We start from the raw sequence: 144,179 nt of genomic DNA, 5'->3' as shown, positions 1-144,179 counted from the left end.
GAGGGTTTATTGTACCTCACATATCCCTATATTTGTGAGCGATGTCGCATACTATATATCTCTGTTGCGCACTACACTGTGCCATATTACACATACATCTGGGTTGCTCAATGCACTGTCAGATTGTGTGTTACAGTATTCTTGCAGCCATGTCTGGCAGAGAAGAAACTTATTTTTCAACAATAAGGAGCGCGTGAAGATATAAAAATATCAAACAATTTTTAATATATAAAATATATCCATGAACATATCCATATAAAATGGTTAAACAATTTGCACAGTATGTATTTCTCCTTCATCCACTAGGGGACACTGGAGTTCAAGACAGTGGGGTATAGACGGTGGTAGAGCAGAGCCTGGCACTTTAAATAATTTAGAAGTGTGACTGGCTCCTCCCCCTCTATGCCCCATCAGCCCCAGTTTTTAGAATGTGCCCGAGAGAGCCGGTCGCACATCAGGCTGTCTCCAGCCTTTCTTATTTAGTTTTAGTTTTTAAGACAAGCATTGAGGACAGGCAGGCTGCTTACTGTGGCAGTCTGCCTGCTACGTGGGAGCCGCCGGGAAAGGCACCACACGGCTACTGCAGCCTGTGTCCGGTGACCTAGAGGAGGGGGCACACACCTGGAGTCATCGGACTCTGCGAGGACCCGCCACTGCTGACACCGGCATGTGTCCGGGTTCCTCGCCGCCCCCTCAGCCCAGCATCCCGGCCGCAGCAGTTGTAAGTATAACCACTGCTCCTGATAGCAGGAGCAGTGGATGCATAGCTGGGCTCAGTGACATAATGTCACTGTTAGGAGACCCGACCATCCCCCCCGCACGCACCCGAGTCCCTTATCGGGTAACAGAAGGTGCTAAGTGGGCCCGAAGAATGCGCTGCAGGGCTGTCGCGACTTAATGGCTCCTTCCAGCACCCGCCGCTGCTCTCAGCAGGCAGTGTCCGGGTCTAGGGCTTATCCATAGTCGGCCAGTTACTAATGTAACGCTGACAGGACATCGCGGTCTCGGCTAGCGGGGGTGGAGCTTATTACCAGCGGCCATAGCATCAGCCGCCTATTCCGAATGGCGCGTCCTGCTTATCTAGCGGCGCCATTTGTAGTCGGGCTCTCCCTCCTGCCAAGACCTCGCTACAGAAGGTACATGTGTAGCGCTGGGGTAGGCGCGCTGAACGCCTGCCGCATGCGGACGCCTACCATTTCCTCTATCAGGCTGCCTGTTCTGTGCAGCCGGCCAGTCCTGGACACGGCTTACAGTGGTCAGTGTCCGGGTCTCTGATTATAGGGAGTGGCGCGATGGCAGCGTTTAGGTCCCCGTTGCACCGCTCACCCTCCCACCCTGTGCACCCGCTATGCAAGACTTCTGGATTTACTCTCCGGATAAGTGCACTCCAACTGGGCTGTGTGCACTATAACAGGCGGGCTAGGGTATCTCCAGCTTAGGAGGTAGGCAGGCACAAGTGTGTACCATCAGGGAGACATTACACACAGCAAGGTGTCCCTATGCTACAGCTTGTTTTGCAGCACATGGAAGCATCCACAGTAGAAGAACTACAGGTACCAGCATAGCATGTACGCCGCAAGGGAGGAAGCACAAGCACTGCCTTGGCTATTTAGCAGCTCTCCTCAGAGCAGGCTTCCCTGTTATCCCTAGTCTATAGTAACAGGCTAATAGTACCAGCGCAAGGCTCGGATCCTGCCGCTGCCATTTCTGTGTGGAGTTTGTATGTTCTCCCTGTGCTGGCAGCACTGCCTTAGCTATCAGCTTCTCTCCTCATCTAAATATCAGGAGGAGATGCCGCGTCCCGCAGCTCCTGGCTGGGCTGAGCAGGCTTCCCTGTTAGCTACTGCATAGCATAGAGCTAATAGCCTTACGTTATACAATGCAGCGCTGTATGACGTCACGCTGCTACCACAGCAGCACAACTTCAGTGCTCCCGAGAGTTAGCCCCTCTCCTGTCTTGCAGGAAAAACGTTGGTTTATGCGCAGTGTTGCGTCAGGAGCCTTGATGGCTCCCCGTATTCCCGGCACTGACCGGACCTTCAACTACTCCGCTTATACGATTAAGGGGGCTAGCAGCGCTATGCTGAGAAGTGTAGCAGTTTGCGCACACACAGCGTGGTATTCATGATCAAACAGCGTTCCCTGCTTCCCTTTTAAGGACAGTAGTTATTGCTGCACACAAGCAGTATAGCTCAGGCACTACCTGCAGCAGGAAGTGCTTTAGCGCGTGTCCCTTACGCCTACCACACTGCGAGTGCTTCAGCAAGGGTTGCCTGTCCTTGTATGACAGGAGTTTAGTACTAGCTACAGTGGATAGCTGGTCGCTAGCGGTAGACTAGCCCTATCCCGCTTTTCCACTATGACACCGTGTTAAGCGGTTCTGAAAGGGGCCAGTTGTTCAGCCTATGCATCACGGCTAGAAGCGATGTGCTGACATTCTTCCAGGACCGGTGCACAAACGCAGTCCTGCCAATTGCAGCGCGGCTTGGTTTACCCAGTCAGGCTCCCCTTCGTTCTGTAATCTAAGGGCCTGTTATGTATCATGGCCTCATGGTGTATTAGCTCCACTGTTATGGTGCTGCTGCCAGAACTTATGGTCATAGCATACCCTTCACCCAAGGTTAGCACATTTTTGCGTCCCATCCCCAGGCTTATGCCTCACATTGGCTTCCCATGCATTTGTGGATACCATTTTAGGCTGGTCTTAAAACCTTTCTCCCCTGTTTTCTGTGCTTACCTTAGAAGGTATGCATAGGTGCATATTTTTATATCATGTGTTCCCTTTGGCAGCACATACAGGAAGAGGTTAGTGACGCGCAGCTGGTGTGGTTGTTGGCGTTGCTGCCTCACAGCGCTGGGGTCTTCCTGTTGATTCTCACTTCAAAAAATGGGTTCATCTGGTGTTAAGATGGCTCATCTGAAAAGGCGAGTACGCCAGTAACAGAAGGGTCCCAGGATCGAAACCAGTCTGGGACAGCACACTGCTAAAATATCCTGCCCCTACGCCGTAGCAGAATGACGGCCACCTGCGGCACATGAGCAGTCTATGTATGTCTATTGTGTTTTATACTAGCCCTGCTGTATAACACACATGCTGGAGTGATTTTGTCCTTGGGCTCAATTCCTTCCATGGCTTCAATTATTGCTCATGTTCTAATTTTAAAATGTTACGTCACCTACTAAATTTGTATGTAGGTAAGCGTATCCAATTGTGGATATCGCTTCTTTCCTTACCGTAGGAGCAGCGGTAGGATCTGTTCTTATCAATTTATGTCTAATACCTAGCATATTGATAGAAGGAGGCTGCGTTTGGAGGCTGGACTCTCCTGATGCGGTAGTTTGTATAATGACTACGCTTTACACTATCTCTCCCTGGGGATTGGGTTGTGTGTGTGCATATACATATATATATTTGTGTATATGGGTAGAATGCCTATACTTCCACAATCATTAGGTTTACCTATAATCCACACAAGGGAAGCCGCCTGGGATTACCAGAAGCTGTAGGCTATATCCCTACATATTAATATTATAGGGTGGCTCTATAAACTAGTCATGTGCTGCAGCTTACATGGTGATAGTCACAATTCTCTAAGGCATTGCTTCTAGTATGGATCCTAGACATGTCACATGTATATAAAGTTAGGTACTTCCACCCTCCTGGAGTTTTAGTTCCATTCCTGCCAGTTATACGGCACCCCGTTTCGGGGGACCTATTATCATTACAGTGATGCACTGGGTAGTAAACTTGTAAGACGCCCATTTCTTGTATGAATATTTCCTAATAATTGGGAAACAAAAACCTGTGTTTTGTTTAAACTACTGGGGTTATCACTATTGATATCTCCCTTCTTTACTTGGGATAACCAACTCGTTCTATGTCTAAGTACAGGTACTCTTCTCAGTATCTATTCCGGTACTACATATTATTGTAGCATATCTCAATAAAATGGGTCTAAAGTGCCCTTAGGTACAATTCATATCTGGAAGGCCTAGGGCCACTTGCCGATATAGGCAGGGTCAGACCTGAGTTATATTAGACTGGTGGGCATAAGACGCACTTCACCAATAGAAATATTTATGCAAGGATACTTAAACTAGCAGACCGTTTTTGGGGTTGTATGTATAATCTAACACTGCTATACAGATACACGTCTCTAATGGACCAGGCTCAGGTATAGAGTCCTGTTCTACGACCTTCTTGTCTCGACTAAAATTTTGCTAGTTTCCACAGTGTTTTCTACTGCACATCTCCAGACTGAAGTCTGTGCTGTAGAGCAATTGGTCTTAGCCCACTGAAGCTACTCTCTATACCTAACGTGGCGGGTTGCTGTGTGATGGTAAAGGTCAGTGACATTCTACATAGCGTCCAGAGGGATTCTGGTCGCTCAAAGGTAAGAGCTTACTAATGCCTCGGATGATGCTCCTATTTCATGCAACCTGACATACATAGCTTTATTCTCCCTTACGCACCCTAGCTGCTGTCCTAGCAGCCATCCGCTCTTTTAATCAGTTGGCTCTACACTTTAGAGTTTTCCTGGAGTGTGGGTGGTGCATAATTACAACACTGGATTGGCGACACTATTCTACTAGAACCTGTTAAGGTTCTGGACCGAAGCACACCTATAGGCTATTGCACATCTTTACATAAGTGTGATCCGCGCAGGGGACCTGGTTGGGTTCCTGTTCAGTATCTGTTGATATTTTTATCACACTCACATGGTTGTCCTAGTGCTCTGGAATTGTTGTATGGGATGCTTCCCTATATTGATAGCTCTCCCTGGGTGGCTGTTGCATTCGTGCTGTTTTACTGTTAGATTCCTGGTTGTTTTCATACTGTGTTCAGGCCAGCAGTTGGTACTGACTACGCACTTACATCATGTTGGAATTTGTCTGTTATTTCCTTTTAACGGCAGCATTTCAGCTCCTGTTTTATCCCTGTTTTCAAAATGGGTTGTACTTCCGTCTGACCCTCTGAAAGGTATTGTAGTCTCAATCCTCTCTCTCTTTCGCCTCGGTCTCACGCCCAGTGGGATCTCCACTCGTTGGAGACTTCTATGGTCTAGCCCTTCCACTGGTTAACAACTGTGTTGTAGTTGGACCTCAAGCTGTGACTGTTTAGTGAGGAGTAGTGTTTGTCTCCTGTGCTACGACACTTGTTCCTCAGCTTCCGCTGGGCCTCAGGTTCTTGGCGGTCCCTGTTTCGGTTTGGCCAAGGGATCAGCAAGTTCTCCGCGCTCCCACCCGGGAGGTTGGCTTTGGGACGTCCCCACTGTCTTGAACTCCAGTGTCCCCTAGTGGATGAAGGAGAAAACAGGATTTTGGTACTTACCGATAAATCCCTTTCTCCGATTCCACAGGGGACACTGGACGCCCGCCCAGCGCTGCGTACCTGCCGTTTTGTTTGGTTTCTATAGTTGTGTGACTGCAGGGTTCCCTGCAGTGGGTTCCTCTGTTCTACTTCAGTCGGTCTTGTTCCGTTCTGTGGTCTTCTCCTTTTCCTCGTTTTTTTTTTTCCTGTTGTCCTCCGTCTCCTCTCGGGCTCAGTTCTTAAACTGGGGCTGATGGGGCATAGAGGGGGAGGAGCCAGTCACACTTCTAAATTATTTAAAGTGCCAGGCTCTGCTCTACCACCGTCTATACCCCACTGTCTTGAACTCCAGTGTCCCCTGTGGAATCGGAGAAAGGGATTTATCGGTAAGTACCAAAATCCTGTTTTAATGCACATTTGAAAACATGGTATTTGTGTTTTTAACAATAATCAAATAGCAAACACGTGCTAATTAGGAATAAACTCCATCTAGTTTAACCCCTAATTGGGGGGCAGCCAGTTAGTATCCTTATAAACAGAAACAACATTCAATTGCCTTTAGGAAAATAATTTGATCTCTCTCCGGAGAAAAAAATCAATAATGAAACAAGTTGAATTAAAACTCCACTTCTCTAATAAATCGTGTCCTTAGATTAATCCAAAGTAGCAGCCCGTATAAAGCAAGGGAATTAAAGTCATAAGCCTAAAGGCAATTGAATGTTGTTTCTGTTTATAAGGATACTAACTGGCTGCCCCCCAATTAGGGGTTAAACTAGCACATGTTTTTTCTATTTGATTGTTGAAAACACAAATACCATGTTTTCTAATGTGCATTAAATACATACTGTGCAAATTGTTTAACCCTTTTAAATGGATATGTTCATGGATATATTTTATATATTAAAAATTGTTTTATATCTTCACGTGCTCCTTGTTGAAAAATAACAGTTTCTTGTGTGCATATTTAGAGTATTACAGATATACTCTGTAGGAGCAGTGGAAAATTATTAGAAATTAATTGCAGAATTCTAATAAATTTATATTCAACAATTTTAATATGTGCCTGAATTTTATCTGTGTGGTATGTCTGGCAGAGACAAGAATAACAAGCAGCCTACTGCTCCCACTCTGGTGTCTTGTAAGTCCTGCTCAGCAGGCTTAGCTTCAGAGGACCTCATTCATGATGGTCTTTGTGCATCTTGTTATACTGTCCTGGGCCCATCAGCCCCGATGTCCTCTCCTCAGGACCCACCCTGGGCTACTTTTTCACAGGTGCTGGCAAAAATTGCAGACCACCTAGCGGTCCCTGTGGTAGCTCTCCTTTATGGGATGGCTACAGCAGGTACTCCCTGCAAATTCTTTACCTCCCCCCATGGGTGTATGTTCTTTCTACCTCAGTGCAGAGTCTGGCAAATACCTCTACTGCCTTTCATCAAATTCTACAAAAGGTGAGACCCTTACATAGTAAACCTACTAAGCATGCTGTGTTATCTTCTCAGTCCACTCAGCTATCGGATTCTGAATTATCATCTGGGGAGGCCGAAGACACAGACCTCTCTTGCTGACTGCCCCTCAGGAGATGAGGAACCCTCCTCTAAATTTACTATTCCTGCACTGGTGACAGCTGTAAAATCTATTCTTCAAATAAAAGAGACCGAACCCGCTCCTAAGACACAAGAAACAGTATTTAAGCGACAAAAGGTAGTTTTACCAGAGTTCCCTCACTCTTATCAGCTATCTGATCATATGAGTGAAGCATGGAATATGCCCAGTAAAAGATTTCAGCTGCCTAAACGTTTAAATTCCTTTTACCCTCTTCCTGCTACTGATTGCACTAAATGGGAAGTTCCCCCAGCAGTGGATTTCCACGTGACATGTCTGATCAAGAATGCTACCTTACCTATCCATATTGCAACCATCTTTGAGCCATTGAGAGTTGGGCAGAAGCTCTAGAAGAGACATTTCCCTCTGATGCTTCCAAGGAACAGCTGTCCTACATATCTCACATTAGCGTTACAGCCTCCTATTGAGTGAAGCAGCTCTGGATACGGCTCTCCCAGCTTCCAAGGCATCTGCCACTTCTGTTGTTTGACTCCGCTCATCGAAGGCAGATTCAGACTCTAAAAAGGCATTGGAGTCTCTGTGGCAAATATATGTTATATAAAAAACAGTATGTCTGCTCTCTATTGAATGGACATGAGGCTTATTTAAATCTCACCAATAATGGTTTTATTACATATAAGCATACAGCATACTAAAAACACAAAACAATACAATACACTTCACATTTAGAGTAACAGATTCCTCAATACATAACTATAATAAGCTATAATAGCTTCAAGAGTAATATAAATATTTAATAACTTTTCTTTACAGCATTTGGAATCCAAGCCACATAGAAAGATACTTAATTGTTACTAGATAGCTGTTTCATATACAATCCATCAGCACTAGGATGAATGTGAGCTGATTAGTGAAATGTATCCATTGATGAACAGTTAGTAGAAGTTGGTATACATAAACACGCTGATTGCTTAGTGAGCTGCCCTTAGGAGTAGTCTGTGAACACTGGTGTCACACTTTTGTACTAATAAATTACCTCAGTCTGTAAGGGCAGATGTCTCGTTGCACCCCAGTATGCAGTCACTGTCGGTCCACTAGTTAGTGTGGCCACGTGAGGGCCCATTATTACCGGGTGTTCTTTTGATGTTAAACAGCGGCCAGAGGTAAAGGTGGAAGTCGTGGCGGTATGAAGCAAAAGCGTGTAGTGGCTGTGATCTTATGTTCCTGGCTGCTCAGTGGATAGTCTAAATGGGTAGTAGCAAGAGCTGGAACAGTGGCTGGAACCAACTTTAGGCTGGAGGCTGACGTCAATGCGTTTCGTCCCTTGGATAGCCAGGACTTTCTCAAGACTGGAGACCCAAGCCTCTGGTGTCTCCTTATATCCCTCCAGTTTCTAATTAATTAAATCAGTAGCACCTTACACTCATTAGTGTTGGGTGCTTACATTTTCTCTGTGTCTAGAAATGTCAGTATATGAAAAAGATATAATCTCTTGTGTATGTACAGTATGTGTGTGATATACATATATAATTCTCTAAATCCGAAAAAATGCATACGTACACAATAATAATGAAAAATATAATAAACTCGTGAGTGTATCAGAAAAATATATAGCCATGATTTTTCTGCAACAAAAATATTAAAATAAAGTACATAATATTTGAACAAACCTCCTGTTGAATCTATAAAATGGGACTGTTTTTTTCTAGTTCCATTCTACTAAATCTAATTTAGAAATATTAAAACAAAGAAAATCATGGAATCGGTAGGACAAATTATAACCCCTATTTTTATTTTAGATACTAAAATCCAGAATAAATGGGGCTGTGGTTTGGCGCAGCATGGAGTAATAGTGTGTTGCTGTAGCTCCCGTGATCCATCCTGATCCCCTGGTGATTTAGGCTCAGCAACTTACCTGACAGTGTGGGAGTTCTTCCTGACCCCTCCGGTGTCCAGCGCGGGTGTATCCGGCGTCTCGCAGTGTCCGTTTAGGCTAAGGAATGCCGGGGCCTGCTGTGACGTCTGTCCACCTGACAGTGGGCGCATCTGTCCGGCGCGGTCTGTGAGAGTGCCGCTGGTTCCTTCTACTGCTGTATGCTGCCCGGGACTCCTTGGTCTGCCGGGGCTGGAGACGACTGCCACTTGTTGCCGCTCTGCTGCTTCTTTGCTGGGTCTCTAGTCCGGTGAGTCACTCTGCAGACGCCATCTTGGGTGGATCCTGACATCACCTGTTGTGCTCCATACAATACAGCTATCCTGCTCAGAGCTGCCCACAAACTACAATTATCCACTTGCTGGCTCTGAACTTGTTGCGACATGGGAGGGATTTAAAGTAGACAATCTTCCTCACCCAAATCCAAGTATTAGGCATGACGCCTTTAAGGCTTATATGCGAGGCTCATTTATCAAACTGGTTTCTGAAATCGTGCATGGCAGAAAGGAGGAATCCTGTCTTGAGCTTTTGTGCTTGCAACTAGAGGATCAATATGTCCTCTCGCGATCACCAATTGATCGTGAATTATGGCTGGATACTCAGAGGGAGTGGACAGAGTATCTTTTCCACAAATCCAAATGCAGATTACTTTTCTCTACACAATCAATATTTTCAGGCTGAGGTTGGTGGTAGCTATTTGGCCTTTTTAGCAAGAGCAGACTCCCACGCTAATATTGTACAGTGTATTAGGGAATCCAGAAGTCAGTTGTGCTACTCCGGGGCTGATATCTATGGGGTATTTCATGACTATTACTCTTCTCTGTACACCTCCAGAGTTTCTTATTCGCCAGATCAACTTCAGGATTAGTTTTGTCCTACCAAGGCTATCTCAGGAAGGGAATTGGTATGAAATACCGTCGGCCGCATGGCCGGCGGTTCGATTCCCGGCAGCGGCAGCCCGACAGGAGCAGAGTGCGACGCAGCGGAAGCCCGACAGCGCTGGAAATCACGATCGTGGTAGGTAAGTATCCACTAACCCTCCTTAGGGGTGCCTAACCCTAACTTCCCCCCCAAGTGCCTAACCCTAACCACCCCCTTCCCCGCTGCCTAAACCTAAGTCCCCCCGGGGGTGCCTAACCCTCCCTCCCCCTAGCCTAACCCTCCTGGGGGGGTGCCTAACCCTAAGTCCCCCCCAGGAGCCCTAAACCTAACCCTCCCCCCCCCCCCCACCGGCTGTCCGCTCGCGGCGCCCGGCATCACTACGATCGTGATGCCGGGCGCCGGTCTCCCGGCGTCGTGGGAAATGCGGGCGTCTATATCTAGACGCCCGGCATTTCACCCATGCCGGGATAAGACAGTCGGGAAGCCGGCTGCCGGTATTTAGGCAGTCGGCTTCCCGATTGCCTCCCCTCAGGAAGCTATTAGTTGTCTAGATGCTCCATTTACTTTGGAGGAAATAGAGGCAGCTGTTTCTTCCCTTCCCACTTCCAAGGCCCCTGGCTATGATGGGATTCCTGTGGAGGTGTACAGGAAGTTTAAAGACTTCTTTATCCCCTATTTATTGAATTTATTTAATTCTTTGTTCGAATTCGGATCTCTTCCTCCCTCTGTCTGAAGCTATTATTGTTGTATTAGCCAAGCCCGGGAAGGATGCCACCCTGATGTCAAAATATTAGCTAAAATACTAGCCACACGTCTAAATCTAGTTATTACTACACTTATACACCCTGATTAGACTGGGTTTATGCCGGGGAAGTCTACGGTCCAGAATCTTCATAGATGTTTTATCTGCAGAGGAGAGGTGCTCGGGGAGGAGGCAGTGGTGGTGTCTTTGGACACTGCCAAGGCCTTCGACTTGGTAGAATGGGGCTATCTGTGGGCAGTGCTTCGTAAGTTTGTCTTTGGTCCCCGCTTTATACAATGGATTCAGCTCTTGTACTCTTCTCCGGCAGCTAGGGGATCTGTCAATGGGCATATGTCAGCTACTTTTCCTTTAAGGAGGGGGACTCATCAGGGGTGGCCGTTATCACCTGCCGTTTTTGCTATGGCCATTGAGCCACTGGCCTGTATGCTCCGTGCAGACCCTGATGTTCGAGGTATTAAGTCCGGTGTGGATGAGTACATTGTGGCTTTATATACGGACGATATGCTCCTTTTTCTAGAGGACTCTGGGAATTTGTTGGAGTCAGTGTTGCGCATTATTAGTATGTTTGGAGTTTTTTCAGGGTTACATATCAATTGGGATAAGTCTAATATACAGTCAGGTCCATAAATATTGGGACATTGACAGAATTTTCATATTTTGTCCTCTATTCACAACCACAATGGCTTTGAAATGAAACAAACAAGTTTTGATTTAACTCAGACTTTCAGATTTAATTTGAGGGTAATTACATCCAAATCAGTTGAACGGTGTAGGAATTACAACGGTTTCTATATGTGCCTCCCACTGTTTAAGGGGCCAAAGGTAATGGGACAAACTAAACAATCCTAAATCTAACTTTCACTTTTTAATACTTTGTTGCAAATCCTTTGCAGGCAATTACAGCCTGAAGTCTGGAACGCATAGACATCACCAGACGCTGGGTTTCATCCCTGGTGATGCTCTGCCAGGCCTCTACTGCAAATGTCTTCAGTTCCTGCTTGTTCTTGGGGCATTTTCCCTTCAGTTTTGTCTTCATCAAGTGAATTGCATGCTCAATCGGATTCAGGTCAGGGGATTGACTTGGCCATTGCATAACATTCCACTTTTTAGCCTTAAAAAACTCTTTGGTTGCTTTTGCAGTATGCTTCGGGTCATTGTCCATCTGCACTGTGAAGCGCTGTGCAATGAGTTCTGAAGCATTTGACTGAATATGAGCATATAATATTGCCCGAAACACTTCAGAATTCATTCTGCTGCTTTTGTCAGCAGTCACATCATCAATAAATACAAGGGAACCAGTTCCATTGGCAGCCATACATGCCCACGCCATGACACTACCACCACCATGCTTCACTGATGAGGTGGTATGTTTTGGATCATGAGCAGTTCCTTTCCTTCTCTTCTCTTCCCATCACTCTGGTACAAGTTGATCTTTTGTCTCATCTGTCAATAGGATGTTGTTCCAGAACTGTAATGGCTTTTTTAGATGTTGTTTGGCAAACTCTAATCTGGTCTTCCTGTTTTTGTGACTCACCAATGGTTTGCATCTTGTGGTGAACCCTCTATATTCACTCTTGTGAAATCTTCTCTTGATTGTTGACTTAGACACATAAACATCTACCTCCTGGAGAGTGTTCTTGATTTGGCCAACTGTTGTGAAGGGGTTTTTCTTCACCAGGGAAATAATTATTTTGTCATCCACCACAGTTGTTTTCCGTGGTCTTCCGGGTCTTTTGGTGTTGCTGAGCTCTCCGGTGCGTTCTTTCTTTTTAAGAATGTTACAAACAGTTGATTTGGCCACACCTAATGTTTTTGCTATCTCTCTGATGGGTTTGTTTTGATTTTTCAGCCTAATGATGGCCTGCTTCACTGATAGTGACAGCTCTTTGGATCTCATATTGAGAGTTGACAGCAACTGATTCCAAATGCAAATGTCACACCTAGAATCAACTCCAGACCTTTTACCTGCATAATTGATAATTATATAACGAGGGAATAGCCCACACCTGTCCATGAAATAGCTTTTGAGTTGATAGTCCCTTTACTTTTGGCCCCTTAAAAAGTGGGAGGCACATATTGAAACTGTTGTAATTCCTACACCGTTCACCCGATTTGGATGTAATTACCCTCAAATTAAATCTGTAAGTCTGCAGTTAAAGCACATCTTGTTTGTTTCATTTCAAAGCCATTGTGGTAGTGAATAGAGGCCAAAATCTGAAAATTCTGTCAATGTCCCAATATTTATGGACCTGACTGTATTTCCCATCTCGGGATGTATCCCTGAACAAGAGCAATTGCCTTGTCTCCTGCAGTGGACCATAAAATTCCAATATCTGGGTGTCTGGATTACACCGCTGGCCTCAGACTATATATCACAAAATATTGATCCCATGACCACTAATTTTAAAGCAAAAACAAATGTCTGGAAAAAATTACCTCTGTCAGTATTGGGGCATGTAAATTTATTTAAAATGTCCATCCAGCCCAAGTATTTATACATTCTACAGCATTCTCCAGTTTATGTGCCTAAAAGGGTGTTTACTACCATTGACAGCATTCTCATATCCTTTATCTGGGGTTGCGGTCCTGCTCGAGTATCCATTAAAGCCCCTTGTAAATCTAAAACTTCTGGTGGGTTGGGCCTTTCTAATCTTCGGTTCTATTACATAGCCGCTCAATTAGTTCATCTATCTGACTGGGTATCTGGCTCCCCTAGTTTGACATTGCAGGGATTCTTGGCTGAACGGGTTGGATCCTTCCTTACTCCTTTATTATTCTCTCTGGTATGTCGCCCCCTTTACTTCGTCAGGCCCTGATGGTCTGGCATTATGCTCATACCTTGTTTGATTGGTCTGAGGTGGATGCCGACTCCCCTCTCTGGTTTAACAGTTCTTATCCTGAATTGCTTAAACTGTCCTCTGATAACGTGGCTTCTGAAGGGCGTTAGTACTATAAGTCAGGTGTATGATAACACTGCACAACAATGAAAATGTTTCCGATGTGAAAATAGTGACTTCTAATTGATTTCAGCATGCAAAGAATGAATATGACATTTAAAACTCTCAGTTAGCTCTGAGTTCTGAGATATAGCCCATTTATGACGATGTAGGGGTATTCCTAGTGAAGTGGACAGAATGGAGAGAATCTTACCAGCAATCTGCATTCCGCGCAGAGGGGGCGGGGCCTAATGACCCAATTAAATGAATCAGTTATTTGTCCCCTCCCATATTCAAAAATATATGCATTTCACAGGATTAACCAACACAAGATAACTGTGGTGCACTGAGTGACAAGCATAGTGAGTGATTCCACCAAGACATTTCAGCAATGGAACAAAGATATCAGGGTAGGTGAATGACTACTGTTGGACAGTGACAAGAGATGCCCCAGAAGAGGAGTACAAGCGACAAGCAAGGAGAAAGCACCCCCATGAATAGGCCACTATATTACATAGTACTTACGTATGCTGTATGTTTGTTTCGTATTGATAAAGCCGGAATATGTGACCGTACATATTCTTCAGCAATTCACGAATATATGCATGCTTATGTCTTTCATTATTATTTTCATTGCAATTAAGAGTACAGAGAAATGATTCAGGATATATATTAGTTGTAAGTTGCAGAGGACAACATGTGTCGAATGGCTTTACACCTAGAGATGAGGCCTTCCCTCTATCTAAAGTAGTGTCTGAAGCAACAGTTATTATTGTTTGATATTGTTTAATCTAAAGGTATAAGTGGTATTACAGAATTAGAACTGATGAAACCCATTCTTCTCTAGCAAGACAGAATCATGGGTTAGTTTAATACTAACAGACTAGAAGACAGCATGTCTCAGATCTGTCTAAGCAAGAAGGGAGCTAATCAGAATAGCCTTGGCCTATATGCGGTCACCAGTATTTTGAGAACATAGAAAGGAGATTATAGGTTTTGTTATGATTAAAACATATTATCAGTGAAATGTTTAGTGCGCATGAATATTGACTTAATTAATTAATATTCGCCATTTTATAATATGTCAGTAGCAGAGAGGAAAAAAGTATAAAAGATTGATCAAAAAGGGGAGGGGGTCGGTCAGTCGGGCTGAGCAGGAGAGATCGTAGGTCGAGAGAGTCGCGGGGCGCTGGGCTGTAAGTATAAACAGGGCTGGCTGTCACCTTGTTAGTCTATGCTAGGCATTGCAAATAATCATTTTGTTACTGCTGCTGAACTAATGATTTTTTATGTTATAAGTCTGCTTTGTCAATAATACAGTGGTGCATGTAGAATTGATTTGCTTTTTAAGTAAAACATTGTCATTTATTTTAAAGTTGGTATTGGTGTGAATTATTCCTTTTCTTCTTATAATAAGTAAGGTTTAAAAATAATAGCCAAAACATCTCGCGATATCAGTATGCTGTATGTTTGTTTTGTATGCTGTATGTTTGTTTTGTGTGCTGTATGTTTGTTTTGTATGCTGTATGTTTGTTTTGTATGCTGTATGTTTGTTTTGTGTGCTGTATGTTTGTTTTGTATGCTGTATGTTTGTTTTGTGTTCTTATTTGTGATTGATTTGAATTAAAACAACTGTTATTTATTTTCAATCAAGAAAATATCTCTTTATTTTAAAATAGCTTTTCACTATGACTATATTACTAATGTACATACAGTATAGTGCAAGTAGTGTAGCTCAAAAAATAGAGCTAGTAAAAGCATTCTGAAATCATTTTAGTTTTTCGTGACCTCAAATTAGTAATGTATGACTATTTTTAGGAAGGAAACAAATTAAAAGTATTTATTTGTTGTACAGTGTAATGGGAGTCTTAAGTAATTTCCACAATTGCAAGCTGAGTTCAATATTCCCAATCCAGCTTTTTTTTTAGATATTTACAGCTACGGCATGCTGTACAGGCACAGTTTGCTTGTGCTACTCCTATACTCTCCCCGTTCCCTGTTAAATCTTTACTTTCTGCTTTGGGGTCTAAAGGTAGGGTGTCCTCTATTTATGCGGCCCTCAATGATAAACTATATCCAGAGTTGCTTACTCCTATTAAGCTGAAATGGGAGGTAGATATCGGTCCTATATCCGATGAACACTGGCTACAGATACTAAGCTCAATTAAATATACTACACCATGGGGCATATACAATTGGGCGCGAGGTTTAGCGAGTTAAAAACCTTGCGCCCAATTCCAGAATACCGCGGATATGCGCACTCCTGCTATCCGTGGTATTCAATTAAAAAAATAGTGTTAGAGTTGAAAACCCTGCGCCGCGTAAAATGAAAAAATAAACAAAAAAAACCCCACCTACCTGGCAAGGGGGCTTCGCGGCTCCCAGTGACTTCCCCTCTTCTTACTGGAGAGGGGGCTGCTGGGAGTCCCGGGGGCTGATGGGAGATGTAGTTCTCCCAGCGCCCATTCCGGGGGTGCCACACACACACAACACTCAAACACACACACATACAGCACACACACTGACATACTCATCCTGCTGCAGAGGACCCGGCTCCCGACGCTGGATGCAGAAGAAGATGCAGAAGACAGTGCTTCGGAAGGTGAGTAATTAAGGACTAATTAAGCTAATTGGATACTTCCAATTGCTTAATTAGTCCTCAGGGAGAGTGCCGCTGGGGTGTCAGAGCAAGTCCCGGTGATTTTTCCTAAAATCATCGATTTTAGGAAAAATCACGCTTGCTCAGGATGTGCGTGAAAGAAAAACTCCCAGTGCGTGTTTTTTAAAAAAGCACACACCTAATAGAATAGCAAAAAACCCGCACCTGCAGGAAAAACCTCGCAGGTGCGGGTTTTTTGCTATTCTTGCACACAATTGAATATGCCCCCTATGTGTTAGGTACCAACATGTACATTATTATGTTTTACATAGAGTATATCGTACACCTGTCTTTCTACATCAAGCCGGTCTTAGGGAGGACTCATTATGTCCTAGATGCCAAGAAGACAATGCTGGTTTCTGGCATTTATTGTGGGATTGCGCATTAGTTCATGAATTCTGAAAACAGGTTTGGAGAGATATTTTAGTTACAGACCCTACTCTACCGGGTTTTAGCCCTGAAATTTGTTTATTCGGCCTAGACTTAGAGGAAACACACTCCTTAGTACTGTACCGTTATATTAAGTGCCTCTCCACACTAGCTAAAGTAATTGTGGCTCGTACATGGTTTACAACTGATTCCCCTCAACTGCTTAAGTGGAGAGCGCTGGTGAATGATGTGGTTAGACATGAAAGGCATATATTTAAATCTCAAAATACTATGACTAAGTATCATGATAAATGGGATAGATGGTGCCACTCACGGTTGGGTAGAACAATCGGGACTGCTATGAATGTATAAATCCACTTGTTGGAGCTGAGTTGATCCTGAATGGATCCGCCATATAGTAGTCGTTGTGTTTATGTATTTAATACCTTGCTTAATACTGTAATACACCTAAAGTATATAATTTTCTCCTTCATCCACTAGGGGACACTGGAGTTCAAGACAGTGGGGTATAGACGGTGGTAGAGCAGAGCCTGGCACTTTAAATAATTCTGAAGTGTGACTGGCTCCTCCCCCCTCTATGCCCCATCAGCCCCAGTTTTTAGAATGTGCCCGAGAGAGCCGGTCACATAGGGCTGAGCTCCAGCCCACACTTAGTATTTTTTCTTTTATTTCAACTTTATTTTAATTTCTAGCTTTCACAAAGCATTGAGGACAGGCTGACAGAGTACTGCGTCTGTCAGCCTGCTACATGGAGGCATCAGGAGACCCGCCACCACTAAAAAGAGTGTGTGTCGGAGTCCCAGGCACCCTGGCAGTAGCTCAGGGAGGACACGCCACAGCTTAATATAGAGGCTGTGTCCGTGCTTCCGAATGCCTAGCCGCAGCCCTGATGCCAGCAGTGGTAAGTATAGCTCTGTTCCCCTTATGGGGAACGGAGTTTAATCTGCGGCCCCTCTGCCCCCTCCCAGGCTCAGGTGGTATATACTGTAGTATAACCCCTCCTGGAATCCTGTTATAACGCCGCTAGCGTTATTACAAGGGGCGGAGGTACCGCGCATAGAGCGCGGATACATGTACAGGGAGACTGTTCAGACAGTCTGTAATGTTGCTGCCTAGCAGCATGCCTGATCCCTGCACGATGAGCGCTGTCTTACTTTATAGAGCCTGACAGCGCTCTGTTTGCTGCTCTCACGAGAGCCGAATCCTCCCTCTGTTATATCCCCACGGGGAGGGAGCCTGCCGCGACCCGCTACTCCCATAAGGGAGTCTACATTGCGCAGCAGCGCGGCTGTTCCCTGCTGCGCTGGCGCTTGAAGAAGCACTGGCGCTGGCTTCTGCAGGGGGAGGAGCACAGCCGCCGGAGAGCGATGCTGTTATTCACAGCGCTCTCGGCTGCTGGTTGCGGCGCTGGCTACAATTGGCCGCATGGCGGGGCTTAGGGAGCTGCTCAGCGCGGCTGTTCCCTGCCGCGCTGGTGCTTGTAGAAGCGCTGGCTTCTGCACACAGCCGCCGGAGAGCGAGGCTGTTATTCACAGCGCTCTCGGCTGCTGGTTGCGGCGCCGGTGCTTGTATGAAGATGCACCGGCGCTGGCTATTACGTTCCTGCTCCCCCACTCGCAGTATGCCTGCTATACCAGCCATTGTTTGCGCCCCGCCCGCTTATTGATAAGGGGCGGAGTCTAGTCCATGCTGGCGTGCACAGATGCCGCCATTACCTCCAGCGAGTATTCTAAAACAGCATATGCACCTGCCTTAAAAGGAGCCGGGGCTTATTGCCAGCATCTCCTGCATCCTCACTCTGGAGTTCTGTGGGGGGTGCAACCCTTAACAGGGTTGTGGGTTTTATTCCCAGTACGTCCCTAACTGTTTGGAGTTTGTATGTTCTCCCTGTGCTTGCATATGGCCTCTTCCGTTTTTTTCTTTACTTAAACCTACAGCACCTGGTCTTATTAGGTTTAACGGCACAACTGTGGAGTTTGTAATTTAACCTGCAGTCTTTATATAGATTCTGGCTCTGCCTCATCTCTCTTATATTGCACGTCGGTAGTTCCCCTACGGAACTGGGCAGTGTACTGGTTTAATATTATATTTAAAAAAAAAAAAAAAAAATGAAGCACAGGGAGGAACATGCCACAGCCTAATATAGAGGTTGTGTCCACGCCACTTTGCCCACCACATATCTATCAGCGCCTACGGCCACACGCCCGATCTCGTCTGATCTTGGACGCTAAGCAGCGCCAGGCCTGGTTAGTACTTGGATGGGAGACCGCCTGGGTATACCAGGTGCGGCAGGCTTATTACATTGAACATCTGGGGCAAATATGCTTGATGTGTAACAGAATAATGCAGTGTGTTTCTTCCATCTATAGCTGCCAGAGATCACTCTGCCTAAATGTGTATAGTATGCATAGTCGGGCCACTGTTCTGGCTGCTGCCAGAAATTACGGTTATTTCATATCTTTAACTCAAGGTTACAAAAAGGGTGCGTCCCATCCTCAGGCTTATGCCTCACATTGGCTCACCTTAAGAATGAGCCGTAATCTTCTCATGCATATATGTGGCTGCACATATGTTAAATCTCAACAGCCTTCGGTGCTTACCTTAGAAGGTATGCATCTGTGCATCTATATGTATTTATATCTTATTTATTCCCTTCGGCAGCACACACAACACGAAGTAGTAACATATGGCCGTTGTGGTGGTTGGCATTGCTGTCTCGCATCACTGAGGTCATCTTTTGATTTCCATCATCTGGAGCCAGAAGGGCACACCTGATAAGGCGAGTACACCGGTAACGGAAGGGTCCCAGGATGGCAATCAGTCTGGGATAGTATGTTGCTAACATTTCCTGCCCCAACGCCGTAGCAGAATGACAGCCACGCGCGGCACATGAGCAGTCTCCCTGCGTGGAGGTAAGCCACATGTATGTATATACTTGTATTTTAAACTAAACCCGGCGTTAAGACCTGGGGCTCAGTTCCTTCCATGGCTCTAACTATTGCCCATGTTATATTTTTCAAATTATATCGTCACCTACTAATCTTGTATGTAGGTACGCGTAGGCATGTGGGGATTTGTGTGTGTATGTGTATATATATATATATATATTTTGCTTCTTATCCTTACCATTAAAGCAGGGGTAGGATATGTTCTTCTCAGTTTTATGTCTGATACCTAGCATATTTAAAGAGGATGCTGCGACGAGAGGCTGGACTCTCCTGATCCGCTAGTTTGTTCTATAACTCCGCTTACACCATCTCTCCCTAGGGATTGGGTGGTGTGTGTGTATATGTATATAATTATGGATATGTGTAGGTATGCCTATACTTCCACAATCATTAAGGTACATATTATTCCACGTCTGGAAAGCTGCCAGGGTTTACCAGAAGCTGTCTGTTATATCCATACATATTATATGGTGGCTCTATAGACTAGAGTCATGTTCTGCAGCTTACATAGGATAGTCACAGGCTCCTACGGCATTGCTTCTAGTATGGACTCTATACATGTCCTGGGGCCTTCCTGTATGTCCACACATGTATATGTACTTACACCCGCCTCGGGTTATAGTCCTGTTTCCATCAGTCTATATCTACGGCGTCCACTTCGGGGGACCTATTAATTACAACTACACTCTAGGGCGCACTTAGTAACCAACTTGTAAGACACTAGGAATGCAGTGTGTGTATATATAGATATAGCATGCTGATCTCCTATTGCGGGATATATATATGTGTGTGTGTGTGTGTGTATATGTATGTAGCGTGCTGATCTCCTGGTGCAGGAGTTTGACAACTGACTTACTATGTCGGTACTAACTCTTCCTTTCAAAGAGTTTGCCTTTTCATGCAGCTATGTTTATGTGTGTGTATGTGTATATATACTGATATATTCCCGTTCCTTGTATGAATTTTCCTAATAATTGGAGAAATCTGTTTTTGGCCCTGACTGGCGTTATCACTACATATATATATCTCTTCTTACTTGGGATAATTAACGCATTCTATGTCTATGTACAGGTACCTTTCCCAGTATCGATTCTGGTACTTTATATTATTGTCTTGTCGCATATCTCAATAAAATGGGTATCTGATGGTCCCTTGGGTACATTTCCTATCAGTACATAGAGAATCCAGGATCTATTCCATCCTCATGGCTTATTTAGTTAATTTACATGAGGCCTAGGGCCACCCGCCGATATAGGCAGGGTCTGGCCTGGGTTGTATCAGATTGTGGGCGTAATACACACTTCACCATTATAAGTGTTAATGTAAGGATACACTAGCAGACCGTTTTTGGGGTATGTGTAATCTCTATATGGATACATATCCCTAATGGAACAGGCTCAGGTATAGCGTCCTGTTGTACGGCCTTCTTGTCTCCACTAACAATTTGCTAGTTTCTACAGTATTTTCTTCTGCAGCATCTCCAGACTGAAGTCCGTGCTGTAGAGCATTGATCTTTGCCCACTGAGGCTACTCTCTGTACCTGTCGTGGTGGGTTGCTGTGAGATGAATAAGGTCAGTGACATTCTACATAGCGTCCAGAGGGCTTCTGGTCGCTCACAGGTAAGCGGGCTTACCCCACTAATACCTCGGAAGATGCTTCCTTTTCATGCATCCTGACATAGCTGTTATTCTATCTTACGCACCCTAGCTGCTGTCCTAGCAGCCTTCAGTTCTTTTAAATCAGTTGGCTGTACACTTTAGAGCTTTCCTGGTGTGTAGGTGCATAGTTGTAACATTGAGATTTGTGACCCTATTCTACTGGAATCTGTTGGGTTTATGGACTGAAGCGCATCTATGGGCTAATGCACATTTTTACTATAAAGTGTGACAGTCTCTATGTTCCATACAGGGGGCCTGGTTTGTTTCCTGTTCAGTATCTGTTGATAAATTCAGCACACTGACAGGTACCTGAATGGTACCTTTATAGTTGTCCTAGTGCTTTAGCCTTGCGGATGGGATACTTCCCTATATTGGTAACTCTCCCTGGGTGGAGGTGGCATCCGTGCTCTTTTTCTGCTAAGGGTGTCCTGGGTGTTTTCATACTATGTTCAGGCCAGTAGTTGGTACTGATTACACTCTACCATCATGTAGGAAGTTGTCTGCTGTTTGACAGGAGGGGTGGTACTGCCGTCTGACCCACTGGAAGGAATTGTAGTCTCAATCCTCTCGTATCCGCCTCATGCCCAGTGACAACTTCTATGGTCTAAACCTTCCACTGGTTACCAACCCTTTAGTAGTTGGACCTCGAGAATGGTTCAGGGCGACTGTTAGGTCGTGACTCTTGCCTCCTTGTTTGCTTGGTTAGGAGTCTGTGGACGGGTTCAGCTCCGTCTCTGTATATTGGTATCATTATACTTTTATCTATATGATTGATGTCCCGCAGTGCTGGGATTCTGCTGTCTGAGACTGTTGCAGCTTCCTGTAGTTGTCGCTGGTACGGTTTTCTCGAGTTTTGTTCTCATGTTACTGCCATTCTATGGATTCTAGTTGGGGTTTTTCTGCTCCCAGCGGTCTTGCTTGGTCTGTTTTTGGCTGAGCTTACGGTGTTCTGATTATTCTCATCTGCGGCTACTCTCTAGCCGTATTCCATTGAATTTACGCTGTAAGTTGTGGAATGTCTGTGACTGTTCAGCAAGGAGCTCTGATTGTCTCCTGGCTCTACGACATGCCTCCAGTCTTGGGCTGTCCCTGTTTCGGATGGCCGAAAGGTCGGCAAGTTCTCCGCGCTTCCCACCCGGGAGGTTGGCTTTGGGACGTCCCCACTGTCTTGAACTCCAGTGTCCCCTAGTGGATGAAGGAGAAAACAGGATTTTGGTACTTACCGATAAATCGCTTTCTCCGATTCCACAGGGGACACTGGACGCCCGCCCAGCGCTGCGTTCCTGCCGTTTTGTTGGATCCTTATCTAGTTGTGTGACTGCATGTGTTCCCTGCAGTGGGTTCCTCTGTTCTCCTTCAGTCGGTATTGTTCCGTTCTGTGGTCTTCTCCTTACCGTCTCCTCTCGGGCTCAGTTCTTAAAACTGGGGCTGATGGGGCATAGAGGGGGAGGAGCCAGTCACACTTCAGAATTATTTAAAGTGCCAGGCTCTGCTCTACCACCGTCTATACCCCACTGTCTTGAACTCCAGTGTCCCCTGTGGAATCGGAGAAAGGGATTTATCGGTAAGTACCAAAATCCTGTTTTCTGGTGGTTCTATGTATATTATATTTGTTGATTTAGATAACATGTTAAAATAAAAGATATATTTCAGAATCCTTTGATGTTTTATAATAATCACATGAGGAATGGTTGTTAATACGTTTTTATTTCAATGTATTGTGCATGGAACAATTCGTATACAACATGTCTGCAACTATCTGATGACTTTGTTTTTGTTTGTATGTTTCTGTAAATTTAAACTTTTTTCAATAAAAATTACCTGATTTAAAAAAAAAAAAAATCCAGAATAAATATGTAAAGTTATATTCTCAAGGATAAATGGCCTACGGAGTGGGGCTATTTATGTTCCATATGAATATTGCTCCCACTACTATCACCATTTATTGAGGTTATACACTGCGGTCACCCACCCATACATAAATAGACATAATGGCCCTCATTCAGAGCCGTACGCTCTGAGCAGAGCGCACGCTCTGAATGAGGGCCGGGCTCCATTTTCATGGAGCGTCCTCCTGGATGCTCGTATAGCTGTGGGTCACCACCCACAGGCTATACGAGCGTGCATTGTGATGGTCGCGATGGTCGAGACCATCGCGACCATCGAATTTGCGAGCCGGAGCCTGCGGTTGAGGATTTCAACCGCAAGCTCCGGAGTGATTTTGGCTCTATCAGAGCCAAAACCACTCCCACTGACATCACTAGTGATGTCAGTGGGCCGGCTTCTGACGGGAGGCGTTCCCGTGGGAACGCCCCCGTCAGAGAGGCACGCCCCCGGCACGCCTACCAAAGGGGGCGTGCTGTCAATCAACATTGACAGCACGCCCCCTTTGATCGGACACAACGAGCGAAGGACTTTCCTTCGCTCGTCGCGTCTGGCGCATGCGCACGACGGAGCTCCCTCCGTCGTGCGCATGCTCAGTCCATAACATCGACCCACTTGCGAGCGGACAGCCGCTCGCGAGTGGGTCTGAATCAGGCCCAATGTTCTCTACTGTTGTAATTGTAGGAGGGTCATATATAAAATCATCCTAACACAATGGTATCCAATTACTGTACCTAGTATGTACCCAATCCAGTATACATTCTCCAATTAAAATTAAGGCTCCTCCTCAAATGGCCCTGTATTCAAATAAAACCCACACCTACATGACATTTGGACAAACCACCAGGCATGGCGACCAACGTCCCTCATACCAAATCAGTTATAGCAATGCAAGAACGACGTGAATAAACATTATGTTCCTCCCTAAACCAAAAACAGATCTTGCTTTTATTATCCATAGATGCTTGTATTAAAGGGATACATCAACAAGTATTTCATTGGGACTTAGGATTTAAAAAAAAAAATCCCAATGAAAACCAGGCTATGATACCCATAGAAGTATATGGGATACCAGAAGTGATGGTAGCCTGAGGTGTTGATCTCCCCTTCCCATACCTAATATATACCCGATCTAGTATTAGTATTCTAGTTGGAACTCCTAATCATGTAACTTTGTACTCAAGTGGATCCAACGCCTAAAGTGCATTTGAACAAACCGGCATGTGTGGCGACCGACGGCCCTCACAGTAAACCAGTAGGTCAATGCACGAGGGCAAACCATTCTAACATCCATCCCTCTCCATGTACCTAGACCAGATCTTAGACATTATTATTCAAGGGACACATGCACAAATGCTTTAGGATTCAAAGTATCCAATTTGAAAATTCAGGCTGACTCCCCTAGACAGTTTACGAAGGGTTCCGAACTACAGACAGACAGTAATAGTTAGACAAGGATAAAAGTTCGACACAGACAAAAGTCAGACACACTAAAGTTAGACATGTAAAAAGTTCGACATGTACAAAAGGTCGACATGAAAAAGATCAACACAAAAGTGGTCGACACATTTTTTATAATTTTTTTTTTTTTAGGGTTAAGCACTTACTGGAGGGTTAGGCACTTACCCCCACGGTTAGGGTTAGGCACCAAGGGGAGGGTTAGGGTTAGAATTAGGGTGAAGATTTGGGCTAAAAAAAATAAATAATTGTCGACCATTTTTGTGTCAACCATTTTCATGTCGAACTTTTGACCCTGTCAAACTTTTTACATGTCTAACTTTATTGTCTGACTTTTGTTTGTGTCTAACTTTTTACACTGTCTAACTATTGACTGTCTAACATCTGGTAGACTGATATATTAGATATGGTCTAACTAATTACTGTCTATGGCCCGTATTCAATTTGAGGCGAAAAGTCCGGATCCGCGTGTCACAATCCTGGCTAGTTTTTACCTTTTGTGACTAACCTCTGCCAGCTGATCCATGGATCTGTGTTTGTAATTCTCCTGGGACATCTGCTCTGGCTGAATCATGCTGGCTGTAACATCTCTGTGTGTGCAGACTGCTCTTCCCCCACACTGATTAAACACCTGGACCCTGCTCTGTCTGTGAGCATTGCTAGTCTTAATTGGAATCACAGATGTGGTCCTAATTCTCAAGGGCTACAGAGATGATTACTCCCTCTGCTTGTTGTGCCTTGCTCCACTCAGAATGCCACTGCCAGACCACCTGTCTGTATCCACCAATCGCTGCCAGACTCTAGGTATATAGATCCTCCTCTAATAGCACTCAGTGCTTGAACATCTTGTTACGTTCCGTGGTGTACTGCTTGTGCTATAGCTGTACCTCTGTGTGCCAGTATGTCCCAGGCTCCTGCTGGTTCCTAGACCAGTGCTATCCGTAAGCCTGCTGCGTTCAGCTATCCACGCTACCAGCCTCTCACCTACGCTTATCCTGCCGCTCCACGTAGCTACCCAGCTACCAGCGTCTACCCACGGCTATCTAGCCGCTCCACGTAGCTACCCAGCTACCAGCGTCTACCCACGGCTATCCAGCCGCTCCACGTAGCTACCCAGCTACCAGCGTCTACCCACGGCTATCCAGCCACTCCACGTAGCCACCCAGCTGCCAGCATCTACCCACGGCTATCCAGCCGCTCCACAAAGCCACCCAGCTACCAGCATCTACCCACGGCTATCCAGACGCTCCACGTAGCCACCCAGCTACCAGCGTCTACCCACGGCTATCCAGCCGCTCCACGTAGCTACCCAGCTACCAGCGTCTACCCACGGCTATCCAGCCGCTCCACGTAGCCACCCAGCTACCAGCATCTACCCACAGCTATCCAGCCGCTCCACGAAGCCACCCAGCTACCAGCGTCTACCCACGGCTATCCAGCCGCTCCACGTAGCTACCCAGCTACCAGCGTCTATCCACGGCTATCCAGCCACTCCACGTAGCCACCCAGCTACCAGCGTCTACCCACGGCTATCCAGCCGCTCCACGTAGCCACCCAGCTACCAGCGTCTACCCACGGCTATCCAGCCGCTCCACGTAGCCACCCAGCTACCAGCGTCTACCCACGGCTAACCAGCCGCTCCACGTAGCCACCCAGATACCAGCGTCCACCCACGGCTATCCTGCCGCTCCACGTAGCTACCCAGATACCAGCGTCTACCCACGGCTATCCAGCCACTCCACGTAGCTACCCAGATACCAGCGTCTACCCACGGCTTCCCAAGCCACAACAAGTAGCTTCCACGCTACCATCCGTCTGCAAGCTCATCTACTGGTACCCCGACCAGCTCAGTCAGCCTACCTGCCGGTCCCAGTCCGGTCCCTCCAAGTTCCTTCTGGTCTCATTCCAACGTCTCCAGTTTCCAGTTCCAGTCACTCATCACCAAAGGCAGTTCTCACTGCTACCCACTTATAATAAAAGAGCTATTCATGTTAACCATGGTTCCTGTCCAGCCGGCTTTCAGTGATTCCAGTTCATCACCTGATACAGGTAAATCACTAGCACCAACTGTGACACCGCGATACTATTCCGCCGATGACATCATTATCGCCTGTTTTGCTTTTACCCCATATTCAATTTGAAAGATTTTCCGTCTAGGCGGAAAGTCAATGCAATATAATAGGTATCACCTATGAATGGGAGGCGGAAAAAAGTGCAGAATTGGGGTTTTGGGTGCAACGTTGCGGGACCCCCCGTGCAGCCTTCAGACAGTCCCTCAAAGGTAATCTGTGTCAAAAAAATTTAATAAAACACTTAAGGACACCCCAAAAATTTACTTTGAAAAAGGGGGCAAAAAAAAAATGTTGAGGTACAAAGTTAAAAACTAGCGAACTTGACTCTGGGGAGGTCCCCAAGTATGCCACAAGTGTTTTTTTTTATTGTAGGTGCTTGCGGTAGGTGGATTTTTCACAATTTTTTCAACTTCACTTTAGCAACTTTTAAATATTCTGGCCCCCATTTTCAAGTACCCAAATTTGCTGGGATAACTTATTTTCTTGGAAAAAACTCCTAAATACTATTCTGCATCAGGTATAGAAAAACACTATTCAGCAGCTATTGAGCCCATTTAAAAACACCAAATACCTTCAGCAAGCCAAATCGGGGGGTACCATAGGGAACCCCCATGTCAGAGCATCATTTGGGTGTCAGGCTGATGTCCCCAAAACTGACAGTACTTTCCGCTTGTTTCAGTTTCGCCCCCCCCCAGCAGTTCTTTTGCACAGGACCTCCATCGGACCCAAGCAAGGCCCTTCTGCTCCAGAAGGCCATTCAGTCCTTACTGCCCTCAGGAGTAATAATTACGATCCCCTCCTCACAGCGAGGGAAGGGCTATTATTCTACCCTTTTCTTAGTTCAGAAGCCCAACGGGTCGCATCAGCCTATCCTCAAGTCTCTGAACAAGTTTATCAGGGTGCCCAGGTGTCCTATGGAAACACTACACCCTATTATCCTCGCTATGGAGCCTGGGGATTTTATGGTGTCTCTGGACATTCAGGACACTTACCTACATGTACCTATAGCGCCTTCTCATCAACTTTATCTCTGGTTTGCTATACTATAGCAACATTACCAATTTCAGGCTCTGCCTTTTGGCCTTTCAACGGTTCCTCGGGTCTTTAACAAGATCATGGCAGTTATGGCGGCCTATCTTTGTCATCAAGGGATCAGACTGCTCCCATACTTAGACGATCTCTTGCTGTTGGTCAGCTCCCCAGAAATTCTTCACCACCATCTACAGATAACCATTGCCTTTCTACAAACGCACGGTTCGCTGATCAACTGGAAAAAGTTCCTTGACACCTTCTCAAAGAGGGAGCTCTCCTGGACTCTCAGGTTCAGAGAATCTTCCTAACAGCAGACAAAATCTCAGTATTACAGCACCGGGTGCGCAGACTACTACACAGTCACCAAGTGTCAATTCACTCTGCAGTGCGGACCCTGGGATTCATGGTGTCCACCTTCGACATGGTGGACTTCGCTCAGTTTCACTCCAGGACCCTACAACACCTGATCCTCTCCAGGTGGAACGGGCTGCCCCATCTGCTCAGATCCCAGATAATGGGCCTCTCCCCTGTCGAAGTCGAATAATTGGATATGATCGCTTGCAATTATCTGACGATCTAGTCCTCTATAATCTGATGAAGAGTAAATTGGACGCTACTCTGCGGCGGCGCAATCCGATGCGTACAAATGCGAATCCACCACACACATACACTGATGCACATAATGCACACACATAAATATATATGCATACACATAGACGCTCGTATGTGTATCCACATGCGTACACATAGACGCTCACATGCGTATTCACATACATATGAACATTTCCTATTCCAATGCACAGACGCACATATGCGAACGCATATGTATATAATGGTTCCCATTCAGACATTCTCTTGGATGACCGGAGGCTTCTGGATTGATGACTGTAGACTGGGACAGTGCGCACGCGTATGTATCGGCTTGTACTTATTGATTGCTTTTTACTCTAATTGTTAAATCTTTCATCGTGTTACTTTTTCTTTACATAAATAACTTTTTGTGCTTTGGAACCACACGATAGAATTGCTTTCTAGTCCATTCTTAAGCAACTTCCAGCGCTAAATAGTGACTAGCGACTATTAGGAAATAAATAGATGGGGGCTCGGCTTTGAGGTCACGCTACCAGAAATTACTCGAAGCGACCAGATTTCGATTCCTCAACAAAGGGTGGACGTCTCACATACGGGTAAGAACGCAATGTGTTTTAAGCCTGTTTTGTACTCAGTTTTGTGAAATCGAATATCCGTTTTTGGGTGATCTAAGGAGCGCTGACTAGGACCTAGGGACAAGAGAGAAAAAGTCTGTTTCTTGTATTGTAATTTTTGCGCTGCAATAGGCGATTCGCAAATAGTGTATGCATCTTCCCTGTATTACTGTCGCATGTTCAAACAACTGTTTTGATAGTCTTGTATCACTTGTTAAAAATACATCTGAATAGGGGTCACCAAGGGGAAAGCATTTTTCTGGCAGAAAACAAAGGTATATGAATGTGAATGGATACTTGTGATGTGAAATAAGGGAAAAGAAAAAAGGAAAAGGTTTTCTTCACTGTCGGAAGTCAGACAGGAGAGACCCGGTAGGTGTCTGACGAGGCACAACTACTACCGAGTAGGTATACACAGCAGGTATACTGACAGCGGAAACAGGGATTGCTGTTTTCGGTGAAAACCGGAAGGGGGCTTTCAGTAGGCACACCCAATAGTAATCGCAAAGCTTATTGATAAATCAGTATCTGTAGGCTATGCGATTGTGACGCACTGTTGCGTATGCACCGCATAGTTGTGTATAAAACTGTGATTGGGTTGTGCTGGAAAGGCAGAAAATTGCATAGGTTATTTTCTGTTCCTCATTGTGTAGAACTGATAAAACGCTTAGCGGTTGGTTGTGCACAGTGGGTGGAAGTGAGTGGACGCAACTTGTGAATTCGTCCACCAGTTGAAATCTCTAGCAAAAGTAGCAAAGCATTGTCCCAGATGGTTGCTAAGCAGTCACTAGGAATGGTCGAGGAGATGCTGCTAATGGATGGGCCTGCCGGTTCGGCAAGGTATATAATGAATGTGAAGTATGGCACGTACACGACCGTATACTGCGACAAATGGGTCAAAATGACCAAAGGATGTATGAAACCCTTTCCCAAAGTTGGCAGTTACGATTTGGAGGTATTGAATAATGTTATAGATAACATATGTTTAGTCAAGTCTTTGAAGAAAAGAGTAAAGTACAATGATTGTTTAAAGTTGTGGCAGCATGAGGGGAACACATGGCACGGCATATGTATGTCGCAAAGCAGCGTACTCACACCGCTAGGCAGCATGCACACGCCGCAAAGTAGTGTGCTCATGCCGCAAAATAGCGCACACGTGGCATAGTAGCACACCGCAAAACAGCGTACTCATGCCGCAAAGCAAGACGCCGCCCGGTAGCGTACACACGCTGCAAGGTAGTGTCACTGTGCATAAAGAAGATAGCGCATTCACACCTCCGCCGCCTTATGCTGCCGCAGGTGAAAGTAAAGCCGATACCGAAAATTAAAAAATTGTAACAAATAACTTATACCCTGTTTTAAGTCACCTACAGGAAAATGTAATTATAGAAGATGAACCCACTGTAAATTCAGTCATTCCCCAAACTGTTAATTTGTTAGATGTTCCACAGAGGCAAGGAAAGGCAGCGATCCAACCAGTAGCTTAAATTGGTGAGAGTAGTGGAGAGCGTAGTAGGAGAGGGAATGCCCCTAGTACCGAAACAGTTAATCCGGTAATTGATCCTGAAGATGATGATGAGGTAGGTATACATCCAGTCCGTACTATAGCAGTTCCCAATGGGAAACCGGACAAAGATGGTGTAGTGCCTATCATGAATGTAGCAATGCATTGTCCATGGACTAGAGCAGAATTGCATTCAATTATGTCAGACTTCCAAGACCCTAGGAAAGAGTTAGCCAAATGTCAGAAGTTTTTCAAAGATTTGGGTACTGCTCACGAACCAACTAATAAGGATTGGCGAGTGGTGTTAAGGGCCTGTCTTCCTTCCAATACTGATGTACAAAAGTTTATTAAGGATTGTACATTGGAGGAGGATGAATCCTTAACGGATGAGGACAATCAGGTGAATATAAAGCGTATAATCACACAATTGGCTATATACTTTCCAGTGGTAGTGATCTGGAGCAAAATTTTCACTATTAAACAAAATGATAGTGAATCTGCAGCAGATTATTTTGCCTGAGCGCTGCTAGCGATAACCCAGTACACTGGGATAGCAGATACAGTATAAAGGATGATGTACATCACAGGGAGGTAGCTGTTACGGTACTAATGGATGGTCTCAAAGACAATCTAAAAACCAGAACACAAACCTCTCTACCTAACTGGAAAGGGATTACTGTAGATGCACTTAGAGAGTCGGCCATAGAACATGACAAGAACATTTGCAGGAAAGAAAGAGGCACAGACTGAGAAGTTAATGGCAGTGAGCATTCAGGCTCTAGAGGGATGATATACACAACCACAACCTTACAACACATACCAGCAACGGAATTATACAGTAAGGTGTTTTAATTGTAATAAAGAAGGTCATCTAAAAAGGGAGTACAGAGTGGGAATTCAGGGGCCACATAAGAAGGGAACACCTAGACACAGAGAGGGCACTCACAAAACTCAGGACATTTCCAACAGTTACCTGCTCACATAGTGACCGCAAACGCTTTACTGGAGAATGATAGTCAGTGCTAGGGGTCAGGTCATACCTGTAGTCTACAGCCAGTCAGGTTAGCTGAAAATACTAGGGAAGAACCTATAATGACAGTTGATATATCTGGTATTAAACACACTTTTCTTGTAGATACAGGGGCGACCAGATCAGTGATAAATTCTCCAATCAATTTACAGGTTACTAACAAAACCATAGCAGCAATGGGAGTAATGGGGGAGGCTACAGCATTATCCTCTAACCAGATCTGCAGAAGTTACTATTGGGCCGCTACAAACCAAGCATTCCTTTCTCTTGGCAGCGACGGCTCCTACTAACCTGCTGGGAAGTTTGCTTTGTAAAATGGGATGTGTTATATACTGTACCCCTGATGGTATATACCTAGATATACCGGAAAAGCTTGCACATGAGGTACAGGATATCTTGGATACACCACAAAGGTTAATGTTACACTCTGCTGTTCTAGAACAAATTCCATCCCAGGTAAAAGAAATGTTATTACATATACCAGGTTCCCTCTGGACCAAAGATGGACAAGACACTGGATTGATGGCAAATGTATCTCCTGTAATGGTAAATTTGAAGAGTGGTAGGCAAGCTCCAAAAATCCCTCAGTACCCATTAAAGCCAGAGGTGGAGCTAGGGGTTTATCCTATAATTGAGAGGTTATTACAACAGGGGATTTTTATTCGTACAGCTAGTCCAGCCAATAGTCCCATTTTTCCAGTGAAGAAGGCTGGGGGTAGGGTCTATAGATTAGTACAGGATCTTAGGGGGGTTATTCCCCATAGTGCCCAATCCAGCTGTCATCCTCATGCAGATTCCACTGTCTGCAACCCACTTCACTGTCATTGATCTATGTTCTGCATTCTCTGTTCCCCTTCACCGTGACTGTCAATATCTATTTGCATTCTCCTACAGAGGGGTGCAATATACATGGACACGATTGCCCCATTTTCTCTCAGGCCTTACACTACTGTTTGCAATCTTTTCAACCAAGCAATGGGTCTGTCTTAATTCAATATGTAGACGATTTGTTGTTGTGCTCTGATTCATTTATGTCATGCCTAAATGATACTAAACTGTTGTTGCTTCATCTCTCACAAACAGGGCACAAGGTTGCAAAGGACAAATTACAGCCATGTCAGACTAAGGTTAAATACTTGGGACACTGTCTAACCCAGGGGCTAAGACACTTGACCACTGACAGAATACATATAAAACAAGAACTGACGCGGGACTCTAAAAATGTAACCTATCTTTTAGAATGTGGCTGTCAATTACAATATGTGGGCAGAACAGTGCGACCACTGAAAATAATAGTAGGAGAACACATTAGAAACATAAAAAGAGGATTTGAACAACATAGTGTTTCTAACCATTATAAAGAGGTGCATAACAATGACCCTAGATGTTTGAAATTTCTAGCTATAGAACAACTAGTACGGAATTGGAGAGGAGGACATTTTAATGCATGGGTAGACAAAAATGAGAGCAAATGGATCTTCAATCTAAAAACTCTACAACCCAGGGGTTTGAACATATATCCATAAGGCCTTATTTCTAATATATGTACAGGGACATGGATGTATGTATGTGTGGATTTACACATGTGTGTTTAGACATATACATATGTATGTACGTGTTTGTGTACATGTATGTATGTATATATACATGCGTATATGTGGGGTTTCCATCATAGAGATCAATCATGAATATAGATGGCACATGAGTTAATATTGTTCATTTATCTTGTATATTTTGGTATACACTTTTGCCTTCGTAAATTTTAAAAAATGTGACAATATTTAATAAGTTATAATTTGGAGAGTGAACATAATACACTGTATCCCTATGGGTTAATAAGATATTATTTATGACACCTTCAATGATATATTAATGTAATAACAAGTTAGTATATGTGAATGCAATAAGTAATGAGATAAGGATCTTGATATGTGGGATATTATGAAGAGATTGGGATTGTGTAATAATTGGTATAACTTCTACTACAGTAATTTAATCCAATACAATGTGAATTTCACCACAACAAAATGGCCGCCTACATATAGGGGACAATACTGCATAAAAGTGCAGGATATAAGAGAGGAGGAACGGAACTAGCAAGCCTGAAATACAAGGAACTCTACTATCCCCAGAAGGGAGTTCGATGCCTGCGCATAGCTTTATCTATGCAGCATGAGGTAGAGGTCTCCCTACAGCACCAATAACACACGTGGAGTCAGTGTCCACGCAAGCGCACTATCCTGAAACTGAGAGAGCAGAGAACTAACTCCAATACGCATGCGCGAAAGACAGAACCCGGAAGTACCGGCAATTCGCGAACGGCGTTCAGAGACTGAGGATGCAATCAATAAGGTATTTAAAGTGCACATGAACTACAGTCTGGTTAACACCCTTGAAAAAGTCCCGTAAACGGGATGAAACGCGTTGTGAACATTGGACATTAGTACATTTATTGTACTTTGTATTTGATGTTCTTTAACTTCGTTATCATTAAATAAATTGATTTTATACATAGCCAGTGTAACATCAATTTGGCTCACCTAATCAAACGCATATACATACAGAGGTCCACTTACCCCCATTCACTCAACAGCTGAATTGGACAGAAGAGACCAGCAGAGAAGGAGCTAATGGGTGAGTATACTCTTATCACCTCTGCATTCATAGTGTCAATAAGAAAGTGATACTGTCCCTATCCTTGTTACTGAAGGTGCAGATTGTTGGAGTGGATTTTTGGAGGATTATAATGAGGTGGACCCTGTGAGCAAAGATTTGCAAGAACAGTGTGGTATATGATCACATTCTTGGGATTTGTTAAATTGACATTGGATTAGCTACAGTGACTTCAGAAACTAACTGTACGAGACTTTTATTTGATTTGTGCGGGACTATCAATAGAAACAGAGACATTGGATATATTTGTTGTACGGGACTGAGCTTCATTGAAGGAACATACAAGTTCATTCATTTATATATATTTTTTATTCATATATTCATATATTTATTCATCTATATTTATATATTCATTTATTCATTCATTTAATATTTTTTGCTGTATAGACGTCAATATCTATAGTCATTATCAACCATCTAACCACCATATATTTAACTACATACTAACATACAAAGTCTGGATGAGCGCCGCATGTATATATATATTGAACCATTCAAAAGGTTTCTGGGATACCTTTTTCCATGCAGGCAGCTGTCTGTTGATTTTGATTTACATTTGAGAGTACTGAGCGCTGGTATTGAAACATTCTCATACAAACCATGACACTGCCGCAAAAAAAGCCCGCAAATCCTTACCTTCTTGGGCATGTGTGGATACTGCAGAACTTGGATCCCAGGTTTTTCTATTTTGGCATTACCATTGCAGGAATTGGTATCATCCTCAAAACCCGACCATGTCACACACACTGAGGAAAGAGAGCAGGCTTTCCTTAACCTTAAGGATAGTCTGACAAGAGCACCTGCCTTGGGAATACCAGATTATGAAAAACCCTTTGCGTTATATTGTACGGAAGCTGATGGCTGCGCAGCAGGTGTCCTCACACAAAAACATGGTGATGCTAGCAGACCTGTAGCATACTACAGTGCACAATTGGACACTGTAGCTAGATCACTCCCAACATGTTTAAGAAGTGTAGCAGCAACTGCTCTTCTGGTAAATAAGAGCGAGGATTAAGGCATGATACAATTGTCTATACACCACATGCAGTATCTGCCTTGTTGAATTCTGCCCAAATCAGACATGTCTCTTCAGCTAGGTTCATGAAATGGGAACTAGCTCTAATGGCACCTGCAAATATCACCATTAACCGGTGCAATACGTTAAATCCAGCAACGTACTTACCATATGTGCCTCGAGATGCACAAAGGGTGGAGGAAGGTGAGTCTCTGGTTGAAGGTGAGTTTTGCAGGTATACTGACACACATGATTGTACGGAATATTTGAATCAGACCTTTACTGCAAGACCAGACATACGTGATACACCATTAGAAAATGTAGATTTTACTTTTTACACTGATGGGAGTTGTCATAGACAAACTGACACAGGAGAATTATGCACAGGTTATGCTGTTGTAAATAACGAGGATGTTGTAGAAGCTGAACCACTTGGTCCACCTCACTCAGCAAAGGTGGCTGAACTGGTGGCATTAAGGAGAGCACGTGAACTGGCAGAAGGTAAATCCGCTAATATCTACACTGACTCTAGGTATGCCTTCGGGGTAGTGCATGATTTTGGGGCTCTTTGGTGACTTAGAAATTTTATGACAGCAGCAGGTACACCAGTCGCACACTAACACCACATAAAAAGACTTCTAGCAGCTATTAGTGGCAGTAGCTGTCATCAAATGCAAAGCCCACACATGCGAAGAAGACCCGGTGTTTTGGGAAATAACAGCAGATGAAGCTGCCAAATGGGTATTAGGGTTATGCATAAATATAACAACTGATATAGTGATGGTCTTTCAGACAATAGACATGCAGAAATTAATTGAAATGCAAAATTTGTGTTCCCTACAGGAAAAGGCAATCTGGAGATCGAAGGGATGTGTTCAGGAGTCCTACGGACTCTTGGAGAAATAGACTGGGTAGGCCTGTTGCTCCCAAGCCATATTACCCAAGCTTGGCTGAGGCAGCACATGATCTGACTCACCTAGGAAAAGAAGGTATATGCAAGTTGGTCAGATCATATTGGTGTGCACCAGGCTTTTCTTCTCAAGCTGGAAAGAGAGCAATGTCCTGTTTGACTTGCTTGAGGAAATATGTCGGGAAGACAATCCCTACTGAGCCATCCCATATCCCTCCGACAGACGATCCTTTTCAGGTAATACAAATTGATTTAATTCAATTATCACCCTGCAGGAATCTCAAGTATGTATTAGTTTGTACTGATGTATTTTCTAGTTGGGTAGAGGCATATCCAGCTGCCACTAATACTGCTGTTTTTACTGCTAAAAAGATTGTTCAGGAGTTTGTATGCAGATACGGTATCCCTAGAATTATACAAAGTGATATGGGTACTAATTTCACTGGTGATGTCTTCCAGAACATGTGTAAGCTTATGGGTATCAATAGTAGACTTCACACCCCCTACCGACCGGCAGCCAGAGCCAAGGTGGAGAGGGTAAACGGTACTATTGAGAACAAACTGAGTAAGATCATGGCTGAAACTGGATTATGATGGCCAGAAGCCTTACCGCTCATCCTCCATAGCATCAGAACCACTCCTAGACCTCCTCTTAATCTGTCCCCCTTTGAGATACTGTTTGGGAGGCATCGTCATTTGATTATAAGTCTACAGGATGATTTGAAGAGTAATGCTGAGGTTACTGTGAAATATCTTATAAAAATGAGTAGACAGCTGAAGCAACAGCAACAGAAATTGAAAATGTTGTTACCTGATATGCCAGAAACAAACTGTCATGATGCTGAACCTGGAGAATATTTTATGATCAGAATTTTTTTACGCTCAGGTTGTTTGACAGATCGGTGGGAAGGTCCGTATCAGGTGTTGATGACAAGTACGACATCCTTGAAAGTAGCAGAAAGAGATACCTGGGTCCATTCCACTCACTGCAGAAAGGTCAACCACCCGAAGGAGATACAAGGCGGAGTCAGAGACGGAAAACGTGGATCTGTCGATTGCGAGCGTGTTCCGGGAGAGCTAGAGACTGCAGTGTAAAACAGCTGAGCCAGAGGCGTGTGCAGACCACTATTCCAGCAATGGAGTGGCGGGCTGTTTCTGTGTCTTTACTTTCTTCCAGGGTTCTCCTCATCCTTATTTGTTTCAGGATTTCCTGTTTCTGTGACGGAGGACAGATGATGGAAAGGGAAGCCAATAGTTATGTTGATGGAGTGGAGTCGGAGGAGAGAGCAATAAAACAATAAGGGCGGTATATGATCAAACTCAGTACAGGAATTGTTAAGAGATCTGTTAGCCAAGAAACTCAGAAACAGTGTGAGGGGTTATTGTCTGAGGAATACTGTGTCTGTGAGTACTGTGGATCCCTAGTTGATGAGAAGTGCATCCAACAATACCAGTCCAAGAGTAATCTGTATTTGGGTGGGCATCCTTTAGAGGATTACCATTCCTTAGTAGGTAAGGTCTTAAACCAGACTGAATGTTGGGTATGCACTCATGTGCCTCAGGGACAACATAATGTAGGATTAGTACCATTCCCATTGAATTTCTCTGAGGTCCTTGATTACATGGGGGAAGACCGGTGGACAAGAAATGTAAGATATCTGGACCCAGTAATTTTAGGCTCCACCAGTACCAAGTAGAGAGATCCCTGTTATGCTTGAATATCAGAAATTTCAGAAAACCAGGAAATTGGGAGGTGACCTGGAACAATAAGACAATGACCTATTCACATAGAGCTGATAATGAGCCTATCGATTCTGAACTTGTACGCAGAATTATTGCAAGTGGGAGATACTTCCGGTATAGGTACACGCGTAGTTATGACAAAGAAATGGTTGGTAGAGTATTATTAGGGTACTGTGCAGATATTATACAACCAGAAACGTGTACCAGGCAAATGGGGGAAAGAGGGACAGGATTCTCTGTTAGAATACTGTGTTCAATGATAATGATGCATTCTGTTTCTTACTTACTCCCAGATGATGTGTATTTTATATGTGGAAGAAAAGCATACAAGTGGCTCTCCGAGTTCTGAAGGTTTATGTTTTATTGGTAAATTGATCCTAGAGGTTATGACACACATGATGAAATGATTGGTATCCATAGAACCGTACCACCTCCATATATACACACGCAGTATGAACATCGTGACAAAATAAATATGATACCTGGTGAAGAACATATAGCCACACAGTTGATTAGTGAAACAATTGGCTTCCAAATCTTGGTAGCATTAGATACCAAAGAAAATGGATCTCAGACTGCACACTCTGGACATATATATATATATATATATAATTGGAGGTGCTACCTGTGGAGACCATTGATATATACACAAAGAAGAAATACAGGTGCACAACTCCAAATTAACTAATTATATATAAATAAATACATTTTGCAGTAAATACAATAGAGGTATTTGGCATAATCTTGGCCAAGCTTATGGGCCTGCCCACCATATCCGGGTAACCTCTTGTCGGGCAGGTCCCTAACATACTAAGGCTCAAATCCAGACACCCCCAAACTAGACCAGCCAATCCACCCCAAAGCACCGCTCTAATAAGAAAAAGTGAAGTGTTAAGAGCAGCCGCTGGCCGCATATAAAGCATAAAAATAAAAAAGTGAAATACATATATATAAAGGAAACAGACAGTGAAGTATTAAAATGTCTTAAAGGAAAATGTGTTATACTGCGGTGCCCTGAAGCAGATCAGCAAAGCAATCTAGGGGGACCCACACCCCAAAAATGAACCAAAGCTGCACTACACAGTCTAAATATTAGCAGGACTTACCTATTATTGTGCCTCTGACTGGTGTGCATATTACATTGCCAGACTCCATGCTGTAACCAATGTAGTAGAAGTGCTAGTCTGAGTGGGATTTGGCTCAGGCTTCCCAGGTGTGCAAATCAATGCACTAATTAGTTTACAAAGAAAATGGATCTCAGACTGCACACTCTGGACATATATATATATATATATATATATATATATATATATATATATAATTGGAGGTGCTACTTGTGGAGACCATTGATATATACACAAAGAAGAAATACAGGTGCACAACTCCAAATTAACTGATTATATATAAATAAATACATTTTGCAGTAAATACAATAGAGGTATTTGGCATAATCTTGGCCAAACTTATGGGCCTGCCCACCATATCCGGGTAACCTCTTGTCGGGCAGGTCCCTAACATACTAAGGCTCAAATCCAGAGCGCAGGACACCCCCAAACTAGCCCAGCCAATCCACCCCAAAGCACCGCTCTAATAAGAAAAGTGAAGTGTTAAGAGCAGCCGCTGGCCACATATAAAGCATAAAAATAAAAAAGTGAAATACATATATATAAAGGAAATAGACAGTGGAGTATTAAAATGTGTTTCTTATTAGAGCGGTGCTTTGGGGTGGATTGGCTGGGCTAGTTTGGGGGGTGTCCTGCGCTCTGGATTTAAGCCTTAGTATGTTAGGGACCTGCCCGACAAGAGGTTACCCGGATATGGTGGGAAGGCCCATAAGCTTGGCCAAGATTATGCCAAATACCGCTATTGTATTTACTGCAAAATGTATTTATTTATATATAATCAGTTAATTTGGAGTTGTGCACCTGTATTTCTTCTTTGTGTATATATCAATGGTCTCCACAGGTAGCACCTCCAATTATATATATATATATATATATATATGTCCAGAGTGTGCAGTCTGAGATCCATTTTCTTTGTAAACTAATTAGTGCATTGATTTGCACACCTGGGAAGCCTGAGCTACTTCCCACTCAGACTAGCACTTCTACTACATTGGTTACAGCATGGAGTCTGGCAATGTAATATGTACACCAGTCAGAGGCACAATAATAGGTAAGTCCTGCTAATATTTAGACTGTGTAGTGCAGCTTTGGTTCATTTTTGGGGTGTGGGTCCCCCTAGATTGCTTTGCTGATCTGCTTCAGGGCACCGCAGTGTAACACATTTTCCTTTAACACATTTTAATACTTCACTGTCTGTTTCCTTTATATATATGTATTTCACTTTTTTATTTTTATGCTTTATATGCGACCAGCGGCTGCTCTTAACACTTCACTTTTCTTATTAGAGTGGTGCTTTGGGGTGGATTGGCTGGGCTAGTTTGAGGGTGTCCTGCGCTCTGGATTTGAGCCTTAGTATGTTAGGGACCTGCCCGACAAGAGGTTACCCGGATATGGTGGGCAGGCCCATAAGCTTGGCCAAGATTATGCCAAATACCTCTATTGTATTTACTGCAAAATGTATTTATTTATATATAATCAGTTAATTTGGAGTTGTGCACCTGTATTTCTTCTTTGTGTATATAGCATTAGATCCCACCAGGATCACTCGGGGAACTTTACATTTTAGATATATCCAAGACCTGGCTAAATTAATAGACAACATCACCGAGATGTATGATGACACTTTCAGGTATACTGGTAAGGAGCTACAGGCTTATAAAAAGGAATTAGTACAACATAGGCTAGTGTTAAACTATTTAACATCTATTACTGGTGGATACTGTGTGACTCTGGCCACCAATTTGGTGTCAAGTGTTGCACGTACATTACCAATAATACTAGTGACCCCAAAGAGGTGATTGACCGGAAAATGGGTAAAATCCTACAATTGAAATGGGAGTTTTGGAAGGACCATAATACTTTGTTGTATGAGACAGAGGTAAAGGTAGAGAAATGGTTCGCCGGTCTGGGAGAGTGGGTACAGGAGATAGTTGCTAGTATAGGTAAGCTCCTTATTTTTATACTGATTGTCATTTTAGTAATTGGTTTATGTGTCAGATGTGTTCTTGCTGTGTTGAAGTGTGGAAAATGTACCACTAAGGTAAACAGGAATAATTAAATCATGATGGTCGTGAATAGTGGCGGTATGGGTACTAAGGTTGATAAAGAACTGCATTACAATCCTGAAATTGAATGTGCCAAGTCATGTAGAATAATAATTATTGTAAATGTTCTCTTGAACATCATAGATAATTTAGTCTAAATTCCCCCATACTTCCTTTATAGGTTCGATGAGATCCCACATACTACCAATGATCCCCTATCGATCCGCTGAGTGCGTATAAGGGTTGTTCTACCCTTCCCAAAACGCATTATTAATGGTTCAATGACCGACTTGTGTCACACCATTTAGAACATTGAATAATACATTATTATGCATGACTGGAAAGGTTAAGAATAAAAGGTGATAGTTTGTTTGCTATCAAAGGGTGGACTGTCGAAGTCGAATAATTGGATATGATCGCTTGCAATTATTATCCGATGATCTAGTCGTCTATGGTCTGATGAAGAGTAAATTGGACGCTACTATGCGGCGCGCAATCCGATGCGCACAAATGCGAATCCACCACACACATACACTGATACACAACGCACACACAAACATATATGCATACACATAGATGCTCGTATGTGTATCCACATGCGTACACATAGACGATCACATACGTATTCACATACATACGAACATTTCCTATTCCAATGCACATACGCACATATGTGAATGCATTTGTATATAATGGTTCTGTTGAATTCGTCAATAAACCTTTTAATATATTCCTTCCTATAAACCTCTAAGATTCACCTGCCTAGAACCTCTAAGACAAAACCCTGCCTAAAACCTCTAAACAGAACGCTAATTGCGTACGCAGTTTAACCGCAAATAAAGAGAGGAGTGGAATCTGTGTTTCCAATGCACAAGTATTCAGGTAAAAGTACAGTCAGTTACACGCAATCTATACATACACAAGTTAGGCGTAAAAGGAAATAATACAGACCCAAGTACGGTTATACATACGCTGCGCCTCTGGACCCAGAGATAGACTTCTGACTAGATATCCTCAGTTCACCCAAAATTCAGCATGAACTGGCAAACCAGTGTTTGGACACATGTATTTATTCCCCCCCAGACTGAAACAGGACAAAGGGGGAACTTCCTGCTGATCTCATTGGTTCCCAGAGGAGAAGCATATGTAACGACACATTTAACAGGTTGTTTCAAATAGACTTTCCCTGCCTCTAACAGCCGGAGTCTTTCTGGTAACGCCTCCTGTAACATTCCATCAACTAAACATTTTGTTGCTTGTAAGTTCTGCGATCCGTAACTTGAGTTTGCATTATGCGATCTCTCCACCGAGAACATCGGGATTCTGTAAAAGGCGTACGCATCAGAACGAAACCAAACACCTTGCTTATCATGTATAATACCTTAGATATAAAAAACCTCTATTTCTTAGCATTTAAACTAACTTAACCAACTTGAATCATACAATTTGATGCTAATGGAACCTTGTGTGCGAATATGTAGTGTGTGAGTATTCGGGGTTTGATATAAGGACGCTAGTTATTAATGGGTGAGATTTCAGTGCATATTTTCTCATACACGAAGTGAACATCCAGCAGTGTGGATGGCTCAGGGTTGTAGTTCTACATGCCCTCTGTCAGCAGGCCCCCACCTGTTGTGTGTTCAAAGGAAAACAAAACCTCTTTTGTTCTCACAGACTCTTGTGTGAAATCCAAATGTATTACCACCTCAAGCTGTGGAATTTGGGGCCATCCTGTCTAGGATTCAGACAAATCCAATTGTGTAGATATTATATTACAATTGCCACAACTATACTTTATCTGCATCCCGGGATTCCCAATTTGTATGTAAAAATACCCATTGTCTCTTCTTATTTACTTTTACTCAGAAAGCTTGTTTTTCCAGTTGCCCTTGGTAGGTTAACAAAAACATTGCCATCTGTTCTTAGCTCCTGAGTTATAACTTGAATTGACGCTGACCACAAAAATGGTGTCTTGCGATCTCATTTCCAAAATGGAGTCTTGCGGCCATTCGCAAGATGGCGTCGCCGCGATTACATTTTAAACTGAACTTGTCTCAGCCAATTATTCAGCTTCGACAGTTCCCATTCACGATAGTTAATAGTTATTAAAGGTATTTTTAACTAATAATTATGATTGCCAAAGCTGGATAATTGGCTGAGACAAGATCAGCTTAAAATTAGATTGAAACGACGCCATCTTGCGAATGGCCGCAAGACACCATCTTGAAAATGAGCTCTGCAAGACGCCATTTTGCGAATGGCCGCTCAGCGCCATTTTAGCTAAACTCACACTTAAGTACATATGGCGATGCTATTATTAGCATCATGCAATCGCATATTTTACCATACCCCATACACACTTTAATACACACAGTTGCGCTGTTAACATGTCGCACATTAGCAAATGCATAATACCCTGCATACGAACGCTGTTTATTAGCTTCATGCGTACGCATCTGCCCCAAGTTAACTAGCGTCTTTTCCCAAACCCCTAACACTTACACACTGCACATTCACGTAAAAGGTTCCATAGTTTAAAGGTATAAGATTCAAGTTTTATCCATTTAGTATTAAGGCTGTGAAATAAAGGCTATTTGGTATCTTAGGTTTAATACATGGTGAGTAAACCGTGTTTGGTGTCGTACTAATCTGCACTTTCTCAACAGCTTCCCGGTATCATGGGTGTGAAGATCGCAACATGCATTCTCAACTTATGGACCGTAGAAAGTTAAAGCACCAAAATGTACTTTGTAAAATTAACAGCTTAGGTTTGCATGAGGCGGGAAAATGGAGACAAAAGGCTGTCGGAGGCTGGTCTGTGTCCATTTGAATCAACCTGTTAAATGTCCTGTAACAGAAGCACCGTGATGGAGAACCAATGGGATCGCAACGAACCTCAATATTTTATAGTCTATTTCTGTAAGGGTATAAATATGTGTGTTCTGACCCCAGTCTTCATGCTGATGCTGTTGATGGAGGTTTCTTGCTGATGCCGGAATCTGGTCCCAGAGCGCGTGCGCATGTATAACTGTATCTTGGGTCTGTATAATTTCTTTGCGCTAAATTGTACTTAGATCACAGTGTGTAACTATCTGTACTTTGCTTGAATACCTTGTGCGTTGGAAACACATTTTCTCAAAGTCTGAGGGTATTTATTTACTGTATGACTGCGTACGCAAATAGCGTAAATTTTAGAAGGTATAGGCAGGTTTTAGAAGGTATAGACAGGAGCGTATAGATGTTTAAAGTCAGTATCCTTATGATGTAATATGTACATAAATGAAATCTAAGGTTTAGAACATATTCATTTTGGCCATTTTCAAACCAAAAAATATGAGATATGGTAAGAACTTACCCTTGTTATCTCTATTTCTACGAAGTCCATAGGGTTCCACAGGATACCTTGGGGTATAGGTGTGACGTCAGTCGCAGGGCACCAAAGAGTTAAGCTTTCAGCCTCCCAGGATGCACTAGGTCCCCCTCCTATACCCCGCCCCCGGGCCAAGGCACCTCAGTTAGTTACCAAGCCATAGGCCGGAGGAGGAGAAGGAAGAGAGAGAACAAAGATCTGGACACATACAAGAATCACATTCTCACCAGAGGGAGACGGAAAACCGGTGACCAGAGCAAAGCCCATCTGCAGCACAGGTGCGACAGGGCGGGAGTCCTGTGGAACCCTATGGACTTCGTAGAAATAGAGATAACAAGGGTAAGTTCTTACCATATCTCATATTTTCTACTTCAGGGTCCATAGGGTATCCACAGGATACCTTGGGGATGTCCCAAAGCAGTATCCTTTAAGGGTGGGGACGCTCCTGTGCAGAAAGGAGAATCCGCCGCCCGAAGGAAGCATCCTGAGAGGCGAAGGTGTCAAACCTGTAATACCTCACGAAGGTATGGACAGAAGACCACGTAGCAGCCTTGCAGATCTGAACTGCCGAGGCACCACGTCGAGCTGCCCACGAAGGACCCACAGACCTAGTGGAATGAGCCTTCAGAGAAGGAGGGACCGGTAGGCCTTCATGAAGATAAGCTTCAGAAATAGCCATACGGATCCAGGCTGCCAAAGTTTGCTTTGAAGCAGGCCAACCCTTTTTACGGAAGCCAAAGAGGACAAACAAAGCGTCCGACTTCCTAAACGAAGAAGTGCGGTCAACATAAGTCCTTAAGGCCCGCACAACATCCAATGAGGCCTCACCCACGGAAAGACCCGGTGAGTTAAAGGCCGGAACAACTATTTCCTCGTTAATATGAAACTGGGAAATAACTTTGGGAAGAAACTCGGGCCGAGTGCGGAGCACTGCCCTGTTCCCATAAAAAACCAAGAAAGGGGGTCTACAAGAAAGAGCCCCTAACTCAGAAACACGTCTGGCCGAAGCAATAGCCAGAAGGAAAACAGTCTTAGCTGTTAGCCATTTAAGATCCACTGAGCCCAGTGGTTCAAACGGCGGTCCTTGGAGAGCCCTCAGGACCACAGCCAAATCCCAAGGCGCCACAGGTGGAACAAAGGGCGGCTGAATGCGGAGAACACCCTGCATAAAGGTGCGCACATCCGGGATTGTAGCAATCCTACGGTGAAACCAGACAGATAGGGCCGAAACCTGTACCTTCAAAGAAGCAAGGCGAAGCCCATGATCTAGTCCCGCTTGCAGGAAGGCGAGAATCCGAGACAGACGAAACTCCCGCGGTGCATAACCTCTCGGTCGACACCACTGGAAGAACGTATGCCACACGCGATGGTATATCCTCGCGGAAGACGGTTTCCGAGCTCGTAACATGGTACGCACCACAGAGCTGGAAAACCCCCGGGACCTCAGCATGGCCGTCTCAACAGCCACGCCGTCAAAGACAGCCGAGTCAGGTCCGGGTGAAGGCAAGGACCCTGAGACAGAAGGTCCGGTCGTAGCGGCAACCGCAGAGGAATGTCCACGGACAGACCCTGAAGGTCTGAGAACCAGTGCCGTCTGGGCCACGCGGGAGCTATCAACAGGAGCGTCCCTCCTTCCTGTTTGAATTTCCGGATTACCCGTGGAAGAAGGGAGACCGGAGGGAACAGGTATGCGAACCGGAACGTCCACCGGACGGACAGAGCATCCACCAGAGACGCCCCTTTGTCTCTTGTGCGAGACCCGTACACCGGCAACTTGTTGTTGTGCCGGGACGCCATGAGGTCGATTTCTGGAAGACCCCACCTGTCCACCAGTAGTTGAAAAACGTCCGGGTGCAGGGACCATTCCCCCGGATGAACGTCCTGGCGACTTAGAAAGTCCGCCTCCCAATTGAGCACTCCCGGGATGAAGACCGCTGATATGGCCGGAAGATTGCGCTCCGCCCAAACCAGGATCCGAGAGACCTCTACGAGAGCCGCCCGACTGCGAGTTCCTCCTTGCCTGTTTATGTAGGCCACGGTGGTAGCGTTGTCCGACTGGACCTGCACCGGGCGACCCTGGAGAAACCGCTGTGCCTGCTGGAGAGCATTGAAGACCGCACGGAGTTCCAAGATATTTATTGGAAGCTCCGCTTCTGTCGGCGTCCACCTGCCCTGGAACAAGTGTGGACCCGAAACTGCTCCCCAGCCCCGAAGACTGGCGTCCGTTGTCAACAGGACCCAATTTGGAACCCAGAACGGACGTCCCTTGTTGAGGTGGGTCGTCTGTAACCACCACGTAAGGGACAGGCGAACCTCCTGGGTGAGCACAATCGTCTGGGACTTCAGAGACTGAGTCAGCCCGTTCCACTTGGACAGGATCAGGTGCTGCAGAGGTCTGGAGTGAAACTGGGCGTATTCCACCATGTCGAACACCGACACCATGGAGCCCAGTAACCTCATCGCCGAGTGTAAGGACACCCGGCGGCTGTGCAGACAACTGCGCACCCTTGACTGTAAAGCAGAGATCTTGTCCTCCGTCACGAAGATCCTTTGCTGTCCCGAGTCCAATAAGGCTCCAAGATGCAGAATCCTCCGAGACGGGATTAGAGTGGACTTCTGCCAGTTGATTAGCCAGCCGTGCCGTTGCAGCAGTGCAATGGTCAGGTCCAAGTGGCGTAACAGGAGCTCTGGAGATCCTGCCACCAATAACAGGTCGTCCAAATACGGCAACATGCGGACTCCCTGCAGCCGCAGAGAAGCCGCCATGACCGCCATCACCTTGGTGAAAACACGTGGTGCTGTTGCCAGGCCAAAAGGTAACGCCCGAAACTGGAAGTGGTCGCTGCTGATTGCAAACCTGAGGAACTGTTGATGGCGCCAAAGAATAGGGACATGCAGGTAAGCGTCCTGTATGTCCAATGACACCAAGTAGTCCCCAGGTTCCAGCGCCAGAATGATGGACCGTAGGGTCTCCATCCGAAACTTCGGGACCCGCAAAGACTTGTTGAGTGCTTTGAGGTTGAGTATCGGACGATATGACCCATTGGGTTTCTGTACCAAAAATAGATTTGAATAGAAACCCTGGCCCCTCTGGGAGAATGGAACCGCCACTATAACTCCAGCCTGGAGCATAGTGTGCAATACCTTCCGCAGCTCCGTAGCCTTGTTCCGGTCTGATGGGAGACCCGTGGTGAAGAAGCGAGCCGGGGGTCTGTGCCGGAAGGAGAGGGCGTATCCGTGGGAAACCACCTCCAGAACCCAAGTGTCTGTCGTAGTGGTCGACCAACACTGGGCGAACTGTAGCAGGCGGCCTCCCACCCTGGGATCCCCCAAAGGGAGGCCCGGACCGTCAGGCCGCAGGCTTGTCATCTGGCTTGGGGGCCGGACGTCTGGTACTCCATGCCTGCTTCCGGGGCTTGACCGATTTCTTAGGGCCAGCCTGTCGAGGAAACGACTGTGGTTTGGGCCTGCCCTGGGCCCTAGATGACCGAAAGGACGATGGTCCCGAACCAGAAGGAGCAGCGGCCGACGGGAGACAGGCAGATTTGGCTGCCGCCAGCGTGGCCACAATCTTATCCAGATCCGGACCGAAGAGAACTTCTCCGGTAAACGGCAACGCTTCCAGACCTTTCTTGGAATCTGCGTCCGCCTTCCAGGATCGCAGCCACAAGGTGCGACGAGCAGCTACCGCTGCTGAAGAAATTCTAGACACCAGAGTACTAATGTCTAGAGCCGCCTCGTTGATGTAGGTGGCCGAATCACGGAGATTGCCAATCAACTCCGCCTGATCGGCCGGACAGTCGGATTCAAAAGAAGCCTCTAATGAATCCGCCCAGCGCTCCATCGCTCTGGCAACCCAGCAAATGGCCATAGCCGGCCGTGCTGCCCCCCCTGCAAGGGAATAAGCGGACTTCAGGCAGATTTCTACCTTGCGGTCCGTAGCATCCTTAAGGGAGGACATGGATGGCATCGGCAATGTGGCACTACGGACAAGACGGGTCACGTGAGAATCCACCTGTGGAGGGGATTCCCACTTAGCAAAATAATTATCCGCGAACGGATAAGCCACCGCCAGGCGTCTCTGCGGCTGGTATGTTTTGCCAGGTTGTTTCCACGCCTCCTCTAAATGGTCCACCAACTGACCCGAAAGAGGAAAGACTGTGGCATCGCCCTTCACATCTTTGAAAAAGGCATACTTAGATTTAGCCGCTGGGGGAACTTCGTCCTCAATCACCAAGGCTGTGCGGACCGCCCGAATAAGTCCAGGAATATATACTTTGGACTTAGCATCAGCGTCCTTAGTATGGAGAGGTTCCTGATCGTAAGGATCTAGAATCTCCCCATCATCAGACGTCCCTTCGTCATCCTCATAAGGAGCGGACAGAGACGCCACCGGCCTTTTATGAGACCGCATCACAGACTCCCCTTGCAACACATCCGACAAGTGCTGTACAGAACTTGTCAGGGAGTTAACCCACGCTGGCTCCTGAGAACCCGGGAGCGGGGAAATAGGGAGACTGTGGGGTACCACCAATTGTCGTGGGAACCCCTGCATGGGTGACGACACCACAGACTGCTGGGACAAACCCATCGGAGTAAACGCGGGCTGCGGAGCTAACTGGCCCACTAAAGCTGTTAACGCCTGAGCGAAACAAGCCCAGGGCGGCTCCTGTACCGGTGCTGTAACCGTAATAGGCCGCGCCATGGACAAACACTGCCGGCAAAGGCCCTCCGCGCTACCCTCCCCCTCCGCTAACGGTACTTTGCACGTGGTACACTGTAGCCGGAGGGGAAAATCACTTTCAGACATGATGGCACCACGTATGTGACCTCTCTCACCAATTAAGTATTAAATAGGCGAGAGACCACCCTGCAGCACCGCACCGCAAGGGCTTTAGCAGAAAGAACAGGGACAGTAATAAAGCTGACAGTTTAGAGAAGAAAAGATTACAGGCAGCAGCGCTAGCACAGTCACATACAATGCAGAAAAATAACAATTCCTGCACTAACAGCGCTGATCACTCAACTACACAGACACAGGGCCTGGTAGGACACAGCGCTGCATACACAGACCTGACCACAGCGGAGGAGAGGTATGCGGGGGGACCCAGACCACGATGCTTCCGTCCAGCGCTTCCAGCAGCGTTCACCATGCGTTCTGGAGAAGATGGCCGCCGAGGAGCAGAGAGGAGGCTGGCCTGGGGGAGGAGCGCTGACACAGGACCAGTCGGCAGCATGCAGAGAGGGCTGTGTGCAGCGGGGGAGGCGCCGGCTGTGAGACAGGGAAGGCGCGCTCCCCTGGCATGCATTTAACCCCTGGGACGCCGCAGCGCTACCGCTCTGCTGCGGTCCGCTGTCCCAGGGGGTAGTGGAAGCGCAGGTTGGTCGCCTGGCTCCACGCTGCAGCCAGTCCCCAGGGAGCCCCCTGCCTGGGGACTTAGGACCATGTGATCAGCGGGGACCCACCGCGGGACCCCGCTGCTTACCTCTGTCCCCCTTGAATCCGGCCATGGTCCGGAGCATCTGGGGTCACCGCTAGCTGTGACCCCAGACGCCCACCAGCATCCCCGGATCAGTACCGGCGTTCTGGTACCGGCGGGGTGTAGGGAAGACAGCATGGACGTCAGGACTGACTGTCCATGCTGTTCATCCAGATGTGCAGCCACAGCTGCATGAAGAATAAGCTTCAGGGGCTCTTCTAGCCCCCACTCCAACAGGTGCACCCGACTCCGGCCGGGCACCAAACTAAACTGAGGTGCCTTGGCCCGGGGGCGGGGTATAGGAGGGGGACCTAGTGCATCCTGGGAGGCTGAAAGCTTAACTCTTTGGTGCCCTGCGACTGACGTCACACCTATACCCCAAGGTATCCTGTGGATACCCTATGGACCCTGAAGTAGAAAAACCTTCTATACCACTAGTTGAACATCCATGCACATCTTTAAAATTTGATGAAAGGGCATGGGTTTCCAGACCCTTCTTTATGTTACGGAAATGCTCTCCTAACCTAACTTTGAGAGGTCTGGATGTACATCCACTATAGTATTATTACACTTGCATCTGATTGCGTATACAATATTTTTGCTGTTGCAAGTTATAAAGTCTTTTATATGGAAATCCCTCCCATTTTTATAATTTTTTTCAGTCTTACTACTACCATCTCCTTTAATGGACCTACACCCTTGACATCCCCCACATCTATAGAAAGCCTTAGAGAGGACAGTAGATGGCCCTTTCGTTCATAGTAAGGAACTTTTCACCAATTTTGATTTTAAGTTTGAAGCTTTTCTATAGATATTTACAGGATTGGAAGGTAAATGTTCTCCTATTATCGGGTCTTTTTTAAGTAAACCCCAATGTTTTTTTTTAGGAGCTTCTCTATACTCCTGTACTGATCTGTTTACTCTGTTATAAAAGCCCATTGAAATTTATCGTTCTCTGAGCATTGTTCTTTTTTGCTAGTACTCAGTAGGTCTTTACTTTCCAAATTTCTCACTTTCTCTAGACATTTATTAACTTTCTCTTCTTTATATCCACATGCTTTAAACTTGTCCCTCATTTCATCTACCTGAGCTAAAAAGACCTGGGGTTCCGAACAATTCCGCTTCAACCTTTGGAACTGACCTAGTGGTATTGAGTCCAGCCAATTGTGATGGCAACTCGCTACATTGATGTATGTGCCGGGATCGGTGGGTTTTATAAAATTCTTAGTTTGGATAATCCCATCCTTCACATATACTGTTACATCTAAAAAATTGAGACTCACATCGCTAACCTCAAAAGTTAGGAGGATATTGTTGTTATTCTTATTCAGATGGTCACAGAACACATTCAAACTCTCTCTCCCTCCTCTCCAGACGAAAAAGATATTGTCTATATACCTGCATTTGCGTAACATAAAGAAGGGTCTGGAAACCCATGCCCTTTCATCACATTTTAAAGATGTGCATGGATGTTCGACTAGTGGTATAGAAGGTTTTTTTTGGTTTGAAAATGGCCAAAATGAATAATAGATCTGGAGATTTTCCCAATATTTTAATATGTTAGAAATGAGTTGTATCTATTCACTGAAGACGTTAACCCCTTGTTTAAATAAGGATTTTGAGTTAAAATGGTTTTTGTAATATGTATCTTTGTCCTTTTGTAATTTGTATATGTTTCTAGTTTTTTTAGTTATCCTTTTATGTCTATATGGCAGAACTATGGAACCCCATTGAAATGATTTTGTGGGACTTGACATGGACTTCTATCCAAAAGAGAGGAATGCGTCTATCGACTTGATCCCAAAGACCCCTAAACAGAGGATTTATTTATACTTACCTTATGTATAACTTCTCTTTTTGATTACATGATGTATGTTTATTCAATTTATTCTGTTTTTTTTATGGTACAAATCTGCATTTATAATGAGGTTATAGTTCATTACTCGTTTTTTTAACATATTTTAATGTTTATTCCACATGGGGACTTTATCCAATGAGGTACTACAAACTTCTGGTCAAATGACACGCATGTGTCATTGCTGGCCATGAGTTTGTATCGAGGTGAGTAAGGAAGATGTCCCATGCAACACCGCACATGTCCGGCGATTGACACGCTAGCGTCACTTCCGGATATGAGATCGCGAAAGGGAGGGTGCAATATTCCTCCCTCTAAATAGAGGATTGACATCATAGATCTAAGTTAGGCATTATTATGTACTAAACGTGCGGGATGGGTTCATTTTGGGACACTAAAAGGAATCTGTATGAAATACCGTAGGCCGCATGGCCGGCGGTTCGATTCCCGCCAGGGCCTGGCCAACAAAAGCAGAGTTCCCGGCAGCGGAAGCCAGACAGCGCTGGAAATCCCGATCGTCGATAGGCAAGTACTTACTAACCTAATCCCCCTTAGAGGTGCCTAACCCTAATCCCCCTCTAAGTGCCTAACCCCCCCCCCCTTCCTAAACCTAAGTCCCCCAGGGGGGGTGCCTAGCCCTGAGTCCCCCCCCCGGGGGTGCCTAACCCTCCCGCGTTTATTATTATTATAATAATAAACAGTGGGGTTTTGGTTCATGAATTGATCAATGCATTTAAGCTGACGATGGGCTGCAAGCTTAAATGCATTGATCAACTCATGAACCAAAACCCCATTGTTTATTATGTTTTTTATTATTATTAGTTATTATTTTGAGCGCAGAGCCCCTGTGATTTCTATTTAAACAATGTGGTCACATACCATGTTGCATCCCAAATCTAGGAATGGTGAGTGCCGTGGATTAGTGCTTTTTGTTTATTATGATTAATTTTTATAATTAATCATTTTTGTGATCACATTTTCTCATGCACCCCTCTTAACTAGTTATCTAACTTGTGTCAGCTGTTTTCCTAGGTGCTTTGCAACAGGTGTGCTTGGTATCTGTCTCACATTTAAAAGCAAAGTTGCTGTGAGCTTTAAACCTTGATAGCATACCCTGAGTTTAACACTAATGTGATGGCTATGTCCATGTTATAATTCTGAGCAATAGAGTAGGGACTTGCAGTAAAGTGGGGTCCCGTGACGATGGGCTGCAAGCTAAAATGCATTGATCAATTCATGAACCAAAACCCCACTGTTTATTATTATTAGTTATTATGGTGAGTGCAGAGCCCCTTTGATAGATATAGAATATATATATATATATATATATATATATATATATATATACACACACACACACACACACACACCTCTGACGCCTCACGAAGGAGAGCGACTTTTTGTGATAAGGAATCATATAAAGAGGACCCAAGTTGAATAATACATCATATAAGGAATGTATTTCTCATTTGTTATATTTAAGCGCCCAGGTTGTGTATTCTCTTTTTCATAATTTTTTGTATATGTATTGTGTTTTGATTGGATGTGGTGATATCCTAACAGAATTAGGGACTCCTTGGGCAGCTGTGCGCAACTAGGTTGACATCCATTACACCCAAATTGCTTTGTTAAATAAAGTTGAAAGCTTGAGATTGGATTCTAGAGCTGGGTACACACTGATCGATATATTCGCCGATCAATTGATCGGCCAATATATCTGCTGCCTGTCGGCCAGTGTGTACCCGCGATACTGTATGTCTGTGAATGACGTCGTTCATAGACATATAACATTGGCTGTGCTGCACAGCCGATGGACAGATATGTCTGCAGACATCTGTCCATTGGCAAGTGTGTATGGGCGGTCTGCAGACCACCCGTACACACACAGTGGCAGCAGCGGGGAGGGGCGGATACGCCCCCGACTCCACCAAAACACTGAACACAGATGATGGTTGTTCAGTGTGTACGAACAACCATCATCTGAAGATATATCTGTTTAGTGTGTACCCAGCATAAGATGATTGAATGGGTAAGATATTGGCTGCAGGATAGAAAACAGAGTTGTAGTACATGGATTGCATTCACAGGAGGGAGAGGTTACCAGTTGAGTGCCCTAGGCATTTTTACTTGGACCAGTTTTTTTTTTTAATCTCTTTATTGGTGACAAGTAGTTTAACCAGCGGCAGGAGAGGATGAGGACGGTTACCCACGTGCGGTCTGGATTTGTAGCTTTGTGTAGGAGCTTATCTCTGCAGAGCACTGAGCCTTGCTGTAGGACTACAGAGACCATCATGCAACGCAAAGCCAGCTGCTTTCGGAACTTTATCAAACTGGACAAATCCATGAAAGGCAGCTTAATAATAAAACCTGTGTGTTATGTCCATCCCTGCATTGACTGGTGCTTCTCTCAGATGCTGGGGGAGCCTCTCCTTCCAGCGCCTATGGCACTAGACACTGGAATGGACAGTGCAGAATCCAAACAAATTCATGTAAAAGACTCCATAAACAGTGTTCTAGAGCATGTCATTTAATAGAAATGTACGAAGATTCCCATTCACAGAAAAAAAAAAAAAAAAAAAAAAAAATGTGCAGTCAGTCTTTGTAAGGCGTTCCTGGTAATGACTGCAACTTTTATATAATCCATTGTGAAACGGTTTAGTCTTCCCTTACTAGTCATGTCAGAAGCCTTTTTCACTCAGCCAGGTTTGTAGTTCCTTGTCATAATAACCTTTGACCCGGATTGTGTGGCTGATCTCATTAACTTGAATAGCTGGTGTCTTTCCTGTTAGCTGGGTCAGGAAATCTCGCACTTCAACCTCCAGAGCCTAAAGGTGATACAGGAAATTCCAATATTATTTCAGATACCAACACTAAGGAGCTTCTTCTATTTAGTTGTACAAAACAGACAAAGTATTATACATTTTATTTGGAATGTTATTTCATATAGCCTACAAATGTTAGACTTAACTTAACCATGGTTTGCCAAATAGGCCCTATATCAATACATGTTTGTATAGAGAGGTCTACTGGGACTGGTAGTGTGACCTGTGACAGATGCTTACATTAAATTAGGGCCACTCACCTTTATATTAAATAGGCACAGTATCCCCCGACACTGTCTTAAAAGCCATTTTAAACCATAAATATAAGACTCGCTAATTATGGAATACAATCTACCCATTCCTATAAAAAGTTATAGCCAGAAAAAGGTTTACTTGTTCTAGTTAGAGCAAAATATTTATTTTACTAATTCACATAATGTAAAAATATAAAATTACTTTGTCCTAGAATAAAAGACTACAATTAGGGGGCAATTCAATTAAGCGTGAGGTGATTAGCACTAGGAAGAGGGTCATGGTGCTATTCCATTCACCGCGCTTTACGCCAACTGTAACAACTTTAGTCTCAGAATGCTCTCGCAACTTAACCTTGGTGTTTAGTCGTACTAACCGACATTCTCCGTCTAAAGTGCCGGCTGCGAGACTGTTAGAGCTGCGCTAAGCTGGCAAACAGCCTCACGGCCGGCGCTTTAGTTGGATTCTACTCACATCCTCAGGAGGGTGCGAGGAGAAATCCCTTTAGTTGGCCTTAATCTAATAGGTCCGGAAACTCTTTCCCGGCGATATTAACAGTGCGCTGAATTGAATTGTCCCCTTAGACAGGGATACTCATTAATATTTTCCATTTTGAACAGTAAAAATGTCTTGGAATTTAGGTACTCCTAGTAGCAGACATGTATCTCTGGTCTGTATATAGGAGTCAGATCAAGTATTTTTACATTAAGTGAATTAATAAATATTATTTTGCTGTAACTAAACCTAGAGAACATTTTGCTGGCTGCAGATCTTTTTATAGGAATGTGTAAATAAAGTGTTCTATAGTTAGTGTCTTATATTTATGCTTTAAAGTGGCGTTTAACCACATTGATGATTTTCTTTCCACAAAATTGATATTTTTTTATTATAGTTATTTAACAAAGTTCAAAAAGTATTAATATATTTTAATATTTTATAAAAAAAAAAAAATACAGTATATCTAGGGGGTGTTTTTCACCCCCCCCATCCCCCTGTGTCCATATACCCCATTCTAAAATAACCTCCCATCCCACATTTGCAAAAGACCCGCTAATGGTCATAAATCCCAACAACAGTAAACCCCCCCCCCCACAACCCCTTAGTACTAGAGAAAAAAAAAATCCCTGTTTTATAATCCGACCCCAACCCCCTGCCCTGTGAAAATCTGTTTTTTACACCCCCCCCCATGGCATATATAATTCTATGCCACCATTACTCGATTACCGAAAATAGGCGGTTTATACACTATTTCTGGGTACACTGAAGGATATCAATTAAGGTCATTTGTGACATAAAATACATCTTATTTTGTAGTTCAGAGAGTGCCAGATTACTATATTAAATTAGGCAATACGTGATTCATCTAATTTAGATACAAATCCAACTGCTCAGGCACCATAGCATGTTCTGTTCACTTATTAGAAGCAGTGTCATCTGTAGGTTATTACACTTCTATTACAGGAGTTCTTGTAGGTTTTGTTGCTTACACATTTGCATACTACAAATGCGCACTAAAATGTGTATGGACGTCTGTCTGCAATCTTAAGGTGCCCATACATGGTGCAATAAAGCAGCCGATCCGACAGAACGGGAAGCGCTCGCTCGCCCAGCATAGACAGCCCAGTTGAATGAGTGACAGAAGAGGCATTTTGTGGGTGGTAACAGGGGCAGGCCACTAGAAACTGGGGAGTGGAGGTGCGAATGCAGGGGTGCCTGTGTGTTTCAACACCATTTCATAGGCGTCCATAATTAACAGGCAGCGTCATTGTAAACGTCACCTGGTTGTAGTTCTCACTGAAGTGATCGCAGTGCTTACGGCCAGGTATAGTCAACCTCAAGCACTGCGAGCACATCGGATTGTGCTCAATGTACCAATGTTTTCATGCTCTTCCGTGTGATGATGTGCGCAAGTGGGCATCTTATGAATGGCTGGTGGGCGTCTGCATACACAAAGTGATCGCTCGCCAAGACATAGTGGGCGTGCTAATGCCTTGTCGTGCGATCGCCTGCCTTGCTGAGCGTGCGCTGAATTTGCATACACTGGGAGCGAGCGGCTCTGAAACAGGCCCAGAGCACGCACCAGTGGGGTCGCACCCCCAGATCTTACTGCAGGTCCAGTCGATCAGGGGATGCGATGTGCGATCCCATGCAGCGCTATGAGGTTGGGGGAGCCGGCATATCGGGCGGTCAGCCACCTGATCGCACAGTGTGTGGGGACCGCCCGATATGTCGGACGTCGGATCCCCCATCGCGTCGCACGGTGCATATCGCACAGTGTATGGCCAGCTTTACACTTATGATTCTATGCTTGGAGAGACAGAATGGGGAAGAATAGGCCTAATGCTTACGTAAATCCTGGGATGTAGTAAAAATTTTGATAGTCAAGATGGTGACATCGTTAAAATGTCGATATTGAGCATGTCAGCGTGTGCATAATGTCGACATATGAAATGTCGACATTCTGCATGGACCGGCAGCGTAGGGCTAGGAGTTAGCGATACTCACCGCTGCAAGACCTGCCAGAAGTCTTCATCAAATGACCCCTGGACCTGCCGCACCAGGTAAGTCATCGCTAGACCACCAGGAACGTTTTGTCGACATTCTAATCATGTCAACACGTCATCAGTATCAACAATATGACCAGGTCGACATTCTCCTGTTGACATTTTGAATGTTGACAAAATACACCACACCCATCCTGGACACATACACCTGTCAGGAGGAGTACCTCTTGCCGATAGTAATCAACAGCACTAGCTACCATACATTAATGTGGCGATGTATTATCTGAAATCATGGCAATCTTTTCACAGTACTATGCTATTTCCATTTGTACTGCAGCACAGACGGTGTAATGGTTAGCATTACTGCCTCACAGCACTGAGGTCGTTGGTTCAATACGCACTACGACCCTAACTGTGTGGAGTTTGTATATTCTCCCTGTGCTTGCGTGGATTTCCTCCGGGTACTCCGGTTTCCTCCCACACTCCAAAAATATACTGGTAGGTTAATTGGCTCCCAACAAAAATTACCCCTAGTGTGTATGTGTGTGCATGTGATAGGGAATATAGAGTGTAAGCTCCACTGGGGCAGGGACTGATGTGAATGGCTGAATATTCTCTGCACAGCGCTGCGGAATATGTGTGCGCTACATAAATAACTGGTAATAAATAAATACTGCAGCAGGAATGATAATTATCTTTTGATTCTTTAAATGTATATTTCATTATACTTTTGCAATCTTGTATACACACTTGTTACTCCGGCCATATATGAGGCTGCTGTACAGCTGGACTGGAGATGCGCGCGATTGAGCACTTGCACATAAATCTGCTTCTTTTATGCATACGCCTTTTCCTGCTTACATTATAGCTTCTAAGTCAGTGGCTAGAAATGTTAGAAGGATTGTCACAGGAATCTGGAACATGTGGTGATCAATACACACAACCAGTTACCACCAGTCAGCTGCACGTGGGGTTGCGTACTGCTCTGAACTAGATGCATACTGTCTGCTCCAGCACTGCAGTTATGAAAAGGGAGTGCATCCCAGGGCCACGTCCCCTTTTCGGGGGCGCGCACACCTGAGGCTAGAGCGTGCAAGTGCCCTGAATAGAGAGCCGTCCTGTCCGACTCCTAGAATGAATACTACCAGCCCCAAAGTGCCCAGCATAAATTGGCAAGTATTGGAGAAGGTCACTGCAGGTGATGAATAAGTTGTTCCAGAAAGAACTATACAGGAGTTCAGTGGTTCTCAAGTTTTCCCAATGTGATGTTTTCAGGAAACAGGTGGAAAAATCCAGCATAATAATATGTTAGCCTACCTGTGCATGATTTCAGAAACCCTCAAAACATGACCTGCAGGTGATACTTGAAAAGGATAATGCACCATGTCATCGATCTTAAGTTGTCCAGAATTGGTTTGAGGAGCATTCTGGAGAGTTCTGACAAATGGTGTGGCCACCACGTCCATTCACACCCAAGATCCTGCACCTACAAATATCAGGGAGCTGTGGGATGCTATCTAGACACAATGGGTCAAAATCTTTCCAGAGGTTTTCCGTTCACTTGTGGAATCGATGCCATGTGGAGTTGCTGCACTTCGCTGGGCTAGAGGGGTCCTGCATCTATCCTATGACTTTTGGTACCTCAGTGTATATATTACCTTTCATGTTTTGGTAAACATGTTTGTAGTCTTTGAAATTATGGGGCCGACTACTCCACAAATCATTAAGTGACACTGTGCTTTTGCTTGTAAACTAAATGGAAAATAACCCATTTCAAGCCGTAGAAATGTTATTGGGGGAGATGTATGAAGCCCAGAAGTGGTATCAGTGCACGTTATGTGCGCTGATACCGCTTCTCCCCGATGTATGATCTGGGGTCTGGACGGTAAATGACAGGGGCGCTATGCGCCCCTGTCATTATCGGTGTTGCCATCTACAAGATAGCTGCACCGATAGCCTGGGCAATGTATGAACAGTAAGATCGCCTGACCGTTCGGCCCGCTGTAGCTGTCGTTATCGACAGCTACAGCCTGGCGCTGCCCTATCCCCACAGCAGGGACAGCGCTGTCCCTGCTGGGGCTGCTGCCGGCTCCAGGCTAAATGTGGGGATCTCGTGATACTTGTGAGATTCCGCATATGCTCAGTTCTTACATCTCATTGGTAGTGCTTCCTGCTGCTTCTCGGCAAAGAGGCGACGCAGGAAGCATTATAGTGGCACGTTAAGTGCCGCTATCATACATCTACCCCATTATTTCATAACTGAAATGGACAGGTGTACGTTATCCCTGAATTTTATCTATCTTTAATGTATAATCCTTCTTGGGCAACCACCCCTAAACAAAGTTACAGTTTTCCCTTTTGTCTGGTCATTGGCATTTTATAGGTCACAAAAACTCAACTTGCTATAAATGTGACAGTTTTTTTTATATAGCAGCATAATTGTGACTTATATGACAGCATGGGACCTTAATTCAGGATATGAGAGCACTCACCCATATGTCACCTTCAATCTTGCGGATAACAGTCATGTGCCTATTACCATGAGTGATATCTGTGTACACCGGAATATTGTGCATCCGAGAACGTCTCACGATGTAAGGGAGATCTGTGGGGTGGGGGGCTGAGAGGAAAAACAAAGATTGGAACTGCAGACTCACTTTTTTAATTTAACATGACAAAAAGATGGGAAATCAGGCTGAGATCCCAAATACACAATTCTAGATACATAGACAAAGCAATATATTACTTTTAGGAGCACCACAAGTGGTCATGGGTACCATAAGGTTTAACTTTACAAAGTTCAAGCAGCCCCTATGAAAATCCCCTTGGTTCTGTGACCACAGCAGGTCTCTGCACATCAGCACTATCTGTGCTACTTATAAAGCAGAGGGCTGACTTCTCATGGATTGGCTAGTCAGGGTGATGTTAAGACATCACCCTCAAATCATTCACCCAACATCCTACACACATATACATGGAATTAGTTCATGAGAACAAGAAGGAAATTTCACCAGGTAAGGGGCCCATGTTCTCCACCACTGGACTAGTGAAAGGTCTTCACTACCTTATCCAAACAAATAAGCACAGTACCTTTAGGGGGAATCCACCCAGATGGAGTTATTTCTGTATGGTTTGGTGGTTTGGGGACTTGAGTAGGTGGTATGAGACGCTCCACAAAGTGAAAATCCTCATGGGATTCTATAATGCCTGGGTACTGAGATGTCACACCGGCAGCTGACCTACTGCATGGGCGCTGGAAAAGAAACAAGGATGGAATATGGTTTGTAATATAACAAAGTTAGATGATCCTCGTGACACATGCTCTTCGTGGAAAGTGATCTAATAAAAACATGACATCTCTGTCAAGGCGGCTGCAGACTAGTAAGAGGAGAACTGTAAGCATTATGCATCTACGTTACACAACATTTATTGAGGTTCTTTTTGCCAGGAAATATTAAAATTATATTTGGCCTGCTTGTGACTTTTTTTTTTTAGCTATTAACAAATACACATAAAAAGCCATTGAGTATCCTATAAGGCTTTTACACCAGAAAACAGATTTATTCTCTGATCTTGAAATTGCTTATTTAGCTATTTTTTAATAACATTATTTTAATACATATAAAAATTGAAAAATGTAAAGAAGATATGCATAGACAATGCAAACATTTTAATTATTGAATGAAAACATATTTAATAATATTGATACATTAGATCTGGTTACAATAAAGTTTATGGAGAGTGGGGTGAGATCAATATATGAAATTATTTTTTTTTGCTTTCAAACAATGCAAAAATACATGGACATAACGTTCAACACAGACTACAGGGGCAGCAAAGCTGTTTACACATAAGTGAGCGTGGGGACATCACTCGTGGGAGAACCACATTTGAGGAGGGATTCTGAAGGCTGGTACTGTGCGCCCGGTGTGTGAAAGAAAGGGTAGAGAATACTCGCTGAAGGCAGACAATGGGATATGGAGTACTAGTTTTGGAAGTGTTAGAGCAAGCCAAAAAAGCCATGAGTAGGATCTCTGGCTGCTGCTGAATTATTGTAGGCTAGCTGTTGTCCACGCCTTCACCCACGATGAAATCGCTTCTGCCAACATGTTTTTTTATTTGAGGTGTTCTAGTTGTATTGCTTTGCATAGGGGCCCTGTCATGGGAGTGGCCCAGGTCACCAGCAGCGCCTTCACCCACCCATAGCCTATCCTATTCAAGTGAACGCAGGCTCGAAGCACCCCCCGCCCCACCCCTTACTGGCCACACGCATGCTGACACACCTATCTCTTACATTGATATCAGGAAAATTGTTTTTGTTATTTTTCAGCTTTAACTGGACAGATCGAGTTGAAACAAAGTGCAGGTTATTTCTAGGCGTTTCCACTACAAAATGATGCAGTTTTCATGAAAATCAGTTCAGTCGTTTTTGTGCCAACTTGGAACAAACATACACAATGTTCTTATTATATTAGTATAGATAAGCAAATAAAACAAACATATTTATGAGACGGATGAAATAGGTGGAGATTTTCTCCATTGATAGACTCAAAAGCTGCTGCTGAGAAGAGGGCTTCTCCAATGTGCAACCACCAAGCAGCATTAAAGCTGGGTACACACTATACAACATACTGAATAGTGTGTATGCCCGATCTGTAGTTCATCGCATATCTGATGTTCTGCACAGGGACGATGCAATGAACGGTGCACATATTGATGTCGTACACTGGATCGTGCAGTGTGTACGGCGCTTGATGCATCGTAACATCACATCGTCTCTTGGTTGCACATAGTATAGTGTACCGAGTGGCTTAGAGGGTCTCAACAAAAACTCAACTCAAACACAGGAATTTGGTAAACTGGACCTGAGCACATTGTGGAAAAGATTAGTAAGGTCATCCCAAAACTGCAAGATCATTTGGGAAATCAATTTTATCTTTCAAAGAACACAGGGAACCGCAGCGGTCAGCGTCGAGGACGTCCAACACCCTGCTCTAACCATGAATGAAAGCGGGATAAGCAATAATCAGTAAGTAAGTCCAGGTTTTCACACAGAGGCGTAAAATAAACATATTTCTATAGTAAAAAAGACCCTATGATTGAGTGAGCACCACAAAACTCTCTATTTTTTACCTCACAGGTGGTTATTAAAGATGTCACTTTAAATTGCTTCTATTTCTTTTACCTTCAACTTAATTCAGTATGACAATGAAAACTGAGTGTATTGCATTAAAGTCGGATGGACTGGGCCGGATCACAGAGAGGCATATGTCCTCGAGCCGAACCACCATGGGACGTTTTGGGGTGTGCTTCCTGTGGTTGAAGTTGCCTGGGACAGCCTATGAGCAGCCAGGAATGGGCGTTCCTGCTTCTATTACAGCTGTATCTCTGATTGGCGATAACAGGTGACAACACTTAAAGCATTTGTTGGATTAAAGCATTTTTCAGCCTTTTTTTTTCGCTCATTTTTACATCGATCTTTTTTTTTTCAAATGGAACTGAAAGCCAAAATCTGATCTTACAGCTCCATGGAACATGTGCAAACTGGCTAGCCAGCTCAGACATGTGCGTATGTACAGAGACTGGCAAACTGAGGCACTAAGGTCACCCTTACTGATCCAGGCCCATATCGCCAGTACAGCGGAGCATCGCAAGGTCTTAACGATAAAATTGTGGTGAGAAGGGATTTTGTATTGTTGTAAAAAGAACAAAGAATAAATAAAAATTCATAGCCAGAGAAGACTTGTTTGCTCTATACACTAAGGGCCCTGAAACAGACAAGGTTGGCACTCCCTCCATGTGATAAGACAACCGGGGTGCCAGCAATAGAAAATTTCAAACAGACATCCATCAGGCAGCGGCACTCGTCGGACTTCCAAACCATGAGGCAAATAAAGACACACCAAGTGTTTCAACGTTTCGGGTTTATTTCAACCCTTTGTCAAGGGCCCTGAAACAGACAAATCTCAGGTGCACAACTCCAAATTATTATATATATATATCCAGGTAACCTCTTTCGGGTAGGTCCCTAACATACTAGGGTTCAAATCCAGAGCGCAGGACTCCCCAAAAACTGCCCCAGCCAAGCCGCCACAGGGCACCACCATAGTAAGAAAAGTGCAGTGTAAAGAGATAGTTAGGAGCAGCTGCATATAAAGAATGAAAATAAAAAAGTGAAGTACATATATATTAAACACACAGTGAAGGGTTAAAATGTGTTATAATGGAAAATATGAGATATGGTAAGAACTTACCCTTGTTATCTCTATTTCTACGAAGTCCATAGGGTTCCACAGGATACCTTGGGGTATAGGTGTGACGTCAGTCGCAGGGCACCAAAGAGTTAAGCTTTCAGCCTCCCAGGATGCACTAGGTCCCCCTCCTATACCCCGCCCCCGAGCCAAGGCACCTCAGTTAGTTACCAAGCCATAGGCCGGAGGAGGAGAAGGAAGAGAGAACAAAGATCTGGACACATACAAGAATCACATTCTCACCAGAGGGAGACGGAAAACCGGTGACCAGAGCAAAGCCCATCTGCAGCACAGGTGCGACAGGGCGGGAGTCCTGTGGAACCCTATGGACTTCGTAGAAATAGAGATAACAAGGGTAAGTTCTTACCATATCTCATATTTTCTACTTCAGGGTCCATAGGGTATCCACAGGATACCTTGGGGATGTCCCAAAGCAGTATCCTTCAAGGGTGGGGACGCTCCTGTGCAGAAAGGAGAATCCGCCGCCCGAAGGAAGCATCCTGAGAGGCGAAGGTGTCAAACCTGTAATACCTCACGAAGGTATGGACAGAGGACCACGTAGCAGCCTTGCAGATCTGGATTGCAGAGGCACCACGTCGAGCTGCCCACGAAGGACCCACAGACCTAGTGGAATGAGTCTTCAGAGAAGGAGGAACCGGTAGGCCTTCATGAAGATAAGCTTCAGAAATAGCCATACGGATCCAGCCTGCCAAAGTTTGCTTTGAAGCAGGCCAACCCTTTTTACGGAAGCCATAGAGGACAAACAAAGCGTCCGACTTCCTAAACGAAGAGGTGCGGTCAACATAAGTCCTTAAGGCCCGCACAACATCCAAAGAGGCCTCACCTACGGAAAGACCCGGTGAGTTAAAGGCCCGGAACAACGATTTCCTCGTTAACATGAAACTGGGAAACAACTTTGGGAAGAAACTCGGGCCGAGTGCGGAGTACTGCCCTGTTCCCATGAAAAACCAAGAAAGGGGGTCTACAAGAAAGAGCCCCTAACTCAGAAACACGTCTGGCCGAAGCAATAGCCAGAAGGAAAACAGTCTTAGCTGTTAGCCATTTAAGATCCACTGATCCCAGTGGTTCAAACGGCGGTCCTTGGAGAGCCCTCAGGACCACAGCCAAATCCCAAGACGCCACAGGTGGAACAAAGGGCGGCTGAATGCGGACAACACCTTGCATAAAGGTGCGCACATCCGGGATTGTAGCAATCCTACGGTGAAACCAGACAGACAGGGCCGCAACCTGTACCTTCAAAGAAGCAAGGCGAAGCCCATGATCTAGTCCCGCTTGCAGGAAGGCGAGAATCCGAGACAGACGAAACACCCGCGGTGCATAACCTCTCGGTCGACACCACTGGAAGAACGTATGCCACACGCGATGGTATATCCTCGTGGAAGACGGTTTCCGAGCTCGCAACATGGTACGCACCACAGAGCTGGAAAACCCCCGGGACCTCAGCATGGCCGTCTCAACAGCCACGCCGTCAAAGACAGCCGAGTCAGGCCCGGGTGACGACAAGGACCATGAGACAGGAGGTCCGGTCGTAGCGGCAACCGCAGAGGACTGTCCACGGACAGACCCTGAAGGTCTGAGAACCAGTGCCGTCTGGGCCACGCGGGAGCTATCAACAGGAGCGTCCTCCTTCCTGTTTGAATTTCCGGATTACCCATGGAAGAAGGGAGACCGGAGGGAACAGGTATGCGAACCGGAACGTCCACCGGACGGACAGAGCATCCACCAGAGACGCCCCTTCGTCTCTTGTGCGAGACCCGTACACCGGCAACTTATTGTTGTGCCGGGACGCCATGAGGTCGATCTCTGGAAGACCCCATCTGTCCACCAGTAGTTGAAAAACGTCCGGGTGCAGGGACCATTCCCCCGGATGAACGTCCTGGCGACTTAGAAAGTCCGCCTCCCAATTGAGCACTCCCGGGATGAAGACCGCTGATATGGCCAGAAGATTGCGCTCTGCCCAAACCAGGATCCGAGACACCTCTACGAGAGCCGCCCGGCTTCGGGTTCCTCCTTGCCTGTTTATGTAGGCCACGGTGGTAGCGTTGTCCGACTGGACCTGTACCGGGTGACCCTGGAGAAACCGATGTGCCTGCTGGAGAGCATTGAAGACCGCACAGAGTTCCAAGATATTGATTGGAAGCTCCGCTTCTGTCGGCGTCCACCTACCCTAGAACATATGTGGACCCGAAACTGCTCCCCAGCCCCGAAGACTGGCGTCCGTTGTCAACAGGACCCAATTTGGAACCCAGAACGGACGTCCCTCGCTGAGGTGGGTCGTTTGTAACCACCAAGCAAGGGACAGGCGAACCTCCGGGGTGAACACAATCATCTGGGACTTCAGAGACTGAGGCAGCCCGTTCCACTTTGACAGGATCAGGTTCTGCAGAGGTCTGGAGTGAAACTGGGCATATTCCACCATGTCGAGCACCGACACCATGGAGCCCGGTAACCTCATCGCCGAGTGTAGAGACAACTGCGCAACCTTGACTGTAAAGCAGAGATCTTTTCCTCCGTCACGAAGATCTTTTGCTGTCCCGAGTCCAATAAGGCTCCAAGATGCAGAATCCTCCGAGACGGGATTAGAGTGGACTTCTGCCAGTTGATTAGCCAGCCGTGCCGTTGCAGCAGGGCAATGGTCAGGTCCAAGTGGCGTAACAGGAGCTCTGGAGATCCCGCCACCAATAACAGGTCGTCCAAGTACGGCAACATGCGGACTCCCTGCAGCCGCAGAGAAGCCGCCATGACCGCCATCACCTTGGTGAAAACACGTGGTGCTGTCGCCACTCCAAAAGGTAACGCCCGAAACTGGAAGTGGTCGCTGCGGATTGCAAACCTGAGGAACTGTTGATGGCGCAAAAGAATAGGGACATGCAGGTAAGCGTCCTGTATATCCAATGACACCATGTAGTCCCCAGGTTCCAGCGCCAGAATGATGGACCGTAGGGTCTCCATCCGAAACTTCGGTACCCGCAAAGACTTGTTGAGTGCTTTGAGGTTGAGAATCGGACGATACGACCCATTGGGTTTCTGTACCAAAATAAAGATTTGAATAGAAACCCTGGCCCCTCTGGGAGAATGGAACAGGCACTATAACTCCAGCCTGGAGCATAGTGTGCAATACCTTCCGCATCTCCGTAGCCTTGTTCCGGTCTGATGGTAGACCCGTGGTGAAGAATCGAGCCGGGGGTCTGTGCCGGAAGGAGAGGGCGTACCCGTGGGAGACCACCTCCAGAACCCAAGTGTCTGTCGTAGTGACCGACCAACACTGGGCGAACTGCAGCGGGCGGCCTCTCACCCTGGGATCCCCCAAAGGGAGGCCCGGACCGTCAGGCTGCAGGCTTGTCATCTGGCTTGGGGGCCGGACGTCTGGTACTCCATGCCTGCTTCCGGGGCTTGACCGATTTCCTAGGGCCAGCCTGACGAGGAAACGACTGTGGTTTGGGCCTGCCCTGGGCCCTAGATGACCGAAAGGACGATGGTCCAGAACCAGAAGGAGCAGCGGCCGACGGGAGACAAGCCGATTTGGCTGCCGCCAGCGTGGCCACAATCTTATCCAGATCCGGACCGAAGAGAACTTCTCCGGTAAACGGCAAGGCTTGCAGACCCTTCTTGGAATCTGCGTCCGCCTTCCAGGATCGCAGCCACAAGGTGCGACGAGCAGCTACCGCTGCTGAAGAAATTCTAGACACCAGAGTACTAATGTCTAGAGCCGCCTCGTTGATGTAGGTGGCCGAATCACGGAGATTGCCAATCAACTCCGCCTGTTCGGCCGGACAGTCGGATTCAAAAGAAGCCTCTAATGAATCCGCCCAGCGCTCCATCGCTCTGGCAACCCAGCAAATGGCCATAGCCGGCCGTGCTGCCCCCCCTGCAAGGGAATAAGCGGACTTCAGGCAGATTTCCACCTTGCGGTCCGTAGCATCCTTAAGGGAGGACATGGATGGCATCGGCAATGTGGCACTAAGGACAAGACGGGTCACGTGAGAATCCACCTGTGGAGGGGATTCCCACTTAGCAAAATAATTATCCGCGAACGGATAAGCCACCGCCAGGCGTCGCTGCGGCTGGTATCTTTTGCCAGGCTGTTTCCACGCCTCCTCTAAATGGTCCACCAACTGACCCAAAAGAGGAAAGACTGTGGCATCGCCCTTCATGTCTTTGAAAAAGGCATACTTAGACTTAGCCGCTGGGGGAACTTCGTCCTCAATCACCAAGGCTGTGCGGACCGCCCGAATAAGTCCAGGAATATATACTTTGGACTTAGCATCAGCGTCCTTAGTATGGAGAGGTTCCTGATCGTAAGGATCCAGAATCTCCCCATCATCAGACGTCCCTTCGTCATCCTCATAAGGAGCGGACAGAGACGCCACCGGCCGTTTATGAGGCCGCATCACAGACTTCCCTTGCAACACATCCGACAAGTGCTGTACAGAACTCGTCAGGGAGTTAACCCACGCTGGCTCCTGAGAAACCGGGAGCGGGGAAATAGGGAGACTGTGGGGTACCACCAATTGTCGTGGGAAACCCTGCATGGGTGACGACACCACAGACTGCTGGGACAAACCCATCGGAGTAAACGCGGGCTGCGGAGCTAACTGGCCCACTAAAGCTGTTAGCGCCTGAGCGAAACAAGCCCAGGGCGGCTCCTGTACCGGTGCTGTAACCGTAAGAGGCCGCGCCATGGACAAACACTGCCGGCAAAGGCCCTCCGCGCTACCATCCCCCTCCGCTAACGGTACTTTACACGTGGTACACTGTAGCCGGAGGGGAAAATCACTTTCAGACATGATGGCACCACGTATGTGACCCCTCTCACCAATTATATATTAAATAGGCGAGAGACCACCCTGCAGCACCGCACCGCAAGGGCTTAGCAGAAAGAACAGGGACAGTAATAAAGCTGACAGTCTTGAGAAGAAAAGTTACAGGCAGCAGCGCTAGCACAGTCACATACAATGCAAAGAAAATCAATTCCTGCACTAACAGCGCTGATCACTCAACTACACAGACACAGGGCCTGGTAGGACACAGCGCTGCATACACAGACCTGACCACAGCGGAGGAGAGGTATGCGGGGGGACCCAGACCACGATGCTTCCAATGCAGGCTTCCAGCAGCGTTCACCATGCTTCTGAAAAGATGGCCGCCGAGGAGCAGAGAGAAGGCTGGCCTGGGGGAGGAGCGCTGACACAGGGCCAGTCAGCACAGTGCAGAGAGGGCTGTGTGCAGCGAGGGAGGCGCCGGCTGTGAGACAGGGAAGGCGCGCTCCCCTGGCATGCATTTAAGCCCTGGGACGCCGCAGCGCTACCGCTCTGCTGCGGTCCGCTGTCCCAGGGGGTAGTGGAAGCGCAGGTTGGTCGCCTGGCTCCACGCTGCAGCCAGTCCCCAGGGAGCCTCCTGCCTGGGGACTTAGGACCATGTGATCAGCGGGGACCCACCGCGGGACCCCGCTGCTTACCTCTGTCCCCCTTGAATCCGGCCATGGTCCGGAACATCTTCACCGCTAGCTGTGACCCCAGATGCCCACCAGCATCCCCGGATCAGTACCGGCGTTCTGGTACCGGCGGGGTGTAGGGAAGACAGCATGGACGTCAGGACTGACTGTCCATGCTGTTCATCCAGATGTGCAGCCACCGCTGCATGAAGAAAAAGCTTCAGGGGCTCTTCTAGCCCCCACTCCAACAGGTGCACCCGACTCCGGCCGGGCACCAAACTAAACTGAGGTGCCTTGGCTCGGGGGCGGGGTATAGGAGGGGGACCTAGTGCATCCTGGGAGCCTGAAAGCTTAACTCTTTGGTGCCCTGCGACTGACGTCACACCTATACCCCAAGGTATCCTGTGGATACCCTATGGACCCTGAAGTAGAAAATGTGTTATAATGCAGTGCCCTGAGACAAATCAGCCAACGCAATCCAGGGGGACCCACGCCCCAAAAATGAACCAAAGTTGCACTACTAAGGGCCCTATTTATCAATATTATTTTTACAAAAAGAAAAAAGTGAAAAGGGGTGTTTTTCACATTTTTTTGTGAAAATAATATTTTGGTGAGGGATTCGCAGGGACAGAGCTTTATCGCAAGCTCTGTCCCTGCAAGGGCTTTTTGATAAATTCCTGTGATATTTCCCAAATTCACAATGCGAATTTAGGTGAAAATAACTGAAATCCGCATTGTCCTAAATAGGGGCCTAAAACACCTTTTTTTTTATTTTATTTTTTTATCAGTGGATGGTCTACTGCTAGGTCTGTGTACTTAGGGCCTGATTTAGAGATGGACGCTAATGTGATCGCAGCTGTGATTTCGCACACGCAACAGCAAAAATATGCTAATGTCTGCAAAGACCACCCGAGCATTAGGACGCCCACTGCTGCTTTCTTACCTGCGTGCGACGACGCATACCTGCGTAAATATCAGTAACATCACCACAACATCGGCGGCCGTCTTGGCCTTGCAGCAGGTCTGACCTGCCACAGCCTTGGGAGCTCCTCAAACACGCAGAGCTGCATATGCACTCACAGTGGCTAATGTATGCAGGCCCATGTAACGGCGTTTCTCTGACCACCCCCGTCACCGGAATGGGACTGACATGCCGGCGGCCGGTTCAAATCCCGACAGCGAATGTCCAACAAGATCAAGATCCCAACTGGGGCAGGCAAGTACCCTAACCTCCCCTGTCCACCCCCTAGCCCTCCCTTAGTGGTCCATAATCTCCCCCTTACCGCTCCCTAAACCTAACCCTCCAGGGGGGGTGGGGTGCCTAACCTTCCCCCCCCCAAACCTAACCCCGCTAGACATCCTAATCCCTCACCCACCCGCTAACGCTAAGGGCACCCCAGACTTACCTTAGGTCGGGATGGCGTCCTCGGCATTCCGGCGTCAGGATCATGATAGGCGTCGGTATTTGAACACCTATAATAAATCCCTAGCTGGCATTCCGATGTCGGGATTGTGATCGGCGGCCACACATGATTACATCCCGTTACCACCCCCAAATGCTGACAACCTGTTACTCACCCTGCAATTAATTCCTATGTGCGTCCATGATCGCAGTGTGGCTTATACGCATGTGCAATGGCAAACAGTTGCTCGATTGCGTGCGCAATTGCCTTTGCATCCGTCTCTCAATGAGGCCCTTAGTACTACTATTTACTCCCCAGGGTAATATTTGCCAGCCGCTATTAGCATGCCTGCAAATAAAACCGGCTACAGAAAAGTGTAAGATGGCCTCTGGCTTGCAGACAAGACTTTCAGGACATGATGGGACTTGTAGTTGCACAGCTGCCAGGGAACCACAACAGCTTATTATATACCTGCAATATATATGACAGACGTGGTGTACTGAAGATAAGCTACACAGCTAATATTTTATGGACATAATCGTCCTAAATTAGATTACAATGAATGCAACCTGACCAATAGTGTACCTGTAGCCGGACAGCCACTCGGAGTGCTCCTAGTGCTGCCCTTGTTAGCAAGGGGGTCGCCATCTTTTCTCGGTAAGAGAGACCAGCAGCGCAGCAGTAGCTTTCGTTCCTTGTGACTGGGTGTAGAAATATGGACACTGCATCCTATCTTCCTTACAGCGGTACGCATGCGCGAGTGTAGCAATATGGTGGAGACCGGCCCTGTAGGAAGGAGGTAAGGAACAATTTCCGCCCTTTCTAGCATTCCCAGCCTCGCTCATAACACTGACCAATCATCTGATAGGATGGGGGAGTGTCTATAGAAAGGTATATAATGGCTGACTGGCCGCTACTCTGTCTCTGTGCACGCTTGAAGAAGGTCAGTGGGGATGTGATGTTATAGGGTGTGCGTGGCGCGGTCACTGGTGCTTCTGTCTTCTCTCCATGTTATCACTGGGCGGCTGTGCAATATGTACTGAGCCTCCATTTCTTGGCATGCAGGGCGTTGACTGTACCCCTGCGTGTTATGTACGGAGGTAGATGATACCCGGTGCTATGTCTTCGGTGCCAACTCTCACCTGGGCTGGTTCTATCCTCAATCACTGGGACAAGTGTTGTGCGGGTGACTGTAGCAGCGGGTTGAGTCCTGCGTCCTCTATCATAGTATGATGTATTTGTGTATAGAACTGTGTATCAGCCATTCCTCTTCCATTTACATATCTGACCTAATCTCCCTTCACTCTCCTGTCTACCCTTCGTTCAACAAATGCACGCTGCCTCTTGCCAACTGATTACTTCCTCCCAAGATTTTGCCTGCGCTGCTCCCCACCTTTGGAACTGTCTCCCGCTTCCCATCAGACTCTCCACCTCTCTTCAATCCTTCAAACGGGCTCTCAAGACCCATTATTTCATCAAAGCCTTCCAGCTCTCATCTTAACTTGCTGCTACATACTCCTTCCTCCCTGCCTACCCCATCTGTCATGTCTGTCTGTCCCTCCCCTTTAGAATCTAAGCTCCTATGAGCAGGGCCCTCTACCCTCTTGTGTCTCCTTACTCTACCTTCATCTACTTTACTCTCTACCAGGGCACTTGACACTTGGTTGCTTTGCATTGTTATCTGGGTATTATGGCTGTGAATGTAGCAATGTATATTAATGTCCTGTATTGTAAATCAACCTATCTGTTTATGTACTTAGTAAGGTACTGTGGAACACTAGTGGTGCCATATAAATTAATGATGATAATTGGGGCACCACTCAATGGGGAGGGGAGGGAAGGTCCTCATTATGGGGCTTAGAGCATGTCTGCCATTATACTTGTGTCTGCGTGTCTAATCGGTGCATCATTCAGAGGGGGTGTATGTTGTGGCTGTGGAAATGCTTTTGGGTGGATGTTTTAGTACTACATATCTACTGTCGTCAGTACATAACTCAGAGGGGGTGTCTTATGCAGGGGTGTATAGTTGGCTGCTATTCTATGTATATGCAATGCTGTCTACTGTGTATAGTGTGGCTGCAGGTTTACTGCTGTGTATGTAGGGGATGTAGTTAGGAAGCCGGCAGTCGAAATGCTGCCCGACTGCTTCCTGTTTAATCCCAGCAAGAGTAACAATGGGCATCAAATTCCTGATCATAGGGGGCAATTCAATTCCACGTGAATTGAATAGCACCGGTAGCGAGCTGTGTGGTCGGATAATGTTGGCATTCTCTGAACATAGTGTCGGGCGTACGGCTGTTAGAACTGTGCTAAGCAGAAAAACAGCTGCGCGCCCGGCACTTTGGTCGGATTTCTCGTCTCATCCCCAGGGGGGTGTGGGAAGAAATCCTTAGCCTGCCCAAACAGTATTGAATAGCTTTGGGAGCTCCCTCCTGTTGCTATTCAAAATCACATCAAATAACCCCCATAGACAAGCTGGGCATCGGGAGTGGATAGCTGCAGGTGCAGAGGGTTAGGTTTTGGGTCTCCTGGGGGGACTTATGGTTAGGCACCCCAGGGGAGGTTAGACACTGCTAAAGGAGGGTTAGGTGGCTTATACCCCTCTTGCATCGGAGCTAAAACCTGGGTTATTGCAGGGTTAACCCAGGTAGCTTCTTGGTGTAAAAGGGGAGGGTGTTGGATAGCCGGGTCGGGTGACCTGGCAATCCAACCCAGGTAACTTGCAGGGTTTATCACGGGCGTAACCTGTGAAACCCTGCAGTCTGAACGGTGCGCTCCGGGTCACTATGGCCTGGGGCGCAATGCATGCCGGCCAATTGGTCTGGTTTCAGTGGCGCTTGGAGATGACATAATATCCAAACATCCACTTCAACTCCGGAAAACCCAGGACTATGCAGACCCGACTCCGGTGTGAACAGCGCCGACTCGGGAATGTTCTGGGCCGGCACCGGCTAAATTCCGGGTCTGATTCCGATTGGAACTCTGTTCCAACTCCGAGTTAGACCTGGAATTTAGGTGTAAAATGGGTATAACTTGCCTCCGTTGGGAACTCCTGCTGCCTGCGTCTATTTCATCCGCTGGGCTTGGGTCCAGTGGTATGACATACTGATTTCGTATGTAGTGCTGCCTGTTTAGCATCTGTTTCTAGTGCTGGTTACACTAGACAATATGCCTGATCCGGCAGATTGGGTAACATATTACCAGTGTACCCACTGTTGCTCACATGCATGCCCCGTGCATCAGCGACATTGCTTGTCAGACCTGCAATGCAGTGCTGACGGGAAGTATGTTGCCATGGCGCTGGCTGTTCAGTCATTGCCAACATAAAGTGTGTATGCATGAGACATCGGGCATGGTGCACATCCTTAAGTGTACCCAGCTTAAGTCAGAAGGGGGGACTTTTGGTGGGATGTATGAGTGATTCAATAAGTAAGGTAGGAAGACTTCATGTGGTCGTCATTCTAATTTCCCTCCAGGCTAGATCTAGCAGGTAGACAAAAGTAAATCCCAAGGCACTACAAACCTATACAGCTGATTAAATCACTGCAGTACAATGAACCTTCTGTAGAGGTTCTAATGTAGACCAATTAACTAAACAAGAACTGCACAATTGAAACTACCAATGGTTCACAATAAAATACAATTTATTAATGAATAAAATGTAGCATATAAAACATATGTATAGAACTCATAACAGAAAATATGCTCCCAGTCTCAATACATGTACCACAAAAGTCTCAACTGGGGTTGGTATTAAAGTTGCACACTAGAATTCTGTATTAGAAATCTGCTGCTGTAATGGTGCATACAGTCAGATTTTCTGTTGGATCTGAACGATAACCATTTTAAAAATCATTCAATCTTTCATGTCTGAAAGAAAATGTGACAAGTGAGCCTGCAACAATGAACGTTCCTGCTTGTTAGATAACTATCTGACATCTGATGTTTGCAGTCAGATTTGGATAATTCCATTCATTTTAATAGTGTAAAATTGTTCAATCGTTGGTCAAATCTTTCATCTGACAGTGTATGCACCATTAGTCACACAGAAGGTCAAGCAATGTCAGAAGAAACAGTATTTGTAACTCAAACGACATGCTGTTGAGTTAATCAGTATTCTGTTTTTTTAGAGACCTATTCTCAGGCACTTGAAAAATCTCCTGTGATCCTAGATCATGATATTACAGTACATCTTTCACATAGTGGTTAGTCTCTAAGTAGCCTTATTAGTAATAGCTCTGTATTTCATGGTGGTGATGCAGCACTCCTGTGAATATGTAATTAAGTTAATTGGGGTATGAGCAGCAATCAACAGCAACTTGTGAAGACTCGCTGTGTATTATAAATGCTAATGCATTATTGTAATTGTTGGATCTAATGTCTACAATACTCCTGGATGTGTGGATACTGAAAATGATGGTACTCATGTCTCCTTCATTCACATGATCTAGTGTAGACTGGTAAATGCATGTACAAGGGCTGAATGAAAACTAATGAGACTGCCTCTTTTTCTGTCCCATAGGTAGACATGGCAACGCTATGCTGGTTATTGTGAAGCTCATACCTGAACCTGCAGTTGGACTGCTGTAGTCTCCTTTGTTTGGTCAGTGAGTGGAAGATCTTCATGTTTCGTGATGGCGGATGAGGATGACGTGTCTGTGAGATTACGTCAGAAATGTGTGATTGAATTTTGTGTTAAACTTGGAAAAAGTGAAAATGAATCTCATGAAATGTTACAGCAAGCATACGGGGGAGAAACTGTTAGCCGTGCTGCAGTAGGTCAGTGGTGGAAGCACTTCAAAGAGGTTAATAATGTGGGTACAAGGCATAATTCACAAGAAATACATTCAGAGTAAATATTGTGAGACTACAGTGTTGTGTTGCTGAAATGTTTTTGTATATAGAGTTGAAATCAAATATACCATAAATATTATGATTGGAGTTGTTAACCTCAATGATGGTGGTGCTAAACCTGGATGTCGTAAAGGTCACAGATTACATTCTGGAAAGTAACTTTATTCTGATATAAATAAACTTTTTTTTTTTTATTCAAAACTGATGTTTGATTTTTTTTCTAAATATTTACTTAAAATGAGTTATGCATTTGAAATACCACTGGCACTGAAGTCAGCACTGCTATACACTGCAGTGCTACCATAGTGGATAGTCTTGGTGCACTGGGGTGTTGGTTCTAACCTAACCAGGAAACCATTTGCAGTGAGCAGTTGGTCCAAAAACAGATATGCTAATTTGTGAGGTAGCTTGGCCTGTTTACCACTGGTGCAGGAAAAGATCTTTAAAGTGCTATATAATTGCCACTATAGAATTTGAATGTTAAAAACAAGAGCACTTATGTAGTACTTAAAGGAACTCTCTCAAGTCTGGTGCTTCATGTACTTGGATAGTAGAGATGTGCGCTGACCCCTGTTTTGGACCTGGATCTCCCCTGGTTTTGGATCTGTATTGGTTTTACCAAAACCTCACTTCCATGGTATTTCTTTTTGGTGTTTTGGATCTATTTGATTTTTAAGGAAAAAAAAGTTTTCCTACAGAATTAACCTCTAACATTTTTCCAGTCAATTTTGACCACCTCACTATTTTCATCCGGTTTAGACCCCAAATTTGCAACTGGCTGACAAAGCTGAGCGGCAGCAGTGGGCAGCACAAACACATGGCAATTCAACCTCCAACATGGCACATCAGGAAATGTTTCTATTCAAGAGTCCTGAGGGAGTTGGAGTATGTAGCTGAAGGCAGGGATAGGAAGGGTTGATTGGTAGCAAATTAAAATTTGATTCCAAAGTAAATTTGAGGGGGAGGGGAGGAGGCATTTACAAAAATATTCATTCACATCAGTCCTTGCGCCAGAAGAATCCTTGAGCACCATGCCTGCTGCTGGGAGTGTATTTTCATCCCAGAAGGGGACCAGGAAGACTACTAGTGTGTTCCACAAAAAAAAGCATGTCCCAACCTGTACAGGGACATTAAACAGTTGGTTAGTGGCCTCCAACTGCAACTTAACAGCACAGTTTTAAGATTAAGGGATAAATTTAATTTACTAAAGTGAGATTTTAAGTTTTAGAAGTGATGTTGCCCATAGCAACCAATCAGATTTTACTTAACAACATTTACCTAGCACTTTCTAGAAGATAATAGCTAGGATCTGATTATTTGCTATGGGCAAGCAACTTCTAAAACCCCTCACTTTAGTAAATTTACCCCTTTAAGGTCTTGCATTTCTGTCTTGAGAATCCTGTGCCAACTTCTGCAGGTATGAGTGGATTTTCATCCCAGAAGGACCAGGAAGACTGCTTTCCAAAACAATTGACTGTAAAATAATCCTTTGCAAAACTTCCACAAACATTTCCCAACCTGTACAGGGACATTGAAGACCAACTTTTTGTTTTTATACTGCCGTTGTGTCCACTTAGCCAGAGCAGAATATGTGGAGGGTGTGATATGTATTACCGGCGGGCACAATTCCAACAGCGCTGGAAATCCCGATCATCCTAAAGGTATCAACTAACCTAACCCTCCTGAGAGGTGCCTAACCTTAACCTCCCCCCCGGGGGGGGGGTGCCTAACCCTAAGTCCCCCCCCCCTGCTCGATCGGGGTGCTGGTCTCCAGACGTCGGGTAAATTACAGGCGTCGGCATTTGGATGCCTGTCATTTGTCCGTAGTTGGGCTAAAGCAGACTGGAAGTCGGCGGTTGGCATTTAGACCATCGGGTTCCAGACTACATCCCTATGTGGACAAGCGGAACAGAGCAGCAAATTCAACATTTCAGGTTGAAGTCTTATGTTGTTTTCTTGAGTGCCATGCCTGCTGCTGGGAGTGTATTTTCATTCCAGAAGGGATGAAGACCTCGTTTTATCTTCCCAATGGACACAGATCTGAAGAGATGTAAATAACTACTGACAGGAAAATGGAGGCAGTTTAGAGGCCCTTACCCAAAACTGCCTTTACTTCAGCTGCCCACCTTCCAGTGTGTACTCAGTTTTCAGCACAGCCGGGAACCTTGTCAGTGATCGGCCTGAGACTGTGTCCCAAAAATGTGGAAAAGGTGATGTCCATCAAAAGTAACTACAAATTCTGAGAAACTTAAGGTGCGTACACACTGGGTGCTATTTTGGATGATGGAACAATAATGTTGTTCAGTTGTCAAAAATATTAAAACATTTTTGCTCAAAACAACCAGTGATTTGTGTGCTGATTGTTGGTCTTTGTTGATCGCCTGAACATGCAGGCCAACCTGATATTGTCAGGTTTGGGCATGAGCCCAGCCCTGAATGATATCGTTCAGGGTTTGTGCTCAGTGTTAACGACACGGTCCCACCCCTGCTGGGGACACACTAGACAATGTCGCTCATGGAGTGAATCTTCTAGTGTACCCACCTTTACTGTCAACTATGTGCAAAAATTAAAGAGGCACCTGTAATGGTGGAATCCAGTGGGGACAAATTAATATAGTGTGAAGATGTATAAATCACCCCAGATTATACAGTCATCCTATCCTGTGTTGTGTATAAATTACAGCTGCACTCCCTGTTAGATTGGGGATTCATAGTCTACTTTACTGAATGTGAGCTCCATTTTAGTCCATATCACCACACCGCCTACACATCTTTTGACCTGGGCTACAGGAGGAGCAGCTGCACTCTGGAATTCGGTTGCCCCTCTGCCTTGCTGAAGTTCAGGTAGAGGGGCCATGGGTAGGGACACTATACTCAGAGAATGCAGTTTTTAGCTGCTTTAGTCCACTTTTTTTTTTTCGACCATAGCCTCTATTTTCACCTTTGAAAATGTTGGCATGTTTTTGATGTCACAGCTAACGTGCACACAGGAAAAAAAAAAAGTTGATTTAATTTTTTTTGGGGTACTTGGGAGGTAGAACACCTGCATGAGGCAGCAGCCTCTTTATAAATGAGACAGGCACCACCCCTGTACACCTTATGTTGCTCGAGATAAGTGTGGCTAATATGTGCGCACACGAAGAAAAAAACACATTGGATACATTTTTGGTTTTGGAGGTAGAGCACTCGAACAAAGCAGCAGTCTCTTGCTAAATGACAGTCACCATGTTAACATGCGCACACCCACAGAGAACCACATTGATTGGATGAATTGGGGGGGGGGGGGGGCGGCACTTGGGAGGCAGAGTACCCGGAACGAGGCAGCACCCCTGCGCAGTTCACACAGGGGGAAAAAAAATAAAACCCTTCACACTGGGGGTGATGAGCACCCACCCTGGACAACACAGCAGAAGCCCTTATGGACTACAGTGACATAGAAGCCACTGAAGCCCCCTCTTCTGTCTGCAGCACAGCTCCTAGTATAGTAGATAGAGTGTAACAGGCACAGACCAGCATAACAGCCAGTCCTAGTATGGAGTGGACAACAGCCAGCCCCTATGACAAGTGTGACAACAGACAGACAGCCCCTTAAATACAGTCGGCAACAGCACAACCCCCCCTCCTTCCTCTTCACAGCCAGAATAAAAATGGCGGCAAGCGTGGGACCTTATACAATCCAAAACCTGCGAGAATCCGACAGCGGGATGATGATGTTTTGCCTCTTTTGAGATCCGAGTCAAGCGGGAAAACCCAAGCCGACTCGGATCTGCCTCGTATCTCCTAGGTTCGGATCTCAAATCCGAACCCGCTCATCTCTAGTTAGAAGTGTCAATGATGGATTCTTGCTGAACATTTCATTAGATTACTCCAGCATTGGCAGATAATATATGGTCTTTTCACTTGTATGAATACAGTTTGCCACAATTAGTTCCCACTCTGATATACTAAAAGTGTATTTTGTTGATTGATACCCCTTTTACACCAGAGCTAAAACCCAGGTTATTGCAGGGTTAACCCGGGCAGCTCCTTGGTGTAAAAGGGGTGAGGGTTGGATTGCCGGGTCGAGTGACCCGGCAATCGAACCCAGGTAAATAGCAGGGTTTAACACGGGCTTAGCCCGTGAAACCCTGCTGTGTGTATGGCGCACTCCGGGTCACTATTACCTGCAGTGCGCCGCAAGCCGGCTGCTTGGTCCGGCTTCAGTGGCGCTTGGAGATTACGTCATCTCCAAGCGTCCACTTTCATGCTGGAAAAGCCGGGTCTATGCAGACCCGACTGTGGTGTGAGCGACGCCGACTCTGGAATATCCCGAGTCAGCACCGACTAAATTCCGGGTCTCACCCGGAATTTTGGTGGAAAATGGGTATTAAAAAATTGACAGCAAGCAAGCTTTTTTTTTTTTAATAGAAACCTATTTTATTTTTTTTTACAATGTTTAAAGATATTGGTATCATTAATAGTGGTACTTTGACCAATATAACACTTATCTGGGAATGAAAACCTACTTCGAACCCTATGGAGATGTGAACAAAACTAGAAAGGTTTTCTGCCTGTGAATCTCCCTTTGGGTTACTTAACTAAAATGTTGGATTAAAGGACAAGTCACTAAACCTGTCCCAATTCTGACTCTCACTGTCAGTTATGCTGGGCATACACTATACAATTATCGGGACAATACGCCCAATATCAGCGGATCGCCCCGATAATTGTACTGTGTGCGCAGCCAAACAATGTTAAGATATCGATTGGTCGGGCATGATAGCTCGCCCAGCATGCCCGTCTGATGTGATATTCTGTAAGTTGTCGGCCGCATCAAGCAATGTATGCCCAGCCGTGGCCGACAGACAACTCCCATGTTCCCTCACAGGGAAGGGACGAAGAAATGTCTCCTCCCTGGGGGAGGAACGCAGATATTGGGGCCACTACACTAAGATATCTCAGTGTATGCCTGCGATATCTGCAAGCTGTCAGGCTGCTAGATAAAATGTCTGTGTGTCTGATAGGCATTTTATCTAGCAGTGTATGCCCAGCATTACTAGCTAAGCTAACTAGCCTACCCTCTTAGGTCCTGTGACAAATGAAGCCGAATCACTGCGGGAAGGACTTATATCGGATCTGACGCTGGGATGATGTCATGCCTCATTTTCAAATCTGAGCATGGCACAGAGATCCGAGCAGCTACTCGGATCTCCTCAGATAAGGTAAGTTCAGGAGGGTGCGGCTTCCAGGAAATGGAACCCGCTCGTCTTTAATATATACACATATATATTAGTCCAACATGCCTGGCATTCACAGTAAAATTATAATACTTTGTCCACATGGATATAACATTTCAACAAGAGGTTCGGCACTTGTGGCCTAAGGTAAATGATCCACAAAGCAGCAATTGTTATCAAGCACCAAAACATTGGCAAACAGCAGATATTTACCACTTAACTGACCATTTTTTTTCCAAAAACCTCTCTGAAATTGTCGTGTTTATTTTTTAGATTGAATTAGGTCAAGAAGATCTGTTTAACACTTATCCAACTTATTTTATTAATTTTTTTTTTTTTTACACAGTATACCATAAATATAGCAATTATTATGGTATATTGTAGTAATGGCCATTGATGGGATGGCATCAGTGCTTGCTATCAAGCACATACCATCAATGGTTTTAAACTATCAATGGTATACTATTTAAAAAAAACAACTATTTTTATGTATTTAAAAAGCGATACGTATCTATACTATCGTGGGCAGCCGTACCATCAACGGCCACTGCTGCTGGGGGTACTTTGGGCTGTGGACCAATCAAAAATGGAGGCTCACTCATCCATCGATGGGGGAAAACAATTTGCGCCATGACAATTGATGGTTGCTAGCAATCCATGGTTGATGCCCATCCCAGCTATATAGTGTCCACTATATACATTTCCGTCTGCGCACAGAGATGGGGGGACTGAGCGCTGACAGTTCTAGGTGGCTGCTCTTCTCTCTGCAACTGCTGGGAAGGGGAAGGGGGGGGGGCGCGCCGGAGTGCCTGATCACTGTGCACAGCAGCGATCAGCAGGCACTGGGGGAAGGTCCCTCTGAGACTGGCGTTTCTGACTGGTCGCATCAGATGCGACGATGTCAGGGAAATCTCAGCCTGGTATGGTCGCATCTGATGCGACAATGCCAGGCAAGTGGTTAATAAAGCACTAAAGCGTAGGTATACATATGTTGTATTGTAGATCATTTACTGTAGGCCACAAGTTCCGCACTTCGTATATAATTTTCATGTGCTCTGTATTCCACAGGCTCCAAAAAATACCCCTATGTGCCCACACAACATTACATCATCCCCCAAATAACTTTAATATAGCCCAATACACAATTAGTACACAATCCCATAATGGTAATACACCCCCTCGAGTTAACATTAATACCCCATATAATATTATTATATACCCAACTTCCATATAACACTAAAAAGCCCCCATTGCGCCAGATACTTACCCTGCATTGCAGGAGGATCTGTGGACTCTTCATAATATTCCCAGGTTCACCCCATGAAGCTGTCTGGGGAGGAATCAGGCACAGGAGCAAAAATGGGCAGAGCCTCAGAGAGGTGGGTGAAAGAACTCACTGAAAGCAGCACACATCGGTCCCATTGTTGGTCTGGCCCTGAGCACCTGTCACCTGAACACAATTAAGACAGCCATTCCCAAGTCTAATATAAGTGACACCGCTTAGGACTTTCGAGACCAATATACATCATGGATGACCGTTACTTACAGTGCATCTGGAAAGTATTCACAGCGCTTCACTTTTTCCACATTTTGTTATGTTACAGCCTTATTCCAAAATGGAATAAATTCATTTTTGTCCTCAAAATTCTACACACAATACCCCATAATGACAACGTGTAAAGAGTTTTTTTTGAGAATTTTGCAAATTTAATTTAAAAAACAAAAACAAACTAGAGCTGCATACACACACAACGGAAGGGAAAAATTAACGAAAATCGTTTACTAAAATTGTTCATTTACTTAATGTAATGAATGAATTTTTTTTTTAACTACACACTATTTTTGCATATTCCCTTACTGAAAATCGTTGAGTTGGTCAGTCTGACTGAACTACAACCTACAGATGTGAATGCGCATGAACGATAATCGTTCATCATTTTAACTCAGAAAGTGAACGATTTTTTCAACGATTGAACAATATCGTTATCGATAATCGTTTAAAAAATCGTGTGTATGCACCTTAAGAAATCACGTGTACATAAGTATTCACAGCCTTTGCCATGAAGTTTAAAATTGAGCTCAGGTGCATCCTGTTTCCACTGATCATCCTTGAGCTGTTCCTACAGCTTAATTGGAGTCCACCTGTGATAAAATCAGTTGATTGGACATGATTTTGAAAGGCATACACCTGTCTATATAAGGTCCCACACTTGACAGGCATGTCAGAGCACAAACTAAGCATGAAGTCCAAGCAATTGTCTGCAGACCTCCAAGACAGGATTGTGTCGAGGCACAAATCTGGGGAAGGGTACAGAAAAAAAATCTGCTGCTTTGAAGGTCCCAATGAGCACAGTGGCCTCCATCATGGAAGAAGGAAGAAGTTCGGAACCACCAGGACTTTTCCTAGAGTTGGCCGTCCGTCTAAACTGAGCAATTGGGGGATAAGGGCCCTAATCAGGGAAGTGACCAAAAACACGATGGTCATTCTGTCAAAGCTACAGCATTCCTCTGTGGAGAGAGGAGAACCTTCCAGAAGGACAACCATCTCTGCAGCAATCCACCAATCAGGCCTGTATGGTAGAGTGGCCATACCGAAGCCACTCCTTAGTAAAAAAGCACATGGCAGCCCGCCTGGAGTTTGCCAAAATGCACCTGAAGGACTCTCAGACCATAAGAAACAAAATTTTCTGGTCTGATCAGACAAAGATTGAACTCTTTGGCGTCAATGCCAGGCGTTAGGTTTGGAGGAAACCAGGCACTGCTCATCACCAGGCCAATACCATCCCTACAGTGAAGCATGGTGGTGGCAGCATCATGCTGTGGGGATGTTTTTCAGCGGCAGGAACTGGGAGACTTGTCAGGATAGAGGGAAAGATGAATGCAGCAATGTACAGAGACATCCTGGATGAAAACTTGCTCCAGAGCACTCTTGACCTCAGACTGGGGCGATGGTTCATCTTTCAGCAGGACAATGACACTAAGCACACAGCCAAGATATCAAAGGAGTGGCTTCAGAGCAACTCTGTGAATGTCCTTGAGTGGCCCAGCCAGAGCCCAGACTTGAATCCGATTGAACATCTCTGGAGAGATCTGAAAATGGCAGTGCACCGACTCTTCCCATCCAACCTGATGGAGCTTGAGAAGTGCTGCAAAGAGGAATGGGTGAAGACTTGAGGCTGTAATTGCTGCCAAAGGTGCATCAACAAAGTATTGAGCAAAGGCTGTGAACACTTATGTACAAGTTTTTTATTTTTATTAAATTTGCAAAAATCTCATAAAAACTTTTTACACGTTGTCATTATGGGGTATTGTGTGTAGGGTTTTGAGGACAAAAATGAATTTATTCCATTTTGGAATAAGGCTGTAACATAACAAAAAAAATACTCTATAGAATATATGACCAGCATTCTCAAGAATTCTTCCAAGAGTTTCAACATTATATGGGAGCCATGGACTTCTCATTTTCATATCCTACCAGCATATAATTGATTAATGTAGGGAAAACTTTGATGATTTGCCCTTGTTATTTTCTTACATAGACAATCATGTCCTTGAGACTGCTACGGTACTTAGGGCCTGATTCAGAGTTGGGATTAGAGAGAGAGATAGCACTTAACTGTGTACCTGGGCAAACCATGTTGCAATGCAAGGGGTGTAAATATTTTTTTTTTGCATGTAGGGTAAATACTGGCTGCTTTTGTATGTAGCTCACAAATACTGCACGGCTTTATTATTACACTGCACTTTAGATGTCAGTTTGGACACCTCCCTCCCAAATCTAAATCTCTCTGCACATTTTAAATCTGTCCCCACCTGCAGTGCAGCATGGTTTCATCAAGAAGATCAGTTGAGAGAGATATCTCTCTCTATTCCCACCTCTGAATCAGGCCCTTAGTGGATTTGTGGGATTGTCCAGCTGAGTCGAACCCCTCCTCCTTTTTTCCTCACTACCCCTTTTCCTTTCATTCATGTTTGTGGGCAGCCACCCCACATCCCTCAGTTTCTCTCTACAATTTTCTTTTCCGTAAAATATAAAATCTGGATGAGACTTCCTTATAATATACAAGTGCCTTAGAAATGTTCTAATGTCATCTTATATGTCTAATGTTTATTATTATTATTGTATCATTTGTATTTTGGCATTTGCCTGTTGTCTCTTATCCAAACATTAAAATGTCCCTTTAAAAAAAACAAAAGAAAATAGCATGTGATAATTTTTTGTTTTGCTGAAATTATACTTGGGGGTCCAGTATAGACTTTTCTGATGGATACGGGATGCCCAGGTCAGTATTTAATACAGATAATAATAAGCAGAATAATATCAATCTTTCCTTAGATCAGAGGTTCCCAAACACGGTCCTCAAGGCACCCTAACAGTCCAGGCTTTAAGGATAACCATGCTTGGGCAAAGGTGACTTAATTAGTACCTCAGTCTTTTGAGCTAACCATCTGTGCTCAACCACAGATATCCTTAAAACCTGGACCGTTAAAGCACACATCCACTAGAAGACCTCAAAAAAATTGCACAATTACAACATTGTAATCGTGCAGTCGTTTGTCAGTCTGTACTGTGCCTACACTGAACGAGCAGTCATTCAGTGTAGGCACATCAATCATCTCCTAACATGCTCAACCTGACATTGTCGTCGGGTTGTACAGCTTGTTTGGCCAATGATGTCTAAAACAACCAGCGAGAGCATGCATCGCTTGTCGTTTTTTAATCGTCTACTAGATGTGTGCCTTGGGGACCGAGTTTGGGAACGTCTGCCTTAGATCGATGTTCATTATGTTTTTGCATGCACGATTAGGTGGTTTGGTAAAAACGTACAAATAAAAGCCCATGTGAGGCACTGGGGACGCGGTAAGCATATCGCTGCTTGCACATCACATAGGCAAACGCAGGGGGTTCCGGTTGCCTGGAATCCCCATCCATACCGATAAATATAATTACTGTATGTGACTCGGTAGCACCGAGCGTCTTTTCATGTGACTTTTTACCACAGTGATGCAACAAGGACTTACATGCAGCTTCTGCTCATTAAAGTGATATGCGCCATGCCTAAATTCTGTGTGCGACTGCGGGTGTATCTACATGTGAAATGCTACGTTACAGTGCCAGCAGCTTCTGAAGGTAAAATGTGCAAAAAGATGCTCAGCGCTACCGAATCACGCCATGGCCTGGTGCAACTAGAAGGGCTATTTACAGCACAAGGAAGCAAGATGTATGTGGGCACATCTGTATATGTCCAGGGCAGTGCTAGGTTCTTCTGCTACTCTCCCAACTCCTAGACTTGCTCCAATGCTCTGGAATACTGATGTTACTATTAAGCATATGGCCCAGAATATTACCAGTGCCTTTGTTACTGTGGCACAAACTGTAGTACATGTCATCAAAACATTTGCAGATTTCAATTTTCCGTTGATTGGATCCTAATATACTAAAGATGCAAATGGATCTGGACAAAACTCACTTAACATTTACATTTTTTTTTTTTTGTCTTGTTACACACAGCTATTCATGCATGCAATCAACTCAATAAATGGATTCAATTCAAGTTATGCTGAAGATATTGAGTTCCCTTATGGTGGTCAAAATAAGTTTATTCTTCTTACTCACCAGAAATATCACCCTTGACAGTTTAAACCAACCATTCAGAGCAGAAGCAGCATGGGTCAGAGAAGGAGCAGCATGGGTCAGGAACAGAAGCAGCATGGGTCAGGAACAGAAGCGGCATGGGTCAGGAACAGAAGCGGCATGGGTCAGGAACAGAAGCGGCATGGGTCAGGAACAGAAGCGGCATGGGTCAGGAACAGAAGCGGCATGGGTCAGGAACAGAAGCGGCATGGGTCAGGAACAGAAGCGGCATGGGTCAGGAACAGAAGCGGCATGGGTCAGGAACAGAAGCGGCATGGGTCAGGAACAGAAGCGGCATGGGTCAGAGCAGGAGCAGATTGGGTCAGAACAGGAGCAGCATGGGTCAGGAACAGGAGCAGCATGGGTCAGAGCAGGAACAGCATGGGGTCAGCACAGTTTATTGAAGGGGATTTATACACAACACAACCGGCAGAGGTCAGGCGGCTCAGCGCACGTGGTCGGCACTCTGTCTGTGATTGGTGCAGTGACTCAGTGTGTCGTGTTCCCGTTATCTGATTGGGCGATGAAGGATCCTGTGATTGGCTGGTATCGTACTTCCTGCAGGCGGCCGGTTTCCCCAGTAACACTGTAATGGAGGTGCCGGGACAGTATGAGCTCCTCATGCCGGCCCGCAGCACGTCCCCCTCCCCGGCCATACAGCCCACGGGGGAGAGAGGGGGATCGGTCGCCGTGCTGTGCTCCCTCTGCCTGTCCGGCCCCGGGAAATACACCTGCCCGCGGTGCAACGCTCCTTACTGCAGCCTGACATGTTACCGGGGACCCCGGCACACCGCCTGCTCTGAGCTCTTCTACCGAGAGTCAGTGCTGCAGGCGCTGCGGGAGGAGGAGGCCGATCCCCGGGAGAGGAGGCGGATGGAGGAGATGCTGCTTACACTGCGGGAGAAGGAAGATGCGGCGGAATCTGCCCCCAGGCTACGCGGGGTGATTGGTGGAGAGGATGCCGACTTGTGGGATAGCCTCACCCCCAGGGAGAAGGAGGACTTCCGCCGGCTGGTGCACAGCGGGGACATCGGTTGTCTGGTTCCTGAGTGGAAGCCGTGGTGGGAAAGTGAGGAGCTGCCGCCGGAGGGGCCTAAGAAGATAACGGAGCTGCGAGAGGCGCTGATGGGAGATGAGATGGTCCCTCATGATGCTGACCTAGGACACAGCAATCAGCAAGTCACAGCAGAGAAACAGCGAGCCTCTGAAAATCGGGACAGAATGGAGCCCCCGAAACATGGACTGCTACTAAGCTGTGGACCAGAGGAGTCAGACATACCTCCCTGTCCTGCAGAGCCAACTACTCTCCCTCTTTCCAACCCACATACAGGCACCCCTGGGGGCCCCCATGGTACAGTGTGCCCTAGGCAGACTGTGCATGTGTCATGTTACCTGGAGAATATGCAGCAGGCAGGCTCTTCCTCCCACATGGGCAGTGAGAGTAAAGATGCTAATAATAAACCTAACAAGAAAACTGTGGTTACAGAAGATGTGCAGGCTAAAAGCGGGGCCCACAAGCCCGGATGTACCCATCAGCAGGGTCTTTATCAGGGGAGGGTGACAGAATGTGACACAAATAGAGATGAGCTACAAGATGTAACTGCAAGAGAGCGTCTAAGGGTTGTGGACCAGTCCAGTGTGTCTCAGGTTCCTTCTCTTTTACGTTCCATTCCACCATTGAGCTCACTCAGTAGTAATCCTTCCCCATTAGTGCGCTACAGCCTTGTCAATGTTTTGTACAGCTATGCCTTTTCCCTTCTGCAGCACAATGGGGATCTGAGTGACACTGACATTTTGCTTAATTTCACAGGAACCTTGCTGTGTGTGTCTGCTGCTCTCACCACCACGGCCGTGTACAACTCCACAGCTCATGCTTTGAAGAGCGCTGTACGTGCGGCCTCAGATCCACTATTGGGAGGGGATGAAAGTGGAGCCTGTCTAGCAATAAAGGCCACATCTAATATTCTGCTGGGCGATGGGAGCAAAAGGTATTCACTGGCTGCTCTCTCCCACCTGTACCGTCTGCTGGGAAAATCACGTAAGCTTGAGACAGAAGAGAAAGATATGAAGAAATCGACATTTAATGCCAAGAAAAAATGTTTGTTCCTAGCAGCGTGGGCAAATGAGAATGACACCTGTCTGGCCATTCTGTCTGCAGAGGTCATGACAGAGTACAACCAGTATCTTAAAGACCTCGGTGACGTGGCGGTGATATCAGAACAGCTTCAGAAGGCCTGGGGTGGGAAAAGACCACCAGAGAAGAAGAAACTGATACAAGAAGTTCACTCAACTGGAAGTGATCTCTTACATGTCAATGCTAAGCCCTAAGTCACATAGGCAGCTTTATAACACCATAGCAAATGGGTAAAGAGAAAATGGCTCCTATGGTTTGCCTCTGTTGCCAAGTAGACACAAACCACACTATTTTGTGTGTGTATTTTTGTTATCTGCAATAAAGACACTCATATTCTGGACATCACAATTATATTCTGTACCTTTTTAAAGGGGATCGTTTAATTATTTCTTCCAGGTATGCATGTATATTTTCATTGATATTCTACTAATAGCATTTGTATCTACATGCCAGATGATTTGCTGTATCTAAATGCATTAGTAATTTGACTTTTGAAGGATGAGTTCCTTTGTAGCATTGTGAAATTTCGTACTCCTAATATAATTATCCAAAATATAATTTTTCTACTCAAAATTTGCTTGGGTCCCTTCTTCATGCGTATAGTGGGTAACTAATCACAACCTTTGTATGTCACAGTGCATCACTCACTGCTCACTGTACAGGTCAGCATATACAGGATGTAGTTAATATCCCAGCGCCGGAATCCCGATCACCGATAGACACCGGCGCCAGAATCCTGACATGACTGGGGATGCCCATGCCGAAATCCCGGCAGCCGGCATCCCGAACATAAGGAGTCTGGGGCAAGGTAAGTATCAGCCGCGGGGGGGGGGTGCCTTTAATGTTAGGCTCCAGACAGGGTGTGTTAGGTTCAGGCACCACCGGTGGGGAGGTTAGGCACTAAGGGGGAGGGTTGGGTTTAGGCACTTACCGGGAAGGTTGGTGTTGGGGTACAAAACAGGAGGGTTAAAGGGTAAATAGGACGGGAACATTACTTACTGATACCCTGTCGGGGTTCGAACCATCAGGATGCCACTGACAGCCGGCATCTCCGTCGTTCTTTCATACCGATTCCGCATATACATCTGTATTGGATAGGAGCGATAATGTGTAATTCCGCAGCAGATGCCTTGCACAAGTAAAATGGCATAAAGCACAATGGCTTATCACACTTTTACTTCATGAATTATTGACTATTCTGTCTTTCTGTTATTCTCACCCTTGTGAAATCAAGACCTTCTGCATAGGTACAACCACATCCCTTCCCAGTCAACATAATATTGAGTTCTGCAAATAAAACCTTATTTTGCTAACACTCCATTGCACCCATTAAGGGCAGCCATGATTTGCAAATTGTATTGTGCATAGGTGTTTCTGCTACATCCATGTGCTGTTCCATAAACAGACTTGTGTGCTGCACCTCCTGGTTATAATTGAATTGTTTCATTAGTACAATGAACAGAGGGGTTTGGAAAGGTGCCCTAATTATCATCTATTAATATATTCTATGTCAGTGCATTGGTTTGTCTAACATATTGTACCAAGGACCATACAATGGATAAGTTGTGAATAGAAGACAGACACTTTCACCATCGGCATAAGAAGAAAATCTATACTGTGAGGGGATTAAGCTATGGACTTCCTTCCCACATAAGTTATTTATGAGAAATTCAATGACCGAATTTAAAAATAGATTGTATGCCCTACCTATGGGAAATGGTATATGTTAGGTATGGCAGTCTTCTGGTGGGGTAATCAAATTGTCATTGCCTCCATAGCATCATGCTTTGCAATGGCATGTAGCCATTGGCTGTTAACTATGCTATGGTTTAACTATCGATGGTATGCTGGTGCGCATGCGCAGTGGACAGCTGAAGTTTGTGCAAAGAGCTTTTCTAAGGACACAGCAGGAGTGACATCAGCTACCATCGGAAAGAAGCATGAAATGGTGGCAACAATCACAATCTCTGCATCAAATGGAAAAAGCATCTCCATCTAATCGGAAACATCAATAGTTGCTAACAATCTATTTCCCAATGGCCATCCCTAGTATATGAGCTATAATGAGTAGGTGGTGATTGATCCTAGGAACTTATCAGGGGCCAGGGTAGAATGTTCCCCAATCAGTTATAAGGAAGCATTTATTAAGTACATACTATAAAATGACAGGTAGTAGATCACCCCCTAAGGCAGACCTGTCAAATATGCGGCACAAATGACACCAACAGTGTGGGCCCAAATACACACTGTCACATGATGATGCGCTGCCCGGGAGAGATGCCACAACCTCCTGCGCTCCCAGAATCCGGCCTTTCAGCAGTAACACACCATGGGCCTGTGTTCCCGCAAGCCCGCCTTCTGGCAGTAACGCACTGCCGGCAAGAGACGTCACGAGGCCTACCTCTGCTCTCCCAGCTGAATCTCTGTTGCTCAGCCAGCTGGGACAGGACAAGCGCAGCTGAGACCGGAGTCACTCATAATATCACACCTGTAAGTACTGCCTGGTGCTTCCCGATACCAGACATCTCTTTGCTTAAACTTTATTGTTGGATTTTCTTAATAATAAACCTTTCAAAATTGTATATGATTTTTTCCCTTGAGGCTCACGCACTTAGACCTTGAATATTCAGCCCGGTTGGGATTTTGAGTTTGACATGCCTGCTCTAAGGGCTCAATCCAATTGTTTGCGATCTCGCAGGTGCGAGTCATCATGACAAAAGCCGCACTTGATGGCAGCCCGAACTCGCACAAAAGTGCTTACAGGAGAAGGGAATGGGTTGTTCAGTATTTGTGAAATCCAGAGCGGACATGGCAAGATACAGACGTGTGTGACTCTGGCAAGTCTGCCCTGATTTTTAAAGTTGCAATTCTCTTAAAAGATTGGCATTTAAAAGTACTGGCAGAGTAGCTGGTATTGTGCCCGTGCCTGCATCTCGCACCCTATTACATCAGTCCCATAGATTTTACAAATGATATTTACTAAATAAATGTGTTTTACTAAAGTTATTATGTACAGCAAATGTTGTATTGGTGTAGGATCTCTTCTATGTCTAGTTGTGAGTATTCCAAGAGTAGGTTTTTGAACATTCGTTTTTACCATTTGCCTTGTTTGCCTGGGAATAGCAAAGTGACAGCTTATGGCTTTCGTTACCAGGAACATAGCAACAACATATTCCTTTTTTTCTTTGTGAAACACTTAATCATGTTTTTTTTTTCCATTTCGTTTTTAGACAATTACACATCAGTACATTAAAATTGACATTAAGTGGTGCTCAACCAATTATCAGCTGGGACACCAAGTATGTCTGTCATTGCACTGGAACGCCAAAGAGACTATTTCATATCAGACAACCAGGAAACACTGGAAACAAAATCTTCCAGCCCAATGGGGCCACAGGTTACACACTGCCTTGGTAAGATTTAAGTCAACATCAATCTTCACTGCCTGGTTCTCCACAAAAAGTGCCCCTGCCATAATTACTAATGATCATTTCAAGAATCAGACTGAATTCAGCCGTCAGCAAACACTACACCAGGGCTGGATTAGGGGTCACATGGGTCTGGAGTTGAAAATGATGAAGAGGCTGTTGTGAGAAGCTGAGGAGGTGGGACCAGTGCTGTGTGGGTGTTGTCAGTGCCAGGTGGGCATATACATCCCATAGACCAGTGATTCCCAACCTCGGTCCTCAAGGCACACTAACAGTCCTGGTTTTAGTGATATCCATTGGTCAGCACAGATGGTTAAATCAAAATAACTGAGGTTCTAATTAAGGGCCTGATTCAGACCCACTCGCAAGCGGCTGTCCGCTTGCAAGTGGGTCGATGTTGTGCACTGCGCATGCGCACGACGGCGGGAGCTCCGTCGTGCGCATGTGCCAGACGCGACGAGCGAAGGACTTTCCTTCGCTCGTTGTGTCTGATCAAAGGGGGCGTGCTGTCGATGTTGATTGACAGCACGCCCCCTTTGGTGGGCGTGCCGGGGGCGTGCCCCCCTGACGGGGGCGTTCCCAAGGGAACGCCTACCGTCAAAAGCCGGCCCACTGACATCACTAGTGATGTCAGTGGGAGTGATTTTGGCTCTGATAGAGCCAAAATCACTCCGGGCCTTGCGGTTCAAAAACTCAACCGCAGGCTCCGGCACGCAGTGGCGATGGTCAAGACCATCGCGGCCATCAAACTGCACGCTCGTATAGGCTGTAGGTGGTGACCCACAGCTATACGAGCGTCCAGGAGGAAGCTCCATAATTATGGAGGGCGGCCCTCATTCAGAGCATGCGCTCTGCTCAGAGCGCACGGCTCTGAATGAGGGCCTAAGTCAGCTGTGCTCAAGTATGGTTATCCTTAAAACCTGGACTGTTAGTGTGCCTTGAGGACTGTGGTTGGGAACCCTGCCATAGACCATCACCCCCAATGTCTCCCAAAATATGTAAGAGTAGAAAAAATGGCATCATTTTGTAAGGAAAATAATTATAATACTTATGTTTTATGACTGACCATGTGGACAGATGATCATCATTATGTTGTCATCATTATGAGCCTATTCTTATGTGGCAGCCTGGGGCTGTAGTCCCATTTGCCCCATTGTTAAATTAGCCCTGCACTACACCCTCTTCCAATGGGTATCATGTTCCTCACCCACGTCCTGGAATCCCAGATGCCAGCATGCTACAATGCAGGGTGAGGGGGAAATGGCACAGAGGGAATGGAAGACATTTTTCACTAATAATTACATTTCAGCCATAATTATTTCCAATTTCTAGAAATATATGTAAGTACAGACAAGTAGGACTCTTTGTACATCATGCACATTGATAGATGTAGGTAAATACACTTTAAGTCCTATAAAAACATCAGCTCTCTAATATGTCTGTGTAGTGAAGTTGCATGTCTTACGGTATCATGTACAGAGTAATGGTGGTGCCTACTCCATGGCACTGCGGATCAAATCATGCCTATTTGTTAGATGTTAGATGCAATGGGCATTTTCTCACTTCCACAGATGTCCCGGTGTTATATTGTGCCAAACACATCTACTTTTGTAATGCACTTAAAACAAAAACACCCCAGCAAGTGACAATTCTTTTGAGAATGCAGAGACTGACAATAATATGATTTGTAATCTTTTATGCAAAATAAGAGTTTTCCTTACAGCAAATAAGACCTTGATTTTTACATTTTCCCATTTTAATTTTTTTATATAAAATAGTACACGGTTTGTTCCTTGCTCCATCTCGCCAAGGGACACATTTTTCTTTTTAAAAGCAGGGCTGAAACTGAGGAAATGTGACCAGTATGTATCAATCAATATATATATGGAAATATCCTGTAAGGGACCCTTTGACAATATTTCTGCCAAGCCAATCCGTATTTCTTCAAACACTGGTGTTCGTCTCTTGCCTCGCGGTGAATCAGGAGACCGGTGAAGTAGATAACGTAGAAATAGGGTAAGATGTGAGAGAGACCTGGCACAACAAAGATAAAAGTATTAATTAATTAACAATGGAAATATAGGATTATTCCGCTTTCTCTGGCGAGCTGCATAACGGGGATCCTACAGCTGCTTGGAAAGTGGAGAACATCTTTTAAGACTGATTAATGTCACTAACAATTGTAATCAAATCACAAGTTCATGTGCAGACACTCGCCGTCCACTTTCTGGACTTCAATTGACCTCATTTATGTGTAAATGCAGCATAGAACCAAGCTGCAATCCGCTTTCATCAGTCCAGCGCAGTGGTTCTCAATCATTTTCCACCTGGGTACCCCCCCATCCCCCAACATGTACAAAGCATTACATTTGTAATGAACATAATTGTTAGTAAATACACTGTTTAGGTGCTGCTATATATATGTAAAAGGGGATGTACTCACAATCCCAGCACATGGGATGCTGATGCAAAAAAGTAGTGGGGGAGAGGGAGGGTTAGGCACTAAGAGGGGAGGGGATTAGGATACCTACCAACCGGTATCCTAAACCTGTTTAGGATTCCGGCGTCGGGATCCCGTACCCAAACAGTCTAAAAGCAATACATGTGCTACAAATTGCTCAAATATATATTTCTCACATTACAATTTATTTTTGTGAATTAAAATGTTTTCATATAGTCCACATATGCTTTCTTTTACAGGGTCTTTCTTTTCCCTTTGCCATCAGGTTCCTAATTTTATGCATTAGGGCCAAAAAATCCCTAGGACACTGCTTTCCCTATGTGTCTACTTATCACCTGGATGTCCTGCCCCACCCTTACAGGAAGAGTCTCATGTACACATAATGAGTTCCCCTGGGAGTACTAATTCACCAGCCTGAGAACCACTGGTGTAGTGGAAATTAAATAATGAATGTACATATCTGATTTCATTTGTTAAATGTAATAAATAAAACAAGTTTTTGCTAAATGTAAATAATGCCTAATTTACCACACGGTAAGGACCAGGCAAGAGCCATAATTAAATCTCCTAGGTAGTTTGGATGGCGAACGAGACCCCACCAGCCAGATACGAGGAGACATTTTCCTGTTGCTGTTGGGATTGTTTCAAGCCCTGAATCAAGAGAAGAAAATATTAATCAAACTAATTCATACACTAGTGGGGTTTAATACACAAATCACTGCACCAGGGAAAATGAAATATTTAAACCACTACTACAGAGACTCATAGAAGCTCATGCAAACAGCATTTCTGGGGTCACATTAATAAAACAAAGACAGACATATTATTCGGATAACTATTAGCTTTGTGGCATTATTAATGCTGGGCATACACTATACAATTATCTGTCAGATATCTGTCCAATCTGGCTGGTTGGAATGAAAACCTGGTAATGTATGGGAGCACATGACAGTCGATTATATGGTTTTAAACACTGGTAAACAGACAAAAATGATTGTTTAAATTGGTTACATTTGCTTTATTTAATCAATTTGGCTGAACGTCCATTTTTGTCTGTTTTCCAGTGTTTATGAACAAATGTTCGATTATCATTGGCTACCATACACTACCAGATTTTCATTCCAACCAGCCAGATTGGACAGATATCTGACAGATAATTGTATAGTGTATACCCAGCATTAGAGAAGGCAATATATGTCAAAAGCTGGTGTGCACTAATAGACACAGCTGATCTCCATTAGTATGTTGCAGCTCCCTGACCTAAGCCGTCTGAGTGCCTCACATGACAGCAGGTAGAGTACAGGTGCGTGCAGTCAGTAAGGTGGGGAGGAACAGGCAGGAGTTTCAAATCCGGACAGCTATTCGCTGTGGTGTTTACAACCCAGGCATTTCTGGATAATGATGTTACACGGAAAACATGCATTAGAACTAGTTTCCTTCAGTTCAACATGCTTTGTGTAGAGCCCAATGTATATCGTGAGCAGAGAGATGTCATATATAATTTCATAAACGTAATAAAGCAATAATTAATAGCATGTAGATAGTGTCTTACATAAACAACCCATAGGGCATAATGGCCACTTTATCAGGTACATCTATACGTCTGCTCATTAATGCAAATATCTAAATCAGCCAATCATGTGGCGACGACTCAATGCATGATAGCATGAAGGCATGGTAAAGAGGTTCAGTTGTTGTTCATACCAAACACCAAATGGGAAAAAATATGATACAAATGATTTTGATAGTGGAATGATGGTTGGTATAAGACATGGCTGTTTGAGTCTCTCAGAAACTGCTGATCTCCTGGGATTTTCAAGCATAACAGTCTGTGGGAGAAAACTCCTAGGTAATGAGATAAGTCAAAGGAGAATGGCCAGACTGGTTCAAGCTGACAGAAAGAGAACAGTAACTCAAATAACCATATGTTAAAACAGTAGTGTGCAGAAGAGCATCTCTGAGCACACAGCACATTGAACCTTAACAGTGAATAGGCTACAGCAGCAGAAGACCAAACCGGGTCTACTCCTGTCAAATAGTGGCCACAGGTTCACCAAAATTGGAGAGATGAGGATGACAAAAAAGTTGCCTGTTCAAACGAATCTCAATTTCTGCTGCGACATGTAGATGGTAGGTCCATAATTTGGTACAAACAATTTGAATCCATGTTAACGGTTCAGGCTGGTGGCATAATAGTGTGGGGAATGATTTCTTGGCACACATTATGCCTCTTAATACGTACCAATAGAGCATCATTTAAATGCCACAGCCTGTGTATAGTTGCTGATCATGGGCTCCTAAATATATTTATTTTATTTTTAGAATAAAATCACTTTCAAAATGGACTACTGGTGTTTTTCCACCACAATCTCTTCTTACCAGCCACACTCGGATCTGCAGGATTTCTTCGGAATGCATTTTTCTGCGAGTTAGAGCCCCGGAATATAATGTATCCTACAGCTGCGAGAATAAAGGGGAACTAATTAGGGAAAGCGCTAAGCAAATACATTTGTCTATAAGATAAAATATATAAATACAATAATCTTGAGATAAAATTAAACCAAAAATAAACCAAAAAGTGAAGATATAGCAAATGTGTAAAAATGTTGTATTTACGTTTTCTGCATTAAATCAGTTTACATTAAAAGGAAAAAAAATAAGAATATAATGTTTAGAGGAGACAATGAAGAACAAATGAGGTAATCGCACCATTAAGAAAGAAAATGGCGATGGCAGCCACCGTGCTCAGTTCCTGTGGGTGGCGCACTAGGAAGAATGCCTGCAGTGAGTATGTGAATGGGACCCAACACAAGTCTCCAAAAGCCAACATGAAGCCAAACCCATCATGTACAATGTCCATGGTAGTGAGAATCGCTTCCTATGGAGAAAGAGAGAGGGAAAGCTGTTATAAATAAAACACACATGAAAACACAGGTGATGTAAAATGCCCCTCTGTGTTGTCAGTAGCACATATATGATTTCTACCATACAATAAAGGCAGTCAGTCATCTTCACACCACACGTTGGTAAAAGCATATTTAAGCTTACTGGCAACATAAGTTTTCCCTGTACTGTTTCTGCTCGCATTATTTTCTTACATTAGTTGTACTTAAAAATGCACCTAAAATTAATCAAACACACCATTATTTATTTATTATCAGGTAAATATATAGCGCAAGCATATTACGTTGTGCTTTACCCTTGTGCTATTCGACTTATACTGCACAAACAGCATTTTAACCATTAAAAGCCCAGACTGGACACACGGGATGATGCCAAGTTGTTGGCAAAATGGGCATAAATTACTAAAAAAAAAAAAAGGGAGAAAAAAAGTACACTACCTAACAGGCGTATACACGCGTTTCTGCAGGTCTGCATGTGCCACATCTGTGTAAACATGCCTGTATTGTACTAGGCCTATGTCAGACTGTCCCTTCCATCCCCCCATCCACCTCCTCAGGTACTGGTGGGTGTACAGTCAGGTGCATAAATATTGGGACATTGACAGAATTTTCATATTTTGGCCTCTATTCACCACCACAATGGCTTTGAAATGAAATAAACAAGATGTGCTTTAACTGCAGACTTTCAGATTTCATTTGAGGGTAATTACATCCAAATCAGGTGAACGGTTTAGGAATTACAACGGTTTCTATATGTGCCTCCCACTTTATAAGGGGCCAAAAGTAATGGGACAAACTAAACAATCCTAAATCTAACTTTCACTTTTTAATACTTTGTTGCAAATCCTTTGCAGGCAATTACAGCCTGAAGTCTGGAACGCATAGACATCACCAGACGCTGGGTTTCATACCTGGTGATGCTCTGCCAGGCCTCTACTGCAAATGTCTTCAGTTCATGCTTGTTCTTGGGGCATTTTCCCTTCAGTTTTGTCTTCATCAAGTGAAATGCATGCTCAATTGGATTAAGGTCAGAGGATTGACTTGGCCATTGCATAACATTCCACTTTTTAGCCTTAAAAATCTCTTTGGTTGCTTTTGCAGTATGCTTCGGGTCATTGTCCATCTGCACTGTGAAGCGCCATCCAATGAGTTCTGAAGCATTTGACTGAATAGGAGCATATAATATTGCCCGAAACACAGCAGAAAAAACACTTCAGAATTCATTCTGCTGCTTTTGTCAGCAGTCACATCATCAGTAAATACAAGGGAACCAGTTCCATTGGCAGCCATACATGCCCACGCCATGACACTACCACCACCATGCTTCACTGATGAGGTGGTATGTTTTGGATCATGAGCAGTTCCTTTCCTTCTCTTCTCTTCCCATCACTCTGGTACAAGTTGATCTTTGTCTCATCTGTCCATAGGATGTTGTTCCAGAACTGTAATGGCTTTTTTAGATGTTGTTTGGCAAACTCTAATCTGGTCTTCCTGTTTTTGTGGCTCACCAATGGTTTACATCTTTTGGTGAACCCTCTATATTCACTCTTGTGAAGCCTTCTCTTGACTGTTGACTTTGACACATATACACCTACCTCCTGGAGAGTGTTCTTGATTTGGCCAACTATTGTGAAGGGGTTTTTCTTCACCAAGGAAATAATTCTTCTGTCATCCACCACAGTTGTTTTCCGTGGTCTTCCGGGTCTTTTGGTGTTGCAGAGCTCTCCGATGCGTTCTTTCTTTTTAAGAATGTTCTAAACAGTTGATTTGGCCACACCTAATGTTTTTGCTATCTCTCTGATGGGTTTGTTTTGATTTTTCAGCCTAATGATGGCTTGCTTCACTGATAGTGACAGCTCTTTGGATCTCATATTGAGAGTCGACAGCAACTGATTCCAAATGCAAATGTCACACCTAGAATCAACTCCAGACCTTTTACCTGCTTAATTGATAATGAAATAACAAGGGAATAGCCCACACCTGTCCATGAAATAGCTTTTGAGTTGATAGTCCCATTACTTTTGGCCCCTTAAAAAGTGGGAGGCACATACAGAAACCGTTGTAATTCCTACACCGTTCACCTGATTTGGATTTAATTACCCTCAAATTAAATCTGAAAGTCAGAAGTTAAAGCACATCTTGTTTGTTTCATTTCAAAGCCATTGTGGTGGTGAATAGAGGCCAAAATATGAAAATTCTGTCAATGTCCCAATATTTATGCACCTGACTGTGGCCCTCATTCAGAGCCGCTCGCTATTTGCGGTCGTTCGTTTAAAAAAAAAAAGGGGTGGCTATTCAAATGAACCGTTCGCACTTTGCGGTCTGTTCACGCCTCTAAGTCTGAACGAGCGAGCAAAACTTGCGGTTGAAATTTTGAAAAATACGCCCCCTTGCCGCTCGCACCATACGTCATGTCCGCTATTTATTAGATTAATCGAGTACATCGAACAGCGTATGAACTGCTCGCTATTCTTGTGGCTGGTTTTTTCAACCGCTATTTTGCGAGCAGTTCTGAATAAAAAAAAACAAGTGACGTGGTCAATGACGCTGCTGTTTTAATTATGCACACCCATAAAACGCCCGTTTTGACCTTTAAGCACGCCTGCGTTCTGATCTCCACTCCCCGTTTTCAAGCACCTTCCCGTTACCACCCACAGACGCCTCCTCCTGTCACTCAAAGTAGCAGGCATTCGCTATATAGCAAACAAACGATTTTCGGCCGCACTGACTGGTTCGCGCATGCGTATTACAATCCGTACGCATGCGCAGTTGTACGTACGTACGCTCAGTGCGTACGAGCGGCCGCTTACGAGCGGCTCTGAATCAGGCCCTGTATGTGTCAGAATCACACATAGGCACATGTGTGTGCTTTCTTGGTGCATGCTCACAAAATATGCTACACAAACTGGCATATACTCTGTATTATCCCCAAAGTGACTGAAAATATATACTATAGACAAATAGTGGTTATCTAGAGAAAGATCTACCTCGTGCCATAGTGCATCCATGACATAAAGACCCTGGAATCCACACACTAAGATCATGGAGAGGGAGGGGGAACCACGGAGCTCAATCTCCTTCATCATGAAGCACAGGTTGATCAAACACTGGAATGTAACATGTTATAGGTCAGAGAGAAAATACCAATTGATGTGGTTATATGTTTAAGCTCTGTATAAGGTACAGTTTACAAAAGAGGTGACAGGTAGTGGTGTGTCTGCTTTATGCTGCCTGAGACGGGCACTGACAGCTCATTCCCCTCTCATCTCATACACAAACTACAAACGTTTCTTATCATTTGTGTGCACTTTAAGGTACAATTATCGGCATTTTGAAGCTTTATTACTAGATTGACAAAACAAGAAATGCCACTAATTTACACAACTGCATCAAGACAATGTTTTCAATTAATTCCAAAAATGTTGCTGCCTCCCAAAACCTTCTGCTTGATAGAGTTGTCATATAATAAGACCACCACTAGTGACAGGTTCATGCTAAAAGACATCATGTGAGTTCTATAGAACATACATATATACTGTGCATTCGCTTAATCAGGTCAGGGTCTCACTTAGTGAACATTTGCATTTTATATAAAACAAAACATCAGCAACAAAAAAAAGATCTGTACACACTTGTCAGCCCTGGGGGGCACTGAAATGTACATATGAACATGCAACACAAGAGGCAGGATACAGATAGTATGACGAGTGTATGGGAAGCCTCACCCAACCAATGAGTCCTGGACGGAGTTCACAAAAGTACTTCAGATCAAAGGAGCCGATCCGAGGGTTCAATTCATGTCCGATGAAAAAATCGTAAAGGGGATTGCCTTAGTGAGGGAACAGAATAAAACATATTGGGTAACAGGAAATCTAGTTACCAGGAGAAAATGTAATCTTACTGATATACATGCTCCCTAGTGTAAATTATATAGATATTAGACATCAATGATCTGTGGCCATGCAAATGCCAGTTGGCCAACAGGTCACAGTATTCCAAGGTGACTTCTAATATCCATATTAATTGCGGCCATGGGCAGGATGATTCACGGAAATCCAAGCTCTCTTCTAATATCTGTAAAACCTAGGGATTGAGGTATTAACTTTATTAACAAACATTTCCCAAATAAGCACTGAAGACATCAGAATTCACCATCATAAGTTATAGTTTGTTTTGATTTTGTTTAGAGGAGTTTATACAGTGGCTATATATAGTATTCCCCACATTTGGCATTTTTTACATTTTATTTCTTTATATCATGGAATAAAAATTGAGTTATTTGAGAATTATCACCACTGACCACCACAAATTGTAATAAGAAATAAAAACGAAGGACCCGATTCTGTTACGCACAGTTCCAAATGCAGAAGAGCAATTTTTAACAAACTGCGCATGCGTCTCGGGCTGCTTACACAGGTTAAAGTTCTTACGCTGGTATCTTGACTAGGCATTACTGGATGCTGCTGGGGTGGTATCTTGACTAGGCATTACTGGATGCTGCTGGGGTGGTATCTTGACTAGGCATTACTGGATGCTGCTGGGGTGGTATCTTGACTAGGCATTACTGGATGGTGCTGGGGTGGTATCTTGACTAGGCATTACTGGATGGTGCTGGGGTGGTATCTTGACTAGGCATTACTGGATGGTGCTGGGGTGGTATCTTGAATAGGCATTACTAGATGGTGCTGGGGTGGTATCTTGAATAGGCATTACTGGATGGTGCTGGGGTGTTAGCCGTAAGTCCCGACAGTTATTCCGCTGACACTGTAATGTAGCATTTTGTATGCAGATACACCGGAAGCCGCACACAGAATACAGGCATACCGCATATCGTCAGCAGAAGCTGCCTGTGCGTCCTATATGCATAGCTGTGCGAATAAGACACATTTGAAGGTAAAAAGGTCACATTAAAGGAGGCTCAGCGCTACCAAGTCGCACGACGCTCACACATTATGTGTAGCGCGACTTGTAGCGCACGGATGATAGTGGTATGTGGACACATCTGTACATCAACACACTTTAATTATGTTAAAATGTATAGGTTTTGTTGGTTTATGTTTCATTGCCTAATAGCCCTCAAAAGTACTGCATTATGTACTGTAGTATGGTAGATTGCGAAAGATGTTCGTCCTTTACAGTAGATCACCAAGTCCAGAAGTCTGTTTATCCCTGGTATATGGGATAATGCACACTGTGTGTAATATGGATATTAGAAGTCACCAAGGAGTTCTGTAACCATATAAAAATACAAGGAAAGGAGGGCTCTCATACAGGGTAATAAAATTAGCATTACATATTATATGGATATATATAATAACCAATATTAAAAAATGGATTTGTAATGCAGAGCACAAACAAGCAAGCACCAGCAGCTAAAATGTCACAGAAGACTCACCAAAGTCTTCTACACAAACTGACAAAATATTACACATAGTAACTATACTTAACGTTATCTCGGTAGAACCTTCTCCTTATAGGGCATGATTTCAGAACATGTAACATAGAAAATATCAGCACAACGTAGTGTAATATTTAATATGGGGAAAACCATTTTATGTTTCGAAACAAAAAGAGCAATAGGTGTTGATATTCCCACTTTTGATTGATAATAAATAAGTCCCTTCCTATGGATCTTCACAAGACAATGTGAACAAGTAGACCTTTCGTTCTGTTATAATGATTCACAGAGATGGGGGTTGACAGTTTTCACTCTTAAATACTAGAGAATTCTTCACCAACACGGCCCTTTGTGTGGGTTCTCACTGGTTTTACTGAATGAAACAAAGAATAGGCAAGATCCTGCACCAAACTTAACATATAATAAGTAGCAATACTTATAGATGGATGTACCAACAATGTTGTCAATCATCAAATGGTATTATTACCCAGAAAGTATTATGTGTTGGTGGTGCTCCCCAGGGCTTGATCTTCTTAAACTATATAGATGGGTTTTGACAAGGGAGCAAAACAAAAAGAAAAAAATTCTATTTGGGGGCACTCTTATATACAGAATTGAAAACGTAATTTTTATTAAATATGCATCAAAAAAGAAAAAAGTGATATATTATTGTCTCTCTGGTAATTAAAATGAGAATATTTATAGGGCCTCTCTGTGTGCCCTTTTAATTACCAGAGAGACGATAATATATCACTTTTTACTTTTTAATGCATATTTAATAAAAATTAAATTTTAAATTCTGTATATGAGTGCCCGCAAAAAGTTTTTTTCTCTTTGTTTTGCTCCCTTGTTAAAATCCATCTATATGGTTTTACTGAATAGAAGTTCATCAAGTGTTTTTGAAGTTGTTATCCTAGTCATAGCAACACCTTCAATGGATTCACTTTTCTTCTCCAAGGTATATCCCCAAGAAGAATAGAGAAAATAACATAGTGTGACTGTTTAAAACTGTTTAAAACAAAATAAAATATGAGATATGGTAAGAACTTACCCTTGTTATCTCTATTTCTACGAAGTCCATAGGGTTCCACAGGATACCTTGGGGTATAGGTGTGACGTCAGTCGCAGGGCACCAAAGAGTTAAGCTTTCAGCCTCCCAGGATGCACTAGGTCCCCCTCCTATACCCCGCCCCCGGGCCAAGGCACCTCAGTTAGTTACCAAGCCATAGGCCGGAGGAGGAGAAGGAAGAGAGAGAACAAAGATCTGGACACATACAAGAATCACATTCTCACCAGAGGGAGACGGAAAACCGGTGACCAGAGCAAAGCCCATCTGCAGCACAGGTGCGACAGGGCGGGAGTCCTGTGGAACCCTATGGACTTCGTAGAAATAGAGATAACAAGGGTAAGTTCTTACCATATCTCATATTTTCTACTTCAGGGTCCATAGGGTATCCACAGGATACCTTGGGGATGTCCCAAAGCAGTATCCTTTAAGGGTGGGGACGCTCCTGTGCAGAAAGGAGAATCCGCCGCCCGAAGGAAGCATCCTGAGAGGCGAAGGTGTCAAACCTGTAATACCTCACGAAGGTATGGACAGAAGACCACGTAGCAGCCTTGCAGATCTGAACTGCCGAGGCACCACGTCGAGCTGCCCACGAAGGACCCACAGACCTAGTGGAATGAGCCTTCAGAGAAGGAGGGACCGGTAGGCCTTCATGAAGATAAGCTTCAGAAATAGCCATACGGATCCAGGCTGCCAAAGTTTGCTTTGAAGCAGGCCAACCCTTTTTACGGAAGCCAAAGAGGACAAACAAAGCGTCCGACTTCCTAAACGAAGAAGTGCGGTCAACATAAGTCCTTAAGGCCCGCACAACATCCAAAGAGGCCTCACCCACGGAAAGACCCGGTGAGTTAAAGGCCGGAACAACTATTTCCTCGTTAATATGAAACTGGGAAACAACTTTGGGAAGAAACTCGGGCCGAGTGCGGAGTACTGCCCTGTTCCCATAAAAAACCAAGAAAGGGGGTCTACAAGAAAGAGCCCCTAACTCAGAAACACGTCTGGCCGAAGCAATGGCCAGAAGGAAAACAGTCTTAGCTGTTAGCCATTTAAGATCCACTGAGCCCAGTGGTTCAAACGGCGGTCCTTGGAGAGCCCTCAGGACCACAGCCAAATCCCAAGGCGCCACAGGTGGAACAAAGGGCGGCTGAATGCGGAGAACACCCTGCATAAAAGTGCGCACATCCGGGATTGTAGCAATCCTACGGTGAAACCAGACAGATAGGGCCGAAACTTGTACCTTCAAAGAAGCAAGGCGAAGCCCATGATCTAGTCCCGCTTGCAGGAAGGCGAGAATCCGAGACAGACGAAACTCCCGCGGTGCATAACCTCTCGGTCGACACCACTGGAAGAACGTATGCCACACGCGATGGTATATCCTCGCGGAAGACGGTTTCCGAGCTCGCAACATGGTACGCACCACAGAGCTGGAAAACCCCCGGGACCTCAGCATGGCCGTCTCAACAGCCACGCCGTCAAAGACAGCCGAGTCAGGTCCGGGTGAAGGCAAGGACCCTGAGACAGAAGGTCCGGTCGTAGCGGCAACCGCAGAGGAATGTCCACGGACAGACCCTGAAGGTCTGAGAACCAGTGCCGTCTGGGCCACGCGGGAGCTATCAACAGGAGCGTCCCTCCTTCCTGTTTGAATTTCCGGATTACCCGTGGAAGAAGGGAGACCGGAGGGAACAGGTATGCGAACCGGAACGTCCACCGGACGGACAGAGCATCCACCAGAGACGCCCCTTCGTCTCTTGTGCGAGACCCGTACACCGGCAACTTGTTGTTGTGCCGGGACGCCATGAGGTCGATTTCTGGAAGACCCCACCTGTCCACCAGTAGTTGAAAAACGTCCGGGTGCAGGGACCATTCCCCCGGATGAACGTCCTGGCGACTTAGAAAGTCCGCCTCCCAATTGAGCACTCCCGGGATGAAGACCGCTGATATGGCCGGAAGATTGCGCTCCGCCCAAACCAGGATCCGAGAGACCTCTACGAGAGCCGCCCGACTGCGAGTTCCTCCTTGCCTGTTTATGTAGGCCACGGTGGTAGCGTTGTCCGACTGGACCTGCACCGGGCGACCCTGGAGAAACCGCTGTGCCTGCTGGAGAGCATTGAAGACCGCACGGAGTTCCAAGATATTTATTGGAAGCTCCGCTTCTGTCGGCGTCCACCTGCCCTGGAACAAGTGTGGACCCGAAACTGCTCCCCAGCCCCGAAGACTGGCGTCCGTTGTCAACAGGACCCAATTTGGAACCCAGAACGGACGTCCCTTGTTGAGGTGGGTCGTCTGTAACCACCACGTAAGGGACAGGCGAACCTCCTGGGTGAGCACAATCGTCTGGGACTTCAGAGACTGAGTCAGCCCGTTCCACTTGGACAGGATCAGGTGCTGCAGAGGTCTGGAGTGAAACTGGGCGTATTCCACCATGTCGAACACCGACACCATGGAGCCCAGTAACCTCATCGCCGAGTGTAAGGACACCCGGCGGCTGTGCAGACAACTGCGCACCCTTGACTGTAAAGCAGAGATCTTGTCCTCCGTCACGAAGATCCTTTGCTGTCCCAAGTCCAATAAGGCTCCAAGATGCAGAATCCTCCGAGACGGGATTAGAGTGGACTTCTGCCAGTTGATTAGCCAGCCGTGCCGTTGCAGCAGTGCAATGGTCAGGTCCAAGTGGCGTAACAGGAGCTCTGGAGATCCTGCCACCAATAACAGGTCGTCCAAATACGGCAACATGCGGACTCCCTGCAGCCGCAGAGAAGCCGCCATGACCGCCATCACCTTGGTGAAAACACGTGGTGCTGTTGCCAGGCCAAAAGGTAACGCCCGAAACTGGAAGTGGTCGCTGCTGATTGCGAACCTGAGGAACTGTTGATGGCGCCAAAGAATAGGGACATGCAGGTAAGCGTCCTGTATGTCCAATGACACCAAGTAGTCCCCAGGTTCCAGCGCCAGAATGATGGACCGTAGGGTCTCCATCCGAAACTTCGGGACCCGCAAAGACTTGTTGAGTGCTTTGAGGTAGAGAATCGGACGATATGACCCATTGGGTTTCTGTACCAAAAATAGATTTGAATAGAAACCCTGGCCCCTCTGGGAGAATGGAACCGCCACTATAACTCCAGCCTGGAGCATAGTGTGCAATACCTTCCGCAGCTCCGTAGCCTTGTTCCGGTCTGATGGGAGACCCGTGGTGAAGAAGCGAGCCGGGGGTCTGTGCCGGAAGGAGAGGGCGTATCCGTGAGAAACCACCTCCAGAACCCAAGTGTCTGTCGTAGTGGTCGACCAACACTGGGCGAACTGTAGCAGGCGGCCTCCCACCCTGGGATCCCCCAAAGGGAGGCCCGGACCGTCAGGCCGCAGGCTTGTCATCTGGCTTGGGGGCCGGACGTCTGGTACTCCATGCCTGCTTCCGGGGCTTGACCGATTTCTTAGGGCCAGCCTGTCGAGGAAACGACTGTGGTTTGGGCCTGCCCTGGGCCCTAGATGACCGAAAGGACGATGGTCCCGAACCAGAAGGAGCAGCGGCCGACGGGAGACAGGCAGATTTGGCTGCCGCCAGCGTGGCCACAATCTTATCCAGATCCGGACCGAAGAGAACTTCTCCGGTAAACGGCAACGCTTCCAGACCTTTCTTGGAATCTGCGTCCGCCTTCCAGGATCGCAGCCACAAGGTGCGACGAGCAGCTACCGCTGCTGAAGAAATTCTAGACACCAGAGTACTAATGTCTAGAGCCGCCTCGTTGATGTAGGTGGCCGAATCACGGAGATTGCCAATCAACTCCGCCTGATCGGCCGGACAGTCGGATTCAAAAGAAGCCTCTAATGAATCCGCCCAGCGCTCCATCGCTCTGGCAACCCAGCAAATGGCCATAGCCGGCCGTGCTGCCCCCCCTGCAAGGGAATAAGCGGACTTCAGGCAGATTTCTACCTTGCGGTCCGTAGCATCCTTAAGGGAGGACATGGATGGCATCGGCAATGTGGCACTACGGACAAGACGGGTCACGTGAGAATCCACCTGTGGAGGGGATTCCCACTTCGCAAAATAATTATCCGCGAACGGATAAGCCACCGCCAGGCGTCTCTGCGGCTGGTATCTTTTGCCAGGTTGTTTCCACGCCTCCTCTAAATGGTCCACCAACTGACCCGAAAGAGGAAAGACTGTGGCATCGCCCTTCACATCTTTGAAAAAGGCATACTTAGATTTAGCCGCTGGGGGAACTTCGTCCTCAATCACCAAGGCTGTGCGGACCGCCCGAATAAGTCCAGGAATATATACTTTGGACTTAGCATCAGCGTCCTTAGTATGGAGAGGTTCCTGATCGTAAGGATCTAGAATCTCCCCATCATCAGACGTCCCTTCGTCATCCTCATAAGGAGCGGACAGAGACGCCACCGGCCTTTTATGAGACCGCATCACAGACTCCCCTTGCAACACATCCGACAAGTGCTGTACAGAACTCGTCAGGGAGTTAACCCACGCTGGCTCCTGAGAACCCGGGAGCGGGGAAATAGGGAGACTGTGGGGTACCACCAATTGTCGTGGGAACCCCTGCATGGGTGACGACACCACAGACTGCTGGGACAAACCCATCGGAGTAAACGCGGGCTGCGGAGCTAACTGGCCCACTAAAGCTGTTAACGCCTGAGCGAAACAAGCCCAGGGCGGCTCCTGTACCGGTGCTGTAACCGTAATAGGCCGCGCCATGGACAAACACTGCCGGCAAAGGCCCTCCGCGCTACCCTCCCCCTCCGCTAACGGTACTTTGCACGTGGTACACTGTAGCCGGAGGGGAAAATCACTTTCAGACATGATGGCACCACGTATGTGACCTCTCTCACCAATTAAGTATTAAATAGGCGAGAGACCACCCTGCAGCACCGCACCGCAAGGGCTTTAGCAGAAAGAACAGGGACAGTAATAAAGCTGACAGTTTAGATGAAGAAAAGATTACAGGCAGCAGCGCTAGCACAGTCACATACAATGCAGAGAAATAACAATTCCTGCACTAACAGCGCTGATCACTCAACTACACAGACACAGGGCCTGGTAGGACACAGCGCTGCATACACAGACCTGACCACAGCGGAGGAGAGGTATGCGGGGGGACCCAGACCACGATGCTTCCGTCCAGCGCTTCCAGCAGCGTTCACCATGCGTTCTGGAGAAGATGGCCGCCGAGGAGCAGAGAGGAGGCTGGCCTGGGGGAGGAGCGCTGCCACAGGACCAGTCGGCAGCATGCAGAGAGGGCTGTGTGCAGCGGGGGAGGCGCCGGCTGTGAGACAGGGAAGGCGCGCTCCCCTGGCATGCATTTAACCCCTGGGACGCCGCAGCGCTACCGCTCTGCTGCGGTCCGCTGTCCCAGGGGGTAGTGGAAGCGCAGGTTGGTCGCCTGGCTCCACGCTGCAGCCAGTCCCCAGGGAGCCCCCTGCCTGGGGACTTAGGACCATGTGATCAGCGGGGACCCACCGCGGGACCCCGCTGCTTACCTCTGTCCCCCTTGAATCCGGCCATGGTCCGGAGCATCTGGGGTCACCGCTAGCTGTGACCCCAGACGCCCACCAGCATCCCCGGATCAGTACCGGCGTTCTGGTACCGGCAGGGTGTAGGGAAGACAGCATGGACGTCAGGACTGACTGTCCATGCTGTACATCCAGTTGTGCAGCCACAGCTGCATGAAGAATAAGCTTCAGGGGCTCTTCTAGCCCCCACTCCAACAGGTGCACCCGACTCCGGCCGGGCACCAAACTAAACTGAGGTGCCTTGGCCCGGGGGCGGGGTATAGGAGGGGGACCTAGTGCATCCTGGGAGGCTGAAAGCTTAACTCTTTGGTGCCCTGCGACTGACGTCACACCTATACCCCCAGGTATCCTGTGGATACCCTATGGACCCTGAAGTAGAAAAAAAAAATATTACAAGTTACATTCAATTAGGATAATTAAAACACATTCAAAACACTCTCATATCTTATTGATCGTGTTATATCTATATATGAGACGCCAATGTGCCTACCAGATGTGGAGAGAGAAACAGCGTCCACTTATAGCAGGTATAACTCCACCATGGTATTCTCCATAGGTGCTCCTGGTGTGTTAAGTTGATCCCTTCTAAATGCATTTCAAAATAACTTCTTCAGTAGCGAATCTATTATTTTCTCTTTTACATGTATTGAAATTATGCTCTATAAGGAGAAGATTCTATCGAGATAAGGCTGAAGGTGCATACACACGTAACGATTTTTTGAACGATTTAACTATAACAACGTCGTTATCGTTCAATCGTTGAAAAAAATCGTTCAGTTTCTGAGTTATAACGATGAACAATTATCGTTCATGCGCATTCCCGTTTGTAGTTTGTAGTTCATTCTGACTGGCCAACTGAACGATTTTCATTAAGGGAAGTTACAAAAATCGTTTGTAGTTCAAAAAATCGTTCATTACACTTTAAAAAATCTGACAGATAATCTGACAGAAAATAGTTAATAAAATCGTTGGTAACAAAATCGTTGTGTGTGTATGCAGCTTAAGAATTGTCACTCCGTTTAATATTTTATATACAATAACCAGCAAATTACTAGATGATGGTACAGGAACACCTGGACACTCAAATGACTAGATAAAGTTGTAGTGTTATCTGAAAGCCAAGTGTTGCCGTGACGTTATCAGCCTGTGCACGAGCAGTATTTCCCTATTGGTGATACCTGAATTCCCACCAGGAGCCAGTGCAGACTCTGGAGCAGCTAGAGACTTCATGTAGAGGAAGATGCTGAGAGCCAGAGAAAAGAGTCCAGAAGCCGCAGCAAACTGCAGGAAGTGGTCATAGACATAAGAAAGGGGTAACTGGACCATCACTGCCACTCCTGCCAGCAGGGCACTGACCAGGAAGGCATAGAAAGCTGCAGAGAGACACAAAGTGCAGAGAGAGTTGTTACTTGTATCACAAACATACACACACACAAACCACACAGCATATATATAAAACTAATATTGTGCAATGTGACAATATCTACATTTTTGCAGCTCTCTCCCTTGGATGGGACCAGCCAATCTGTTGTCAAAGAATGCCATCAGTCAGCTCCCATCAGGTAACAGAAGGGTCTCGGGGCAAGTATCCTATTCATCTGCTACACTAAGTGGGGCAGAATCTAAAGAGAACAGCTGTGTTATAGTGAGCAGCTCCTTCATATACTATATAAAAGACAAATAATGATAGGTTTTGTTCCCGTATTTTGTATATTAGTGGCAATAATGTATGCCTGAGAGTGGGACTGTTTGATGTGTGCCAGTGATGTGTATATTCATGCTTGTGTAGTGCGGCAAGTGTGAACTTTAAATTACCATTTATCTTGTACTTCAAACGGGTATTATCTCTCAAAGTGATTCCCTCGGTTATCTGTAAAGAATAAATCATAAATATACATATATACATGAAACTATGGTAACAGCATACCTGCAAGTTACCTAAATGGGAGTGAAAGCAAGTGGAACAAGTACTGTAGCTTTCTCCCCCGAGTACCTGTAGAATCTATAAGTAAAACAACTCTGTCAAAATAGAAAATATTGTGAATCAAGAAAAAAGATCCATTAGTTATTAGAATTTACTAAAGAGTTGTGTGGACAAACACCGAACATAACCTGTGGCCAAATGTCTCACTAATATCTGCCTGCTCCTTCCTACACTATGTAATGCACACAACGGCGATGGAGGTTATCATTCAAACAAATTTTCCACACAGCTAATGAAGGGGTTGGGTACAATATCCCGGCAGTGACCAGCCCGATGTGCAGGATGGTCACAAAACCCATGCCTCCCGCAGCCTCACCTTAACCTTCTCCGCATGCAGCCTAACCTCAACCCTCCTCCTAGTGCCTAACCCTAACCGTCCTCTCCCAAAGCCTAACCCTTTCCCACCCCTCCTGCAGCCTCACCTTAACCTTCGCCGCCTGCAGCCTAACCCTCCCCCTAGTGCCTAACCCTAACCGTCCTCTCCCACAGCCTAGCCCTTTCCCACCCCTCCTGCAGCCTCACCTTAACCTTCGCCGTCTGCAGCCTAACCCTAACCCTCCCCCTAGTGCCAAACCCTAACCGTCCTCCTCGCCTACCGCAGCCTAACAGTCCTGTCCCGCAGCTTAACCGTAACCCTCCCCCTAGTACCTAACCCTAACCGTCCTCCTCGCCGACCGCAGCCTAACAGTCCTGTCCCGCAGCCTAACCGTAACCCTCCCCCTAAAGCCTAAACGTAATACTCACCTTAGGGATTTTGACCGAGAGGATTCCGGAGTCGGTACTGTGATGACCGTCAGGAATCTGGAGTTGGTGTTGTGACCATTGCGATGGTCACTGCCGGGATCCTAACTGCATCCCAATTAAAGTTAGTCCAAGTGGACTAGCTCCTTATCAGTATGAGAAGGCCACACACGGTACAACTGCTGGTCATATAACTAGGATGGAATATAGAGATCAAGCTAAATTTTCCTCAGTGTGGGCAAATTAAGTATTCTGTCTAGTAGGGGATAACAAAGGGAGAATCTATTGCAATGCTTTTAGATCAACTGATATTGTGTCTACTTAAGAGATTTCTAAGTGAAATAAAGTGAAGAGTAATTTGAGATTGTGGAATGTAGCGGAAACACAGAGCCAGAGCAGTTTCCTCTTCCTTTGTGGTGTTGTGATGATAGTTCTCTACGTTGAAACAAGGAGAAGGAGAAGCACAATTGGCTCCTCCTGAGAGGGAGGAGCCAGCTGGGTATGATAGCTCCTCCCCTACCCAATTTGGGCTGGCTGTAGCACTAGGGCTGATCCTGTATCACTATACATAAACCAGATATTGTTTAGCATGGTCAAATATTTTATTGAACTTCAAGAGCTAGAAGAGAGAAAGTTAATTTTTGGATCATGCAAAAAGATCTGATTTTTACAAGAAGTGTCCATTTTCTACAGCAGGCAGTATTCTAAGCTTATCACACTTCATCCTAGCCCTGGCTGTACACAAAAACGTATCTGAGTGGATAAATGTCTAAAAGTTGAATGGATTATGTACAGAGGACAAAGATCCACCCACACAGATGACCCACACAACATTTGAACTGCTTTTTACATGATGCACATTATAGATAGACACTGATTTTGGAGTATCACTGGTGTAACTGTGAAGTGTAAAAGATGGCTTTTATACAGGCTTGCCTACCCTCCCGATTTGGTCGGGAGCCTCCCGAATATCGGGTGCCGCTCCAGACCCCCCGGAAAGGCAGGCAAGCCTCCGGGCTGCCGCCTACCCCCCCAGACTACTAGTAAAAACCCCTGCTGCCGGGGGGCCCGATGACGCGATTCGCGCTGAATTGCGTCATCGAGGCTCCGCCCCCTGCTTCACAATGCCTTTTTCCGGCATTGTGAAGAGGGGGGGGGGCCACGATGACGCGATCGGGTGGTCACGCCCCCAGCCCCGCCCCCAAAACGGCATCACAGTCCGGCCACGCCCCCCACTGAATGCAGGCATTCAGCTCCCTCCCGGAAGGAGGGAGCTGAATGTCGGCAAGTATGCTTTTATATATAAAAAGGTTTGGTACCGTTCCCATAGGCAGGATGTACAGCACTGCCTGCAGAGTCACCCAGCCCAGCAGCAGAATCAGAGCATATGGGTTCCACAGAGACTGCAGCGGGGGCAGAGGGTCTGGCACACGCAACACACTGGCATCATCCGTGTTACACATCAACAGGAGGAAGAGGACAGTTCCAGGGAGGACAAACATAAGCAGGAAGGCACCTAGGAACAATAAAAGTGTAAGAATGTCTGTAATGTTAGACTGCCCACCATTCCCTCACACACATGTATTCTTACCTAGAGATCCTCCAAATTCCAGTTCCTTTGTCCGTGGGGTTTTAATCTTGTCCGCCATCTTTATATGCTCCACTGCAATATAAATTAGTAATATTAGTAAAGACTCATTAGAATAAACAGAAAAACAACATCAACAAATATTTAGCTATAGTAAAAAGAAAAACTGTATGATAGGATCACTGTTTTTTGAGACATCTAGGAAACCAAAAATATTGCAAGCTAAGCTCAGGGTCATAAGGTGTGGACTGATCAGGGGTGCCATTTGCCAGATGGGGAGGCTATTTGTTGGAGCTGAGGGTGGGGTGGTTCTTACCTTGTGAAGGCAGACGGGACCCTTCTCCTTGCTGCTGCTGCTCCGTCGTCACGCCCGGCACTGGCATTCTGGTACTCCCAGTGAGAGGGAATAAATGGCACCATGGCAGCTTGTAAATATGGCAGTGGGCAAGAGCTGACGGGCACCGTCAGATTAGACGGCACCAGCGGGGTGACTGCAGCCCTGCACTCAGGCCACCACGCCCCATGTAATAGCCTTGCTTGCCCACCCCTAAAACTGTCAATGGCTACAGAATACTAAGGACCTTTCCCAACACGGTGTTAGGTGCAGTGTTAATGTTTTTGCACATATTCTAATAAATTAGAGACACATATTCTAATAAATTAGGGCATTACGGTGGCCCAGTGGTTATTATTGTAACCTCACAGCACTGGGGTTATGAGTTAAATTCTGGACATGGGCCCTGTCTGAAGTTTGCATGGGTTTCCTGTCACACTCCAAAAACATACTGGTAAGACAATTGGATTGTGCCAAAAATATGCTCATGCACCAGCCACAGAAACTTGTATAGAGACGCCCACCAGAGCCTTCATAACTGTTAGCAACTGCGTACACATACGCAGCATCGAACGCAGGTCAGGCAATGTATTGTCACGCAGCATTGCCGTCGTACGCGAGACGCTGGAGCCATGTTCTCTGCGTACAAGATCGCAGACACGGCCAGAAAGACACCCTAAAAACTGCTGGAATATGCCTCTGATTTAGCCATCACTCCCCGTTCCCTCCCACAAAACGTTTGCCTCCTGTTATTCACTTGCGTCTGAATCTTTACTGCAACTGTAATCACAATTCAATCACCGCACGTGCACATTGCGGCTGTAACACACACGCAGATCACCAATAATCACTGAAATGCGCGAGCATCATAACAGTGTACAACTCTGAATCAGGTCCTATATAAATATATAATAATAATTGGATTTTGCCTATGGAAATAACACTGTAGAGTCACTGACAAATCTTGACGTGTAGGAGTTACATTTGACACTAATCAGTAAAATCATTTATACTTACAGAGTCCAAAGAGTGCAGAACCTGTTATCATACATTGAGGGAAAAGTTTATCTGATCTTGAATTATGCTATTGGATTCTAATACAGAATACTGCAGTGTAATCACCTTGTTTTTGGTTTTATCTACCACTTTACCATCAGACCAAAACCTTGTCCCACTTGTATGGATAACAAACACTATAACCTTTGTGCCTCTAAGGTATGCATAGCAACCGGACTAAAGGGCAGAGCTGTGTCTCAGATAAAGACTTACCAGTCTCGTTTTACACAAAAGGATGATTTACTTCATTGTACATAATATATAATATTATGTAAGATAAATAAAAAAGAACGTGCCGTAAAATAAAACAAAACTAAAAATATTTTGATGCTGTAAGGGTTTCACTGTGGAGGCAAGTTATAATAATATTAATAATAATAATAATGTTATTTATATAGCACTTTTCTCCTAAAGGACTTCAAGTGCTTTACATTTGCCTTTACAGCACAAAATACAAAACAAGCTTAACAAGGGACATTAGGGAAATGCTTGGGTGAATAGGGGAGTCTTCTATTTTTTAAGGATTTTAGAGCAGAGGCCTCTCGATCTGTGCGGGGAAGTGAAAAACAATGAATGAATATTTAATCCTATATATACACAAGACTGGAAGTCATTAAGGCTTACATTTTGCACAGGAAAGAAGATCAGCGCATGCTGCCATATAGCTGTTAAAGTCAGTCCAACATAATTAATTAATGATGGATCAAAATATAAACACCAACAAAGTAATAATAAAAATAAACACAAATAAACGTACTATTTAGCAGCACATGAGGTGTAAGTTATGGAACTGAAAGTATTAAATATGCTTAATGTGCATAATGTTTGCCCGAGTTACGAAGAAAGCACCAATAAGTGTTAGGTAACTTTCACAAACAGCTAATTACAAGCGGATCGCTAGTGCCAATGAATTTCATCATCATTAATAAATAATATGTCACGGGGCATTTCTTTTCCTCTGGTACACAATATGGAGAGTTGCTTCTGCTGTATTTGAGGGGTATCTTTTTATTGATGCCTAATAGGTCTACATGGGAGCTTGCAGATTTGAACAAAGCATTGATCACGATAAACTGGTTGACCATGGACACTCAACCGGTCGATAGCGGTGGAAGTTCATCAGGCTGATTCTTATTGGCTAAGTGCGCTGAACTGTAGCCGTGGATGTCTATGTTGGCAATAGCCAAAAAGAATCAGGTTTATTCTTATTGGCTGAGGCTGTCACATGTTACAGCTTCCAATGCGCTGGAGCCAGCCAGATTAATGGGGGTGGTAAGGGGGCAGGGCCTGGCTCAAGGGTACCACCACATAGAGGGTGCAGTGCGGCTACTGCCAGGACCCTGGACCATACATACAGTTCTCTGGAGTCTGCACTGAGGCTGCTGCTGGACTGGCAGTGCCACCCACAGCTGATGGCAGGGCCTGACTGGGAACTCTTCTCACTCAGACAGGGCAGTTTTCTGTGGGGGGTTGGATCAATTAATGTAGGTTTTATTTGTTTTCCAGTGGAAGCCAATGTATGTGTATATTTTTTTTCCAGTGGGGGCCACAGTGTTTTACTTTTTATTTTTTTACTGTGGGGGCCAATGTGTATGTTTTTTCTTGTGGAGGCCAACGTGCGATTTCGGCTGGACAGTCCCCACGCCCCCTTTTGTGACGTCACCCTCTGCTTGTTAGGTCACAAAAGATTTTTAACTGTTAAAGTGTCTACACATGGTACGATGTGTAGGCACCGATGCGACCGACGATCCCAGGGCTGACATATCGGGTGGTCCCTACACACAGGGCGATCTGGTGCCCGACCGCCTGAAATGCCCCCCCCCCCCCCCACCTGCATAGCACTGCATGGGATCGTCAGTCACTTCGCCTGTTCTTTGAACATGCAGAAAGATCAGGCGAAGCAACAGCCGAACCCACGGTAGCGTACGATATAGTGCATACACACGGAACAATATTGCTGATTTATCGTTCCGATCCTTCGGATTGTTAGCAATATAGTTCCGTGTATAGGGGCTTTAGAGTAGATCACTATGTCCAAAAGTCTGACCACCTCCGACTGTCTACATAAGCTGGACAGGGCTCACTTATGTCTGCTTGTGCCCGAATTGGCGGGAAGTGGCATAATGAGGGTGTTCTAAGGTAGGCCAAATGCAGTATGTGAGTTATCATACAACTGCTAACACATGCAGACCGGAACAAAGATGCTAATCACCGTAGGCTATTATTTGTAGGTGGTCATGGGCAGATACAAATGTGCCGATGATGATAGCGCCAGCCCTAGAGATATGCTTCTGTTTGGCTGAGCATATATTATAGTGTTGTTCCCTCTGGTACACAAGACGGAGAGATAGTTCCACTGAATTTTAGTTTTTTTGTTGGAGGGGGGGGGTATAATTTTTTTTTTTTTAAGTTTTATTGATGACTAATTGCAAAAACATATTTTGCAAACACAAATTTATGGGCATTATAAACAATGGACAAAAGTTTTTTTTGTGTGTGTGGATATTACCCCCATTTTGCAACCAAATGTCCTAAGGTTTTATTTACTATGTGGCTACTTGTAAAAGCTGCTGACTGTCAGTGTGTTTTGCTATTAAAGTCATTGCCTTTTTAAATTTCGGTTTTACACATACCGAGAAGCGGGAGCTTGCATAGTAAATAAACCCCATGTAGCTGTGACCACCTAGTGGAAAGTTTAACTGAATACACTTCTAGGACAACATACAGAATGCATCATGCAGACTGCCAGCATATCATACAGATTCCATCATGCACAGCTGCTCACAACATTTAGTATGTCCAGAGAGGGACAGAAGGAATCACACACTTATGCTGACAGATACACACACTGCAGACTATCAGACACAAACTAGTACAATATACACAATTACTGATGCCCTATAACACTACAACGATTATATTATAGAGGATGGACTCTGCAATACACCCAGAAGCCAAACAGACACTTGTGTGAGCAAATTAATTAATTTGGGACAATTTGGAAAGAAAATGGAATAGGGGCCATACATTCTCCATAGTCACCAATATATAAGCAGGTAGACCTAGCACTGTGTATGTATTGTATACATTACCCACACTAAGCATATCTTGTTGAGGTGTGCAATCATACTATTAGGCATCTACTTACTCATAGGTCACAGAATAATTACGGACCCTAAGAACTCTAGCATCCAGTATACAGAACAAAGACAAGTACACAGTGTAATTAGGAAATATTAGAAAACATGGACATATCCTGGGAGGTAGGAGAGAGGAAAGGTATAATAGGTCCCCTGGGGAGAATAGCCCACTCCTGTAAAAGAGCCGGTAACCACTGATGTTATGAACATGATATATCAGTGTTTGACACCACAGCTCTCAACTGTATATACGCCCTGCATACAAAACCTCCTATCTGCCCACTCTGACTGTATTACACACCACGTACCTGCCACCTGTCCTCCTCCCTGCCACCCGTCTGTCACCTTACTGTCCCTTTAAATCCTGACATCTCCCCATAGCTCCTCTTCCTATAGCGTAACTGTGAGCAGAAGCCTATCAGGAACCAGATAGTCGAGCCACGCTTTCCCTCAGCCAATCGGGTGCTGAAGACTCTCGGGCCATACTTCTGCGCTGAGGATTATTGGCTGCAATGGTCACCATGGTAACTGAAGTAAGGTTCCTCCCATATGAATAAATAATGTATTACAATGGGCTGCTGTTGCCGGAAACTAGTAGTATCCCCTCTTTCTGCTGTAGCATAGGGGCACGGAAGCTTCTGTTCTCTCTGCAGTCTGCACCCAGGGCAGGAGATTCTAAACTCTCCCCTTCTACGGGCTGCTGCACGGGAGCTCTCCACTGAGTTCAGTCACAGTGCTGAGGAGTTAACTCTTTGAAATCCTCTATATTTTGTTATAGCAATTGCTTATGAATAAGTTTGCTTATCTGCTATAATTGTGTCCTTCCAATACATCACTAGCCCTGGCACGATTGATCATACTATTGATCACATATTGCTTACAACTATACAACAGAGGGGGTGACGAACACCCTGGCACCTTCCTTTGGCTTTATTTTCTGTACCACCAAGGCATTATTGTACAATGTGCCAACTCGGAATGGGCTCAGGTGTAAACTAGATTACCAGGCAATAAATTACAAAGTATGGGGCCTATTTACTAAGCCTTGGATGGAGATAAAGTGAACGGAGTTAAGGTAACAACCTATCAGCTCCTAACTGCCATGTCACAGGCTGTGTTTGAAAAATGACGGTTAGGAGCTGGTTAGCTGGTACATTTTCTCCGTCGACTTTATCTCCATCCAAGGCTTAGTAAATAGATCTAAGAGTATGTTTAGCCACATAGTAATGTGCTCTGTAGTATACTTTAGTGACAATGAAGATAACTTTTAAATGTACACTAGGCAGGGGGTAATGTATTTTATATTAACTATAAAAAAGGGCCTAATTTGCTATCTTCTTGGCAATGGACTCTGCATTGTACACAAGCCACAATAGCATGAGTTATGCATAGTCACTGACCATTTTACACCTGCAACTAGAAAAAGGGGTTTTATGTTCTCATTGCAGTAGTGGGCTCTGGGATCACTGGTAGATTATGTGGGATTATTGTTCTGATTTAATTTTGGTCACTTCTGTTATAATGTATGTGACCATTTTGGGGTCTAGTATGTGGGGGAAATGTGTAAACAGTTAATGGTGGTGACTAGGTCTTACTCATGGTGTGGCTGCATTTTTCCAATTTTCAGGTTAGGTGCCAATACAGCTGTTCTGTCATTGTTCAAAATGAGGTACACACAGATATGGTGGAATGGATGGGACTAGGACCAATTATTGCCTATGAGACCATTAGACAGCTAAAAGCACCACTGAAATATTCAAGTCTTGTCCATCTATTGGTAGCCAAGTTTGAAATAGAAGGGGTTGGGCTTTCATGTAGCCAATCTAAGCCAATAAACATTATTATAAATAATACATGGCTATTGTGGTAATTAATGAACGGGTACACATCCATATTGGTTCAGCAGTTGTTTTAGATTATCACGATAATTAGTATTTCTTCTACTGAAGCCTTATGAGAAAAATGTAATATACACCAGTAATATCCAGTAAACAGTCACAAGTCCCATATTAATCAGCCATATTAGTCCCATATGTAATAACTATGCTGCATTGACTTTGCTTTGAGGAGCACCAAAGTAAACATCATCTGTCTTTCAGTGTCAGTCCTCATCTTTGAAAACAAGAGGGGTCAGGGAGGCAGTTTCCCAGATGCCTCCATTGGCAGCAGTTCTGTCTGCTAACCGAGACCTTATCACAGTCTTCAATACCTCTAGTGACCAATCTTCAAATTGAGCCAGTGTATGGGAATTAGTGACATTTAGTTAGTATGATGTTCCTAGCTTTGACCATGGTACGTGTATTATATATACTGACATCCATTCTATCTTCTCAGACATTAATGAAAATAATTCCAGGCTAGATGGTAATAAGCTGTATATACTAACTTCAAAGGGACAATACACACACAAGTTAATGCAATGTGTTTCTGTGAAGAACCAACCTTTATGCACAGGCAACATCTAGGGGTAAATTTACTAGGAATTGGTTTTGATGTCTATTGCAAATCACTGGATATCGTCGGCAGTTTGCAGACTCAAAAAAACAATATTTACTAACCATCATATTTGAGCGTCAATAGAAGTTTGACAGCAATATCCATAGTATATTTTCTAGTTGTATATTTTAAATTGTGTCTTATCTTTTTATCTGTTGTCCTGTTTATGTCAAAAGTTTGTCCTATTTATTTGTCACTAGTCCAGAGGTTTCCAAATGCCGTCCTCAAGGCTCCCCAAAAGCTCAGGTTTTATAGATATTTATGGTTGAGCACAGGTGGTTAAATCAAATTGACTGAGGTACTAATTAAGAGCCGGACGCTATTTGCATACGCTCGTTCTAAAAAAGGGGCCGGATATTTAAATTGAGCGCTCGCTCTTTGCGGTGTGTTGACGCCTCTATGTCTGAGCGAGCGTTCGAAAAATGCACTCGCTATTTTGTAAAGACGCCCCTTTGCCATTCGCATCACACGTCATCTTCGGTATTTATTAGATTAATCAGGAACATCGAAAGGCATCTGAACTGCTCGCAGTGGTTGTGGTAGGATTTTCTTACCGCTATCACTGCGAGCAGTTTAGGCTAAAAGACAACCAAGTGACGTGGTCGATGACGCTCCTTTACTAATTATGCACTCCCATTAAACGCCCTTTTGACCGTTAGGCACGCCTGTGTTCGGATCTCCACTCCCCCGTTTTCAGGCACCTTCCCCTGTTACCACCCACAAACGGTACATTCTATCAATCAAATTAGCAGTCCCTCGCTGTTTTACAAGCGCACGATTTCCGACCGCAATGACTGTTTTGCGCATGTGCAGTTGTGCGAACATCGCTCAGAGCGAATGAGCGGCCGCTTACGAGCGGCTCTGAATCAGGCCCTAAGTCCTCTGGGCCTCATTCAGAGGTGGTCGGAGGATGCAAGTGGTCGCTCAGAAACTGGGCGGCCGCTTGCGTCCTGACCGCCCGCCTCTGTTTCGGTCGTTAGGCTGTGGGTTTACACCCACAGCTCTAACGACCGCTAGGGTGATGGTCGCGATGGTCATTGACCATCGCGACCATCGGGTCTTACGACGAGACCCTAGGGTAGGGTCTCAGTTGTCGTAAGCCCCGGAGAGCTTCTGGCTCTGTCAGAGCCGGAAGCTCTCCACTGACATCTCTAGTGATGTCAGTGAGGCCTCCCCCAAACGGTAGGCGTTCCCATGGGAACGCCCCCGTTTGGGCTGCCACCCCCCCGGCCCGCCTTCCAAAGGGGGCGAGCTGTCAATCAACATCGACAGCTCGCCCCCTTTGGAACGAGACCCGCTACGACCGGTGCTGTCAGTCGTAGCGGGTCTCACGCATGCGCACACCGGCGCCGGCGTGCGCATGCTCTGTGGGGGGCCATCGACCCGGTCCGAGCGCATCGGCGCTAACGACCGGGTCTGAATGACCCCCTCTGTGCTCAACCATGGATATCTCAAAAACCTGAACTGTTGGGGAGCCTTAAGGACCGCATTTGGGAACCTCTGCACTAGTCTATTTATTATTTCTGTCTTGTCAGTGTTTATTTGTTTGTGCCTGGGGTATGTTTGTGGAGTGTGTAGTGATACTGTTATTGTAGGTTTTCTTTATTTTTTCCAATATATGTTTATTAGATTTAGTACAACACAATCGTAGAGAAAAAAGGAGACATAGTATAAATCATCAGAAATCATACTATTGAGATAACCTCATATACTGTACATACAGAAATATATGAATATCAATACAATAGAAAAATATCTCAGCAGAAACCAAAAATCTAAACATACAACATTTAGACAACACAAAGGAAGGGAAGAAAGGGGAGGGAAGAGTAGGGGGGGAATAGGGTTATATCAAAAATAACCTCATATAGTATAGATACTATCAGTATATAGCATTGTGTCTTACAATTACAATTAGTTGCATATCGTGGCAAAGGTTGCAGAGGACTTAAAATCAAGCCATGGACCCCAAACAGCCCTGAATTCTTCATTTCTTTCCACTCCCAATATAAGATCATCCATGGTCATATAGAGATCTAATCTGTCAAACCATTCATGTATGGTGGGTGAAGAAACAGACCTCCAGTGTACAGGGATCACCGCCTTGGCGGCACTATTAAGATGCTTAAGTAGGGACTTTTTATAAGTCGCTATAGGGCCAGGGACTAGGTTTAATAACTAAAAGGAGGGGTCAGTTGGTGTGTCTCCTCCCAAAAGTATATTACATAAAGAGAAAACTTTCTTCCAAAAGAGCCTTAAAATTGAGCAGTCCCACCATATATGTAGTGGAGAACCTATCTCTTGAGTACATCTCCAACAGCTATTAGACATGTTGGGGAACATTTTCGCCAAAGTCAAGGGACATCGATACCAACGGGACAAGACCTTGAACTGGATTTCTATTACTGAGTAGCTAACGGAACATGAGAAGGTAGTAATAAAAATCTTCTGCCAGTCTTTCTGAGTTAGTTGTAGTTGCAATTCACGTTCCCAATCTCCTGTGAATTTGGGTAGGGTTGAGAAAGAGTTCTCAATCAGGAGTTTGTAGCCCTTGGAGAGAAAGTGCATTGGGCGAGAAGACGCCAGACACATGTTCTCAAAAGTGGTTAAAGATCTGCAGCCACTCGTAGATCTCTGCACTAGGCAAAATGTTTTAATTGTAGGTAACGCCAAACCTCAGAGCTTGGCAAGGACCATGCCGTCTGTAATTCACAAAAGGGCAACACACCCGCATTTCCCACCAGCTGGCCAACACGCGTCACCCTCAATCGTAACCACACTCCAAAACCAGCTGCTAACAAACCTGGAGGGAAATCAGGGTTTTCAAACAGTGGGGTCAGAGGTGAGAACAAGGAAGAGATCCAAGGTAGTCTCCGTATCTTATTCCACTGTGTCAATGTAGGGCCAATAGTGGGATGAGATATATTGGAAACTTTGGATAACCAAGGATGTGCTGATAAAGATATTGGAAGATAATTATTTTCTATGATGACCCACTGCTTGTCGTCCTCAAATCTAAACAGGTCAAGTATTCTGCTTAGCATAGTGGCGTCATAGTATGTAGGGAAGTGTGGGAGTCGAAGGCCTCCTAAACACTTTTGTCGAAACAGAATGTCATGTTTAAATCGAGGCCTCCGTCCTCCCCATATAAAATCTCTCACCAGTCTATGAAGGTCAGAAAATCACTGTTTGGGGATATAAATGGGAAGAGCCGGTAACAAGTAGAGCACCCTCGGGAGAATATAAATTTTTACTATACTGATTCTTCCAAACCACGAAAAATGTTTACGCCGCCATGTCCCAAGTTCTAATCTAAGATTTTGGAGAAGAGGAGAAAAGTTATCTATAAAGAGATGGGATAGATTGGTATTTAGAACCACCCACAGATATTTGAAACTAGACGGATGCCAATTAAAATCAAAGGACTGTTTCAGCATGGAAACAGAATGGGGAGGTTTCAACAGATTAACAGCTACTGATTTTGAGTAATTCACCTTAAAATTTGACAGTAGGCCAAATCTATTGAATTCAGCCATGAGGTTGGGAATCGAAATGACCGAATTCGACAATATCGCCAATAAGTCATCGGCAAATAACACCAATTTATATTCTTTATCACCAACAATATTACCTGAGATGTCGGGGTTGCATCGTATAGTGCGTGCTAAAGCCTCCATACAAAGTATGAAGATAAGGGGGGAAAGAGGGCATCCCTAACGTGTGCCATTGTTAATTAGTACTGGTGCCAACAGAGAACCATTGATTTTAATGCGGGCAGTGGGGTAATGATACAATGCCATTATCCTCTGAAAACAAGTGGGGCCCAGTTCCAGGTGTGTCAGTAATCCTTGCATAAAAAGCCAATTAACCCTATCAAAGGCTTTCACAGCGTCGGTGGAAAGTATTACTAATGGGATAGAGTTGCTGGAAGCCAAATGCATGAGATCGATGATCTTGGTGGTGTTATCACGAGCCTCTTGGCCTGGTACGAACCCCACCTGATCAGAATGAATGAGCGTTGGAAGTAGTGTTTTTAGTCTGTTGGCAATCAGTTTGGCAAATAACTTCACGTCTACATAAAGGAATGAGATTGGGCGGTAACTGGGGCACTGAGCAGGATCTTTGCCCTCTTTATGAATAACTGCAATATGTGCTTCTAGAGACTGGGCTGAAAAACATTTATCTGCAGAAATCTCATTAAAGGCCAGGAGCATTTTGGGGAGCCACATTTCATCGAAGGTTTTGTAGTAGAAAACTGTGAAGCCATCAGGGCCTGGGCTTTTACCAGAGGGGGCAAGTTTAAGGGCTTCTTTTAATTCTGTTAGGGTAAATGGGGTATCAAGCCAAGACTGGTCTGCTGAAGATAACTTAGGGAAATCGGACTCCTGGAGGTATTGGGCCACTACATATCAGAAAGAGGTAGACTCTTCAGGAGTTTGGGGATTACAAAGATTATATAGTTTTGAATAATATGAGTGGAAAGCTGTTGCAATATCTTGGGTAAGAGCATGACTTTTACCAGAGGAGTCCTTAATCGTCGATGTAGGAAGTGGCCCTCTGTGTACGAAGAGCCATTGCTAAATATTTGCCGGGTTTATTGCCCCACTTAGAAAAACGGTTCCTACATAGCCTAAAATCGCGTTTTATTCCATCAAAGCGAAATTTATTCAGAGCGGTTCTCGTCTCCTTTAAGTCTGCCAACACTGTGTCGGACGGGGCTGATTTATGAGAGGTTTCTAAGTCCTTAAGTTTCTGTAGAAGGTGAAGTTTCTGACCCTCTTTTTCTTTTTTAAGTATGGAACTCAATTGGATTAGTTTGCCTCTCAGGACACATTTGTGGGCTTCCCACACTGTGATCCCCGAAACCTCTGGGGTTTCACTGAGGGAAAAATAATCACTAATGGTTTCAGCCACCTGTGTCTTACAACGGGTATCAGTAAGGAGAGATTCCTGTAGTCGCTACATACACTGCTTGGAATAGGAGGTAGGAGGTCGTCAGCGTTAAAGAAATAGGAGCATGGTCAGACCATGTCATAGAGCCTATGGAAGTATGTCTAATTAAATGGAGGAATCTATGAGGCAAGAAAAAGTAGTCTATTCTTCAATAAATGTCATGTGGGGTAGAGTAAAAAGTATAGTCTCTAATGTCTGGATTCTGGAGCCTCCACATGTCAACCAGCTGGTGTTCGTGTAGGGCGCGTCTTACCTTACGGTGGAATTTAGAGGAACATCTGGCAGAAGTGCTAGAGACATCGAGTTCCGGCTGTACAGTCCAGTTCATGTCTCCCCCCTCCACAAGAATACCTTCCGCCAAAGAGTCCACTTTATCCAACATCCTGTCAATAAAAGCTGGTTGATTCTGATTAGGGACATAGAAATTAACAAGCGTATACGCTTGACCATATAATTTGCATTTGATTAAAAGAGCTCTACCCTCCTCCAGACTAAATCTTTCCAGATCTTAGAATGGTAGACTCCTGGAAAACAAAATGGCAACCCCTAGCGTTTTACCTTTACTATTATTGCTAAAGAAAGTCAGAGGAAAGTTACGGTCTCTAAGTGGGGGAGCAGCGTCATGATTAAAATGTGTTTCCTGTATAAAGGCCATGTCCAACTTTGCAGCATATAGATCTCAGAGAGCCCTAGAGCGTTTCTTGGGTACATTTAAGCCCTTATCATTAATGGAGACTACTTGTATAGTCAACTTAAAAATAAATAGAGGTGCCTGTGACCAGCTGCTGATTTAAAATGTTTACTCAATTCAAAAAAGAAAATTCACAATAATACACAATCATAAATACACATAAAATTGCCAATTCTTCTAAATTGTATTAATGACAATGACAATAGCATATGCTTATTCTAAAATAATAATATTAGCTTCCTGGTCGTCAACTGGAAATAATCCCAATAACATGACCCATTTAGATTAATGGAACCTGATAAAATTGAAATTTATAGCAGTATTGAAGTTTGTTAATATAAGCAGGTTAGTATCAGGAAGTATATTGCAGCAAGTGGTTAGTAAGCCGAGGGATTGCAGAAACCAGCAACAGTTATGGAGAAAGTTCGTGCATTTGTTAGTTAGTTAGTCCTCTACCTTTATTCAAGGGAGGGTATCTCCAGATAATCCGTACTTAGTGTATCGTGGGAGATGTGCCAGAGTAATAATCCTGGCATAAATGCCCACGTGGTGGTAAGTGGTACGTTAGATACCTGATATGTCCCGCTGGTGTTTGTCAAGCGGTCGCTCACCCTATCTCCGGTGGCGCCGAGTCCCAATGTAGAGGGACCTCTTCTCCTGTGACACGGCCCATCCGCAAGCTGGGAGTGATGCGGATATATCCACCGCTTCCTCGTGCTACTGAGTACCGGATGCTGCTGTACAAACTTCCTGTGTATAGTCATTGGTCATTTATCAACTGCCATCATAGATATGAAACAGTGTTAGAAGGGGATAGGGGGGAGGGGCAAAGACACGAGGGGGGAAGGGGAACAAAATAGACAGAAAACATGCTTAATATGAACAACAGATACATAGAATTGTGAAAAGAGGAAATCCGCTTCCTGGGGGAATGGACATGATACTCACATCCAACACCAAGTAAAAACATAGGCGGATCAGGGGGTCACCGGGGATCAGCGACAACGACAACCAGCAAAAACATAAGAACATTGTAATAAGAAAACACCTCCTATGGAGGGAGAAGGTAAAGGAACCACATATATAAACACAGGAATCTAAGCTAAAGGGTCAATAATGAAGAAAGACTATAATTTATGGCTTAAGGGAAAAGCCATTATACAAAAATTTCAGCAACACATGGCATCAAATAATCATATCTTCTTCATATAGAGACATAATAACAAATATAAGAAAGTTAGATACAACTTCTAGCGAACCATGTAGATAGAGGGTAGAAAACACACTTAGTTCCCATCAGGGCGGTGCAGAGTTCGGAATATCCAGCTGATTCTTGGGAGATTTCATACCTCTAACAACAGGTTGCCAGCTATTCTCACCCGTGGTGAGAGTCAGAGGAATAGAGTCTAGCAGATGATTTCGCCAGTCGGGTAAAGCCATCAATGGGATATCCAGGTCAGAGCAAAAGGTAGTTAAGTCATTTGGTTCCTTGAGAATAAACGTTTTGCCATTGTGGGTGACCTGTAGGCTAAATGGGAAGCCCCATCTATATTTTATGCCTAAATTTCTCAGCTCTGCCGTAAGAGGTTGTAAGGCTCTGTGGTTTTGTAGGGTGGCCCAAGAGAGGTCCTGGAAGATCTGTATGCTCTGGCCATCAATATCAATTCCATCTAGGCGGCGTACCTTGCAAAGGATGTCTTCTTTCTGAGCGAAGTAGTGTAAGCGGCAAATCATGTCCCTAGGACGTTCCGTAGAAGAACCTCTCGGCCTGAGAGCATGATGAGCTCTGTCAAACATGATAGAAGAGTTTGAATCTTGCTTGAGGACTTCATTAAAGATTCTAGTGAGGAAGTCTATCAGACCCTGTGAAGGGACATCTTCAGAGATACCTCTAAGCCTCTAGTTATTTCTCCTCCCTCTATTGTCCAGGTCTTCTAAACGGCTTTGTAGTTGCTTAAATTCAGTCGCTGCCAGATCACAGTTTCACGGAGAGCATTATGAGATATCACTGAGGCTTCTGTGAATTCTTCCAGGGAAGATGAGATACATCAGCTTTGATGGTATTAAGTTCAGAGCGTATAGTATCCCGGAGACTTTGGTCTAACTGCTCAAAGTCTCATTTAGTAGGCATAGATAACAGCTGTAAGACTTGGTTGATATCGCCAGACTCCGTAGCTGAGTCCAGGGAAGCACTGTCCTCCATTTGAGAATGCGCATCAGAAGACGGCAAGTGTTGAGAAGTGTGTGGAGTAAGACTAGAGCCAGATGGAGTAGAATTTGAAGGTTGAAAGAATTGTCGCACACTAGAGCGGATCAGAGTGCCGACAGGATGTGTAGAGTCTTTCTTGGGATCACATTTTTTATCTTTCCCCATGGAAGAGCTGAGGAAGCAGGTCAGTAGGTCGAGAGATTATATATCTGAAGAGAAGTCTCAATATATAGGTGGTGTGTATCAAAAGTAAGGCTGTCGTTGGTCACATCTCCCCATTTCGGTGACTAGGATGATGTCACGTCAGCAGCAAGCCCAGTCAATGGGCATTAGATAGAGCCCAGCAGCAAGGCATCACATCTTCCCATACAGTAGTAGCAGGGCCAGGAATGCAGGGCAGTAGGAAGAGATAGCCTGGAGTCACCTGGCACTGCAATCGCATCTGGGAATTATAGAGCAAGATGATGTCCATCACCTGAGGTAAAGGGACACAGGGTCCTTCAGCAGCTGAGTCCGCGACTACCATCTCTGTGGTAGACCGCAGCGTCCGGGGTCACCAGGGACAGTGAAATAGAGTTGGTGTAGCATCGCTCTGATGGCACAGGTCAGGAGATCCCAAAGGGAGTATTTGCTTAGGGGGAAAACCACTGGGGTGCCACTACACAGTCCCTTATAGTGGGAGCTTCAGGAAGATGCTTTTAATATGAAACGTTTTGCAGCAGGGTAGAAAAGCTGGACAGAGAGTGGACGGGAAGTCCCTGTGAGTGACCCAGAGGTGCGGGCTTCTCTTACCCCTGGCGTCTGTGTTTCCAGGCAGAGGATCCCCGCGTTAGTGAGTTTAAGCTGCTTTTTTTTTTATCTTATGTCTTTTCCTCCGCCCCCGAGGAAAGTAGCGTGGCAGGCACCCGCAGACAAAGCGGAGCAGGGACCGGTGTCTCAGCAGGTGGGACATCACTTTGGGAAGCCTCCGCCAGATGTCGGCATGAAAATTGAGGCCCCGGCTTTAGGGTGGAGACGAGGCCACAACTCGCGGGGAGGCAATAGTTATAGCCCGGATCCGCAACTTTGATGCCCGGGTATGCAGGGTGCTGACAGAGACTAACACAAGTAGTCTCGTGCCCAAATGACCCTCACAGTAGCTCAGGGGTCAGTTATCGCCAATATCACTTGGGAGCTGCTGAGAGACACGTCTATTTGTGATGGCTGTCAGGCCACGCTCCCGTAGGTTTTCTTTTAATTTTGTTTGTCTTATTTGTTTAGTGTTAGTATGGACTGGGAGAGGAGAAGGAGTAAGGAGGAGGAGATGCAGCCAGAGGCAGAGATAAGGGGAGGAAGCGCAGCGGGGGGGTTTGGAGGCTCAGCAAGAGACAGAGATAGGGGAAGAAGAGCAGCGGGGGATTTGGAGACGCAGCCAGAGGCAGACATAAGGGGAGGAAGCGCAGCAGGGGGGTTTGGAGGCTCAGCCAGAGACAGAGATAGGGGAAGAAGTGCAGCGGGGGATTTGGAGACGCAGCTAGAGGCAGAGATGAGGGGAGGAAGTGCAGCAGGGGGGATTTGGAGATGCAGCCAGAGGCAGAGATAAGGGGAGGAAGCGCAGCGGGGGGATTTGGAGACGCAGCCAGAGGCAGAGATAAGGGGAGGAAGTGCAATGGGGGGATTTGGAAACGCAGCCAGAGGCAGAGATAGGGGAAGAAGTGCAGCAGGGGGATTTGGAGATGCAGCCAGAGGCAGACATAAGGGGAGGAAGTGCAGCCGGGGGGTTTGGAGACTCAGCCAGAGGCAGAGATATGGGAGGAAGTGCAGCAGGGGGGGATTTGGAGGCGCACCCAGAGGCAGAGATAGGTGAAGAAGTGCAGCGGGGGATTTGGAGACGCAGCCAGAGGCATCGATAGGTGAGGAAGTGCAGCAGAGGGATTTGGAGACACAGCCAGAGGCAGAGATAGGGGAGGAAGCACATCGGGGAGATTTGGAGACGCAGCAAGAGACAGAGATAGGGGAGGAAGCGCAGCGGGGTGATTTGGAAACGCAGCCAGAGGCAGAGGTAGGGGAGGAAGCACATCGGGGGGGATATGGAGACGCAGCCAGAGGCAGACATAAGGGGAGGAAGTGCAGCGGGGGGGATTTGGAAACACAGCCAGAGGCAGAGGTAGGGGAGGAAGCACAGCAGGGTGATTTGGAAACGCAGCCAGAGGCAGAGGTAGGGGAGGAAGCACCGCGGGGGGGATCTGGAGACACAGCCAGAGACAGAGCTAGGGGAGGAAGCACAGCAGGAGGATTTGGAAACGCAGCCAGAGGCAGAGATAAGGGGAGGAAGTGCAGCGGGGGGGGATTTGGAGACGCAGCCAGAGGCAGAGATAGGGGAGGAAGCACATCGGGGAGATTTGGAGACGCAGCCAGAGGCAGAGATAAGGGGAGGAAGCGCAATGGGGGACTTGGAGACACAGCCAGAGACAGAGATAGGGGAGGAAGCACAGCGGGAGGATTTGGAAACGCAGCCAGAGGCAGAGATAAGGGGAGGAAGTGCAGCAGGGGGGATTTGGAGACGCAGCCAGAGGCAGAGATAGGGGACGAAGCACATCGGGGAGATTTGGAGATGCAGCCAGAGGCAGAGATAAGGGGAGGAAGCGCAATGGGGGGATTTGGAAACGCAGCCAGAGGCAGAGATAGGGGAAGAAGTGCAGCAGGGGGATTTGGAGATGCAGCCAGAGGCAGAGATAGGGGAGGAAGTGCAGCGGGGGGGATTTGGATACGCAGCCAGAGGCAGAAATAAGGGGAGGAAGTGCAGCGGGGTGGTTTGGAGACTTAGCCAGAGGCAGAGATAGGGGAGGAAGTGCAGCAGGGGGGGATCTGGAGACGCAGCCAGAGGCAGCGATAGGGGAGGAAGCACATTGGGGAGATTTGGAGACACAGACAGAGACAGAGATAGGGGAGGAAGCGCAGCAGGGTGATTTGGAAACGCAGCCAGAGGCAGAGATAGGGGAGGAAGCACATCGGGGAGATTTGGAGACGCAGCCAGAGGCAGAGGTAGGGGAGGAAGCACAGCGGGGGGATTTGGAGATGCAGCCAGAGGCAGAGAAAAGGGGAGAAAGTGCAGTGGGGGGGATTTGGAAACGCAGCCAGAGGCAGAGGTAGGGGAGAAAGCACAGCGGGGGGGATTTGGAGACAGTGGCAGAGATAGGTGAGAAAGCGCAGTGGAGGGATTTGGAGACCCAGCCAGAGGCAGAGATAGGGGAAGAAGTGCAGCAGGGGGATTTGGAGATGCAGCCAGAGGCAGACATAAGGGGAGGAAGTGCAGCGGGGTGGTTTGGAGACTTAGCCAGAGGCAGAGATAGTGGAGGAAGTGCAGCGGGGGGGATTTGGATACGCAGCCAGAGGCAGAAATAGGGGAAGAAGTGCAGTGGGGGGAATTGGAGACGCAGCCAGAGGCAGCGATAGGGGAGGAAGCACATCGGGGAGATTTGGAGACACAGACAGAGACAGAGATAGGGGAGGAAGTGCAGTGGGTGGATTTGGAGACGCAGCTAGAGGCAGAGATATGGGAGAAAGTGCAGCCGGGGGATTTGGAGACGCAGCCAAAGGCAGAGAGAGGTGAGAAAGCGCAGCGGAGGGATTTGGACACACAGCCAGAGGCAGAGATAGGGAGGAAGCACATCGGGGAGATTTGGAGATGCAGCCAGAGACAGAGGTAGGGGAGGAAGCACAGCAGGGTGATTTGGAAACGCAGCCAGAGGCAGATGTAGGGGAGGAAGCACAGTGGGGTGATTTGGAAACGCAGCCAGAGGCAGAGGTAGGGGAGGAAGTGCAGCAGAGGGATTTGGAGACAGAGCCAGAAGCAGAGATAGGGGAGGAAGCGCAGTGGGGTGATTTGGAGACTCAGCCAGAGGCAGAGATAGGGGAAGAAGTGCAGCGGGGGATTTGGAGACGCAGCCAGAGGCAGAGATAAGGGGAGGAAGCGCAGCGGGGGGGATTTGGACATGCAGCCAGTTGCAGAGAATGGGGGAGGAAGCGCAGCGGGGGGATTTGGAGACAAAGCCAGAGGCAGAGATAAGGGGAGGAAGCGCAATGGGGGGTTTTGGAAACGCAGCCAGCGGCAGAGATAAAGGAAGAAGTGCAGCAGGGGGATTTGGAGATGCAGCCATAGGCAGAAATAAGGGGAGGAAGTGCAGCGGTGGGGGGATTTGGATATGCAGCCAGAGGCAGGTAGGGGAGGAAGCACAGCGGGGGGTATTTGGAGACACAGCCAGAGACAGAGATAGGGGAGGAAGCACATCGGGGGGGATATGGAGACACAACCAGAGGCAGAGATAAGGGGAGGAAGTGCAGCGGGGGGGATTTGGAAATGCAGCCAGAGGCAGAGGTAGGGGAGGAAGCACAGCGGGGGGGATTTGGAGACACAGCCAATGATAGAGATAGGGGAGGAAGCACAGCGGAAGGATTTGGAAACGCAGCCAGAGGCAGAGATAAGGGGAGGAAGTGCAGCGGGGGGGATTTGGAGACGCAGCCAGAGGCAGAGATAGGGGAGGATGCACATCGGGGAGATTTGGAGACGCTGCCAGAGGCAGAGATAAGGGGAGGAAGCGCAATGGGGGGATTTGGAAATGCAGCCAGAGGCAGAGATAGGGGAGGAAGCACAGCGGGAGGATTTGGAAATGCAGCCAGAGGCAGAGATAAGGGGAGGAAGTGCTGCTGGGGGGGATTTGGAGACGCAGCCAGAGGCAGAGATAGGGGAGGAAGCACATCGGGGAGATTTGGAGACGCAGCCAGAGGCAGAGATAAGGGGAGGAAGCACAATGGGGGGATTTGGAAACACAGCCAGAGGCAGAGATAAGGGGAGGAAGTGCTGCAGGGGGGATTTGGAGACGCAGCCAGAGGCAGAGATAGGGGAGGAAGCACATCGGGGGGGATATGGAGACACAACCAGAGGCAGAGATAAGGGGAGGAAGTGCAGCGGGGGGGATTTGGAAACGCAGCCAGAGGCAGAGGTTGGGGAGGAAGCACAGCGGGGGGGATTTGGAGACACAGCCAGAGATAGAGATAGGGGAGGAAGCACAGCGGAAGGATTTGGAAACGCAGCCAGAGGCAGAGATAAGGGGAGGAAGTGCAGCGGGGGGGGATTTGGAGACTCAGCCAGAGGCAGAGATAGGGGAGGAAGCACATCGGGGGGGATATGGAGACACAACCAGAGGCAGAGATAAGGGGAGGAAGTGCAGCGGGGGGGATTTGGAAACGCAGCCAGAGGCAGGGGTAGGGGAGGAAGCACAGCGGGGGGGATTTGGAGACACAGCCAGAGATAGAGATAGGGGAGGAAGCACAGCGGGAGGATTTGGAAACGCAGCCAGAGGCAGAGATAAGGGGAGGAAGTGCAGCGGGGGGGGATTTGGAGACGCTTCCAGAGGCAGAGATAGGAGACGAAGCACATCGGGGAGATTTGGAGACGCTGCCAGAGGCAGAGATAAGGGGAGGAAGTGCAATGGGGGGATTTGGAAACGCAGCCAGAGGCAGAGGTAGGGGAAGAAGTGCAGCAGGGGGATATGGAGATGCAGCCAGAGGCAGACATAAGGGGAGGAAGTGCAGCGGGGTGGTTTAGAGACTTAGCCAGAGGCAGAGATAGGGGAGTAAGTGCAGCGGGGGGGATTTGGAGACGCAGCCAGAGGCAGCGATAGGGGAGGTAGCACATCGGGTAGATTTGGAGACACAGACAGAGACCGAGATAGGGGAGGAAGCACATCGGGGAGATTTGGAGACGCAGCCAGAGGTAGGGGAGGAAGCACAGTGGGGGGATTTGGAGACGCAGCCAGAGGCAGAGATAAGGGGAGGAAGTGCAGCGGGGGGGATTTGGAAATGCAGCCAGAGGCAGAGGTAGGGGAGAAGGCACAGTGGGGGGGATTTGAAGACAGTGGCAGAGATAGGTGAGAAAGCGCAGTGGAGGGATTTGGAGACCCAGCCAGAGGCAGATATAGGGGAAGAAGTGCAGCAGGGGCATTTGGAGATGCAGCCAGAGGCAGACATAAGGGGAGGAAGTGCAGCGGGGTGGTTTGGAGACTTAGCCAGAGGCAGAGATAGGGGAGGAAGTGCAGCGGGGGGGGGATTTGAAGATGCAGCCAGAGGCAACGATAGGGGAGGAAGCACATCGTGGAGATTTGGAGACAGAGACAAAGATAGGGGAGGAAGTGCAGCGGGGAGATATGGAGATGCAGGTAGAGGCAGAAATATGGGAGAAAGTGCAGCGGGTGGATTTGGAGATGCAGCCAAAGGCAGAGATAGGTGAGAAAGCGCAGCGGAGGGATTTGGACACACAGCCAGAGGCAGAGATAGGGAGGAAGCACATCGGGGAGATTTGGAGACGCAGCCAGAGACAGAGGTAGGGGAGGAAGCACAGCAGGGTGATTTGGAAACGCAGCCAGAGGTAGATGTAGGGGAGGAAGCACAGTGGGGTGATTTGGAAACGCAGCCAGAGGCAGAGGTAGGGAAGGAAGTGCAGCAGAGGGATTTGGATACAGAGCCAGAAGCAGAGATATGAGAGGAAGCGCAGCGGGGTGATTTGGAGACTCAGCCAGAGGCAGAGATAGGGGAAGAAGTGCAGCGGGGGATTTGGAGACACAGCCAGAGGCAGAGATAAGGGGAGGAAGCGCAGCGGAGGGGATTTGGAGACACAGCCAGAGGCAGAGATAAGGGGAGGAAGCGCAATGGGGGGTTTTGGAAACGCAGCCAGCGGCAGAGATAAAGGAAGAATTGCAGCAGGGGGATTTGGAGATGCAGCCATAGGCAGAAATAAGGGGAGGAAGTGCAGCGGTGGGGGGATTTGGATACGCAGTCAGAGGCAGATAGGGGAGGAAGCACAGCGGGGGGTATTTGGAGACACAGCCAGAGACAGAGAGAGGGGAGGAAGCACAGCGGGAGGATTTGGAAACGCAGCCAGAGGCAGAGATAAGGGGAGGAAGTGCAGCGGGGGGGATTTGGAGACGCAGCCAGAGGCAGATATAGGGGAGGAAGCACATCGGGGGGGATATGGAGACACAACCATAGGCAGAGATAATGGGAGGAAGTGCAGCGGGGCGGATTTGGAAACGCAGCCAGAGGCAGAGGTAGGGGAGGAAGCACAGCGGGGGGGGATTTGGAGACACAGCCAGAGATAGAGATAGGGGAGGAAGCACAGCGGGAGGATTTGGAAACGCAGCCAGAGGCAGAGATAAGGGGAGGAAGTGCAGCGGGGTGGATTTGGAGACGCAGCCAGAGGCAGAGATAGGGGAGGAAGCACATCGGGGAGATTTGGAGACGCTGCCAGAGGCAGAGATAAGGGGAGGAAGGGCAATGGGGGGATTTGGAAATGCAGCCAGAGGCAGAGATAGGGGAAGAAGTGCAGCAGGGGAATTTGGAGATGCAGCCAGAGGCAGACATAAGGGGAGGAAGTGCAGCGGGGGGGGATTTGGAGACACAGCCAGAGGCAGTGATAGGGGAGGAAGCACATCGGGGAGATTTGGAGACGCAGCCAGAGGCAGAGATAAGGGGAGGAAGCACAATGGGGGGATTTGGAAACACAGCCAGAGGCAGAGATAGGGGAAGAAGTGCAGCAGGGGGGATATGGATACGCAGCCAGAGGCAGAAATAGGGGAAGAAGTGCAGCGGGGGGATTTGGAGACGCAGCCAGAGGCACAGATAGGGGAGGAAGCACATCGGGGAGATTTGGAGACGCAGCCAGAGACAGAGATAGGGGAGGAAGCGCAGTGGGGTGATTTGGAAACACAGCCAGAGGCAGAGATAGGGGAGGAAGCACATCGGGGAGATTTGGAGATGGAGCCAGAGGCAGAGGTAGTGGAGGAAGCACAGCGGGGGGATTTGGAGACGCAGCCAGAGGCAGAGATAAGGGGAGGAAGTGCAGTGGGGGGGATTTGGAAACACAGCCAGAGGCAGAGATAGGGGAAGAAGTGCAGCAGGGGGATTTGGAGATGCAGCCAGAGGCAGACATAAGGGGAGGAAGTGCAGCGGGGGGGTTTGGAGACTCAGCCAGAGGCAGAGATAGGGCAGGAAGTGCAGCGGGTGGGATATTTGGAGACGCAGCCAGAGGCAGAGATTTGTGATGAAGTGCAGCGGGGGAATTGGAGATGCAGCCAGAGGCAGGGATAGGTGAGGAAGTGCAGCGGAGGGATTTGGAGACACAGCCAGAGGCAGAGATAGGGGACGAAGCACGTCGGGGAGATTTGGAGACGTAGCCAGAGACAGAGATAGGGGAGGAAGCACAGCGGGGTGATTTGGAAACGCAGCCAGAGGCAGAGGTATTGGAGGAAGCACATCGGGGGGGATATGGAGACGCAGCCAGAGTCAGAGATAAGGGGAGGAAGTGCTGCGGGGAGGGATTTGGAAATGCTGCCAGAGGCAGAGGTAGAGGAGGAAGCACAGCAGGGGGAATTGGAGACACAGCCAGAGACAGAGATAGGGGAGGAAGCGTAGCGGGGTGATTTGGAAACGCAGTCAGAGGCAGAGGTAGGGGAGGAAGCACATCGGGGGGGATAAGGAGACGCAGCCAGAGGCAGAGATAAGGGGAGGAAGTGCAGTGGGAAGGGATTTGGAAAAGCAGCCAGAGGCAGAGGTAGGGAAGGAAGCACAGCGGGGGGGATTTTGAGACCCAACCAGAGACAGAGATAGGGGTGGAATCACATCGAGGAGATTTGGAGATGCAGCCAGAGGCAGAGATAAGGGGAGGAAGCGCAATGGGGGGATTTGGAGACACAGCCAGAGACAGAGATAGGGGAGGAAGCACAGCGGGAGGATTTGGAAATGCAGCCAGAGGCAGAGATAAGGGGAGGAAGTGCAGCAGGGGGGATTTGGAGATGCAGCCAGAGGCAGAGATAAGGGGAGGAAGCGCAGCGGGGGGATTTGGAGACGCAGCCAGAGGCAGAGATAAGGGGAGGAAGCGCAATGGTGGGATTTGGAAACGCAGCCAGAGGCAGAGATAGGGGAAGAAGTGCAGCAGGGGAATTTGGAGATGCAGCCAGAGACAGACATAAGGGGAGGAAGTGCAGCAGGGGGGTTTGGAGACTCAGCCAGAGGCAGAGATAGGGGAAGAAGTGCAGCGGGGGATTTGGAGACGCAGCCAGAGGCAGAGATGAGGGGAGGAAGTGCAGCAGGGGGGATTTGGAGATGCAGCCAGAGGCAGAGATAAGGGGAGGAAGCGCAGTGGGGGGATTTGGAGACGCAGCCAGAGGCAGAGATAAGGGGAGGAAGCGCAATGGGGGGATTTGGAAATGCAGCCAGAGGCAGATATAGGGGAAGAAGTGCAGCATGGGGATTTGGAGATGCAGCCAGAGGCAGACATAAGGGGAGGAAGTGCAGTGGGGGGGTTTGGTGACTCAGCCAGAGGCAGAGATATGGGAGGAAGTGCAGCAGGGGGGGATTTGGAGACGCAGCCAGAGGCAGAGATAGGTGATGAAGTGCAGCGGGGGATTTGGAGACACAGCCAGAGGCATCGATAGGTGAGGAAGTGCAGCGGAGGGATTTGGAGACACAACCAGAGGCAGAGATAGGGGAGGAAGCACATCGGGGAGATTTGGAGACGCAGCCAGAGACAGAGATAGGGGAGGAAGCGCAGCGGGGTGATTTGGAAATGCAGCCAGAGGCAGAGGTAGGGGAGGAAGCACATCGGTGGGGATATGGAGACGCAGCCAGAGGCAGACATAAGGGGAGGAAGTGCAGCGGGGGGGATTTGGAAACACAGCCAGAGGCAGAGGTAGGGGAGGAAACACAGCAGGGTGATTTGGAAACGCAGCCAGAGGCAGAGGTAGGGGAGGAAGCACCATGGGGGGGATCTGGAGACACAGCCAGAGACAGAGCTAGGGGAGGAAGCACAGCAGGAGGATTTGGAAATGCAGGCAGAGGCTGAGATAAGGGGAGGAAGTGCAGCAGGGGGGGATTTGGAGACGCAGCCAGAGGAAGAGATAGGGGAGGAAGCACATCGGGGAGATTTGGAGATGCAGCCAGAGGCAGAGATAAGGGGAGGAAGCGCAATGGGGGGATTTGGAAACGCAGCCAGAGGCAGAGATAGGGGAAGAAGTGCAGCAGGGGGATTTGGAGATGCAGCCAGAGGCAGACATAAGGGGAGGAAGTGCAGCGGGGTGGTTTGGTGACTTAGCCAGAGGCAGAGATAGTGGAGGAAGTGCAGCAGGGGGGGATCTGGAGACGCAGCCAGAGGCAGCGATAGGGGAGGAAGCACATCGGGGAGATTTGGAGACACAGACAGAGACAGAGATAGGGGAGGAAGCGCAGCAGGGTGATTTGGAAACGCAGCCAGAGGCAGAGATAGGGGAGGAAGCACATCGGGGAGATTTGGAGACGCAGCCAGAGGCAGAGGTATGGGAGGAAACACAGCAGGGTGATTTGGAAACGCAGCCAGAGGCAGAGGTAGGGGAGGAAGCACCGCGGGGGGGATCTGGAGACACAGCCAGAGACAGAGCTAGGGGAGGAAGCACAGCAGGAGGATTTGGAAATGCAGCCAGAGGCAGAGATAAGGGGAGGAAGTGCAGCGGGGGGGGATTTGGAGACGCAGCCAGAGGCAGAGATAGGGGAGGAAGCACATCGGGGAGATTTGGAGATGCAGCCAGAGGCAGAGATAAGGGGAGGAAGCGCAATGGGGTCTTGGAGACACAGCCAGAGACAGAGATAGGGGAGGAAGCACAGCGGGAGGATTTGGAAACGCAGCCAGAGGCAGAGATAAGGGGAGGAAGTGCAGCGGGGGGGATTTGGAGACGCAGCCAGAGGCAGAGATAGGGGACGAAGTACATCGGTGAGATTTGGAGACACAGCCAGAGGCAGAGATAAGGGGAGGAAGCGCAATGGGGGGATTTGGAAACGCAGCCAGAGGCAGAGATAGGGGAAGAAGTGCAGCAGGGGGATTTGGAGACTTAGCCAGAGGCAGACATAAGGGGAGGAAGTGCAGCGGGGTGGTTTGGAGACTTAGCCAGAGGCAGAGATAGGGGAGGAAGTGCAGCAGGGGGGGATCTGGAGACGCAGCCAGAGGCAGCGATAGGGGAGGAAGCACATCGGGGAGATTTGGAGACTCAGACAGAGACAGAGATAGGGGAGGAAGTGCAGCAGGGTGATTTGGAAACGCAGCCAGAGGCAGAGATAGGGGAGCAAGCACATCGGGGAGATTTGGAGATGCAGCCAGAGGCAGAGGTAGGGGAGGAAGCACAGCGGGGGGATTTGGAGATGGAGCCAGAGGCAGAGATAAGGGGAGGAAGTGCAGTGGGGGGGATTTGGAAACACAGCCAGAGGCAGAGGTAGGGCAGAAAGCACAGCGGGGGGGATTTGGAGACAGTGGCAGAGATAGGTGAGAAAGCGCAGTGGAGGGATTTGGAGACCCAGCCAGAGGCAGAGATAGGGGAAGAAGTGCAGCAGGGGGATTTGGAGATGCAGCCAGAGGCAGACATAAGGGGAGGAAGTGCAGCGGGGTGGTTTGGAGACTTAGCCAGAGGCAGAGATAGTGGAGGAAGTGCAGCGGGGGGGGGATTTGGATATGCAGCCAGAGGCAGAAATAGGGGAAGAAGTGCAGCGGGGGGATTTGGAGACGCAGCCAGAGGCAGCGATAGGGGAGGAAGCACATCGGGGAGATTTGGAGACACAGACAGAGACAGAGATAGGGGAGGAAGTGCAGTGGGTGGATTTGGAGACGCAGCTAGTGTCAGAGATATGGGAGAAAGTGCAGCGGGGGGATTTGGAGACGCAGCCAAAGGCAGAGATAGGTGAGAAAGCGCTGCAGAGGGATTTGGACACACAGCCAGAGGCAGAGATAGGGAGGAAGCACATCGGGGAGATTTGGAGACGCAGCCAGAGACAGAGGTAGGGGAAGAAGCACAGCAGGGTGATTTGGAAACGCAGCCAGAGGCAGATGTAGGGGAGGAAGCACAGTGGTGTGATTTGGAAACGCAGCCAGAGGCAGAGGTAGGGGAGGAAGTGCAGCAGAGGGATGTGGAGACAGAGCCAGAAGCAGAGATAGGGGAGGAAGCACAGCGGGGTGATTTGGAGACTCAGCCAGAGGCAGAGATAGGGGAAGAAGTGCAGTGGGGGATTTGGAGACGCAGCCAGAGGCAGAGATAAGGGGAGGAAGCGCAGCGGGGGGATTTGGAGACACAGCCAGCGGCAGAGATAAAGGAAGAATTGCAGCAGGGGGATTTGGAGATGCAGCCATAGGCAGAAATAAGGGGAGGAAGTGCAGCGGTGGGGGGATTTGGATACGCAGCCAGAGGCAGGTAGGGGAGGAAGCACAGCGGGGGGTATTTGGAGTCACAGCCAGAGACAGAGATAGGGGAGGGAGCACAGCGGGAGGATTTTGTCAAAGCTGAATAATTGAGTGAGACAAGTTCAGTTTAAAATTTAATCGCAGCGACGCCATTTTGGAAATGAGATCACAAGACACCATTTTGTGTGGTCAGCATTAATTCAAGTTATAACCCATTAACTAAGAACAGATGGCAATGTTTTTGTTAACACCAAGGGCAACGGGAAAAAAAACAGCTTTCTAAGTAGATAAGGAGAGACAATGGGTATTTTTACATACAAATTGGGAATCCCAGGATGCAGATAAAGTATAGTTGTGGCAATTGTAAAATAATATCTACACAATTGCATTTGCCTGAATACTAGACAAGATGTCTCCTAATCCCATAGTTTGAGGTGATAATACATTTGCACTTCACACAAGTGTCTGTGAGAACAAAAGAGGTTTTGTTTTCCTTTGAACACAGCAGGTGGGGGCCTGCTGACAGAGGGCATGTCGAATTACAACCCTCAACCATCCACCCTGCTGGAGGTTCACTTCGTGTATGAGAGATTATGCACTTAAATCTCACCCTTTAATAACTAGCGTCCTTATATCAAACCCCAAATACCCACACACTACATTTTCGCACATAAGGTTCCATAAGCATCAAAATGTATGATTCAAGTTGGTTAAGTTAGTTTAAATGCTAAGAAATAGAGGTTTTTGATATCTAAGGTATTATATATGATAAGCAAGGTATGTTTGATCTCGTTCTGATGTCTACGCTTTTTACAGAATCCCGGTGTTATCGGTGGAGAGATCGCATCATGCAAACTCAAGTTATGGATCGCAGAACTTATAAGCAACAAAATGTTTTAGTTGATGGAATGTTACAGGAGGCGTTACCAGAAAGACCCCGGCTGTTAGAGGCAGGAAAAGTCTATTTGAAACAACCTGTTAAATGTGTCGTTACATATGCTCCTCCTCTGGGAACCAATGAGATCAGCAGGAAGTTTCCCCTTTGTCCTGTTTTAGTCTGGGGGGGGGAATAAATACATGTGTCCAAACACTGGTTTGGCAGTTCATGCTGAATTTTGGGTGAGCTGAGGATATCTAGTGAGAAGTCTATCTCTGGATCCAGAGGCGCAGCGTATGTATAACCGTACCTGGTCTGTATTATTTCCTTTTACGCCTAACTTGTGTATGTATAGATTGCGTGTAACTGACTGTACTTTTACCTGAATAATACTTGTGCGTTGGAAACACAGATTCCACTCCTGTCTTTATTTGCGGTTAAACTGCGTACGCAATTAGCGTTGTCTTAGAGGTTTTTAGGCAGGGTTTTGTCTTAGAGGTTTTTAGGCAGGGTTTTGTCTTAGAGGTTCTAGGCAGGTGAATCTTAGAGGTTTATAGGAAGGAATATATTAAAAGGTTTATTTACAATTTAACAGTGGGGGCTCGCATCGGTTAATCACACTATCTGATACACGATAACAATCGGTCAGTCCTCTCTCAGCAAAAGGGTGGAGGCGCCTTTTGAGAGACGCATTAGTGTCTCATTACCACAGTGTTGCTGAGAGCGTACTGCCGGTTATTGTGTAGAGGAAGCGCTGATCAGAATCCAGGGACAAGAAAGGAAAAACTTTCTTTTTCCTTTGTTGATAGAACCTTACGTTTAGAGGGGTGCCGCAGTATTGCGTACGCGGCTAAAACGCATTTTTGCGTACGCAGTTAAAAAGTCATTATACGGTTGTGTGGTAGTCGCATAATTGTGTATGCGGCCGTTTGCACAATAGCGTATACGCACTTCCGGTTCTGCTGCCACATGTTTGAACAAAGCCATTGAGGTTTACATTTTTTTTTCTATCTACCAATATCTGGGTTAAACGTTTATTTTCTGCGCAGAGAAAAAAGTGTGTAACAGTGTGTGTATTGTTGGCAGGGCCAGATTAACATAAAAATAGGCCCATTGTCATGACAACATAATGTTGACTGGCCATCTGCTCTCCACACGGTCAGCCATAAATCATAAGTAGTAAAATTGTATTTCTATTTACCACACAAAATGAAGCATTTTTTTTCTTTTACATATTAGGGAGACATTTGGGCTGAAAGTATAGGGGGGTACACGCCCACATGGCACTGGCCACACCCACACAGCACTGGTCACACCTCCTCTGCTTCTCATAAAAGGCCCTTGGTAATTTTCAGCTCCAGGCCCATGTGGCCCTCAATCCGGCCCTGATTGTTGGTAGGGGTAATTTATTCCCTAATGTTAAGGGTACCGTATGATCCTTAAAGGCTAGGTGCAAGGGTTAGCCTAGTCGCTCGGTAAGCAGCTTTACAGTTCTAAACACAGTAGCAGGTGTACATGTTGTCTTTGTTGTATAGAGGTGCGTGAGAGTGGCCGACGTACAAACTCTCATAGGTTTGGAAGTTACCTTACTAAAGCTTATCCGGGTCTGGAAGTTGCCTGTTTCAAAGCTTATCTAGGTGTGGAAGTTGCCTTACGAAATCTTATCCAGGTGTGTGGGCGCCGCCGACTTAAATCGTTCACAGGTAAGTGAAAGTATCTTGATTGTCTTTCACCAGCTTAAATTTTTATTGAAAAGCGTAGGAGTTGTCTCAGAATGGGAGCCACGCAAACAGTAGAAATGTTAAGCAATGATGTGCTGCTAATGGAAGCTCCAATTGGATCAGCCCGTCGTATTATGCATACTAAGTACGGTACTTATGCAATAAGGTATTGTGATATATGGTTTAATATGACGAGAAAGAGTGTTAGTCCGTTCCCCAGAATTGGTAGTTTTGATAAAAATGTGTTAGATAATGTCCAGGATCACATCAGTATGGTGAGATCCCGAGAGAAAAAGATTAAGTATTTTGAATGTTTAAAAATATGGCAGCATGAAGGGGATGCTTGGCTTAAAAATGTGCAAACGACGCAAACTAGCGTTGCGAACGCATTGCCAGAAAATACATCCACGACGCTGAGGAGCAATACGGGCGAGCCGCAAATTAGCGCGCACGTGCGGCAAAGTAGCGTTGTGGAGAGTATTGCCAGCAGTTCACGCTCACCTTCCCCACCTTATGTGGATGGAGGTGCAAGTACGGTTACCAAAAATACCAATAAAAATGTAACAAGCAACTTGTACCCTCTCTTAAGCAACCATAAAGAAAGTGTTTATGATATGGATGATGAGCCTATTGTAATGTCTGCCATTTCCCATGCTGTGCAAATGATAGATGCTGCATCACCACAATCACGGGTGATGCCGCCATCTCCATTGGTAACAGCAAGGGAAGTGTTAACACACTCTGCACCCATAGAGGAAGTTGTTAATACCGTACGTAGCAGCAGCAGATTAAACCCCCAGCCAGGTAATCAGGTCAGAGGTAGCAACGCTGCCAGTCTGCATCCCATTCGGACAATAACTGTTCCAAATGGAAATGCAGATGCAAACGGTGTAGTGCCCACGAGGGAAGTAATAATGCATTGTCCATGGACAAGAGCAGAACTGAATTCCATCATAAATGATTTCCCCAATCCCAAAAAGGAACTAGCCAAATGTCAAAGATTTTTGAGAAATTTGGGTAGTTCTCATGAGCCCACTAATAAAGATTGGCGTGTAGTGTTAAGGGCCTGCCTGCCACACAATACCGACGTGACAAAATTTATCACGGACTGTGTATTGGATGGCGACGTTCCCTTAACAGACCAAGTAAACCAAGGTAACATTTCCCGCATTGTGACTCAGTTGGGTGTATATTTTCCAGTAGTAGTTAACTGGAACAAAATCTTCACAATTAAGCAAAAGGAGAGTGAAACTGCAGAAGATTATTGCGACCGGGCTCTGCAGGCTATCACCCAGTACACTGGGATAGAAGATATTAAAGATAGCACTCACCACAGGGGAATGATAGTCACGATACTCATGGACGGTCTGAAAGACGATTTAAAGATTCGGGTTCAGACCTCACAACCTAG

General features: G+C 46.1%; 3 protein-coding genes, 1 long non-coding RNA gene and 1 other non-coding gene across 5 annotated transcripts; 3 read left to right on the top strand and 2 right to left on the bottom strand.

Moving 5' to 3' along the window:
• Nucleotides 1–53,955: 53,955 nt before the first annotated feature.
• On the bottom strand, nucleotides 53,956–70,927 carry MRPL49 (mitochondrial ribosomal protein L49). Its single transcript, XM_088480134.1, has 4 exons — nucleotides 70,717–70,927; nucleotides 60,113–60,275; nucleotides 59,515–59,642; nucleotides 53,956–54,269 (listed from the first exon to the last, which is right to left on the bottom strand). The coding sequence occupies exons 1-4, from the start codon at nucleotides 70,777–70,779 to the stop codon at nucleotides 54,123–54,125; spliced, it is 501 nt and encodes a 166-aa protein (XP_088336260.1). The 5' UTR covers nucleotides 70,780–70,927; the 3' UTR covers nucleotides 53,956–54,122.
• Nucleotides 70,928–71,017: 90 nt separating this feature from the next.
• LOC148515325 (uncharacterized) lies at nucleotides 71,018–75,186 on the top strand. Its single transcript, XR_015879413.1, has 2 exons — nucleotides 71,018–71,074; nucleotides 74,654–75,186. It is a non-coding gene; the product is annotated as an uncharacterized LOC148515325 (long non-coding RNA).
• LOC148515326 (small nucleolar RNA SNORA57) lies at nucleotides 71,176–71,308 on the top strand. The gene has a single exon (XR_015879418.1). It is a non-coding gene; the product is annotated as a small nucleolar RNA SNORA57 (small nucleolar RNA).
• An 11,180-nt stretch (nucleotides 75,187–86,366) lies between the features above and the next one.
• Nucleotides 86,367–88,716, top strand: ZNHIT2 (zinc finger HIT-type containing 2). The gene has a single exon (XM_088480133.1). The coding sequence runs from the start codon at nucleotides 86,428–86,430 to the stop codon at nucleotides 88,162–88,164; it is 1,737 nt and encodes a 578-aa protein (XP_088336259.1). The 5' UTR covers nucleotides 86,367–86,427; the 3' UTR covers nucleotides 88,165–88,716.
• A 4,363-nt stretch (nucleotides 88,717–93,079) lies between these two features.
• TM7SF2 (transmembrane 7 superfamily member 2) lies at nucleotides 93,080–117,984 on the bottom strand. Its single transcript, XM_088480019.1, has 11 exons — nucleotides 117,898–117,984; nucleotides 113,063–113,134; nucleotides 112,791–112,987; nucleotides 110,562–110,616; nucleotides 109,925–110,119; nucleotides 100,488–100,591; nucleotides 99,750–99,869; nucleotides 96,569–96,737; nucleotides 96,239–96,319; nucleotides 94,388–94,510; nucleotides 93,080–93,432 (listed from the first exon to the last, which is right to left on the bottom strand). Exons 2-11 carry the CDS (start codon nucleotides 113,118–113,120, stop codon nucleotides 93,272–93,274), a joined length of 1,263 nt encoding a protein of 420 aa, XP_088336145.1. The 5' UTR covers nucleotides 113,121–113,134; nucleotides 117,898–117,984; the 3' UTR covers nucleotides 93,080–93,271.
• Nucleotides 117,985–144,179: the final 26,195 nt, after the last annotated feature.

The sequence above is a fragment of the Taudactylus pleione genome, unplaced genomic scaffold (assembly GCF_031769625.1).
Source record: "Taudactylus pleione unplaced genomic scaffold, aTauple2 ptg000250l, whole genome shotgun sequence".
NCBI classification, from domain to species: Eukaryota; Metazoa; Chordata; class Amphibia; order Anura; family Myobatrachidae; genus Taudactylus; species Taudactylus pleione.
The sequence above is the reverse complement of the archived record's forward strand: the minus strand, read 5'-3'. Positions and strand labels throughout refer to the sequence as shown.

What these genes read in the sequence shown, in the direction of transcription:
- MRPL49 (XM_088480134.1), bottom strand. Translation starts at nt 70,779, where the DNA reads ATGGCGACCCCCTTGCTAACAAGGGCAGCACTAGGAGCACTCCGAGTG. An exon ending in TGGGTGGATTCCCCCTAAAG is followed by an intron (nt 59,643 to 60,112) that starts GTACTGTGCTTA and finishes TTTTCCTCTCAG; the next exon opens with CCCCCCACCCCACAGATCTC. An exon ending in AGATTGAAGGTGACATATGG is followed by an intron (nt 54,270 to 59,514) that starts GTGAGTGCTCTC and finishes TATCACCTTTAG; the next exon opens with GCTCTGGAGGTTGAAGTGCG.
- TM7SF2 (XM_088480019.1), bottom strand. Translation starts at nt 113,120, where the DNA reads ATGGCGGACAAGATTAAAACCCCACGGACAAAGGAACTGGAATTTGGA. An exon ending in GGAATTTGGAGGATCTCTAG is followed by an intron (nt 112,988 to 113,062) that starts GTAAGAATACAT and finishes TATTGTTCCTAG; the next exon opens with GTGCCTTCCTGCTTATGTTT. An exon ending in GGCTCCTGGTGGGAATTCAG is followed by an intron (nt 100,592 to 109,924) that starts GTATCACCAATA and finishes TCCCTCACTAAG; the next exon opens with GCAATCCCCTTTACGATTTT.
- ZNHIT2 (XM_088480133.1), top strand. Translation starts at nt 86,428, where the DNA reads ATGGAGGTGCCGGGACAGTATGAGCTCCTCATGCCGGCCCGCAGCACG.